Raw genomic sequence first — 144,179 nt, 5'->3', positions numbered from 1 at the left:
AATGTATACAAGAATTAATTAATTCTTCCATTTTGCATTTTATTATTATGCAAATAATCTGATAGTTTTAATGCAGGAAATATCCTTAAATTTTTTTTTTTTTTTTAGAGAAAGAATCAATGTGCCTTATGTCTTTTTTTAACTAATTAAAATGTTTGCCTGCCTAATGCTCTCTTTTACTGCTAATGGGCAAATGATAATATAAGCTAACAAGACTTATCACAAGTTGTGTTTTCTAGAAACTGAAGGTAAGACAGTTTGTGGTATGAGACGTTTCTTAGAGATCAATACCTGTGAAAAGGTTCAGGAAGAGGCAGAATTGGGGGCTGGGAATGTAGCTCAGTGATAGAGCATTTGCCTGACATGCATGAGTAACTGGGTTGATACTTACTACCTAGCAACTCCCACCATGAAAGTAGGAAGAGGAGATGATAGAGGAGGAGGAGGAGGAGGAGGAGGAGGAGGAGGAGGAGGAGGCAGAGGAAGCAGAAAAGATGACATGCAATGCAGATCCACAGAATCCCTGACTGGAAGGGAGAGATCAATCAAATAATATTGTCTACTAAAATTGTCTCAAATTGGATAGGAACGGCTGGACCCATTTTCTGAAAGTAGATGCTGGTCACAGGAAAATGCATGACCTCTGTCACTCAGAGGAAGAGCTATGAGCCAAAAGCTGGGGGCAGATGACCTTGCTCACATCTGGGCAAAAAGGTCTCCCTTGAAGGTGAATATGACTGATCCACCTTTGGGTATACCACACCTTATGTTTTATAGATGCCCAAGAAGAGGTATGAAGTACATCTCACTATGACAACCATATGTTATGAATTGAGAATGTTGTTCGCTGGGTTGTGCCCCATAGCCACTGGGAGAAATGACTTTGCAAGTAGTTCCAGCCATCTGTTTTTGGTCAAGACTGTTAGATGAAGGTGGAAAGGGCACATGCTGAGAGATTCAGGGAGAGTGGGAGAGGGGGACTGGAGGTAGATACATAGATGTATGCATGAAATTGTCGAGCAGTAAATAATTTTAAACAGAGACTGTTGGGAAGACCCACAGCCTCCCACACTCTTGGAAATGACACCTCTTGCCTACTCTCATTTATTCTGCATCCTTTGGTTTTTCCTTGGTTTTCTGTGGATCGTGGGGTTCTGGTTGGGGAATGAGGTCACGTCTCTTTACCTAGCCTGGGTTGGTCTTCAGTTCCTAGTCCTTTCTCCTTCCTTCACCACCTTCCTTCACTGGGATTCCTGGCTCATACCAGCCCACACAGCTGGCTTCGGCTCTCTACCTAGCCTCTTGTTATTGGAGACCTGACTTTGGACTGTTAGACTGTCTCAGATGTGAGACTTAGAGCACTGTTTGCAGGAGCCTGACCCAAACAGTAAGTTGAGTTCCTGTAGAGTGACGACCCTCTATATAACCTTTCTTCTTGATCACCACTGTCAAACACAAGGATGCAGGCCAGCAGGACCAAGGTGGCTGAGGAAGTCGAGAACTCAGCCAAGGCAAAGCTAGTCTACTCTCAGTGAGAAGTGTCTCCAGAGATCATGGCAACCGTCTCCTTGTAAGTCACTGCTGTCAGTAGTCACAGTTCTCCTTGTGGTGACTTCCACCATTTAACATCACAAGTTCAGCGAGGCTGAGCCAACTCCAGTGTTCCTCAGTGGGCCATAGCCAACCATCCTATCTGGATGTTATGAGTGTCCTCCACCTCTTCTCTCAGAATTTAGTTAAAGGCTACTTTCTCTGCATGAGAAATGTTTTGTGTTCAGCTGTTTTTTTAAACCAAGGCAACTTATAGAACAAATAGTTTATTGGAGGATTACACTTTCAAAGGGTGTGCCTATGATCATTATGGTGGGGAGCAGAGCCACAAGCAGGAAGACATGGTGCTAGAACAGTAGCTGAGAGTTTACACCTGATCCCCAAGCAGGAGACTAGGAGGGAGCGAACTGGGAATGGCTGGGCTTTGAAACCTCAATGCCCATACCCAATGATACCTCCTCCAATAAGGTCACAAGTCCTAATCCTTCACAGACCATTCTGCCAATCAGGGACCAAGCATTCAAATATATGAACTTATGGGAGGCCATTCTCATTCAAACTGCCACATTCCACTTCCTGGTCCCTGTAGACTATGGCCATACAATAATGCAAACTGCACTCAGTCTAACTTCAAAAGTCACCATGGCCTTTTACAATCTCAACACTGTTTCAACATCCAAAGTCTCTTCTGAGACTCAATGCACTCTCCAGCTGTAACCCCTGTAAAAGCAAGAATCAAATCACATACTTTGCACACACAATGGCTTAGAATATGCATCACCCATTCCAAAAGGGAGGAAATGGGGCATACGAGAAAATACTGGACCAAAGCAAAACTGAAACCCAGCAGGGCAAACTCAAACTCCTGTAGCTCCATACCCAAAGGATTTAGATGTCTCACCATTTCCAGCTTTGCTGACTGCAACACACTTCTCTCTCTTGGGCTGGCTTCACTCCCTGTCTGCAGCTCTCCTTAATAGACATCACATGGCTCTAGAATCTCCAACATCTTGGGGTCTCCAACACAGTCCAGGCTTCACCTTTATAGCTCCATGAAATGATCTCTCAGAACCTCCAAGCAGGGACCCCCCTGCCTCACACATGGCCTCGGTGCGTTTTCTTAACCACAGAGGAAGATTCCACAGCCCCTTTACTCCTGTATCCTTCATGACTCCAAAGTCAGAAGCAGCATGGCTCTAGAGCAGTTGCTGAGAGTTCATATCCATATCTGCAAGTAGGAGGCACACAGGGAGAGGGTGTCAAGTTGTTTTAAACATAATTCAACCCTGCCTGATGGACATTATAGCCCCAGGAGTCAGTAAGCTGCCATTTGTTAAAACTAACCTGAAATGGGCCAGGTGGTGGTAGCACACGCCTTTAATCCAGCACTCAGGAGGCAAAGGCAGGCAGATTTCTGTGAGTTTGAGGCCAGCCTGGGCTACTGAGTGAGCTCCAGGAAAGGCACAAAGCTACACAGAGAAACCATGCCTCAAAAACAAAAACAACAACAAAAAAAAACAAAACAACTAACCTGAAATGTTTATATCTATATCATCTATCTATCTATCTATCTATCTATCTATCTATCTATCTATCTATCTATATGTTTTTATTACATTTGTATGTGCTGTGTGTGTGTGTGTGTATGTGTGTGTGTATGTGTGTAGGTGTACATACCATAGTGACATGTGAAGATCAGAGGCCACTTACACTCTCCTTCCACTACATGGGTTCTGCAGATGGGTCAAACTTAGATTGTTAGGCATGAGAGAACATGCCTTTCTCCATTGATCCATCTCACCAGCTCCTGAAATGGGTTTTTTTATTTATGCAAAAAAGGGTGTGGTGTGTGTGTGTGTGTGTGTGTGTGTGTGTGTGTGTGTGTGTAGAGGTAATCCCAAACCCTCTTCCAGCCCACTAAGAACTAGTCTCAATTGGAAGGAAGGCTCACTGCTTCTCCTTCCTCCAAGTCAAAATCTCTCTGTTAAGATCCCCCCTTGGCTCTACTGTGGAGCCATGGGCCCATGGGCATTGATCCAAATATTCTTTCCCCATCAGACATTCTGAAATTTGGCAGCACAGCAGAATCAAGTTTACCATGCATGATTCCAGGGACATACCCTGGGCCTAGAGAATCAGGATTCTGAACTTCAAGCCAAAGAATGTATATTTTTAAGTTACACAGACTTACTTAAATCCACAGCCAAATTTAGGAATCACTGATCCACATAATGCCAAGTAATTGTTTTATTAGATTTAATAATTGGCCAGCTGGAACAGACGTGCACACGTCTCTCAGGCGTTGACAGTGTGTTTTTCTCCAGATCTAATCCTGAAGTCTAAGATGTAAGTGTGACCCTTCCAAAGGCAGCAAAACCACATCTAGAGTAAGAAACTTAAATTTCAACTAAAAGTGGATTTATCCTGAAAGTAATGAAGCTAAAAGGCTCCTTGCCTGAATTTGTATGTGTCCCCATAGCCACGTGTTCCTGCAGTTATAGGAGTGTGATATGTAACTGCAAATTCTGGAAAGCTTTATTTCCTTCCAACTCAATTGCTCTTTAGCCCTATTACCCTCTGTGCTGAGTGGCGTGGGAGCTAGGACATTGCTGTGGAATAACCCTCTAGTATACTGTAAAGATTTGTCACTCAAATTGGTCTAATAAAAAGCTGATTGGCTGGTAGCCAGGTGGGAATTATAGGTGGGGCAACCAAGTTATGAGAATGATGGGAAAAAGAAGGGCAGAGTCAGAGAAGACACCAGCCAGCCACCAAGAAAGCAGTATGTGTAGAAAATCAGGTAACAAGCCATGAGCCACATGGCAAAACATAGATAAGAAGTATGGGTTAATTTAAACATAGGAGTTAGGTAGTAACAAGCCCAAGCTATTGGCTGAGCATTTATAATTTATATTAAGTCTCTGAGTCAGTTATTTGGGAAGCAGCTGCCAGTTATTTGGAAACAGGCAGATGGGACAGAAAAACTCCACCAACAGAACATCACCAATGTTTTTGGACCATAACAATAGACATTGATGAAGATACATATAGCTTTGGTTGGTGGGATATTTATGTGGTTCATAGGCTCCTCATAATTTAGTTACTGCTAGCTATCCTGATACAAAACAATGTGTGGTTACAATCCAACCACCGTCTCTTCTTGCACACCCAACCTTGAGAAATGAAAGTGCCAGGTTCAACTTTACCTCAAATTGTGCCACAGCATTAGGGACAACAAGGGACAGCTGGCCAGTGGGCACCATGAGTTCAGATCACTTCCTTCAATGGCACTGGAGAGATGACAGTTCTGTGGTTAGGAGTGCTTGCTACCCTTTTATGAGGACTGGAGTGAGCAGGTTGTATTCATGTGCTTAGGAATCTATGTGTGTGTGTGTGTGTGTGTGTATGTGTGTGTGTGCGCGCGCGCGTGTGCATAACAAAGAAAAAGAGGCCATGAATTTGAGAGCATAGGGGTACATGGGAAGGTTTGGGGGAATAAAAGGGAAGTGAAGAAATGATGTAATTATATTATAATTTCAAATACTAAAAACGTATTATTAAGAAAATAGCAAAACCAATAAAATGAAACCAGATGACTCCCTGCAACAAACCAAGCGAAGTCAGAGTGGCCTTGAAACCATCCAGCTCCTCTGTGAAAGAGCATTGAGCGACGTTTCCATAGGCATGGTAATGTGACAAGCCCAGCAGCCAGTGGTGAATCTGAGAGGGAGTCTTCAAGGAAGCAACCTTGGGTGCCCCAGAGAGAACACTACTCTCTCCTTCCAGTCTTGATGTGTAAAGTGTGACAGAAACATCATTGTTCTATGCCTGGGTCATCAAATAATTTACAGACAAAAAAATAGTTGTGTTTGGGAGAATAACATAACTGGACAGTAAACAGGCTTTTGTTTTTCCAAAATTTTGAGAACTTTTAAAAATTTGTCAGATTCCAACATCTTCCTGTGGTGGTGGTAGTGGTGGTGGTACATTATTTTATGATTATAAGCAGATATTTAATATTTCTTATTACTTGGTAATTTAAATTACTTCTCTGAAGAAGAGCCTCTGGAATTGTATAAACTTCAGGCTCCTGAGCTGTGGGGTGGCTGAAGTCAGTACCTCACCCCCGCACATTGTTAATGGATGTAAAAGACCCTAATGGGTTTGCCCTTTACGGCTGCCTCAGTCTCCTGAAAACCAAATCTGCTTATTATTAAGTCAGCAAATGCACCGTTGATGGATTGTAATGACTCTAAAGGAATCTGCGTGGCCAGAAAGATAAATAATACATTGTTTAAAGGGTTTTGAACTCTTACGATGTTTTGGAAGATGCAATTTGTTAGCAATGAAAGAGAAATTAGGAGGAAGGCTATATCATGGTCAAGGAGAAAATACACAAACAACTAATTGTGATTAAGCATGCTGGATGAGGTGATATATTGGTGACTTCCATCCTAGGGAAATGTTACAAAATCATCTGTGTGCATAAAGGCAGTTGAGCAGATCCCACATCACAGAGCCAATCTCGAATGGTGCAATTCTTCCTCAAAACCTTTGTCTCCTTTCTTGCAAACTCATGGTAACCTTTGAGATGGTGCATGGCTTCCCAGAGAAGATGCAAAAGGTATAGGGAAGAAATTGCCCAGTCTCTCTTGTTGCCACTCCATCCAGGTCCCCATGCCTGCCGAATCTCACTTCCAGGATATAACAGATGCAAAGGGGGAAATCCATTCTCCCCCAGTCCTTCCCGGCTCTGAATAATCTTGGTATTTACCATCCAGTCTCTAAAAACCATTCATTTGAAATCCTCTACTCACAGTGTGTTTAGTCATAGGTTCACTAAAAATAATTGTCTTCATCTGTAAACGTTCGGTATACACTAGTTTATACAACATTGAGCTCATTTTTCACATCTTGCCATATTGCTTCTCAGAGCCTTTAATGACCAGTCTTTAGCTGTAGGATATGGACTGGGGTTTGAAATGCTTCCCAGCTTGTTAAATAAAAAAAAATCCTTTTTTTGAGGAATTAATATTTCAGGGACCATAACTTTGGGAAATGCTTCTTTGGATCACAGTAACATGAAGTAAAAGGATACAAATTCTTTCTACAACAAGCAAGTGGCATGATTTTATAGTCATAGCTGTCACTGTTTTTAACAAGACCACGATTGTCAAAGGAATCAACTGTTGTCTAATATTTTCTACTGGATCCACTGAAGCTATCAGTGTGAATTTCCTCTATAATAATTTTATTTTACAATGAAGTTGGGGGGGAAATTCCACACATTATACTTGTCTGCTGCCTTGGGAGATTTCATTACATTTTTTGAGTCTTCACTGCATTTATTAAAGACTATAGACTGTCAAAGCAATCACCATCAAAACCCCAATGATTTATTTATTTATTTATTTTGAGAAACAGAAAATCTCATCATGAAATCCCAAGAGGCAACAGATAACCTAAACAATTTTGGGAAGTACTAGTGTTCAGGAATTACTCCTGAATCCAAAACATATTCCAGAGCTACAGAGATCAAAAGGTACTTGCGGGGGGGGGGGGGGGGGGGGCAGAGGCATAGCTCAGTGGTAGAGTGTTTGTCTATCATGCAAAAAGCCCTTGGTTCAACCCCCAAAATGTGGTGCTGTTGTTAAGACAGACAAATAAACCAAGAGAGTACTATGCAGCCTCGAGAAATAAACTCCCACATGTTTAAATATAAACAAGTGGCCTTTGACAAGTGTGCCAAGACCATTAGTGGAGAAATTCGATCTCTTCAACAAATACTGTTCAGGAAAAAGTAGGCATCCATGCATGAAAGAGTGAAGTTGGGGGCACTGGAGAGATGGCTCTGAGGTTTGAGTTCTGCTTCCTCTTGTTGAGGACGCGTATTCAGGTCCCAGCACCTACATGGTGGTTTGCAACCATCCATAACTCCAGTTCCAGAGGGTCTAAGGCACTCTTGTGACCTCTGAGGGTATTAGATGCATACGTAGTACACAGACATCCACAGAGACAAAATAGTCAAACACATAAAATAAAGTAAATACACTAAAATCTTTTAAAAGGATGAAGTTGCACTCCTATATGCATAAAATTCAATAACAGCCGGGAAGTGGCGGCACATGCCTTTAATCCCAGCACTTGGGAGGCAGAGGCAGAAGGGTCTCTGTGAGTTCAAGGCCAGCCTAGTCACAAAGTGAGTTCCAGGACAGCCAGAGCTGTTACACAGAGAAACCCTGTCTCCAATCCCTCTCCCCCGACCAAAAAAAAAAAAAAAAAAAAAGAAAAAGAAAAAGAAAAAAAAAAGATTAAATAACAATACATTATAAAACTAGAAGAAAAAAACCAGGAAAGTCTTAATGATGTTGATTTTGGCAATAATCTCTTGGATATGGCAGTAAAAATAGTGCGCAAAATAGGTAAGTAACTAAAGTAAATTTAAATTTCATGTTACTTAGAGGACATATTCAGCATGGTGGGAAGGGGACACATGAGAACGTGTGAGCAAAGTACCTGTGTAAAATGGGAGTCATATCGGCCCACTGGTGGTGGTGCACACCTTTAATCCCAGCATTTGAGAGAGAGAGTCAGGCAGATCTCTACGAGTTCCAGATTAGCCTGGTCTACATAGCAAATTCCAGGACAGTCAGGACTACACAGAGAGACCCTATCTCAGAAAACCAGAAAAAAAAAAAAAGCGGGGGGGGGGGGGGGGGGGGGGAGGATTGGTGGGTGTGAATCATACCCAGATGCAACAGGAACGAACTTGACCAAAAAAATTTTTTTTTCAAGACAGGATTTCTCTATGTATCCCTGGCCATCTTGAAACTCTCTCTGTAGACCAGGCTGGCCTCAAGATCAGAGATCCACCTGCCTCTGCTTCCCAAATGCTGGGATTAAAGCTGTGCGTCACCACCACCCAGTGACAAAAATAATTTAGACCTGGACAAAGTCCTGCATGTCAGAGTATAAGATGACATACAGAGAACCAACAAGCACATTAAAGGATGGCCAGATTGCTGGAGAGATGGTAAGAGCACTTACTGCTCTTGTAGAGGTCCAGGGTTTGGTTCCCAACGCCCACATGGCTTCTCACAACCGCTTTAAATCTAATTCTGGGGGATCTGGCCCTGTTTTCTGGCCACTGTGGGCTTATGAATTTACTACACATAAGCTCATGTGAGCAAACACATATACGTTTAAATAAATAGTTTTTTAAGAAGCTGATTAATATCACTAACCATCAAAGAAACAGAGGGAAACCACAGAGAAGTCATGTCTCATGAATCAGGGTGGCTTCTATAAAAAAAAATTAGGACCCTTCTGAGCTGTTGATGGACTGTGAAATGATGTGGGAAAGAGCATGGAGCTGTCATATGACCTAGTGCACAAAAAACCTAGCAACCACTGTCAAATAATCTGGCAACTACATTTCTAAGCCTATGATTAAAGGCATTGAAGAGATATATGCACTCACTGTATTTGTCATAGTATTATATTTATTAGCCAAGAAGTGGAAATGACCCATTTTTGATGGGAGGATGGATTTAAAAGAAATATGGAATGCACATGTAACAGGATAATATAACAGGATACTATTCACTCTTCAAGAGGAAGGCGATTCTGATTCATTTGACGAACCTGGAAGACATCATACTTAGTGAAATAAACATGCCCAGCTCTTAGATAGCCTATGCTGCCATGCCTGGTTCTTAGACCGTCCTTAGATCTGGGGACTCACCACCACACTAGAAACAGAACAGTTAATAGTAAAAAAAACAAAACAAAACAAAACAAAAAAACCGAAAAACAAACAAAAAAAACTAACACTGTTGCGTTGGAGAGGCTGCCTTTCTTTTTACTAAATGTTTATGCCTTGTTTAAATAGTTAAAAAAAAAAAAAAAACTCCATCATGGTCAAAATCATAAAGCAGCTTTGTAATTCTAGCACACCATTTCTGCCTAGTTCTTTCTTAGCATCTAGTGGGGTGGGGTTCTGAAAACAATGTTTCAGATTTGATGAAAGGATCCCAGGCTGCAGACAGATCTTCCCAAGAAAGGTACATTCCCTGTTCTGCTGAGCTTCCCTTTGTCATACTAAGCCTACTACTTCACATTGGGGGAACAGGTGGATACAGAATTAAGCCTGGAGCGCATTGGTGTTTAAACCACGAAGTCTTGAATGACTACTAGAAAATATGGTAGGGCAACCATTATCCATCAATTTTCTTCCAGGAGAGGAAATAGCCAAGTCCCACACATTTGCATCTCTACATTTTCGGAAGCAAATGGGTAGCAAAAAACTTCACGGACCACGTAGAGAAGAGAAGCAGATATTCAGATCCACTGCACAGCAAGCTTCTGCTAGTCCCTTCTCGAACCGAACTGATATTCTCCTCTATTCCTGCTTCATCTCCCTTGATGCCCTCATTCCTGGATCGAGGGCAATGACATCACCGTCTGGAACATTAAGGGCAGAGCTCTGACTCAGCCTGGGCAGCGCCTGGAGAGAAGGATAAAAGGAAAGGATTCCTCAGACTTTCTGAAAACCCTCATCTTCCTCCACGTTTTCATGGGGACACAAGTGCTCCTAGTCCCCATTAACAGTTTTCTGACTTCTTAAAGGAGGCAGAGAGGGTAAATAAGCAAAGCCAGAAAAGCTGACAGGCCAGGTGGTGGTGGCACACGCCTTTATTCCAAGCACTCGGGAGGCAGAGTCAGGTGAATCTGAGTTTGAAACTATCCAGGACCACATAGTGATACCCTGTCTCAAAAACAAAATAAAATAAAAAACAGGAGAGCTGCTTGAGCATAATTTTCTCCCATCCTTCTAAAATTCTTAGTGAGGTTTTTATAAATGAAAATATTACTAGTGCTATTTTTGTAAGAATGATGCCAATTTTTAGTCTTGTTCTAGGAGGGATAACTGATACAAACCTCTTCAAAGATTATTAAAAATAAGAACAGGACCCGAGTGGTGGTGGAGCATGCTTTTAATCCCAGCACTCGGGAGGCAGAGCCAGGTGGATCTCTGTGAGTTCGAGGCCAGCTTGGTCTACAGAGAGAAATCCAGGAAAGGCACCAAAACTACACAGAGAAACCCTGTCTTGAAAAATAAAATTAACAAAACAAAACAAACAAACAAACAAACAAACAAAAATGGGCCAGATGGTGGTGGCACATGACTTTAAGTCCAGCACTTGGGAGGCAGAAGCAGGCAGATCTCTGAGTTTGAGGCCAGCCTGGTCTACAGAGCGAGTTCTAGGACAGCCAGGGCTACACAGAGAAACTGTCTTGAAAAGAACCAAAGAAGAACAGAATAAAGCAGCCTGCTTTCCTGTCACCCAGGATCATATTCCTACACTGTGATAATCTCACTTCTCCCCACACTGTCACATATTTACCCTTCTAGTTTTGCAAATTCATATTCTTTTCCTGAAACACTTCAGTATGCATATATAGAAGATAAGTCTCTTTTCCCCCCAATCACACTGCTATTGCTAGAACAACATAGCTGGGGTTATTAAAACCAGCTATCATTCCTTTCCACTGTACAATAAAATCTGAGACTCCGCCTCCTCTGTCTGGGTTCACTGGCCCAGGGTAGGAAGCCAGGATGCATTTCTCTGTTATTTTTCCTCCTCCCCATCATTTCTTAGCTCAGATCCTTCGTGCAGGAGGCTAGCTTCACCTAGCTTCCTTGGAACACTGGAGCTTTTCAGGGACTGCTGGTCTTCAACATGGCTCTCACTGTCTTCCTTTCTTAAAGTCATCAGAACAGGACAACTTAGGAGACTGTGATATTCATTATGTGTGCATACACATACATATACGTAGACTGAGCAAAACAATTAGGTTTGGTTAATGTGTTTGTGTATTGCATATTATCTAATAAGCATATTCCATGGAGTTCCTTTTGTAGTCCCAACATGAATGGACCACAGATCAAACAAATAGTGAGACACAAAATACAGGTGACAGGTGTGATATTTTGTGCTCAGTCATTTTTATCAACTCCATCTCTCTTCCAATAGCAAAAGTACAGACTTAACCCTGGTGACAGCTCAGTCATTTCTCTTTCAGCTTAAGACCCACCTTCTTGATTTAACTGCCTAGTCAGCTCAAGACCTGTCCTTCTCCTTCACCCAGTTTCCCTCGGAACAGCATCTGGGATCCAGGAGTGCAGTGATGGAGGTCAGGAGGAGTGAATGGCTCCTGCTGGCCTCTGCCCAAGTGATCCTCATTTCACGTTTCTCTGTGTTGTCCTTGATGCTCTTCTTGGGTCCATCTGTTCCTCTCTCAGCTCTGCTCCTCTAAATCAGCACTTCTCAAACTTCCTAATGCTGAGTCCCTTTGTAAAATGGTCCCTCGGGTTGTGGTGACCCCCAAGCATAAAATTAATTTCATTGTTACTTTATAACTGTAATGTTGCTACTTTCAGGAATCATAATGTAAATTTTTTGGAGATAAAGGTTTGTCAAAGGGGTTATGACCCACAGGTTGAGAACCACTTCTTTAAAAGCTTCTCCCCCCCCTCTCTTGGTGTGATTTCTTCAGAACTTGACCCCAAAGTAGACAGGAAGAAGAAGACAGAGAAAGAAAGGATGAGTACCCAGTCAAGACACCCATCACTACACACATCCATGGCTTAAATCTGCTGGGTGAAACTGAGTGTAAAGTGAATGCTTCAGATTACAGTCATTTGCAGGAAGGACATGTGCATGCCAGTCCTCACCTGCCTTGTGAGGAGGGCTACTTCTCTTGGCAGACTCCTCTGCATTCAGGCAGGAAGAGAGTTTTGCTGTTGGAGGAAGTCATCCAGGAAGAGACAGTACAGTCGGGTGGTAGTCAACAACATTCACTAGACGTGGGACGGTCAAGGGAATTAGTCACAAAGTGCAGGACCCCAAATTGTTTCCCATCTCTTGATGGGTCAAGAAATCATCTCTTACGTTATGATATATTTGTGTCAGAGCTTTCCAGTGGGCTTACCACAGTCCTTTCATGGAGACACATAGATGTAGAGATACTGAACCCCTTTGCAGTTACATGGGATCTAGGGCAGTACAACTGAGGGTCAGTTCCCTTGACTGTGAGTAGCCTTGGTGCCCCTGCAAAGCTTCTGAGGTTTGAAGGATAATGAGTATCCAAGATGTCCTCATCCTAATCCTATGAGCCTGTGGCTGTCTTGCCTTATGTACTTGTAAAAGAGATTTGCTGAATGAATTTCTAGATGTTAAGAAGGAGCCAGCATCCTGGGTCGTTTGGGTGGGTTCAGTGTAATCCAAGGGTCCTACAAGAGGGAGAAGAGTCCACCTTGAAGTGTTACCAGAAACCAAAGACCCCTGTCTTTTAGAAGCTGTAAGAGGCAGAGGATGGATGCTCCTCTCAAACTTCCAAGAGGAACACAGTCTTGGAATTGAGCAGTAGTCACCCCATGGTCCTGTGTAAGTGATTAAGCCCTTTGTGTTCACTGTTAATTCCTTGAACAGGAAATGGGAATACATAGGGATTAGCAAACGTTGCTGGGAAATTTAGAGTGTAGAAAACCTATTTCTCATCTGGAGCACACTTGTTGTTTTGTTTTGTTGAGATAGGGTCTCTCTATGAAGCCCTGCTGTCCTGGAACCTGTTATGTAGAGTAGGCTGCCTTTGAATGCACAGAGACCCTCCTGCCTCTACCTCCTGGGTGCTGGGATCGAAGGGGTGCAGCACCACACCGGATTTAGAGGAGAGTCTTAAACACAAGAATTTGTGGTGCTTTTTGTCCGTTTTCCATCTTGCTTCAGCATTTAACTACGTATGACACTTGATGGTCCTTGGTGACTGCCACCTAACACAGAAACTGGGCATAGTTTCTATCAGATTCTATCAGTCTGTTGGTGGTGTAAGTTCCAGGCTCTAAGCACCTCATGAGCTTGCATAAGGAATGACAAGCTCATGAGCTTGCATAAGGAATGACAAGATGTGGGATTACCAGTCACTGGGGCTCTTCTTTAAGGGGGTTCCTTCAATAATTACCCTGATCAATAACTGAAAATGTGAAAACATGACTTCTCATCGTCTCTAGGGAGCACCATAAACACCTTGTTTCTTTACAGAACATTACTCAAAGCCCCAGCTTCATAAACTGGGGGTGTGTGTCACATCCTTATATGGGGCCATAAAATTGAGTTTGGGTGGGGATTGCAAAAAAAGCTGGCAATACTAAAACACTTCAGGCAGAAAAAAAAATTCAAATCAAGTGTGTAGTGAAGCTGAGGTATTATTGGAAGCAATCATGTTTCATCAGCATTATTAGTTCAGAAAATACAACATGAACACTTTAAACTGCACATGCCATCACACAATGCAACACCAAATGAACACTGCCCGAAACACCTCAGCTGATGCATGAAAACTGAGTAGTATGAGTTTTCTGCCCAAGAGAAACATAATGATTTAATTACAGAAAACAAAGACTTCATATTTTCCTACCATCATTTGTATCATCAATGTATTAAATTAGTGTATTTTTAGATTATATTCTATTGAAATTTTTATTTTAAAACTTGCTGTTTGAGTTGCTGATGGGGTTTCAAGGATTCGATGGGTGAGGTAGTGCACTCCTTTAATCCCAGCACTGGAGAGGCAGAGGAAAGTTGATCTCTGAGCTTGGGGCTAACCTGGTCTACAGAATGTATCCAGGACAGCCAGGGATACACAGAAAAACCCTGTCTTGAAACCCCTTCCTACCAGCACCCACATGACAGCAACTGTAATTCCAGTTCCAGGAGATCATATTGTCTTTTGGGCCTCCACAAGCACTAGGCACAAAACCTACATATGGTACACAGATAGACGTGTGAGGGAAAAGACCCATGATCCTAAAATATAATGAAGTTTTTTATATTTATTTTTATTTAAAATTTTTTAATGTATAAATATTTTCCTGGTATATAGCATGTGTGTGTGTGTGTGTGTGTGTGTGTGTGTGTGTGTGTGTGTGTGTTCTCAGAAACCAGAAGATGGTGTCAGGACTCCTGGGACTGGACTGACAGGTGATTGTGAGCTACCGTGTCACTGCTGGGCCCTGAACCTGGGTCTTCAGCAGGAGCAGCAAGTGCTCTAAACTGCTGAGCCATCTCTCCAACCCAAAATAAAATAAAATAAAATAAGTGAGTTTTGGCTTTGGATGAAAGCAGAATTTACAACAATTTTGAAGTGGTCCTCAACATACTTCTGTGATTTTGTGTTACCTATTTATGAAAATGGCTTTCTCGGCATTGAGTGTGATGCAATCAAAGATTCTGGAAAAAAAATGGAAAAAAATGGAAAAGATTCTGGAAAAAAATGGAAGATGCTCTATGTCCTGCAGTATCTACTATTTAACTAACTTTAATTCTTTATCTAAGATTAAACAACATATTCATATCATCAATGTACAAATTTGCTTTTGACTTAATAAATGGTAAACCAATATATACACAAGATCATTGTTTTAAAATATAATTCTTTTGCCGGGCAGTGGTGGTGTACACCTTTAATCCCAGAACTCGGGAGGCAGAGGTGGATCTCTGAGTTTGAGGCTAGCCTTGTCTCCAAAGTGAGTTCCAGGATAGTCAGGGCTACAGAGAAACCCTGTCTTGAAAAAAAAAAACAAAACCCTAGTATGTATCTATATTTCTTTATGATTAATTATAGATGATTGGTTCCTATTCCTATTGTGTATACCTATATACCCGGGGTTGTGTAAGATTGGGGGGGCAAAAAGAGGAGGAGGTTGTAAGTGAGACAAGTGTAAGAGGCCCTCATCCAAACAGGGGCATGCAAGGTAGCGAATCAGTGTCAAAACGACAAGGAAATAGGATGTACTTATTGAATAAGTGATAAAATTGATCTGTTCTGTCTTTACCAAGAACTTAGTGAGACAAAATGAAAAATAATCAATAGGAACAGAAATGGTCTGAACATGAAGAAAAGGGGAAACAGTCGCTTTATGTAAAAAAGTATTTTTTTCACAAATTTAAATGTTAACAAATTAAAGACTTTTAAAACAATAAATAAACCATTTTAATTTTTTGTTTGTTTTTTGAGACAGGGTTTCTCTGTGTAGTCCTGGCTTTCCTGGAACTCTCTATGTAGACCAGGCTGGCCTCGAACTCGCATAGATCCACCAGCCTTTGCCTCCCAGATGCTGGGACTAATTTAAAATTTTTAAGGAAATAAAAAAACTCAAATTGTCAGAGAAAGCCAGGTGTGGTGGTGCACACTTTTAATCCCCTCACATCCCGCTAGAGCCTGGGAGGGATGAAACAAATGGGGTTCTAACTCTTAATCCCCCGTCTAGAGACCCACTTCCTCCAGCTAGGACCCCCAGCCACAGCCTTCTAAAACCGCACTATGACCTGGGGACCAAGTGATGGCGCATGTGTGTACTCGAGGCACAGCAGAGATTCTGGTCTCTAGAGCATCCTTGGGAGTCGCCCTCAGCACACAAGTGAGTCTTGTCAGCTTCACCTCAGAGGGCTTGCAAAATCTCAGTGGCCTCATTGGTCCTCTGCTCCCTCAGTCCCAGGCACCAGCCTCATGTATTCATCCACAATAATGGGGACAGACAATGGTCCCTCTCTGTTTTTGGTGTAAGAGGGTACTGGGGCTTGAACACACATGCTAGGCAGATGCTGAGAGACCCTCACTCTTCTTTTGCATTTTATTTTGAAGCAGTCTTACTCGGTTTCAGGCTGGCCTTGAACTTTTCATCCTCCTGCTTCAGCCTCCCAAATAGTTGGGTGTTTCAGTTGCTGTGATAAACCACCCTGACAAGAAACAATTTGGGGATGAAAGGCTTTACTTGGCTTATACTTCCAGGTCACCGTCCATCCTTGAGAGAAGTCACGGCAGGAACTCAAGTCAAGCAGAAACGGAAGCAGAAACCATGGAGGAATGTTGCTTACTGGCTCACTCGCTTGCTCAGCTAGCTTTCTTTCCTTCTTTCTTTCTTTCTTTCTTTTTTTTTTTTTTTTTTTTTTTTTTTTTTGTGTAGCTTTGCTCCTTTCCTGGATCTCGCTTTGTAGACCAGGCTGGCCTCGAACTCACAGAGATCCGCCTGCCTCTGCCTCCCAAGTGTTGGGATTAAAGGTGTGCGCCACCACAGCCCCGCTCAGCTAGCTTTCTTAAATGGTCCAGACCCATCTACCTAGGAATGGTGCCACCCACAGTGGGCGGGGGCGGGGCCCCCTCACGTCAATCAAGACTCAACATGGCCACAGGTCAATCTGATGGAAACAGTTATTTATATGAAGTTCCCTTTTCCCAGGTGACTCCAGGTTAGGTCAGGTTGACAATTAAAAATTACCGGCACACTGAGATTATAGCAGGCAACTTTGGGACCAGGAGTTTTTAAGTTTGTTGAGAAAGCACCTCACTGTGTAGTCAAGGCTGTTTTCAAACTCATGGCAATAATCCTCCTCTCTTTGTTTCTTGGGAGCTGGGTTCACAGATGTGAGCCGCCACACCCAGAGCAGTGGTCCTTTTAAAACCTAAATCAGATTCTGTACTTCTCAGAACCTTTCAATGGTTCTCTCTCATCTCATTTAGACTGAAAAACCATTAAAAGGACCTATAAATCCCTACGTGATTGTTCCTGTCCCCACACCGTGCATGGCTCTCCTGCCTTTTCTACTGGTTCACTCTGTTCCTGCCTTTAGCCCCAGTGCCGTGTCTAAAGCACAGAGAGCGCTCTTTCCCTCAGGACTTTGGCATGTACTGTCCTCTGTGCTCAGGACCCTCTCCTCTCTGTCACGTGGCTCTGTCCCGCACTTCCTTAAGGATTAGCTCACTTTATTAGATAGGATTTCCTGGCTAGCTGGGATGGGCAGATCAACTCCTTAAGACAGATGGTTCTGTCATGCCTTGCTGTACTTTTTTTAAAAATTTATTATATTTTCATTTTACACATCAGCATGGGTTCCCCTGTCCTCCCCCCTCCTGCCCCCGCTGTACTTTTAAAAACATAATATCTCTTATTTAGTTGTTGACAATTTCAAAAGTATGTGTGTTATTATCATAAACAGGTAAAAACACACACATGTGGAAATAAATTTCATTACAGCAGTGGCTGTGCTGAGAGTGGGAGATTTAACTTTTTTCCTTTCTCAAGACTGAATGTTGCTCATTGGTAGGGAACTTACCAAGCATGCGTGAGGCTCCAGGTCTAGCCCTCAAGACTGCAAAGAGAAGACAGTGTTCTTTTCTGACTATTTAAGGTAGTTATGTGATTTCTATACATATTTGGAAATTACTGTTTCTTTTCCATCTTGTAATAAACCATGTGATGCCCAAATGTAATAAATTCTAAATGAAATCTGTTGGAAAGTTTTCAAGTTTGCCTGCTGGGTTTTCTTTGAAGTGATAGTACAAATACACATAAAAAAGAGCCATGTTTCCATATGACACACTCTCTCCTTTCATGTGTGTGAGTGATCTGCCTGCATGTCTGTCTGTGGACCACATGCATGCCTGGTACCTATGGAAGCCAGAGGGGAGCATCAGATCCTGTGGAACTGGACTTACAGACAGTTGCCAGCTTCCTGTTGTGGTGCTGGGAACAAAACCTCTGTAAGAACAACCAATGAGCTAGCTCCCCAGGCCCTGGACATTCTTAAGGAATTCAACAGCTTGTGCTTGCAAAGCCCCTGATATTGTCCACATTAAAAATAAACTTTATCAAACTCCATGTTGTACCCCTCCTGTGCCTAGATAAATGTCACCGAAATGGCCCATGTGTTAGAGCTCCTTTAGAAGGTATGCAACCTTTAGGAAGTGGGGCCTGGTACTCTAGTTAGGTCATGGAGCAAGTCTGTGAGGATCAACATTGGGGCTCCAGCCCACCCCCACCCCATTTCTTCTGTTTGCTTCATGGCTACCATGAGGTGAAGTGTTAGAGAATTACCATATACCACTGAACAAAGGCTCAAAAAAGCATCTCGGCCAACTGACCCAAACTCTCCATTCTGAACCCAAGGCAAACCTTTTTCCTTTATAATTTGGTTATCTCAGGGATTGTGTTATAGTATTGCAAAGCCAACAAGCACAACTCCAGAAATATATACCATGAAAATTAAACGTCTATTTTAGAATAATGTTCGATTTACAGAAACTTACAAAGATTCCCAGTGTTCCCCAAAATCACCACACTTAGTTTCCTGTTATTCATAACTTCCATTAATATTCCACATTTATCATAACCAAGGACCCGGTATTGATACAATATTGCTCACTAAGATTGGCACTTTATTCAAATTTCCCTAGTTTGTCCCCAATGTCCTTTTTCTGTCTCAGTGTCTCCTTGAGGGTAGTCACAACACAGTTGGGTGTCCTGTTTTCTTAGACTTTTCTATTGAATTTTTGGTTGCTAGAGGCCAGGCATCCTCATCATTTTCAATGTCTTCTGAAACAGGACCTTGGCAAATGTTGAATTTAATCGACCCGCTTTCTATTTTAAAATGTCAACTATTTGATGGAATGATTGAATACTTGCTTCTGAGTAGCTTTATCTGCCTTGACATCTATCCCTCCAATATGAACAGTGAGATTTCACTTGGCCCTGAGGTTTTATGAAGGTCTCTGTTTATTACAGCTGGCAGATCTGTGGTGCATGACGGACTTCATAGGAAAATCTGGTCCTGTGGCTGGGATGCTACCTGTGTTCCATCTTTGATGGTCAGAAGAACTGGGGGACAACCACCCCATTGCCTTTGGCTGCTCCACCTTGGGCTGGGTCACACAGACACTGAGACCTTTCTCATAGGCATCTATGAGGATCCCTAGATCAAATATACAGAACCCCAACATAAATAATAATGAGTGGGGCCTATTATTTTATGTTATATATACAACACAACCAATCCTTACAATGTGCAATAAATAATTATGCAATAAGTACTTTCATCCTAATTTTAGTTTGGGAAACCAGGGCACAGAAAAGGTAGCCTGTAAATGCACAAAGGGTGAGGAATAGACCTGGAGTCTGGACTCAGAAATGCCAAGACACATGTTCTGTGAATGAACATCCCCTAAATCTTTTGTAGAGACAGAGGCTTTTGTAACTAGAACATTCTTTAGGTGGCGAAGGGAGGGACCATAGAAAAGAGATTATCTGAGAGCATGGCTATTTCCCATTTACTTGGGTCCTCAAAAATTAGATAATCCAGCAAATGGTATCTGTTATATTCAAGATATGGGCAGGGTTCTGATAAAGCCAATTCAAATCCTAGAATGCACACTGAGCTACTTGTTGCCAAACTTAAGATCCAATTCAACACACTTTTCTTCCCAGGGAAAGTCCAGTTCCCCAACATGACCAAGCTTCCATGTCTACTCTGGTAGGCAACATGGCTGGCACCAGACCTTATGGTCCACTAGGTCAGGTGCCTGTGATCCACCTACACTACCTAAGTGGCACCAACCATCCTTGTTGTTCCAAAGAAGTCCTTACAAAACACCTTTATGAGTCCCAGGAGTTAACATCTTTCCCCAAGATATAAAATAATTAAGGTGTTGTGTTCCCCTCGAAACACTATCCAAACTGGGTATGGTGGTTCATGCCTGTGATTCCAATACTTGGGAGGCTGAAACAGAAGGATTGCTGTGTTTGCCACTAGTGAGTTCCAGGCTATCCTGAGTTATAGTGTGGGATACTGTCTGCCCAAAATAAAACAAAAAACAAAAACTTATCCAAAGACAATGAGTTCTGTCATTGTTAGCCAAAGTCCTGTAATTGTCCATAGAAAGTATTGGCAAAAGTTATACCAGTGTTTTTCAATGATTGTTCCATACTTTGGGACCTAAACCACCATGATCTACAGGAGAAACACAGTCACAATGTGATAAATGCCTTGGGAATACTGTTGTATACACTAGAGAGGAGCTGGTCAATCTGGTTCAGATCTTACTTAAAGCAAATCTGTGGTCCTTGTATAAGCCCCAAGGTCCACAGCCATGGATGATTTTGCCCTCAGAGGACAGTTTTGGTTGTCACAACTGGGATGCTTTGCTATTGGCTTCAAATGGATAGAGGTCAAAGACAGCACTTAACATTGGCCATGCACAGGACAGCACCTGCAATAAAGTTTTAACCAGCTCAAAACATCAGTAGAGCTGGTGTGAGAAGCCCTGGTGTAAGGTGAGATGCACAGCCACCTGTAACTGCTAAAGCTTGTGTGTTTTGCCCAAACAGGTGTTTTGCCCAAACACATAGTAACACACGGGTCTTTAGAGCTCTCCCATCACCTTTTGGGCACTTTCAGCATGGAGCTGGGTGTGTGAAAAGAGCCATACAGATCCCCATTAGGTCTCTTCCATCTGTGCACTGTTCCTCCTGAGACACTGTCTCAAGTTCTAATTGGCATTGCACAATAGTATGCATGCAATCTGATCATAAAGAACCCAGTGTGTGAAACTGTGCATGAGACACACACTTGCTGGAAGAGTGCACAGGTGAGAGACTGTCAAAGCTCAGTTAGCTTTGAGCCAGTCTGTGACTTTTCAAGGCTGGAGGAGAGCTTTTTCATCAGTACCGCCCTCATCATAGAAGGAGAGATTTAAAAAGATATAGACTTCCCCATAGAATAATGATGAAGCTTGAAAGTAGAAAGTGTTTGAAACAAGTTTAAGTTAAGGCCTTGAACCTAAGACATAGTGCTTTCGCTCTTCATACAGAGTGAAAATGGACTTATTTTTAGATGCTCCAGAAATGTCATATAGTCACTTAGAATTCCCCCCAGAAACTCATCTTGTTTTGTTTTATTATGTTTGGGGACAGGGTCTCATGGAGCCCAGGCTGGCTTCAAACTCCACGTGTAGTTGAGGATGCTCTGACTTTCTAATCTCCTGCCTCCACCTCCCAAGTGCTTGGATTACAGGCTTATGCTAAGGTGCCCACTTTGCACAGTGCTCAGGATGAGAGTGTGCCAGCACTCTCCCAGCTGAGCTGCAGCCCCAGCCCTCTTAGACAGCTCTTGGTGGTTCTTGGCTGCTTTCTTTCTGTTTTCTCCTTTGAGTTTGCTTCCCACTCATTCATTATGTTTGCCGCTGTTCCCCGTGGCACCGTGTCATCTTCAGAGAATCAGGACAGAAAGTGCAGTGTTCCTACTGCCTGAAATAAAAAAAAATCTTAGAAAGCCATTTTCTCCCCCTTCTTTGCTGAGTGGGGAGATGGGTGTCCATTTTCCTCTTCTTGGGGTGGGGTAGGGGGCACCTGGAGAGACAGGGGGAGGAGAGGTTAAGAATATCTAAATATCACCCCACAGGCTGTACCCAAACACTCCTGTACTCCTACTGATGATTTCTTTGGAGTTCTAGTCCACAAACCTTGGAGTTTTCATAAACTCAGCGTCTACCCCACACGAAGCGGAGAGGTTTGTGTCTGGATGACTAAAGTGGGCACGTGAGGGAAGGGGGTGGGTGAGGCTAGCCTCTGGGTTTCCACTGGACTTCCCAGTCAGTGAACTTGCCAACTTTTCTTTCCTTTCTGTCTCTGTAACCGCCTGGTACTAAAAACAGCTGCTTCTACAATGGTCATCACCAGAAGAACAGCTGGACTCTGCTCCCAATCTGTCTTCTCTCCTTAAACGCAGGAACCGGTGTTTCGGAGGAGGAAAGGGGTATTATCTGATTCCCCAATTTCCTCCAAATGGCGAAGGGAAAATGCCCTTCTCCGCTTCCACTCCGAGTTGAGCACTGCGCCTGGGCCCTGCTAATAAAAGCGCAAAGCGTAAATGGCTTGGGGATTATTGGCTTTCGCCCTTGGACTGAGATGTGAGATCACGATTTTCAGCCTGGGGAAGGAACCGCCTCTACCAGGCTGAGAGGTCGCCGCTTCCCCTTCCTGCGCGGGTCCTGCATGACATCACGGTGAGCTCTTGCTGGTAGAGGTGGGGGGAGGCGACTTCTCCCGGGACCTAGCCCCAGACAGGGAAGACTAAACCAGATAAAAAAAGGAGGGCTGGGAGGAGTAATGTCGAGGAAGAGGAAAAAGGAAAAAGCGGGTCCCAGTACCACACCATCTATAGCGGGGGTGTGTACAGGCAAAACGGAACAGCCTTAAGCAACGGCACCCCCAAATGCTTTCCGCCAACACCTCCCAGCCCATTTGAACCCTACTTTTAAGTCCAACATAAACCGATAGAAAGCTGTCAGGAGACCTAGATTGAGAGGGTTAGGGGTACCTCAGTCAGACGCTCCGGGACAAGGAAGGACCAGAGCATCCGCACTGGGGTGGGGTGGGGTGGGGTGGGTGGACCGGAGGGCCGGGCGGGGGCGCAGCAGCCAGCGGTTGCCTCCCCCACCAGGCGACAGCAGCCAGAGGGGGGAGGCAGAAGCGCCTCCTCCCCGCCGGGAGCCGGGGCTGCAGCGCAGGGGGAGGAAGGCGCCTCACCTAGCCCCCAATGAGGGGCGGATCATGCCATGGCAGCGCCTGCGAACGACAGCGGTGGCAGCACCCGGAGCCGGAGCAGCAGCCCCGGGAGCCGGGAGGGAGTTGGGGTTACCGCGGCAGGAGCTCGTGACGACGGGGACACGGGAGTCCGGGACACCACCGCGGCGACCGCCCCCAGCCTCCCTCCGCTCGAGGACTACGAGTGCAAGATCTGCTACAACTACTTCGACGCGGACCGGCGCGCCCCCAAGCTGCTGGCCTGCCTGCACACCTTCTGCCAGGAGTGCCTGAGCCAGCTGCAGCTCCGCGCCGCCGCCGCCGCCTCCAGCGCGGCCCCTGAGCGCGCGCCGCGCCCGCCACCCTGGCACGGCCCGCCCGGCGCCATCGCGTGCCCGGTGTGCCGCCACCGTACACCGCTGCCGGACAGCCGCGTGCACGGCCTGCCCAACAACACCAAGCTCGCCGAGGCCTTCCCGCTGGCTCTGCGAGCCGCGCACGATCCCCTGCCCCAGGACCGCCTCCCGCCGCTGGCCTCCCGCCGCCCCGCGCCCACCGCCGCCCCGCCGCCAGCCCCCGCCCCGCAGCCCCCGCAGCCGGCGCCACCACCCGCTGAGGACATCGCCCCAGGGCCTCGGGCCCGCCCAGGTCTCCGCGCCCCGGGAGCCTACGAGAGCTGTCAGAACTGCAAGCGCGCGGCGCTCACCGCGGGCTGCGTGTGCGTGGTCTTCTCGTTCCTCTCCATGGTGGTGCTGCTGTTCACTGGCCTCATCTTCGTCAACCACTACGGTGGTGGCGGCGGCGGGGGTGGGGGTGGGGGACCCCCCGGCAGCGGTTCGTCCCCCGGCCCTGCCCCAGCTACCGGATCGCCCTCGCCCTCGCCCGTAGGACCCATCTGTCTGTCAGTGGCTAGCATCCTCGCGCTCTTCTCCGTGGTGGTCACCTGGATCATCTGCTGGCTCAAGTATCGGCCCGAGGGGGCGGCCGCGGCCTCGGCAGGTAGCGGAGGCAGTGGCTCCAGGGCGCGGGCGGCCGCAGCTCCCGGCGGCGGCGGCGGCGGCAGGAGGAGCGACACGTAGAAGGGCGGCACACCCTGTTCCCGGTGCGTCGCCTGCCCTGAGAGGCCCCGGCCTTGGGCTCAGTGCGCTGGAGTTTCTGCCTACCTTCGTCTGTGACCACGGACCACCTAGTCAAGGCGAAGCCTCAGTTTCTCACCTCTCGGTCTTTCCGTTCCCTACTTTCTTTACCTTGGGCGAGACAGGGATGCTGGTGTGTGTGGGTGACGGGGTGGGGTGGGGTCCCTTTTACCCAGATCTCTGCTTTATGTGCCACCTCACCCTCACCAGAGTGTGTGGCTGTCCCTTTCCAAAGTCTGAGGATGTGCAGAAGGTGGATTCCTGGCTCTTGGGACTTTGGCATTCATTTAGGGGTGCCGGGGCGCACGCGTGCTCGTCCACAGCAGTTGTGAATGGACTTGAATTGCCTAAAGGAAGAATGAATGAGATGTAAAAGTAAATGACCTTCCTGCTTCTCAAAGATCCCGGGAGGTCAGAAACTAATGAACAGTCGGGATCCTCACACCTCTGGATGAGCCTCTGGATGGACTTAGCTTGCTGGCTGGCATCTGAGCGGTGCTGGGCAGGTGCTCAGCGCGCCTGCGCATCCAGGGCCGCCTCTGTTCTCCCTCTAGTTGGCACGTACTGGTTGGTGATCCGCTGCTTTCCGCCTGGTGGCTGGAGCCGAGCCCAGAAGTCCCATCTCCTGGAGGCTTGCGGTTGTTTTATTCACAGTGTTACTGCCAGGAAGTCATTTTCATCTTCTGTAACCGGACTCGACTCAGGGAGCTTAAAGAGCTTGACCTTCTTTCTCTCAAAACTGACTGACTGTTGCCCCCACCTGGAAGACACTGAAAGCTATTTACAGAGTATAAACTATAGGCTTCCCCTTTTCCCGTGACTTACCCCCCTGCCACACACACTCTCACATTTCACTTAAAAATAATTTATTTTTGAATATATAAATCTGGAAGTTTTGCGCTTAAGATCTCTGGAAGCTGTTTTGAGCGTTTCATTTCTCTCTTACCTCTGATCCAAACACATTTCAGAACAAGAAGCAGAAAACCAAAGTGTGTCAGTAATCAGTCAAGATTTTATACTGTGAAACAACTTTCAACTCTGTGAAAACATAGAATAATGTCCAAAGATGAAACTGAAAAGTATCTCTGCCCCTGATGATTATCCAGAAAATGTACATTTACCATATTTTGAGTTTGGCTTTCTGCTGACATGGAAATCATTGAAATGTTCACACCCAATGGGGGAAAATACATATCGACCTGATTTTTGAGACTAAAGGGAATGATTTGTGAGTGTATACTTCACATGATGTAGTTGCCTTTTTAAAAGAAAAACGTGGTTCTAAATGTATTTTGTATGGAAACAAGTGTCTTATTCCTTCTTTTGAAAGTTGGAAAAAGATAGTTTTCATGCTTTGAAGAAAATCAGAGATGTCATTGGAGGGGAGGTGTTTTTTTCCTCATGTATTATGTCGTCTGCATGATGCCTTGACACCCTCCTAGTAACTGAACTTGAATGAAGCATTTATATGTATTGTATGAGTGAAGTAATTTATTGGCCATCCATAAACAGCGTGGCTACAATTTAAGAACCACAGTATGGTGTGTTAGATGTCTTAGTTGTCTTAATAAAAATAGGAAGTGTTTATAGAAAATAAGCCACACTGGTTTGGGTACAATTTTATTTCATGGTGGAATTGCTCCAAGCTGTTTGCACAGCCTCTCTTTTCCTTGGGTACACATTTTCATCCAAGTCCCAGTTGCACATTTTGAATGCACATTCTAGAGTGTGGCTGGTTAACATGAGCATTTTGTGTGTATTTCTGAGCTGCTTTTTTTTTTCTTTTCAAGAAATTTTCCTATTTTTTTAAAATGTGTGTGGGTGCATGTATGTCTATGTAGGATGTGTGATCCTGGTGCCCATGGAAACCAGAAGAAGGCTTTGCCACCACTGGAACTGGAGTTGTGAGAAGCCATTGGTGTCACCATGGGGTTATTGGGAATCTAACCCTGGTCCTCCAGTGCTCTAACCACTGAGCCTCTGGCCCAGCCCCTGTTTCTGAGCTTTAATAAGACTCTCTGAGAACTGTTGTAATATTCTGGAGAGTGAAGAATGTAGTCCCTGTAGCTGTGACATCCACAAAAACTACATTCTCACATCACACAGCTCTTGAGCTGTGTCAAGTCCCAAAGAAGAGTCACATTCCAGAGATGAGTTGCGATTTATTTATACTCCAAACAGCTTGTGTTGCTTTTATATTTATTTATATGTTTTATTCACCCTTCCCCTACTCCAGGGCTTCCATTCTGTTTGTAATCACTGTGACCAAAATGCATCTCTACATGTATATTTGTGGATGTGCGGATGTATATGTATGACATATGCACACTAGGAACAGACCTGGGCTTTGCGGATGTGGCCATGCGTACACAAACATGTGTTTGCTATTTCGTTCCCTTCAACTGGCAGCCCTAAAGTCTGCCTAGAGTTACTTGGGGGCCAGCTTGTTTCTTACTTATAGTTTATTTATGCTCCACAGAAGTGAGCCAACGAGGTAGGATGAACTGTTCCTTACACAGAAGGGATGCCAGCCTTTGACTTGCCCCCTTCACAACGAGAGCCACATTTTACTTCTTTCACGGATTACACATGTAAATTTCTTGTGAAAGTTGAGTTAAAATCATCAGAAAATCAAATAGGTACCATTAGAGGCTCCGTACTTAGAGGTACTTTTCACCTTCACTGACCTTGCTTTGGTTGCTAGTTTCTAACTTTGTCACTAGAAAGGGAGTGGTGGCAAAATGAGGTGACAGAAATGTTTGTCTGTTCCTCCGACAATCAGATGTGTGAGCCCTCTCTCATTTGATTTAATCATACACCTTTTGCTATTTTTATATTTATATAATCCTTTATCTCCTCCTTTCTTTACCTCCTGTGCAGAGATTGTTTGTAATTACTATAGCAAATTGCATCTCCACATGCATATATGTTGTGTATATGAAAATATGACTTTTTTGTTTGTTTGTTTTTCAAGACAGACTGTATAACAGCCCTGGAACTTGTTTTGTACACTAGTCCGACCTCTAATTCACAGAGATACAGCCTCCCAAGTGCTGGAATTAAAGGTGTGCACCACCATGGTTGGCTTGGGTATGTCTTAAATATGCTCACTAGGAACAGAACTTGGATTCCCTATGTGGAAAGGTCTGACATGTAAGCATCTTAGAAAAAGCAGGCGTTTGGAAAGTCATTGCTGGAATAATGTCTGCACTGTCTAGAGGGCTTTTGGGATAATGAGAGGCGCATTCCCATCTTCCCAGGACAATTTTCCCTCCGAATTTTTGTTGTTGTTTTTGTTTTTCCAGACAGGGCTTCTCTTTGTTGCCTTGGCTCTTCTGGAACTCGCTGTGTAGACCAGGCTGGCCTCAAACTCAGAAAGATTCACCTTCCTCTGCCTCCCCAGTGCTGGGATCAAAGAAGTGTTCCACCACCGCCCAGCTTCCCCTCAGCATTTTAGAGGACATCGACTCAATCCTGACTAAGAAGGTTCAGTAAATTTCTATGTGGTCTGCCTTACACAGCCTCTCAAGAACTTGGGGACCCCATTACTCCACTTGTGCCTGAGTGCAAGGCTGCAGATTCCTCTAAATTTCAAGTGAAAGCATTCATCCTGAGAGCAAGAGCTTGGATGCTTGCTTGGCCGCCGCGCCCCCAACACTACCTGATTTGACAAGCAGCGTCCATCACCGGAAAGCACCTGCAGCCAGGAGATACCTTCTGAAGATCATTTTCCCCTTATTTGGAAAGATGTTGGGAAATCATTTGACCTCTTTTGACTTCAGGCTCTTCCTCTGTAAAATGGGAAGGAAAGTTCATCAGTGACCCACCTCTGCAGGCAGATCTGTGTTCACAAGAGGACACACAGCTAAAATGCCCCAGAAGCTGAAGCTTCCCGCCCATGTTACTGCTTTCATTCAAGAATTTAATGTCCTTGTCACAGAGAGTTCCGGCATGTCTACTCTCTGTCCCCAGATACTGGACCACTGTCTACCCTTCCGGAGGTTTAAAAGTGCCTAAAGAAGTCCTGTTTGGGTGCCCCGTTGGGTGAGGGGGGAGTGCCACTGTTTGTAACCAGATTGTAAAGTCAAGGACAGAAATCTCGTTTTTTTCTGGTCTTCCCACAAAGCGTTGGTGAGTTCTCCACATGAAGTAAGAGGTTGATAAATACAGTGTTGAGTTGGCAAAAGGAAAACTCTGAAATAAATGTTGGACAGCTTGGCTCCTTGACTCAATCTGTCAGTCAGTAATTTGTGAGATCTGAGAGCCATAGGTAAGGGGGTTCTTCTGCTTCATAAGGATTTTTTTTAAGGGTGGAAAAACTAAGGGCCAAGGATTAGCACAGTTGGTGCAAAGAAGGCATAGGTCTGATCCCCAGCGGTGCCTAAAACTGAGCATTACAGTGCATTGCCAGCCCTGCCTGGGGAGGGGAGGCAGGACGATCCTGAGTTCAAGTCACCCTCAGCTCTATATGCAACCCAGGCTACACAAGAAACCCTGTCTCAAAAGAAAACAAATGCATAAGAAATACATTTACAAAAAGCACTTGGAGTCCTGAGGGAAAATGAGACCCTGCAGGGAACCTCACACTGCATAGTCAACAATGGAACCCCAGTGAAGATTTTTGGCTTCTGTTTCTAAGAGTTTCTGCATTGTGACATTTAGGATATGTTTATGAGCGAGTGGACGAAAGCTTCCCCACCACACTAAGAATCAGTTCTGTCACGTTGCTCACGACCTGATACTCCCTGTTTTATTGACTCTCAATCTTGTTCACAAACCTGCTAATTTGATGGATTTCTGTAGCTCCCGCCATCTGATTACTCTGAGGTGACCCAACTGGTCCTCTCTCACACAACTTAATTCCTAGTTGTTAATATCTGTTTATTGCTAATAAACAGATTGGTGGTATCTTTACGTTTCTGCTTTCACACAAAGGAGTAGATTCAAATCGTGGGCATGCATCTTTGTTGAGTATACATCTCTCTTTCTTCCTTTGAAGTCCTATTTTATTGGGGATCTTAGAGTGTGGCTTAAAAAGGCTCCTATTATTCGAGCAGCCACTGTCTCATCTCTTAGAAGAGTGTTAGAAACAACTGGACTCGGCCTTAGTTTTTTGCAGTTACGTGGATGAATCAAGTGCAGCAGAGGTTTTATCTGTAATTCACTAGGTCTCTTGATTGTCTGTGTGAGATAAGACTTTTAAGGATTACCCTAACCCTATTCCCTTCAATCAATTTTGACTCCGAGGTTTCTGCTCTCTTAAGCAGACCTAAAATTTGCCAAAGAGAAGCAATTTTGTTTCCATGATAAATTTGCAACCACTCCTGATCATAAGACATTTGGGGAAGTGAGTGTTTATAATCCAATCACCAAGAATATTCCTAGGAGCTTCGGAAGAATGCGCGCATTTCCTTTACAAAAACAGTTGTCTTTGCATGTAAAATTGGATTATCTTTGGTTTAGAAATGCCAATTTCTAGGGGGTCCAGAGTGTGTGGGAGGGGCTTGGAATGAGAAGAGACGGGGTGGAAAAATCTTCCTACCCTATAATATTTCAAAACAAATCCCAACGTAAACATAGGAAAGTGTCTCATCTGTGCAGAAAGACACTTTATTTCAACAGCTATTTTAGAAACCGTGGACTGTGGTCCCCTCCGTCACTGAGTAGTTTCCATCACCTATAAATTAATATTTCTTTTTTGTTTGCTTGTTTGTTTTTCCGAGACAGGGTTTCTCTGTGTATAAATTAATATTTCTATTGTGTGCTCGTTGACAAAATAATTTTTCAATCGAACTTGAGGGGTCGAGAGGGTGTTACATCTGCCCTTACGGTTTGGGGAGGAGGAATTATAATTCCCAGTGAGAATTATAAAGCTTTTGTCTAGGGAAAACTATTGGAGGAGCAACCTCAGCAAGGAAAATGATTTGTCTGCAAAGGCCTATTTCTTATGAGATGCACAGAGCGAATTTATTTATTATGGGAGCCTTCGCGCAGCGTCTCCAAGTAAGTCCAGCTGTACCTGGCGGGCTGGGAGAAGTAAGCGGAAGAGCCCTCCTTCAGAGGCCGCTGTTGATTGGCCGGGGCTGGGAGGGGCGGTGAGGTAGTATTTCTAAAAGGCGCCCCAGGTGATTTTCTAAGCTGTTAAAATTGAGAGCCATATATTTCACACTTAATGAAACGCCACTGTCTCCCTAATCTCACTTTAATGAACCCGACCCTGCTACTTTTGTTTTGTTTTAAATAGAAATTCCTTGAAGGATGGGCAGTTTTTGGATTTAGGAAGTGGTTATACTTTGGAATTAGAGGAAGGCTATTTAATAGTTGAACCGTTGCTTTGGCTCTTCTCTCTCTCTCTCTCTCTCTCTCTCTCTCTCTCTCTCTCTCTCTGCGATTGAGACTTTTCTGCGAACTTTCTTCCTACTCCGATCAAGGTGTCTGTGGTCTCAGACACTCAAGGAAACTGAGGCAGGAGGATTGCCTGAGTCCAGGCGTTAACGACCAGCCTGAGCAATATAGTTTATTTGCTATAAACAAGCAAAGATTGGGGCAATTTCTTAATAACGAGGGAAGTCTTGCGGAAGTGAGCAGACTCCAACGACCTGTGTAGTCAAGGCCAGTGGCAGCCGAGGGCTAGATACATTTAGCTGCTCTGGTGTTGGGGACAGGTGCAGATTTTGGCTCCGGCTTCGGTGTCAGAGCTTGCTTGCTGAGTCTTGAAATAATCACTGGGAGAGCTGTTAGGTTCCTTTATCAAGTTCCTCCTGCACTTAACTGCCCTGACACAGACCCGCCTTCAGTCCTGCGAAGCAAGGCAAGCCTTGATTTTTCTACCTTTGAGTGCAGTCACCTGCTGGGCCTCTGGACGGGGGAGAGCGTGTAGAGGCTGGCTCAGGGATCCACGGACCTGGGGGCAACTGGTGCAGCGAAGATGGCTAGGGCGGAGAGTGGGAGGGGAGGGCGGTTGCTGCCTTAGAGTCAGCAGGAAAGAATCCGGCCTCCTGGGGCTGGGGTCTTCTCTATGGCCCCACCGGTGTTCTAAGCAGGACGGATCCTTGACATACTTGGAGGCAGACTGGGATCGGCAAGGCCCCCTTTCCAGGCCAGGTAATATGCGTTTAAGATCCAGAAAGGAGAGGACCAGGACAACTCCAAGTCTCAAAGGTGAAGTCCAGAAATGCGTGAAGGGAGCCAGCTGTCTCGATGGCACACCTTTTCTGAGGAGATAAAATGGGAAGGTGGGGGAGAGGAGGAGAGGAGAGGTGGGGGCAAGGAGGAGGGAGGAGGGGGAAAGGAGGAGGGAGGAGGGGGAAAGGAGGAGGGAGGAGGGGGGAAAGGAGGAGGGAGGAGGGGGGAAAGGAGGAGGGAGGAGGGGGGAAAGGAGGAGGGAGGAGGGGGAAAGGAGGAGGGAGGAGGAGGGAGGAGGGGGGAGAGGAAAGGAGGAGGGAGGAGAGGGGAAAGGAGGAGGGAGGAGAGGGGAAAGGAGGAGGGAGGAGAGGGGAAAGGAGGAGGGAGGAGAGGGAGAGGAGGGAGGAGGGGGAAGACGGAGAAGAGGAGGAGAGAGAAAAAAAGAGTGAGGGGGGAGGGAGGGAGGGAGAGAGAGAGAGAGAGAGAGAGAAAGAGAGGGAATGCATCTCACTGTAGTCCTGGCTCACTTGTTTTCTACTTTATGCTGGTCTACAGGTCCTGTCACAACCACCACACCAGATTTTATTCAGTGCTGAGGGTGGAACCTAGGCCTTCCTACCTGCCAAGCAAGTAATTTACCATTTAAGCCACACCCCCAGCCCTGTGTCAGTGTCTTAGCCAACTCAGTCACCCATTTAGCTATGATGATTGGTTTAGTCTCTCCCTGCCTGGGGGGTGGGGGTGGGAGGGGTGGGGGCAGTGGGGGGTGGGGGCAGTGGTAACCGGGACCTTCTGCTTGCTAAAGCGGAGAGAGAGCTCTCCTACAGCCACACCTAGACGCTTTCTGTATAACCTTGGTTTTCAGACCCTGATCTCTCCGGTGATACTTCCCGACTTCAGAGTCTGAAGAGTATTATTATTTACGAATGACCAGATGGAGTTGTTGTTCTTTTGTTTGTTTGTTTTGTTTTTCGAGGCAGGGTTTCTCCGTGTAGTTTTGGTGCCTGTCCTGGATTTCGCTCTGTAGACCAGGCAGGCCTTGAACTCACAGAGATCCACCTGCCTCTGCCTCCGGAGTGCTGGGATTACAGGCGTGCGCCACCACCGCCCCGGCTCATTTTTCTTTACTAAGAAATTTTCTACTCACTGTACATACGACCCACAGATCTCACCCCTTCCCTTCTCCCACCCCCAGCCCTCCCTCCCAAGCCACCCCACATCCCTATATCCCCCAAATCAAGGTCTCCCAGGGTGAGTAAGCGGAGTCCCGCACACTGAGTCTAGGCAGGTCCAAGCCCCTCCCCAGTGCACCAAGGCTGCTGCAAGGCGTCACACTACCTGCACTGGGCTTCCAAAACCCTGCCCAGGCACCAGGGACCGATCCAGATCCCCCTGTCTGGGTGCCCCCCAAACAGTTCGAACCAAACCACCGTCTTTCGTATCCAGAGGGCCTAATCCAATCCCATGGGGGCTCCACAGCCACTAGTCCACAGTTCATGGGCTTCCACTGGTGTGGCGGGTCATCTCTGCACGTCTTCCCCAGATGGAGTTTTTCCTCAATTCCCACCAGCTCGCCAGAAAGTTCCGGTCTATTAGAACTAGCACAGGTACCCACAGGGGTTTCCTGCTGGGAGGGGATCTAGGATTGTGGAGTCGCTGCCACCTGTGGCTGGGGAGCCAGCCCTTGGTGAGTGCCCAGCTAGTTTTCTGTCTGCGGCCTGATAACTGATCACGAAAGAAGGATTGTAGAGCACATGGGTAATTCTAGCACTCGGGAAGCACAGGCAGGATGGCTGCAGGTTCGAAGCCAGGCTGACCTACAAGTTCACAAGGTATGAGGTCCGATGTCTGTCACTTGGGAGCGTAGTGGGGGATATGGATGGGAATCTTAGGGTTTTTGTTTGTCAATCACTCCTCGATCCCTAAAGGGGTCTCGCCTTCCGTGCCTTCATGCTGGCGCCTAGGACCACGGTCCTCTCAGCCCCACAGTCCAATCATGCCACCCTGCTGGACCGATACAGAAGCAGGTGGGGAGGTGGTGGTTAGCGTGGAAGGCAGCAGGTGCTCAGCGCCAACGAGGACCTCAGGAAGCCCCAACGAGCGCGCCGAACAAACCCAGTGCTGCTCGCTGCCAGGAGGCCGGAAGACTCGAAGTCTTTGAAGTCTTTCTGCAAATAGTCTTAAGCCTACTATGTGTCTCGCCTGCCTACAACGTGTCTTGCTAGAATTCTCAAGCCCGTCTTGGCTAAAACGGGGTCCCCAGAGAAGCGGAAACGCTTGTGTAAAATAAACAAAAAGTTTGTAGTGGCTTTACACCAGGGGATGTGTTTAAAGGTCACCGAGATGGGGTACATTTCTGAACTCTTTTCAATTGAAATGAGCTAGCTTCTCCCACCCCCCATTCCCCCACCCCCACACACCCCCACCCACATCCCCACCAAGACAGGGTTTCTCTGTGTAGTTTTGGTGCCTGTCCTGGATCTTGCTCTGTAGACCAGGCTGGCCTCGAACTCACAGAAATCCGCCTGGCTTTACCTCCCCAGTGCTGGGATTAAAGGTGTGCACCACCGCCCAGCACTTTCAAAGCATCAAAGGCAACCTTTGGCTGAGGGTGTCCTACATTTGGGACATCACCTAGGAGTAGAAAGACTGAGGCAAGAGGTTGGTGAGTTCTAGGCCAGCTTGGGATACAGAGTGAGTCCCTATCTACAAACAAGCAAACAACTAAATAAATGTGTTGAAAATGATTAACAGAACAAAGCAAACAAGGTGACAATTTTAAGTAGCTCCCTGATCTCAATTCTTATGGATTTGATTTGATTGGAAATTGAGGGTTTCTGGCTGTAGAGATCAGCAACTAAGGTGGTTCTGAGTTCAAAATAGCACCTGAGCTTCCTAGCTGTGTGTCTTTGGGCAGGTTTATTAGCATCTTTGCCATCACTTAACTGGCCCGTTTGAGCTGTAAGTGAATTGAGAACATTGCCAACTTAAACAATGCAACCACTAAACATAGTCTTATTATTTAAGTAGTGTTGTCAGTATGTACGGATTCCTGTTGTAGAATATTATTTTAAGGTGTGCTAGTTTTGTTTATGTTGCGTTTGTTTAGCTCTGAAGCTGTGTTACTGTGCCTGTCTAAAACACCTGATGGTGTAATAAAGAACTGAACAGCCAATAGCAAGGCAGAAGAAAGGATAGTCCGGGCTGGCAGAAGAGAGGGAAATCTGGGAGGGGAAGAAAAGTGGACAGAAAAGGAGGAGGACTTCAGGGGTCAACCACCCATTCACACAGCAATCCACATAGTATAGTAAAGCTTACAGAAGTAAGAGAATGGGAAAAGCCCAGAGACAAAAGGGAGATGGAACAATTTAAGTTAAGGAAAGCTAGCAAGAAACAAGCCAAGCTAAGGCCAGACATTTATAATTAAGAATAAGCCTCCATATGTGGTTTATTTGGGAGCTGGGTGGTGAGCCCCCTAAAAGAGCAAAACAACAACAGATTCCTCCAATTCTACTGAGGTGGTTAATTTGTTTGCTAGAGTAGGGAACTTCAGGCTGTCTAAGCTCTTAGGCTGTCAATGCCAGGACTCACTCTGGACATATCCTTTGAGTTTTTTAGAATAAGACAGAGGTTGAGACTGGATGACAGAGAAGAAGGCAGAAGAGGTGGCTTACCAGGTTGTGGTACTGGAAAGGAGATGATGACATTTTCTTCTGGAGTCCCCACTCTGACACTTCCATACTTTCTATTTTGTTATTTTATTTATTTTGACTCTTGACCATGTAGCCCAGGTTAACCTCAAACTTAATATGGAGCCTAGGTTAGCCCTGAGCTCCTGATCCTACTGGCTCAGTCTCCCTGGTGCTGGAATTACAGGCATGTGCCACTAGGCTGGGGCTCTATAACTTCTCCAAGGATAGATGTTATTCACATGTTCTTGGCATGCTATTCACATGTCCTCATTTTCCCCAAGAGCCTTGCATTTCATAATTTGAGAGGGCAGCATCCTCACTCTATCTAGCTTTTTTTTTTTTTTTAAACAAAGGAATCTCTCCATTTCGAGAGTGAAACAAATTGAATTATTAAGTCAATGCTAAGTGAAGGATCTGAGGGCACAGTAATGTGATTATCATGTTTTCCTTCTAGAAGGTCCTTTTGCCTCCTCAGAGGTCTTGCTGTCCCCGGCTGTGCATTTCTTGGGCATGCAGGAGTGGTATAGGGACTCAGTTCCTATCTCTAGAAGCTGGTGTGTTCTTCTAGTCCTCCTGCCCTGCTGAGTGTGATCCCTGCAGGCTCTTCCCCTCTCAGTTGGGAATCATCATCATCATCATCATCATCATCATCATCATTTTTATTATTGTAGCTTTGAGCTAAAAAGGATCTTGCTTTCTCCTCAGCCTGATGTGACATTCTGCTCCTGAAAGCCCCTGGGTCTGGCTTCTCTTTTCCTGGGTCCCCTAATGAAACCACACAGTTTGCTCCACTCTTCTGACATTTGGATCTATAAGCTTGGCCCCCTTGGATGATCTTGTTCAGAGATGGCCCTTTCCATGACAAGGGGTGACACTTGTGGGTCTCTTGTGACAGGGCTGCTGGTTCCTTTGAGAGCATCTCCAGCTCTGGGGATCTTACAGTGATTCTCTTTCCACACTTCAGTTTTCTGTTCTTCCTGCAGATATAGGGTGAAGGTATTGGGACATTTTGCTTCACCAGTTGTTGGAGACAGGTGAGAGTGGTCCCCTTTAGGGCAGCAGTTATTGTCCTAAGGACTTGGGAGCCTCTTTTCAAGGTGCCAATGTTGTCAGCTCTACTTTCTCCTCGTTGGTCCCAAACTTCCAAGGCTTTTCAAGGATGCTCTGATACCAACGCCTTACTGTTAATAACTTGCAGAGTCGTATGTGCAGTGTTCTTCCTTCTCCAGCTCTCCTTGTGTCTTTTCTGCTTGCCTCAAAAATCCACAAACGCGGGTATGTGTGTGTGAGTGTGTGTGTATGTGTGTGTGTGATGTGTGTGTATGTGTGTGTGTGATGTGTGTGTATGTGTGTGTGTGATGTGTGTATGTGTGTGTGTGTGTATGCGTGTATGTATGTGTGTATGCGTGTATGTATGTGTGTGTATGTGTGTGTGTGTGTGTGTATGCGTGTGCGTGGCTGGCTCCTTAGAACCTCCATCTCCTCTGATTTTCTGGAGAGAATTTTCTGCAGTGTAGTGGATGGGAGCAACAGGTCCAGGGGAGAGAGGACCTGAACACTGTGTTTCATTTTCTGTCAAATAAAAACTCCATTTGCAGTCAGTGGTGGCCAAGATGAGAGATGAGGATACCCAAATGTGACTGCCTTTGCTTCCGGTGGTGACCTGTGAACAAATGAACAGGATCTCTTCTTAAGGACTTTCCAGTGAAGTAAAGAAAGGGACGGGCAGCCCAAGTGCGACCTGGCCAATGAAGTGGCAGGGAAGAGGAAGGGATTCTTGGCATGACCAACGGGGGAGCGGGGAGTACTAGCTCTGATTACTTCCCCCACCCCCATCCTGTCCCAGCCTTCTTCCCCTCCAGCTTTTCCAGCCTGTGGCTGCTCAAAGCAGGCCAGAGGGTGTGTTTCTCTACAAGACACAGGTACCCAAGACTGTGGGCCAGGGTGGGGCACCTCCCTTCAGCCCCTCTAAAAAGAGTTAGACTTTTAAGCAATCCTTTAGGGCAGGGATACACTGGGGGCTGTACTTCCAAAGCTGAGCTTCATATAGTGTTTATAATTGGCTTGCAAAGCCAAGGAAGTCAACTAGGAACAGATGAAGTGTCCCTCCGGGTACAGGAAGAGGGATTTGCAGGTCATACATCATCCATTGGGGCCTTGGAGGTCATTATTGTGGGTTTGAGCCCTGAAACCCCCCCACACCTTTAAATTGTTATGGAACTGGGGAAATTTCATACTCTACAGTCTAGACTCAAGATACCAGAAGGGCATGACTTGCTAGGGTGGTGTTGGACAGATGGGGTTCGAGTGGGGGTGGGCAAGGATAGGCTAAGACACCAATTCCAGAGGAGTGGACACACCAATTATTTGCCAGAGCATCCTTCCATAAGTACCTAAAGGCTCTGCGTCCCAAGAGCAGAGCGCCATAGGGGTGAAGAACCTGGAATTATCTCCCACCACACCCCCACCCCTGCCCCATTTCCAGCCAGCTTTTCCATTGGCTGCCTGGAAGCTGGGACCTTTCTGTCTGCCAAGAACTGGAGTGTCTCTGCCTCAGCACAGGCACCTGGCCCAGGCGTTATGTCCTTAGGGGACCAGAAGGCATTGAATGATTGAACATCTAAAAATCTCACCGCTTCGCTATTTAGGGAAAATCTCATAGATGTTATGGGGAGGCGGACTGGACTAGGTCTTTACTTCCTACCAAGAGGGCCTAAGATGTGGTGAAACTCCCAGGATCGCAGCTCTGCCAGGGTTCGGGCCCTGGAAGACTTTTCACACACCAAAAGTTGGAAGACAACCGGGAGTTGCAAGAGCCCTCAAGTTGCAAGAGCCAAGAGAGGACTTGGTGGAGGGTTTGGGCCAGGAACGTTCCCGAACTAGTAGTGCAAACAAGCGCATACCCAAATAAGGGATGTTCTTGGGTGGAGGCTTTTCCCTAGCTGGGCGGGTGGCTGGAGCCAGGGGCAAAGAAGACTGTAGTTTGTTGGAAGGCCTGGTCGCCACCCCACCGGAGCTGATGGCGGCTGCGGGGACAACCCAGAAAGATAAAAGCAGTGGTGACATTTCGGCTCCTCCAAATGTGGTGTGGAAAAGGATCTGGCGTGCATGGTACTTTCGCTTTGGGCATGATTGATGCGAGCCGCGCTCTGAGGGCTGAGTAATTAATAAAGATTACGCTCGTTTCGTCGGAATGTCTCCCTTAATTAATGGAGAAGGGGGGTCGCTGAGGGTGATTTATTTGCATTGGGAATGCTCTCTAAGTAGTGCGAGCTGCGAGCTCCGTGGTGGAGGAGGCCAGAAGCACTCAAGACTAATTGGCAATCAGTAGGTGAAGAGTTCTTGTAGGGATCGGTGTACCCCACCTTCATTTCTTTGTCCTGCTGTCTAGGAGGTTCCATTCCCAGGAGCTCGCCTCCAGCTCCCCTCCAGGCCTTCTGCTCCAGACGAGCTTCCCTTTCTTCAGAAGAGGTAGTTCCATTGGGAGGGCACTCGCCACTCCCTGCGGACCACAGTCGCCTTTGCGCTGCCTCTGACCCACCCAGAGAGCACGAGCTTGTTTCCTACCCCTCACCACGGATCATCCACTCTTGGTTTTCCCCAGGTTTTTGGTAGGTGTTATGGGAGCCGAGGCCAGGGGGAGCAAGCGCTGGCTCTCTGTTTCTAAGGCTAAGGTTTACAGGGAAACTCACCCCCTGCATATGAGCGGGTCTGTGCTTCTTGGTATAGAGGTGTGGTAGGTTCACTCCCCCACACCGGGCATTACAGTCCATCTCCACCAGCCCAAGAGAGAAAGTGTCCTCCTCCCCTATAGCCCCGCTGCTTAAAAATGTTCTCTCGTCGGCTCCTCTTGACTTCCCCACTCCCTCGGCAGTGGAATAAGCCGGTACTTCCAGCTCTGCCGAAGGTGGGGGAAGGTGGGGGTGACAGAGTGGCCGTTAGAAGGGCGGCAGAGTCAGAAAGCAGCTTCAAAGGTTTCGGTAACGACTCTTCGGCCTTTATTTATGTCCCTATTAATACAATATCCATCATATGCAGATATCGATCTTTATCCTTTAAACTGATACGCTGAGAATCAATTAGCCATGCAGATTACATTTCCTACGTATCCGAATGCTAATCTTTCAGACTCAGAGCCGGTGATATATATTTTTGCAGCCAGATAGTATTAGATTTCGTTTGGAAAAGAAAAGAAGAAAGAAGAAAGGCTCTCTGGTGCGCATTCCTCTTGGGGCTACTTGTCTTGACTCTTGGCTCTATGCTGGGAATTGGAATACTCCTCGTGAAGTCCCCCCCCCCCCCCACTTCTCAAGAAGGGGCAGACCTTCCACAGTGACTTTAGTGAGTTGCCACTACACGGACCCAGGACAGCTATCTGCAAGATGACTTTGAGAGGGCCTTGCCGGCGGCGGTGTCTGCACAACAGCAGTTGCACGCGCTAAATTCTGGCGTCTCTCTGGCTGCTTCTTCGTTTCATTGTCCGAGATGGTCAGTTTTCATCTGTTCAGAGTTACCCTCGTGATTCTCCTGCTCCCAAGCAGCTTGGGATTCAAAATAATTCTGCTCCAACTCTCGCCTAGAGAAAAATCAATTGTAGTTTTAAAGGGGAATGAGCATTTTCCTCTGGTCCGGGGCGGGGGTGAGGGTGTGGAGAAAAGGTTAGAGGAGAAACGGTTTAGAGTCTTGGAAGGAACTTCAGCCATGTCCAGCGATTCCACCACGACAGGGTGATTCTCGGTCAGAGCGGGGCTTTGTTTGTTTGTTTGTTTTTCTCCATCCACCTTTCTGTCCTCTACCTTTTCTTCCTTCTTTCTCAGTATTTCCTCACCCCACTTTTCTTCTCCCCCCTCTTCTATCCACTCTCTCACCATAAGAAAGTCTTAGGATCCTGAAAAGAGCAGTCCCATCCCTGCCTAGCTAAGCTGCCTCGTCCGCCCGCGCGCACTCTCCAGCTGTGAGTCTCTTCTAGGCAGGTGCACGTGGCAGCTTCCGGCTGTCCCCCCTCCAAGCGCCAGGCCTGCTCCCCGCAGGGCTTTAGCTAGTTCGAGTCCAGCTTAGAGGCTGGAAACCCTGCTTCTTCCACCTGTTGAGATTCCTTGGCTCAGTTGGCTGTAGCGGCTCCCGCTTCAGTTTTTTGTTTTTTGTTTTTTTCTTTCTTTAAACCCCGGGACTTGGGAGCTGGACGTGATCGCGGCCCACAGCCTCCAGCTGCCGTGACTCCCCTGTGACTAGAGTCTAGGCTCGGCGGGGACACCCTGCACATGAACGTTGGTTTTTGAGTTTTCTCCCTTCTTGCTCCCCCAACACCGGCATTACAGTCCATCTCCAGTGAACCTCATCCCTGAGATTGAAATCATCTGGCACAAAAAAATCTCCTGTGCGTCGTCCTCGAAGGGATCGGATCTAGAGGAGCGGTTTCACCCCTCTGCCCTGACGCCAGCACGGGATGACTCAGAAACAAGTCCTCACCCATTCCAGCGAAGGGCCTGTTACCTCGCCCGCCACATCACCACCACGCTCCTGCTCCACCGCCCTGTCAGCCCCTCCAGCAGGATTCACGGTGTCTAGTCGCCCTGGAACTGGCGTTCCCCGGAGGGTCGTTTGTCTACCTTATGGTTCCAGTCAGCAGTCCTTAGAAAGTTTGTAGACCTTGCTTCTCCCTCCCCCGAACCACTCTCGCCAGACCTCAAGCTCTCTGCCTGCCTCCACACAAAGGCGACCCGGACTGCTCCGGGTGCTAGTCAGTCATCCTCAGGCTAAGGAAAGCCCTGTCTCCTTACCCCTAACCACAGACACACCAGAGCCAGACCTCCGCTCCCAGGCAATCCCGGAATTGGCTCTTTTGGAGATCAAGTCCTCCTCCCCAGTTTACTCCCATCAACCCGTGCAGCGAGAATCAATGTATTATTATTATTATTATTATTATTATTATTACTATTATTATCATCATTGTTATTTTGCAAGACTCCTCCTGTTGAGGCAGATCACCATCGTGTTTATGTAAAGATGAATCTTGCAAAAGAACTTCTGTGAGACCAGAGAGTCGCAGGTTCTGCTGTTTAGTTGGCTTTCAATTTTGTTTAAAAAGTTTTCTCTTCCTCTCCTCTTTTCCTTTTTCCTTTACTTTTTCTTTCTAACAAACCGTACTTCTTTATTGCGAGCCCGCTCTAAGTTCCCCCAAGGACCCCTCTGCTACAGGGGCATGGCAGGGACAAACCCGCGGTGGCTCACCCAGACATTTCAATGCGGCGCCCAGATCTGCATCTTGTTTCTAAATCCAAGCTCACCCTGCCTGATTTTTTGATGCAGAGAAGAGTGGCGCCAACGCTCTTGACAAGCGACTGTGGAATGGGGGCGCAAAATGACAGTCCTTGATGCTGTGGTGGCCGCGCTGCTGTGCGGATTTAGACCCACACATTTGCCAGTAGGTAACACTGTTAGTCAGGAAGCCTGTGACCTGGAATCTAGAGTATTTACTCCTTTTTGTAGGACTGCGGGTTCCTCGGTGGTTGTCCCACTGTATCCTGCCGTCCAGCAGTGCAGGAAAGCAACCTCGACCTCCCCACCCTCGTGGGCCGGTCCTTGCCTCAGTCACTCTCCCACCAGAAAGATCCCCAGAGGCCTTCACCACCACTTTACTTTCTCTCTCTCTCTCTCTCTCTCTCTCTCTCTCTCTCTCTCTCTCTCAACGTTATTTTAACATAGATTATAATTCTGGGTTAAGACTTTCAACCTCCTAGAAGCGAGATCATGTCTGGGAGGCCCAGAGAAGCTCCTGCATGGATAACCCCTCCCTCCCTGCCACCGCCCCCAGATGAGGAGGCTGCGGAGAAAAAAGTGTTGCTGTGCCTAAGCAGAAGCCACTCCAGGCCTTTGGGGTGTAGATTCCCAGATCCATACCCACTCGGGAACTAAGAACTATGCATAGTCCACTCACCTTGAACTGTCAGTCTATGTTATCCGAAACATCGAGAGAGAGAGAGAGAGAGAGAGAGAGAGAGAGAGAGAGAGAGAGAGAGAGAATGTTCCCTTCCTCATCCCCACATGGTGCAAGGGTAAAATTATACTATTTTTGTCCTCAAGGCTCAAATATCATAATATCATTTTGCAAATATGTGAAGGTCAGGGTTGGATGCCAGGATTATTCCCAGCATTGTTGCCGGCACTTCCCTGGACACATCTGAGGTTAGCCATGCCCCTGAGGAATAGTGCTGCTGTCCAAACTTGGGTTCTCCCTCCTAGATCTACCGCCGGTGCGCATTTGTCTAATTAGTGGCCGTCCTGTGGCCATATGGAGCACCTGGACTTGGTGGCCCAGTGGCTTCTAGCTGAGGCAAGTGCTGTGGGTGGGTGGAGCCCCCTGATACTCCTGTTGGGAGCGGGTGGTTTCAGCTTCCAGCCCCTGGAGATAAAGGGGGGGGGGGGAGAGAGAGAGAGAGAGAGAGAGAGAGAGAGAGAGAGAGAGAGAGAGCCTTCTAAAAATCTGGAAACCAGGAATTATCCGACCCCGTGATAACTTGTTGTAGGCTTCTTCCAAGTCTGGTTTGCCTGGTTTGGTTTGGCGGGGTAGGTGCCACCGTCAGAGGATCCTCAGCCAATGTCACCACCTTGGCCTTCACCATGGAGTTTTAGAAATGGCCCAGCTGCTGAGTCCACTCAGTGCCCCCAGGACTCCTGGGGCCTTCTGGGCAGAGATGAGTTGGCCTTATCCTTTGGTTGCACGTGAAACGGGAGAGTGCTGGGCACGGGAGGAAAGGAACTCAGTCATTGCCCCTACCCTTACCTCATCCCTTCTGCCTCTGAGTAAACATTTTCCTAGCAGGTGGTAAGTGCTCTGTGAAGGTACAAACTATTGAACTGGCACCTGTGAGCTGTTCAACTGGCAATACCTGGTCGAAGTGTCCCAGAGGACTCTCCGAACCCAGAAAGGAATCTGCAGCCACTTATTACAAACAAGTTACCATTCCTGGCTCTCCAGCAGGATCAGCCCTCTGGAGAACTAAAGCACACCACTAAAGCCTTGAACTAAAAAACAGGAGACTCGACCCCAGAAGGCTCTAACCCTCAAGGAGAGATCCCTTTCCAGGGAGTGTGCAGCCTGAATTTATACCCTCTTGAAGTTCACCTTGGGTCCCTCATCCTCCCACGGATTAAAGCTGACCTTACAAAGAACAAAACCCGGCTTTGCTCAGCTATGGAGAGGGGAAACACTTGGGAAAGTCTGGCTCCTCAGTTGCTATGGGTGTGCTGAGCTTTAGAAAACACGTACTCAAGACGTTGAAGGACCCCCGGTCCTGAAAAAGGGAGTGAGAATGTTGTGTGCTTTGACAAACTGAATCATTTAATATAAAACTTGGTTAAGCAGGACTCGGGGCAAACAGCTTCTGGGCTTTCCGCTGTGAACTCAAATGCTCCTCCTCCAAGTGTGGGTGGGGGTGGGGGTGGGTGTCCAGACATTTTCTGGAGTCCCCAGAGGCCTGTCTCGCCTGCTCCCAGGGTCAAGGAAGCCTTTTGACTTGAAGGGGAGCACAGAGCTACCCAGCTTTTCCCACTGGGAGTGAACTCTTAAAGGGCCAGCTCGTGGACTTTGAACAGTTACCCGCACCCCTACCCCCACCACCCCACTCCCCCGCAACCACCAATCTTGCCTCTTGAGTTTGCCTTAATTAGGGGGTGGGCAAGTAGGGTTGGGGGCCTGAGTTCACGTCAAAACTGTCAAAGGAGATGGGCGTAGAGGGACTCAGAAAGGGGTGGAGGCTCAGGGGCAGGAAAAATTCAAATATCATAAAAGGGAAAAGGGGGAACTTGAAGCCCAGAAGTCATTGTTTCCTTTATTTCAAAGGGAAAAAACCTGCCCGATTCTCATCCTTTTGATTGATTAAGGCCCTGAATACCTCTCGGCCCCAGAGTGACAGTCCCTGAATAGAGTTGAGGGAATAAAGAACAGTGCAGAACGCGGGGCTGGCACTCGGGGGTGTAAAGGAGGCGAGTTCGCTGGCACTTACCAAGTTATAAATAAAAGGCTATGCACAATGGTACCTTCTCTAAGGACAGACAGTCTTTACAACACTCCTGGCGTCATATCCTGCTGGGGACACTTCAGCTCCTAGCCAAGACTTTGCTCCTTTTATTTATTTTTTTCCCAGCAGTTTAGTCTGAATGCCATAATAAATTCCTGAGAACAAACGCCGCAGCCGGGCAAAACCTCAACATATAGATGCATGTGCATCGGGGATCGATCTGTATGTGAGATTTAGAGTCCCGGCTTCCCAGAAGGGCTTTTAAACCAAGAAAAGGAGCCGAATCCCCCATCCCAGCTCGCAACTTCTAGTCCAGGGGGGCCTTACCTCGTCTGTCTACGCCTAAGGCTACCCCACCTATCCTTCAGTCCCTTTCTTTCAGACTAAGGAAGACAAAAGAACCTTCTGGGAGCATCCCGGACTCTTCCCCAGAGGAGCCGCTCTGAGAGGCTCCCATAGCGAGTTCAGGCCCAGCGCAGACCAGGGAAAGGAAAACCAAACACATCCGGGACTCCTCACGCCTTTTTCCGAGTTTCCCCGCCCCCACCCCGGGTTAGCAGCCCTGAAGAGAGGTCCACCGGTGAAAAGCAGAGACAGACAGAGAGACTAAGAGACAGATAGAGCGAGCCTCCCAGGGAGAGACACAGAAAGACTGGGACAGGCAGACAGGAGTGGAAAACCAGAGATCAGGGACGCACACGTAGAGTGACAGACAAGGCGAGCCCTTCTCCATCCTCAGCGGCTCGCATCAGCCAGGCTGCCTCTTCCAGTTTCAACCTGTCTACGCTTCTCTCTCGGGGAAGGGGCACAGAGCTGGTCCCCCTCCGGGTCGGTGGAGGCCTGGGCCCCGTCAGGGATGGGAAGAGAAAGTAGCCTCTGTCGCCCAATCAGCGCGTGTCTTCGCCACCCGGGACGGTCTCCTCGTCGGCCAATCGCAGCTCAGGGCTCCTGACCAAGCTTTGGGTGAAAGAACTAATAAATGCTCCCTAGTCCGGATCCCTGCACTCGGTGTCACTACGGGAAGAAACTCGGGCCGTGCTCCCGCCTCGTTACCACCCTCCCGCCCCCATCTTCCTGGCGCCTTGAGCACCCTTGCCAGTGGCCCAGCGGAGGGGCCTGTCTGCCAGACTCGCACCCAACTTGTCCGCCTTGGGCTTAGGAGCCTTCATTCTAGGAACTTCTCTGCAGCGGGTGGACCAGGAGCTAGCAGCCCCCTCCCCCGCGCCCCGCCTCCCTCTCCTGCCTTCTTTTTGGGGAGGAGCTCTCCGTGATCCGGAGAGTTCCCGAGGGTCACCCGCCGCCGCTGCGCTCGCTTTTCCGTCTCGCCTTCACCTGGATATAATTTGCGAGCGAAGCTGCCCCCAGGATGACCACGCTGGCCGGCGCTGTGCCCAGGATGATGCGGCCCGGCCCGGGGCAGAATTACCCACGCAGTGGTTTCCCGCTGGAAGGTACGTTAGGGCCTCAGCCCATCCGGATCCCCGGGCTTGGGATTGGCTGCCGCACCCCATTCCTGGTCTCAGGGCCTCGAGTCGTGTGCTCCCGGGAGCCTCTTCCTCCATACTTCCCATCCCGAGAAGCAATAGTGGGGAGGGGGGTCTCGTGGAGGGGAGAGAAGCCCCATTTCGCTTTCTGACTGCAAACGCAGCACCGTACTCTCTACAAACCCTCAGAGCTGGCCCGGCCTGCTCCGGCCGGTTCCACTTTGCCCTGTTTTGGAGTTGCTGTCCTGATGAAGGTGGATAAGCTTCGCAGCCACGGAAGCAAAACTCTCTTCACCCCAAGTTGCTACGAAATTGCCCCGGCTGCGCCCACTTTTGAAAAACAAAACAAAACAAAACAACAACAACAACAACAAAACCCCACAAAACTCCTCTTAGTTCGACAAGAATTTTCCTGCTGCGGAAAACTGCGGTGGTTCGTCCTAACTGGAAGTTTTAGTATGGATTAATTAAATTCCAATCGACTCAAGAGGCATCTCGAAGTTTCTAATATGCTTGAGAATCCCTTTTGGTTTGCTTGAAGGTTCTGGGAAATTTCGGGAAGGTAGCTATCACTGCAAACCTGAACCCTACCAAACAATTTGGGAAGTAAGGGCACAGTCCTTCGACCTTGGTCCAGGGGAGAGCGAACTGCGGCTGTGGTAATCATAGCCCGGCTCGCCGCTGCCGTTTTTTATTTCTGAGATGTAACAGGTGATACGCGCTGTCACCTGTGTCTCCTTTCCGGATGCTTCCCGACCCTTGCCTACTACACTCTGATCCCGAAACAGTAAAGGCTATCAGCTTGCTCCGGACTCAGCCGGATTTTGTGGCAGTTACCACAAGACAGTTTAGGCACCACCCTAGTTACCTCTCCAAATTGCAGCACCCCCTTTCCCCCCAAAAAGGGAAAACACAGCTTTCTCTACAGCAAGTTATCTTTTTGCAATTACTCAATTTCCAAAAGATTATATGCCCCTGCAGTGGGTAATTATTTAAACAATCATAACAGTAAGGGTCGGGACTGGGAGTCGAAAGCCTGGTAGTTGGTATTGGACTGTCACGGGGGAGGGGGGGTGTTGGCCGGAAGGATGCAGAATTAGGTTCTTTCTGATGCTTTTACTCTTCCTAAATGACTTTTGTCTGGGCTTTGTCCTTTGCATTCTCTTCCCAGTGTCCACCCCCCTCGGCCAGGGCCGGGTCAACCAGCTCGGAGGAGTATTTATCAATGGCAGGCCTCTGCCCAACCATATTCGCCACAAGATCGTGGAGATGGCCCACCACGGTATTCGGCCTTGCGTCATCTCTCGCCAGCTGCGCGTGTCCCACGGTTGCGTCTCTAAGATCCTGTGCAGGTACCAGGAGACAGGCTCCATCCGCCCTGGTGCCATCGGAGGCAGCAAGCCCAAGGTGAGCCTGGGGCCTGTGGTCAGCGGGTGGGGAGTGAGCTAGGGACTTTCCAAGAGGGGTGTTTTTCATATCTAGGAAGGAGTGTTTTCGTGTGTGTAGATCTCGGTTGTTATGGTTGCTAGTGGTCCTTGGACATTGGGAAAAGGCTAGGCATTTTTAAAAAATGCTTAGGAACCTTGGAACCCTCATCAAATTATTTTGATAAACACCTAAAGCAACCCCACCCATGGCCGACTTTCCCCGAGAGTCTTTCCCACTGCACCATCCTAGAATGAAGCTAAAAATCTCAATTTGGTCCTTGAGGAGTTTCTTTCCCAGTTTTGACCGCTCCCCACTCCTTCCAGTGCAAATTGTTTTTGAGAAGTCAGAAGTCAGGGCCATTAGTTTCCTTTATAATAAACCTATTGACTCCATTTTATAAAGCAGTTAGGTGAGATCCTTAAGTTATGTTAGTTTTCTTTAATAAGCAAGAAAGCCCTCCTGGTTAGGGAGTGGGAGGAGATTGTGCGGGCCCACCTTCTCTTTGGGTTGTGCAGAGAAGTCAGTATGATTTTCTAGCTGCCAGGGGGGCAAAACCAAACAGACACTGAAGACTCGCAAACACAGTCCCCTCCTTCCCCATTTTCTCTCTCAACCTGAGAATCTTAGGAGACAGTTTTATTTGAGTGGGTGAAAGAGTCATTCTTTCAAGTTATCTACTGTTCGTCTAATTAACAACAACAACAACATCAACAACAGTAACAGCACAACCTAGATACAAGACCTTAGAAATCTCAACCTAATCCTTCTGTAGCTCAGATCTGACCTCGTTGGAACTGACCTAATTTGATTTTTCTGTGGTTCTTTCAAACATTCTCTTTTTAGTTTCGTTTTTGTGTAGATTCGGTGGGGTTTCTAGTGATCAGAAAGCACAGCCCTCATCTCCAAACTTATCATTTTTTTCTTAATTTCATCTGGTCCCCTGGAGCATCTTCAGGCAGGTGGAGGGTCTCCAGACTGCTCCTTTCTAAACTGAATTAAAGTCATTTGGCTAAGCAGGGGGACATTCCGAGAGGATACAGGAAGGAGCATCCAACAGACCATGAGGTGGGGGCACCCTATCTGGCTCACAATACTGGGTACCAACGCACCACCCGCCTATTCTCTTAAAGCAGGTGACGACGCCTGACGTGGAGAAGAAAATTGAAGAATACAAAAGAGAGAATCCGGGCATGTTCAGCTGGGAAATCCGAGACAAATTACTCAAGGACGCTGTCTGTGATAGGAACACTGTGCCCTCAGGTACTGGGTCCATTAACTTTTCCCGGAGGCAGGACCGTCAGTCTCCTACTCCAATGGGCCATACCAGTCATAAAATCGCCCCAATGATCCATCGTGGCTATTGGGAGGCTGCCCTGAAATATTTACAAGCCAGACACTCTTGATGTTTTATGGAGCACTGGGTGAACTGCTGGTCCCCAGGGTGGCGGCTTAGGGGACGGCCCGAAGTTTTCCCCGCAGACGGATTTCTACTAAGGAGGCTGGGACTGGGGCGGAAACGCAGGGCACAGGCCAAACCAGTATTAGTATTGATGTTTCCTTCTAAAAGAGAAACAAATGTTTTGGTAACTTCCACTGAAGGGAGATCCAAGCCGCACCGGTGGAGAGTTGGCTGGGGCAGGAAAGGAGTGAACATTCGGCAGGACGGGATTTTTCCGGCAGTTTCAGGATCCATCCAGTATCCTGGCAGCTTGGGAGAGGTCCAGGGGAAGAAGGGCCAGCGCTGGGCCTCCGCGCGGGAAGAGTTTGTTTTTAATTAAAAGGAAACTCCTTTTTTCCCTCTGTAAGAACGATATATTTCAGAGCATGGATTTGTTTACCAGACTGGAATCTGGAAAAAATAAATCGGAGAGAGTGTGCTTTCTTTTGATTTTTTTACAATAGGGAATGATTCTGCAGTTGAAATTTAAACCCTTTCTATCCTCAAAACAAGTTGATTTGCAGGAGACAGGCCCTCTGTGGTTCTTCTTCCCAGGATTTTGGGGTCCAGTGGGGAGGGAACACGGTGAAGGGTGAGCTGGTGGCAGAAGTCTCTTAGGGTGTTCAGAGGCTAGGTGTCAACCGGACTCGGAGAGGGACAGAGGTAAAATTTCTCGTTTGTGAGTTGGAGGTGCTGCGAGATTTCTAGTTTCCAGTTCCAGTCTAAGTAATTAAAACCCCATGAAAGCGTGAGGGGTTTTTAAGACCCGAGAGAATGCACAAGGAGCCGGATGCCACCAGACGCGGACGCAGCAATGAGCCTTGCCCAGGAGCAGGAAGCTCGGCTGGGCCTTTAAGGTCTCCTTGGGGATCATTCCCGATGCCTCTCTCAATCGTGTGCGCTCCCTTCCTCCTCTTATCCCCAGTGAGTTCCATCAGCCGAATCCTGAGGAGTAAATTTGGAAAAGGAGAAGAGGAGGAGGCGGATCTAGAGAGGAAGGAAACAGAGGAAAGCGAGAAAAAAGCAAAACACAGCATTGACGGTATCCTGAGCGAGCGAGGTAAGCGCCCCGTGAGCCGTGCGCTCCAAAGAGAGCACTGGTTCTAAGACTTGTGGGTTTGCGCAACCGCAGACCGGCTCTGGCTTATTTCAAAGCTTACTTTTGGCCTCGGTCACAGCTACGGCTCTCGGGAAGGACATTCAAGTGAAAGACCAGAGAGGTATTTGATATTAAAAAGAAAAACCTTCTCTATTCTAATTTTTATTTTATTTTTTCTGGCGTTCCAATCCGGGATCTCATACACGCCCAGCAAGGGCTGTACTCTTGAGCCACATTCCAATAATACTAACTCTTAAGTCATCGTGAGTTTTATTCATCGTGAGTTTTATTCTCCATCATGTCTAGTTTCTTGGAGTAGAGAAACCTGAAATGCGTTGCAGGTTGACACTTTCTAGATGGATACTAAACTTTTCTGAAAAAAAAAATTATATGGGCTGAGAATATGGGGGTAGTTAATGAAGTCTGAGAATCTTGAAGTAGTTTTTACACTCCGGGAACTACTGTGTGTGTGGGCGAGAATTAATGAGACTGATTCTTCTGGACACTGGGAGCCTAAAATTGTCCCACCTCTGCTGCTAGTATGTACATAAGCTGGCTACTTTTCATTTGTTTTCAAGTGGGATGAAGTATATATAACCTGTATATGTCTGGCAACCGATGGTGCACAAGTGGTGGGTCATAGAGATCTGGGTCAAAGGGATCTGTGTTCTTGAGTCCCCCCAGTGCCGTCACCCTCTGTCCCCCCCAGGGGTACAGACCACCCACTCCTTGTTGGCTGTGACCTGTCAGCACCAAAAAGAAAAATCTCCCTCCAGGGGATGGAGAATTATAGGCTGCTTCCCTATTACCTGCATGGAGTCATCTTCAAAAATGAAGGTTTACAGAAAGAAAGAACCCCTTTCTACCAGGGCTTTAGATGATCTAGAAGAAAGATACAGATTGCTCTCTCTCTCTCTCTCTCTCTCTCTCTCTCTCTCTCTCTCTCTCTCTTTTTAAACCTTCATTGTATATCCTTGAGACAACTGCTGGCCTTCCAGGAAAGCTGCTTTGCAAACCAATACAAAAGCTGCACCCTCGATGATATTTAGAGTTGGGTGTTAGCAACCAAGTGCCTGACTTCTAATGAACGGAAGCCCAGATGCTTTAGGGCACACATATAATCTAGAAAAGGCACCCGGAGTAGAAGGAGGTTGATCAGGGAGATGGCACATGCTGTTACTTCTGTGTTTACAGCAGGGGCTCATGTGACATCTGTGTAAGCCTGGACAAATGCTTTTCTGGTCACCTCTGTTTTTTTATTCCAGCCCTAGCTGCAGGCTAGAGGTGCTAGGGGGAAAGAAGGCAGAGGGCTGAGGACCCAGACTTCCCCCAGGCCCAATGGGATCCTAAAGCAGAGGCCTTGCGGGGGATCCATGGTTTTGCTACTTGTTGCTGGAAGTGGCAGCCAGGCAGACTTGCCGCTCCCTCGCTCCCTCTCAGCCGCAACAACCAAGGCCCTGGAGACAAAACGTCCCAAATGAGCTGGTCAAACATTTGTACAACTTTTCCAGCGTTTACAAAGAAGGCCTTCTCTACACAATCTACACTTGGAGATGAACTTGGGAGACAAAGCCTGGAGAGTCCATTGAAACTCACACTTTAGCTTGGCCCAGACAAAGCTCCAGCTCCGAGCAGCTTGATGTGAACAAAGGAAGGCAGCCTTTTTATAATTCAAGGAGAAAAGAAGAGAAAACAGGCCCACAAAGGGCCCAGAATAGACATTATGGGCTTGCAATGAGGGATGAATTATTCAATGAGCCCCAGTAGCTGCTGAGCCAGGAAGTTTTATGGACTCTTCAGCATGGAAAAAGTGGCCATTTCACCTACAAAATGTTTCTAGTCTTTTGGGTCGCCTCGCTGGGCCGGCTGCCATTCAAGGGCAATTGCTACCATTTTTAAAAATCACAGTGTTTCCCCCAGTGGGGGTTGTGTCCTTGAAACACACACACACACACACACACACACACACACACACACACACACACGCCCCTCCCTCAGAGGCTGAAGTCTAATTTAATTTGGGGTTGTCAAGGAAGATGCAGCCTGGGTCCCTTCAGTGCCTCCAGCTTCCTTTCCGGATGAACCCTGGAGGGCAAGAGGGGCCCAGAGAAAGGATAGAGTGAGATGCAGTTTGAAGTCTAGAAACCTCAAATATTCCCCTCTGTTGTTTGGGCATCAAAAGTCTCCGGAGGTCCCACTTGTAAAATAGAATGGATGTTGAGAAAGGGCTCTCTGAGTCCTGGCAAAGGGGAGGGAAAAACTGGCAGAGGAGGGCCTTTCGGGTGTCCCCACCACTGCTGTGTGCCCTTGCCAGATGGGCCTGGTACCTGCTGCTGAGACTGGCTTTCCTGGACACAAATTTGGCCTGAGGTCTGCTTGGCAGACCCTTGGATGCGGGGAGAAAGACACCCAGACAGAGGTCAGAGCCACACTCTTTTGTTCAAGATCTTGTTCCTTTCCCCAAACGGTTCCTTTGGTCTTCTCCAAGTTTCCTTCTCCCTCCCAATCCAAGAGCTGCTCAGCACATGCAGCGGTGCATCCAGTCCTGCGCTCTGAGGGAACCCTAGGTTCTCTGCACCCCTCCTGAGTCCATCCTTCCTGATCTAGGATATTGGTGAAAGAAGAGGGGTGAGCGGCTGGGGGACCTGCCACCCAGGGGCCCCTGGCCAGAAGTGCGGACACGGAGCAGGCGCAGCCGGACCTGCGGAGTCCCAGCTCAGGCACCCCGGGTTGCTGCAGCTCAATGGGCGCCTCTGTTCCTCCCCCGGCTCAGCAGAGCGGGCCCGCGGGCGCCGCCACAATAGCCGGGCCCCCGCTGCTGCGCCCTGCGCCAAAGCGCCGCGCCGCCCCTCCCCGCTCCGGCCGGCCCGCAGCTTAGCTCGCCGGGCTGCAGCCGACTCAATTGCCTCCTTTATGTCCTCTCACTTTCATCTAGACACAGCCCGCCTCCCCCTTCTTCTCTTCTTTTTTTCCCTCCCTCCCTAGCCTGAGGCTCACATTAGTGAAATTTCTGCAACCTCCCCCCATTTTTTTTTCTTCTTATTTTAAAGAAAGCCCTTAACACAAAAGCGGTGACTAATCGATGAAACTGCTCCTTCATCATCCTCTTCTTCTCCTCCTCCCCTCCTCCCCGCCCCCACCTCCGCCTCTTCCTCCTCTTCCTCCTCCTCCCAACCTCCCTCCCTTTCTCTCAGCAGGGTGACGCTTTTCCTGTTTGTGAGTTTTGGGCAACATTTTTGCTTTGTGCCGTAATGGAATTACCGGACAGACGGGGACTGTAGATGGGACACGCGACGGCAAGACTTTCCGCTTAAATATTTAGATGTAACGTTACAATTACCGACTTGTTGCCGTGGCTTTGAAGTGGCCGTGCGGGAGCGAGCGCAGGGGGAAAGAGGCCAGATTGCCAAACTGATGTTTTGATTGGGACTGGAGACACACTTTCACCGGACTTCCCTCCCCCACCCCCTTTAAAAAATAAAATCTTAAATAAGCATGGAAGGTTTGCAACAATCGCAGAGATGAAACAGAGAAACCGGGCACAGGGTCTCTGGCAGCCTATATTCCCTTCACATTTCTTCAATGTGTGAAAAAACAAACAAACAAACAAACAAAAAAACAAACCAAACCAGACCCCCCCCCTTTTTTGATTTTCAGAAAATACAAGTGTCAAGTTTTTCTTGAGCCTGTTTTATGGATAAGCTCATGCTCTTTTCGAAAATTAATGACAAATGGCGTCAGATTAAAATGTATGTCTATAAAGACCAAAGTAGGGGGCAGGTAAAGTTCTTGGACTATTTTGTTCCCAGTTGGTTGTTTGGGAAGCGCTTTCGAATAAAGGGAGTCATGCTGTGAAATCAAAGCCATTTGCTTCTTCCGTGTTGGTGGGGAAGGGAATTGTTGGTGTCCGGTTGGTTGGTGTGGTGTGGAGGCTCAGGCTGAGCCTTCCCACAGATTTAAATAACCCAGCGCAGGATCACAGATTTCTGGACCCAGATCTTCTATTACTGGCCACTTCCTGACTGACCATTCTTAAATCTATTTGCCAGGACAGGAGTCTACTCTCAATATCATATTTAAAGTTTTGAAGGCTTTGTAATTCTACTCAAGGAAAGTGTCTCTCTCATTAAAAAAAAAAGTATTTTCCATGACAGTGGGCCACCACGCTGCAGTAACATTCCCTAGCCAGAATAAGGGAGACTGTCCCTTAGCACTTTCTTTCCCCCTTGTTTGACTGGGGTAACTAACGTTGTATGCTTGCTTCCTAGCTTTATTGAAAACATGCAGATTTTCTAATTAATGCTTGAAATCATATGTTTATTTTGGGGTTTGATGTGATTGTTGATAGCACCGGAACAGGAGGTAGGGGCTTCCAGTGTGTAATAATTACTGAAGGGTCATTTAAGAGTCCCCAGGGCTGAGTCATAAAACCCACCCGGGGCGGTGATGCGGAACCAGAAAGTGTGCCTCGGTGCAGGCAAGTGGAATATACAGAAATCAATCAAGTGAATAGGAGCGTTGCCCTAAACCCTAGTGGTTTCCACATCTATGGATATTCTCAGGACAGAACAAAAATCCTTCCTAATCATGAGATTAAATGTTCAAGTTATACAGAAATAAATGGCCTGCAGACTGAAAAGCTCAGTGATGAGTTGCCTGGCCTGGTCCCAGAAAGTTTCAGTTTAGTGGGACCCTACGACAGGTAACTTATTTATTCACTCCGGTAAATGAAGATTAAGGAAGAATTAAGACCAAGTACCTACCATGTAACTCACCAGCCACTAAATGGCAATTAAGCAGTCAGCTTCGTGTCTTATCTCACTGGCTGCTCTAGGGGTTGTTTTACAACTAGGAATTAAAATCCGAAAGGGGAGTTTTCTGCAGCTCTGCCCAAATATTGATTAAGTAGCCGTTTGTTGATACCATTGTCATCCATTAAGAGGCTGGGAGCTCAGCCCCTCAGTGGCCACCTTCTTTTGTGAGGGCTTCTTAACCACACAGATCAAAGCAGGATCATTTCAATTTATGTGTCTTGGAAAATCCTCCTTTTCCTCTGAAATCTCTAAGGAGGAACTGACCAAATTCCCCTTCAAGAAATAGGAACTGAAACCGGTTGTCTCACAGAGAAGGCTCGTGGGGTGTTTTTTCAATTATCCTGTGGCGATTTCATGTTCAGAACTGAGGCTGGGATAGCGATTTTATCAAGTTGGTTCTCCTTTGGGGCGGGGGAAGGGGCGCGACTATCTGTTTGGGCAAATTTTCTAAATATGAATTTGTCACTATAATTGCCTACCAGGCGGGAATGTTATGCAGAAAAGATATCAGATTGTTTTTTATGTAAAATTAGATGGAGAATAAATAACACAGAAGACTGTGAGAAGTAGTGGCCACATCTATGTGTGGTGTTCCATAATTTTGCATTTATTTTAAAAATCCCTGTAATATAGGAGTAGCTATGTGTTTATGTGCACAATGTGTGTCAACAGGGTTTATTTGCAAACTGGTCACTGAAAATTAAGCTGGTCCTGGACTTTATAAAGGTGAACTTGTCCTGCAAAGTGTCCTTTAGAGGCATCCGAGTTGGAAGTAACAGCACAGATCTTAGTAACATTCCCAGATGTTGACTGCTAGGGAAAACACCTGAATCCCATCATGACTTCTGTAGTTGCTGATTTTTAGATCAACTATTAGGTTTTTGTTTGTTTAAGAATTTAGTATATTTGTATTGGTTTTTCCTTTCTTTAAGACGGCAAAACGTTCTTTCCAGGGCTCTTTTGGAAATATACCATTTCTGTGCTTAATTTGCAAATTCCAACAAATTACTCTGAGGTTCTCCTATTTACGCCAGAGTCAGGCTTGGGATATTTCCCTGTATATCATGTATGCACCACTGTATGAGGTTTTGTGAACTTTCTTGCTGTGTACATTTTGGTTCTAAATTATGATTTTATAAAGGTTTACTTTTTTATTATTTACTTTTTCTTTTTCATTCTTAAGGTGTACTTTGACATGCGGGTACTAAGTTAATGCTGGTTATATTTTTAAAAATTTTGTGTCAGAATTCCCTGTTAACTCATAATTAATGAATTCATCAATAATCCACCTACGTTCCAATACCCACTAGTATAACAGAGCAGCAATCTATCATTATAATATATAGTATGACTGTCTGAAATAAATTAGGCGGCAAGCTAGAGTCAGTTAAGTATGTGATGATGATTTGCCTTTCCTGGGTCAGATACTTAATTATTCAATTCATAGTTCGTTCACATGTACATACATTTATTTTTTATACACATACAGAGTTAAGGGAACTTTTCCCTCTTGTTTGTTAGGCTGTGTGCTCAAACATTGTCAGGGAGACAGTAGATCCCAGATCCAAGTTGGGCCAGATCTTATTACCAAGGCAAGCTTGCTGATCTAAGAATGATTGCCTCCGTCTGGGGAGCTATGGCCTCAATACGCTCTCATATTCTGTTTTATTTAAAATCCTGCAGCAACATTTGCAATGTCGTAAACTTTGCCATGTGTCATACACAGAGAGAGAAAGTGAAAGGGAGCTTGGACTTTGCCCTTCTCCTGCGGATGAGCATCAAGGTGGAAGCAGTACTGCCCTATAGCTCTCCCATGTCCTACCGAAGTGGTTCTCAACCTTTCTAATGCTGCGGCCCTTTGTGTTGTGATGACCCTCAACCATCAAATTACTTTCATTGCTACTTCATAACTATTATTTTTTGCTGCTGTTATAAATCATAATGTAAATATCTGATATGCAGGATATCTGATATGGGACCCATGAAAAGGTTGTTCCACCCCAAAAGGTTCATGACCCACAGACTGAGAACCACTGCATTTAGGAAATTGCCCTTGTTGAAGGCAGACAAAAAAAAATGGATCTGAAGACAATCATACAGGTTTTATGAATTCTTATCTTTGGTTTCCTACTTTCCTTTGTCCCTGGTAAAAAGGAACAGATCATTTCTGCTGTGTAAATGGCCACTTCTCTTTTTGAAAAAGAAGAAATTGCATTGCAATAAGAAGCATCTGTGTAAAATTTAGAATTTGATTTGATACACTTTTCTCCTAAAAGGGAAAATGTTGAGAAGGCAAATTAGTTTACATGGCAAATAGCAAAAAAGTTTACAGCATTTAAAATTCTGCTGTAGGATTTTAAGTAAAGCAAAAGAAAGGAACATACATCCCCTTCGGGCCAAAGCAACTTGATCTAAGTCATCTGAATTTTTATGTCCTCCATCTACTGCAGTGACAAATGGTCTCTTCTCGGCAGAGGCTAGAACATGACAGGCAAAAACAATCTACTGTGTGGCTATGTCGTTAGACCCATTTTACAGTTTACTGGCTAAACTTTCTTATGGACTTTTAGCTGTTTAGTTTTATTGTGTCTATAAGAGCATATTAATACCAATTCTCAATTCTAGGGGCCAACTCTTCTTGTTCTGGATCCAACCCAACACATTCCGTTCAGAAATAACTGATTAGAATGTCTCCCGCACTGACCAACAAGGTTGAGGGAGGAGGGTTACAACTGTATCTTTAGCGTGCACCATTCATAAGATCATAGTAAAAATTAAAAAATATATAGATTTGTGGAAACTTAAGGGTAGACCTTTAAAAAATGAACTCAGGAAGTATGGCTATAGGAAGAGCTGCAGCATCAAACCTGCTTGGTCTTACACCACTGACTAGACACCACAAGTCCATTAGGGTAGATTAGCTAAGGACAGAAAGTTAATTACTTTGCAGTTTGTATTACAACATGGAAATGGTTCCATTTATTTTTGTTTTTATAGTGAACTCTGATACAGTCACACATTTGCACTTCAGCAGAAAGTCAGCATTTTTATTTTGTGATTTTTTTTTAATGAGTGACAGATATATTAAAACACAGCACTCACGTATCTCTCTTATTTCTTAGCCTAAAGTGCTAGAATGAACATGGAGTTTGTTTGTTTATTTAATTGCTCTGATGCTAGGGGCTAAACCTGGCGATCTACAATGGCAGGCATGCATTCTGTTTTACTCAGCTTATCTCCCTCGAGTCTCAGACATATATCCTAAAATTGAGTATTCAATGTGTCATTATCGTTAAGAACATTAAGTATCCAAAGAGTAAGTGTGTTTGTGTCGCTCTCAATTTTCATAGCCGAGTTTAATTTGAACTAAAGAAAATTAATTGGTGTGATTTATTTTATTGCAAAGAAAGCAGGAGCCTGGGCTGGACAGCTTCCTGGTTGGAGGTTGTTGGAGCACTGAGTGTTTTTTTCCTGCTTGGGTTCAGTATTTTCCTGTGTGTTTTTGTGCTCCAAGGGAACACAATACCCAGAGTAAAAGTGGAGAGTGCTTGCCTGAGGTTGAGGCCAAGCACTATTCAGGTGTGACCTCTTGAGCTCCATTTTTGATACTTTTAAGATGAAGTGGGCCATACCAGTTTCCAAGGGTTCTGTGAGGATAAGATGAGAAAATACTTGTATGCATCCTAGCAAAACTCAAAGTCCTGGTGGAGTAGGGGGCACAAACTCTGAACACTCTGAGAAAGTGACTAGCCCATAGACTAGCAGATGGGCTCTGCCCAAGGGCAGATAAAAGCTTAATTCAAGGCTTAGCAGCAACAATAAAGACCAAACACACACACCCTTCACACACAGCATACATATACATACTCCACACTCTCCACTTTCTGCATGTTAGAAACTCGATTCCATACGCAGCTACTTAATATAACCACTTCACTGATTTCATAGGTATGGAAAAATGATAAAATTCTAAAACTTTCACCAAATGTCAAAGAACATTTCTTAACTCCCCTTTCTTCCCAGGCTATTGGTTTTTCTCTGTTAGATGAACTTGTTGTTTGCAAACTTTTATTTGTTTGTTTATTTTGCTGGGTCAAAGATGGGCAAACTGCTCCATGAAAATTGAGCTCAGCGTGTTTTCACTCCTGCAGCTCTGAAAACTTGTTCATTTGGTGGAGTTCCCCACCATTTCTCATGATGCCCCTTCTTAAATGTCCTTGTGGTTTTCCATGTGGGGTTACATGCATTCTCAGTTCTTTGTGAACGATTCTTCTTAAAACTGGAGCTTGGAAGTGTTGAGGAAACTTCCTAAAGTGGCCATCTTAAGCTGGAGGATAAATTACAATGACCTTTTAATTTAATTTCCTTCCACTCAGCCCCACCCCCACCCCCACAATGGTGGTGAGTCTGTGTGCGTGTGCAAGTCCTTGTGTGTCCTGCATTACTGGCATGCACTGTGAGTGAAGCGAAAGTAGCTTGCTCATGAGGCTCTGGGGACCCAGAACTCCTGCTTGCTCCTCTCTTTGGCTTGAGCTGGTTGACAGTGTGGGCCCTGGCAGCATGGAAGGCTGTTTTCTTATCCCCGCATGCACTGCTCTGACCTGTCTCAGAGATAGGTCAAGCTGGGGCATGGCTGGTTTATGCAGCTGTTGTGGCTTAGGCATCTCAGCAGGCAGCCTCTCTGCTCCTTGGCTGGCCAGGCCCCAGTAAACTGACAAAAACTTACTGGAGAGCATGCCACCTTCCTTCTGGATGCCTCCAAGCCCCCCCCCCCCCCAAGGCTTTCAGATGCGAGGGGACTTCTGGGTTCGGCCAACTCTCAGTTCCGTGGACAGGCTGAGGATCACAACCTCAACAAGTCAACACTTCAAATGACATAGCGTCCCAGTCAATTTTGAACCACCGTATCTATTTTTGGGTGTATAAAATGCTTGCTTGGTACAAAACTCAAAAAGCAATGAATGGAAGCTGGGTAACATGTTTGCTTTCCCTGTGTACTAGAGATCCATCAATACCTTGTTTTTTTTGGAAACTCTGCACAAACATGCAATTAACTCCCACCCCCTGGTCTAGCTCTCATGTGTGTGTCCATGTACACAATCTTTTCACCTCTTGTAGATATGGCAATATTCTGTGTCTGCTATTTTGTACTTCATTTTTTTTTTTTTTAATTTTAAACTTCACGTTATTTCTCAGCAATCACTCTTCACCAGGGCTTTCTCAGTCCTGTTTGTATGGCTGTGTAGTATTTCGTTATATTGACAGTGGGTGATTTATTTTGCATTTAAAATCTTTCTCATGTGACGGCACCATTTGGCACAGATGTGAGTTTATTTATAAAATAAAGGGGCATGGCATTTTCAGTTTTGAAAGCTTTGCTGGAATTTGGGTTCTACACGGAGAGCAAATGGTGGAAGAGCTGTGCAGCTGTGAGGCAGGAGAGTGTTTGCCTGTGGGGACCCTGAGGTCGGCAGACAAGACACTTGCCTCTATCACAGTCTGTGACTGGGGACTTTGAAACTACTGCTAAGAGTTGTTCTACTAACAATGAATGCCTTCTAGAATCTTCTCCAATATTCTATTGTTTCTCCAAATGGAACATCTTCTAACTCTAAGCCATTTTTTTCCCCTTCTACTTACTGGTTCCTTTTAAACTTGCTTTTTTTTAAAAAAACAAAACAAAACAAAACAAAACATTTATTTAATTTCACTCTTGTCTAAAACAGTCTCCTAGTGTTAAGCTTTTTTTTTTTTTTTTTTTTTTTTGCTTACTTTTATTTTGTACTGGAGATATTATGAGAAGTTTATATACTTTAGAAGCAACTTATTCTAACCATTAATCTATAAGCAAGAAATTGTCTTCCAAAGACCCCCAAGCTGGGTTCGAACTAGTAAGTCATAGAACATATTGTTGTGTTCTGACCTTAAGACGTGCTGACTTGGGGTTTCTGCACTTGGTAATGGCTGACTTGTAAAGTTGCACATTTTAAGGGAGTAGGTATCCATTCCCTTCTACCACACAAAAGACTTGTTATATTTTTCCACATACCTTACCTCTCTCAACTCATTTTGGCTTATTTTCCCTTAAATCTGATGCTTGGGAACGCAGTTGCTGAGCCCAGCTTACCTAAATTGAGAGACAGAGTCTGAACCAGAAAGAACCGTGTTCCAACTCTCCAAGAAAGCCAAGTCCCCCCTAAGCCCCAGAGACTGGGAGAGATGATATTAGGACATATTAGCCCTCCTAGGAACAGCCCATTCAGTGGCTGGAGAAATAAAGAGCTAGGGATTGACTTCTTAGCATGAAAGCCTTAACCCGTGAAAATAACACCGGAAAAGAAAAACAAGACTTCTCTCTTGACTCTTCTTGTTGTCCCAAGATGCTCAGCACAGGGTCTGTCAGCACGAGGCAGAAAGGTACGTGTTCGCAAGCTGAGAGAGACGCCGCTTGCTTCCTGGATCGCCTTTCTGCTTTTCCTTTGCCTGGCCTGTGAGATCTAACGTGGCCAGTGAGGCAATGTAAACAGGCATAGTGTTAAGAACAGCTGTGGAGAGCTGAGAAGAATCAATCAAAAGCAGCCTTTCCCCACCTCCCAGCCCTGTGCAAAATTTGGATTGACTCAGGCCAGCACAGCAAAGTGTGGCTTCTCATTCCTACCTGTGAGTGTATCTAGTTCCCTTCATAGGAGGGAGGGTCTAGGGGTGGTTAATCCCGAAAGGAAGATCCTGATGTGTTTTCATGTTGCTGTGATGTTGTTCTCAGCAGAAATTTATACCATATATTGTAAATTGTTTCTGGGCCACCATGTGCAGAGGGACAGAACTCTGGATATATGACACAGCCCCACAGTGCTTTTATTTGTAGGTAAAGTGATGGCAAATAGGCAAATAGTCTCTAGGGGATTAGCTTCATAGCCCTGAGCAGATGTCTTTTGCAAGAGACTTTTTAAAAAGTTTCTATTATTATTTTGTGAATATGAGTGTTTTGCCTGCCTGCATGTATGTGTACTGCCTATGTGCCTGGTGCCTACAGAGGCCAGAAAAGGGATCCTGGGGATCTGGGACTGGAGTTGAGGATGGTAGTGAGCCAACATGTGGACGCTGGAAACCAAAGCTATGCCCTATCAAGAACAACAAGTGCTCTTGAGCACTGAGCCCTCTCTCCAGCCCTGAGAGAGATATTCTTTCACTTTCAGTGTGTGTGTACCTCTCTGTCTCGTGTGTGTGTGTGTGTGTGTGTGTGTGTGTGTGTGTGTATTGTACATGTTGTATATATGCGTGTGTTCAGGTACCTGCTCCCATGCATGTACACATGGAAGCCAGAGCAGGACATATGTGTCTTCTATTACACTCTACCTATTTCCTTGGGACAGATTCTCTCATCCAACCAGAGCTTACCATTTAGACTGGTCAACAAGCTCTTAGGGTTCACTTGTCTCTGTCCCTCAGTGCTGGGGCTATAGGCATACATAGATATGTCTGACTTTTTAAAAATATATAGGTACTGGGGATTCAAACTCAGGTCCTCATGCTCATAAAGCAAGAGCTAAGCCATCACTAAGCCATCTCTGTATCCCTATTCTTCAAGTTCTTGAAAATAAGAAGTGACTCGTAAGTCCATTTGGGAGGGGGTACACCTTCATTTTTCATTTCCTAATTCCTAAATAGGTGTGATTTCAGTGCCTGGAAGTATCAACTCTGTTTTGGAATGTTTAGGGCCTTCTCATATCCTCTCTGTTTCTAAAAGGCCTGGCAATCCATTCGCGGAAGGAGAGCAGATGAAATGGTAGGATCCTCTCAATGCCTGGGGTAGACTAGTCATCTGCTGAGGCAAAATAAGACTTGGGAGCTCATCCAGCCTGGATGCCTTCCAGGGAGTGGATTGCTTGGTTTGGTGCAGGTAGGACACGTCCATGGCATTTGTCTGTGCACAACACACGTTTATTACAAAGCAGTAGAAAGACAACTTCTATAGTTTCTTACTTGAAGCCAATGTCTGCTTGTGGGCACTGGTCCTGCCAAGCTCTGAATACTTGCTGAGTATTTGTCTGGGAGAAGAGGGCAAGTGGACAACTTGAGATAGAGTGTCAGGTCACAAATCCCAAAGAACCAGACTTCAGTGTGCCCGGACAAACTAGAGGGATACCCCAGTATTGGAAAATTTGCTGGTAGGTGGCAGATGTTGCTCCAGTAGAAGGTCAGGATGGCAACTCAAACTCTCACCTGATGGGGAATCAGTTTTGAGGCTTTTCTCAGCTTACTCAGTGAAGGTTGGCATCTCTGTGTCTTCCTCCTGCCTGTACTGATCTTTTTTGGGCATCCTTAAAGACAAAATCAGTGGATACTTGGGAGGAAGGAGTTGCCATAAGCGGTCAGGAGAGTAGGGGGATATAGTTCTTGCATGCGTTAGAGAAGGTTCTTATTCCTTAACCAGCATTTCTCCTGTTGTCTAACCCTCTCCAAACTAAACCAGGCTCAATTTGGAATAGAGAGCCAGCATATACCTTGGTCAGACAGGAGAGAAATCATTTCGTTGTTAACAAATAATACACAGAACTGAACTTTTTCTGCATCTTTGTTGGAACCCTTTCATTATTTTATTCAATGACTGTCATTTAATGTCATCTAGTTAAATGATTTTTTCCCCCTGAAATGAATCCTTTCTAGTTTCTAAAAGTTAAAACCCACATGAAAACCATGAGGAAAGATAATGCCTATTTTTCACACTGACATTTCTGTACATGGGACATCCTTTTGCTAAAACTTTAGGAAAAAGAAAACAAATAGTCACTTAGACGGTCCTTTATAGGAGATGATGTCCCCACATAGTCACTCAGACGGTCCTTTATAGGAGATGATGTTCCCACAACAAGCTTAGCTTTTTCACTGGCATGTTTGAGAATCCCCCTGCCCTCCAATCTTCTTCCCTAAGACATTTGAAAATTCTTTCCTTTCCTCCACTTGCTTGTGGGTCAGGTAGGGGGAGTGGTCAGTTTCCGGGCTGGTCCTTTCTCCCTTCTCTTCCTTCCTTTACTCCCATTCGCCTTCTTCTGTGAAGCCCTACCACACACATACACTGCCATGTAGCTTGCCCTTGTTCATACAGAAACTCAAGAACTTCATCTCTCAGAGCTGCTGTCGCTTTGCAAAGGGTCTTGGGACTGGCCAATTTATTATGGAGGAAAGGTGAGATTACGGGTGTCCATGGAGGCAAGCCGCTGGAGGAGGCAAGGAACAGGTTTCTGATGCCCCTCCCATCAGCCCCCAGCAGATCCCATCTTGAATATATGCAGACAGGATCAGTTCAGCCAGGAGAGCACTCCTTGATGATGAAGAGGACCAGAAGGCAGGGTGTCCCACTGAGCTATCCAAGAAGAGGGGAAACCAAGGTGGCCCCCAAGAATTCTCCACTCCATCTCCCACTTCCACTTCTTTCGCAAGGGAGGGCCTTGGTTTTGGTGTTTGGGGCTCCTTGGCAAATAACCAGAGAAGAGCACGCAGGTTCTTTTTGGCTCAGAGCCGTAGATCAGGATTGCATGTGTGGGGCTCATCTTATCTCTGAGCTGAAAGCTTTTCCTAGGCAGCCAAAGGGATCTGAGCTCTCATACTTTCAATAGCTCCAGGACACTTGTCAGAGGTCTGAGGAAATGCATCTGCCCTCCTCCAGAGGACTCTAAGATGTAAGGTGGTATTCTTCTTGGCTGCACCAGCCGAGAGGGTTCAAATCCCTAAAACCTCTAGAATCTAGAGTCTAGATGTTGGGTTATGCAGTGCTGGGGGCTTTATGCATAATAGGCAGTCATCTTCCTACCTGAACCTCACCTCCATCTTCCAGAGAACCTTGAGAACCTCAGGAGCTTATCTCTTTGAAGGGCACAAGCCAAAAGGCTCTGAATTGAACAGCTGGGCTTTATTTTGTCTATTTTTAGTTTATGTACTATTAAATTTAATGTAGGCTCCTATCGGATCTTAGAGTTGGTACTTAGATTTTATTGGTATTATATGAATATTGGGTTGTGTCAGTGAATATAAGACTCTTAAGAGCAGTCTACCTCCGTTAGGAGACACTCGCACGTCAGAAATGGGTTCTTCCTATGTTTTTTGGTGTTGTTGTTGTTTGTTTGAGACATGGCTTTATGTAGCCTTGCTGTATAGCTGAGAATGACCATGAAAAATGGATTCTCCTGTCTGTACCTCCAGAGTGCTAGGATTATAGGTGTGGGTGACTTGGTTTATTTGATGCTGTGGCTTCATGCATGCTAGGCAAGCGTTCTATCCACTGAGCCACCTCCTCAGCCCCCAGAGACAGGTTCCCCCAAAAGCTGTGCAGTTGCACTAGTGCAAGCCCTTTGAGTCTCTGAAAGGGACTCCAACAATGTCCTAATTTCCTCAGATTTTTCACAAATGATGCAAAAATGAAGGCATGATGGGTCTCCTTCTCAAGATGGGCCTCCGATGTGTCTCAAATGCTGCATCTGCTGCCATCTGTCTTCAGCAGGGCTGGGGTGAGATGGCAAGTATCTGTGTGTGACATGTGATACAGGAGAACAGAATAATCTCAGTGCTGATGCTGTGGTCCCCTCCATGTGTGCTTGGGACCTTTGAGCTTCCATTATGGCTCTATCACGTGCCTTGTGTTGTTAAAAAGTGTGAATCAGACAACTTATCCATATGCCTTTCCACTATGTAGCATCTTTTGGTACTCACAGAGAACCCCTCAAAAATGCCCGTGACTGACACCTTACAAGTAGATGGAGAGTCTTCACTCACTGGAGAAGAGCAGGCAGGCAGAACTCTGCTTTGGCAGGGTCTTAGTTCCCTTGGTTGTCAAGGTGGCATGAAGCACTATATAGATGCTTCTAGTAAGTCCTGGGAAAAAGTTCTACAGCCAGTTTGCTGCTGTGACTCTCTGGCCCCTAGTCTCTTGTCCTTTTGGAACATGCAAATACAAAGCAAAGTGAAAGGCAAAGACTTCAACTCTGGCAGGTAGTGGTGGCTGTGGCCATGTCCTACCAGCAGCAATTCTAGTAGCTCCAGGCAGCTGCTCTAGGAAACAGTGGGGCCACAAGGAGTCTGTCCCAGCCTTCAGGACAAGGGTGGACAGACCATGACTCAATGTCTTAGGCAAGTGACTGCCCTGCCTTGTTTTGTCTTTGGGATGGGGTCAGGATGGCTTTAGGTACCAGAGGGTGGTGGGTAGGATCAGAAGCCTAGAAAGCACATCTGTGTATGCTTCTACAGGTAGTCACCCTGCCCTTTCCCTACAAGGGATGCATGTTTTCTTGTTCTTACAGACAAAGCTTTGGTGTATAGAAGAGGCTGGGAAAGTATGGGGTGTTCTTTTGAGGCTGTATACAATTCTGTATTTATATAAAAATGTTAACTGCCTTCTGCAGAATGCTAGTGATTTCTTCCTGTTTCCAGAGAGGGACACAGAGATCATAGACCAAATCAGTATTTGAAATGATCTTGAAATAGAGAAAGGGAAGAGGGAGGGATGGATGGATGGATGGAGGGAGGGAGGGAGGGAGAATATATTAGACAAGATTGCACTTCACTTACTCTGACTGATTCCACACACATTTTAAGGGTAGGTTAAGTAAGTGACTAACTGCCTCATGTCTGGCACTGAACAGTTGTCAGAAACAGAATTGGCCAAGGAAATTTTTTTCTTTTTTCCTATTTTTTTCTTTTCTTATTTTGCCTTGAGGTGACATATAAATATACAACCAAACATTCTTTGAAAATCTTATTTGAGTCAATGAATGTTTTCTGTACAAAACAATTTGAGAAAAAATTATGTAAAGTTTAAACAGGAAGTCACTTAAAATCTGGAAACTATATTTTTCTTTTTCTCTTTCTTTCTTTCTTTCTTTCTTTCTTTCTTTCTTTCTTTCTTTCTTCCTTTCTCTCTCTTTCTTGAGACTTGCTGTGAGCATTTTAGAAACTTGGGAAAAATGGAAGACCTTTTCCTTTTCTTCTGAAAACAGCACAAGGCACAATGTCATGGTCTATCCAGAGGAGATTTTATTAAGTTTTTTCCCTTCACCTTCTTACTGTTTTGTTTTTATGGAAATTGATTTAAACAGCTGACATTTAGCATATGGACTTTTAAGCTGTATGTTTTGAAAATGGACAGAAATTCATTCATGTATTTCAATCCTTCACTGCGAAGGCTGAATGATAAAATTAACAACACACGGGGCATTCTGAAATTTTAATATTTACATGCAAAACTTTTTAATGTATCAAATATCTCTGGTTCAAATTTTGTTGTAGCTTTCTTTATCTTTAGGAGGTTTGTGGAAACACATGTAAGCGAATGTTCCCGTGTTTACTAATCTTCTGAAACTGAATGAAACTATGGAGTGAGACTACAGGGGGAAATACACCCCTTGTACAAGCACGAGAAGAAGCACTGCCATTTACCATATGAAAGAGCTTCTTTCCATTTTCCTTACTGATTATCCCATACTAGGATCAAATATATTGCAATTTTGAGCTCCGAATTGCAAATTAAAAAAAAATTATTTGATAAGAGTGAAAAGCAGCGCTCAACCTTTAGATTAAAGAAGAAATCTGATCTTAGCCACTTCTAGCCAACTCTTGACTCTTTTTTTTTTTTTTTAAAGTAACTCCATACAAATCAAGACAATCAAATCTATTGAACTCCCTTTTCTCATCCACAAGCAAGCCTCTGCCTTACACTGACACAGGACCAGCTTCCAACATGTTGTTGGGAGTTATATTTGTGAGAGTTAGGCATAAATTTGTTGAATATAGTTTGAATAGCAAGATAACCAGATAGCTTTTAAAACGGCAGCATTCAAAACACTGTGCCAGGTCTGGGGTGGTGCACGGTACTTGATCGGAGTGTTTGATTTCCTTGATTTTTTTTTTTTTGCCCATGTTTTCTTAGGGAAGTGCTAGTTGAGAGTCGAAGAAGAGTTGTTATTCTGTTTAACTATATAAAAACATTAAAACATTTTAGGGAATGCAAAAATACATATGTTTCAAATTAAAATATTGAGACATCTTGGATATTTTAATAACATTTCCACTCTAAAGCAGCAAAAGCAGACCTTTTCTTTCTTTTCTTCTTTTTACCCCTTCCTTTAGATGGGTGTTACATTCTGATTTAAGCAATGTCCACATGTGGGGGGACACTTGGACTCCACAGTGAGAAGTGCTTGGTACCTTCTTTGCTGTTAAAGGAATTTTTTTTTTTTTTTTTTACTTTAAAGGGAGGATGTATTTTGAAAGTTATTTTTGCAACAAATTATAAATGCAAATATAATTTTTTACTCACTAAAGAAGTCAGCAAATGTTAAAGTAAGACTGTTGGATGACATGCTCTGGAAAAAAATTATACACACACACACACACACACACACACACACACACACACATACACACACACACATATTTCACCAAGGTGATTCACATTAATCATTTGTAAAGGTTTTTGTTCAACAGTTTATTTTGAATATTGGGGACCTAGAGAAAATGGGCCAGCAGAGCAGAACCCAGGGTGGCCAACACTTATTCTAAATGTTCTTCATACACCGAGGGACTCTGTATATTTTGTCTCCTGAGCCTTTTTGTGAAATAGATTTCTCACATCAGATTTAAAAGTCCTTCTCCACAGGAACTAAATAAACACCAGACTCTGAATTCACTTGCAGGGCAAATAACAGTTTAGAATGACTTCTGGTAGAATGATGGGAACTGCTTAGCGAGAGAAATAAGTCAAGCAGCAAATTTCTCAGACATCCCAGCACCTGCTTTGACTTACTGAAGTCACAGTTTTCTTCTGCTGTAGTCCCAAGACATGTTAAACTATCTAAGAGGATAATAGGTTTCTCACGAGACACCCAAACAAACAAACAAACAAACAAGAGAAGAAAAAGAAATGATCAAGAAATGCTTCAACCATACACCAGCCGTCTTTGCTAGGCTTTGCAAGCCTTTAACTACAAAGGAATATTCATTTTATGAGAATGAGTTGACTTAAAGGCTAGGGTGGATCAGGAGCTGATTTTTGGCATTCCTTCATTTTTCCCTTCACATTCTTTTGTTCACTTGACATTCAGCTTTTCATACACCAGCTTTGCAGGCACCTCTGATGTGATCACTGGACAGTCTATTCAAGGAAGCTTGAAGACTTTCTCTAACCAGCAGCCAGAGGTTTAATTACTTAGTATCCATCCTGCCTTCCTCAAGCAGCTGAAGAAATAGCTGTTGGCATCAAGGTACTGATGAACTTATGTTCTCTGGATGTTAAGGGGGCAAAGGAAAGTTCTTAGTGATTAAAGAGAAAGACAAAAAAAAAAGAAAGAAGGAAAAGAAAAGAAAAGAAAAGAAAAGAAAAGAAAAAAGGAAAGCCCTCCCCACAACACATCAGTCATGCGGCTTTTATTACTGTTTGAAATTAAAAAGAATCATAACCTAATAGTTGTGTGCCATGCGTATGTCTCCTGTAGAGGATGCACAGGTTGAAGAAGTTATTTTGTTTATTAATTCTGCTTCCATGTCCTGCCAGGCTTGCTTGAGAGAGAGGAAAGAGAGGTGTAATTTTAAGCACACCCTGATTTGTTCTTATTACATAACAAAGGTCCATTTCTTTATCATGTTATCATTCCGTTAATAAAAATTAGCTACAATAACAGCATCAACTTAAAAACCCCTCCAAAGTCCAGGGGATTTTCTTTCACAATGAACATGAATACTGTTCAGAAATACAAACAGTCGGAGGATAACTTTAGGTCTGAAAGAGAAACCTGGCGAGGGTAATTGAATAAGCCTGGGTCCCCTGACCGTGTCATGGTGAGGGCAGTCAACATGTCATAATTAGGTTTATTGAGGGCCATTCCAACAATCTGCTTCTATTCTTCCTTCCTTATTGTCCACAGCTAGGCAAATAGCCAAGGGACAAAGGAACCAAGTGCTGACAAAACATGAAAGAGGGAAAAGATTTAGCTGCTTTTATCAAAGAAACTGAGAAGGACTTTGTGTAAATAAAATAAGTGGCCGGCCATCCTGCATTTAGGCAATGCCGTTTTCATTAGAATTAATTCTTGACATATTGGAATAGTTCCAAGGAAGGATTTCTACTTCTGACAAGTTTAATTTGTAAATTAAAAACAGTTGGTTAAACATGAGCCTCCATCAACAAAACTTAACCAAAGCCATACATGGTAGAGGCCTAAGCAGGTGAAAGAGAGAATGGCTTTGAAAACAGTCTTTCTCCCAAATTATGCAAATTCTTACTATTTCATAACAAATGTTGTCCATTGAAGCCTACAGCAGGATACCTGCTCCCGGAGCTCTGCAGAGACTCACCGTTTGCTTCCCCTTTAAAACACTTTAGTTGACAGTAACAGCTACTCCAGGCTTGGACACCCCTCCAGTGTTTGGATGAAGTGGTGGTAAGGTTAGAGGAGGAAGGCTTACATTCTAAAAGGAGCAGGTCGGTACAACTTCAGCTAGTGTATAGACTCCTGGTAATTCTGTTGTTGTTTGCAGTGGAAGCCGAGGGATTGTTCTGAATGTGCCTCTGCATCCTAACAGGAACGAACCCTGGGGGAATCACTGTGCAGTAGTAGTTTGAATATTCATCAGATCTCAGGTCAGTGTTGTCTGTTAGGGCAAGGACTGAGACCCAGGAATGTGGAGAGAGCAAAGTCCATATTATGAGAGGTCCAGCGAGTGCCTGGACAAGACTTGCATTGAAGTCTCAGAAAGTCTTTTACTCCAGCAGCAGCTACTTGTGAAGTCCAAACTGTTTCTGCTGCATGACTATGGCTTGCAGGTTGAGCTTGGGGTGGGGGTGGCGGGGGAGTATTTCTCGTGGCGCTTCAGAAGCACCTTTTCCAAGCTGCAAATTGGAAGCCAACTGGAGAAGACACAGCCATCACCAAGAATGATTTGACCTTTGGAAGAATAAAGTTTATTTGAGTATCAAATGCCCCTCAATTTTATTGAGAGTTACATCAGACATAAATGGATGATTTGGGTAGCTTCCCTGAGTGGGCCACTCAGGTTTACAAACTTTAAATTGTTATTTCATTTGACATTAAATCCTATTGCCCCATCCCTCTGCACTTGAAATTAAAGTGAAAAAAGTTATTTTCTCAAAGAATCAAAATGATGTCAGATATTGGATACGATACTTTAAAGAAATACAAAGCCCCAGGACTGAGGATGTAGCTCAGCTGGTAGAGTGCTTGCCTAACCTGTGTGCATGGGTTTGGTCCCTAGCACCAAATAAATGGGTTTGGTGGTACATGGCTGAAATCCAAGCACTTAGGAGGTAGATGCAAGATGATCAGGAGTTCAAAGTTATCCTTACTTACATTTTTAGATGGCTACATGAGGCCATCTAAAAAAGAAAAAGATGACAGTGATGATGAGGAGGAGGAGGAAGAGGAGGAAGAAGAAGGAGGAAGCAGAAGGAGGAGGAGGAGGAGAAGAAGGAGCAGAAGCAGCAAGTGCCTAGACAGATGTAACTCAGAATCACCATTATCATTGGCCATATCATGTATACATGACATGGGCGAGCATTAAATATGTGGTCCAAATACTTTTCTCGTGTCTCATTAAGTTGGATCTGCAGTCCTCTTGAGTCTGTGCCGTTGTGGATTTGGGTAGAGAAACCACAGAACATTGAGCTGCCAGCATTTCTTCTGTGTTAGTGGAACTCTGACTGTGAGCATCTGGGCTTGAGACTGGTTTCTGTCCTGCTTCATCCCATGACTCACTGTGTGATCAGGAGAAAGTCACTGCCCCTTCTGAGCTGGACCCTCCGAGGAGGGAGACGGCAGTGTTCGCCCCTCCTGTCCCCAGGCATTGTTGTGATGTGTTGGTGACCATAGACACGTGACAAACTCCAAACAAATACAGAGTTACTATTTACTTGAGATCTGCTGTTCCTTTTGGCCTTTATTGAAAGAAGATTTGCTCCTGGACTGATTTACCTTCATACTTTCTCTGAGTCCAGTTTAACAGAGGTTGAGTAGCTCTTCCCCTGGTTAGTTCAAAATACACTGGACTAATTCTGCATCCTGCGAGGATGGGAGCTTGTTGCTGGGGCTGGCAGTACTGTTTTAAAGCAGTACACTGGTGCCTGTAGAACACTGGGAGGAATAGCCTTTGAGAGGCTAGAGTTGGGCAAATAAGTCTTTTGATTTGTACAATGTTTTGATGCTTGTTGGCTCATATCAAAAGACTGGAAGGCCCAGCAGGGCAGGAAGGAGTTTCTTGGGATGAAGTTGGAAACTTGTACAGATTGGCTGACTCCCTGACATTTATTTGCTGTCCTTCCTCACTCTATTTTGGCAACTCTGAACCAGATAGACAAGCTCATGGAAAATAGAGCCACTGAGGAAGATTCGCCTTTGATTTCTCCTCAGATAAGTGAGCTCTCTCTCTTTCTAACCTCTCCTTTTGCATAATGCTGGCAAGCTGGTGTGCCGGAATTTCAAATTGGCAATGTACTTTTGAGGATGGATTGAAGCATCAGAACAAGGTTCTTCCTTGTGCATCATTGAGAGTCCCATAAACTCTTTTTCCAAGGCATCCAGGGAAGGGACAAAGGTCTAGGCCTTGGTCAGTCTCAGTGTTATGTCTACAAGAGGCCAATTTGAGTGTAGCTGGGTCCCCAGGATGCTGGTCCAAGCTGTGGCTAAGACGGTAGTTCCCCAGGACTGAATTCCTTTCTTAATCACCAATGTCTTTAGAAGGAGAATGAGGGAGGGGAAGGCTGGCTTACTGTTTCACTCTGTAATCATGATGATTTGAGCTGAATTTTACCTTGCATTGACCTCTGGGGCTGTAGGTTGGCTCAGGCCTTGTACAGTTGCAGCTTCAGTGTAGCGGGGGATAAGGATGACAGAGCACTGACTGCTGATTTCTTGGGAAGAAAGGTAGGTAGACAGGCAGACAGACAGACAGAGTAAGTTTTAGTTTTTTAGGCTTCAATGAAGTTCTCTATCTAAAAGAATCAAACGTGAATAATTTAAGCATAATCGCTTATATCAAAAGTCACTCTATTTTGGACCTGGGGATATTTGTTATTAAAAAGTAATATTTTCTCAAGATTTTAAGATCAGACATTTATTTTCCCTCTATGTTACTCATGGCCCAGCATTTCAGAGTGACAATACTTTCAGGCTGTTTCTTGGAATTTCAATGTTGATATATGGGATTAAAAATGGTGGATGGATTTGCTAATGAATTGTAGCTTTTTCTTTCTTCCTTTCGAATGGATCGTGAGAGGGGATGGCAGTTTGGGATTTCAGCTTATTATTTATTTTGTGTTGTCTCTGTTTGCAGACTTTTTTTTTTTTAATTTGTTTACTCTTGTTTGTTTGAACTAATCACTACTTAAGGAAAAAATCCTCTCAGCCTCCCCTTCGCCAAGCCTTTAGCCATGGTGACCATTCAGGCATAAAAACGTGCTTATCTGCAAGTGAATGGCACTTCTTTGCTTCATTAAAGCCCCTTTCTCTTTTGGCACTCGCATTGTGACCCTTTGATAGTAATTCAAAGGCCAATTAAAGAATGCGGCCCATCTTTGAAGTAAGGCATTCAGGGCAAGGGTAGGGACGAACCTGGGCCTCTGATGGACTGCACATTCAACAGGCCCTTTTCAAGGCAGTTTGAAGAGAGTCAAAGAAAATGGGCAGGAGAAGGTCAAAGAGAAAAAAGGGGCTAAAGAAACAGTCTGTATTTGTTCGGAGTATTAGCCAAGCAAACTGCAAATAGCAACAAAATGAAACAGTTAATAGAGCAGCTAGACAGAGCCATGTCAATCACTTAACTTGAACAGCCTTAGGCTTACGAGGCTCCTTCCACTGCGTTACCTAATTATCTTGGGAAAGGCAGTAGCTGGAAGTAATGGTATTGTGTGTCTTTCTGCTTACTGCCCAGAAGAGGTGATAAATACCCACTACTCTATAATTATGCAACATATATACATAAAGGAGTGGGTGGGGGTGGGAGGGCGCCGAGGCCGAGGAGGCATTGAAGTCCCTAGTCATAGGTCCGAGGATGGCACATTCAAATGTTAGCAGGCTGGAGGAGAGCTTAACTCATGGCATCTGGAGCTGGATGAAATATACACCATCTCTGCTGCAACAATCATTAAAGGAAAACACCTTTATCCATCTAGAAAAGTTCTTTCTAAAAGAAAAAAAAAGTAGCCATGCTCCGATCATAGAACTTGGTGAATACATCCTTTCTGCCATCATGGCAAAGAGATATGGAGTGAAGTTGAAGACCCCGTCCTGAGCACCCCTCACTGTGCCTGGCTTTGGGGACAGGCAGCTGGAGAGCCCTTCCGGCACGTGAACAAGGTTGCATATACGATCTAGAGATGGGGGTGGGGAAAAGGAGGGCTGAGGCCCTGATTGGGATCTGATTGGCTAGGATGGATACTTTTGCATTCCACTTTTATTGTTCATTATGACCAACAAAAGAACAGCACCAGCCCAGCATTGCCTTGGAAGTGTGAGCAAACGAACAGAGTTCCAAAAATGATTTCCAGACTTCCCCAGGGGTGTATGGGTAAGACAGGGGCAAAAGCTGGAGTGCCCCTACAAATGTCTGCAGATAAGTCGAGTGTGTTTCTGTAATTGCAAACCGCAGCATCTTTTAAAAAGGCCCCTGCAGACTCTGCTCAGATGACTAGCCGCCTGGCTGTTGAGGACTTGCTGTTTGATGTCATATTTGTGCATAATGGGTTTTGTTTGGAGGGACAGTAACGGAACAGAGGGATCTGTTATGCAGCTTTTGATGGGCTCTACCAAAATGTAGCTATTAATATGAAAGACCCTGTCTTTGCAAATATGTCTGTTACCGAAGTATATATAACCCGATGGTCTGGGTGTTCACCCATCCACCGTATGCAAGAATTTGAAATGTTCCTTTAAAAAAAATATTCCCGATTTTAGGGTCATTCAGTGCATATTGACTATTGAATCATGAAAACAAGTTATGTAATTTTTATACCTCAGCGGCTTGGTAAGATTGGCCGATAAATGATCCCTCCCTTCCAGTTCAGCTCAACCAGGGAACAGGGCTAGAAGATGTGGCTGTTGGGGTAACAGTTCACAGACCTGTAGCTGCTGAAGCAGTCTTGGGGGAAAGAGTACACTAAGTAGCCTAAGTAATTACAATTGCTGAACAAGAAGGCATAACATAGGGGGAAGTGAAACTGGAATGCATAGGGTAAGCTGGGATAGTTTTGTCACTAGCGAGCATGGAAACCTCCATGTTTAGAAGAACACATCCATTTATTTATTTGTTATTTATTTATTTATTTATTTATTCATTCATTCATTCATTCATTCATTCATTTATTCGTTTATTCACTTATCGAGTTAGGTCTCACTATGTAGCCCTGACTGTCCTGGAACTCACTATCTGTAGACCAGACTGGCCTCACAGAGTTTTATCTACTTCTGCCAACTGAGTACTGGCACTAAAGACGTGCTACCATGCCTGGCTTACTTTTTTTAAATAGTAATTTAAAGTTGTTGTTTTCTTAATTTGTGTTTTAAAAACAGAGAGCTCGTTTTGGTGTTTTTTTTTTCTCACGTCTCCCACCCGACCTCCAGCAGCTCTGGGGATGAGAGCCAGGATTGTGAGCATGCCAAGCAAGCACTCTACCCCTGAACTATATTTCCAGCCCACCCACCCCCCATGGCCTCCCACAATGCCCCCTCCCTCCATTTTAAAGAGTGACTGAGGATCATAACATCTGGAAAGATGGGAAATGCCCATCACCTCAGGACCCTGAAAGTGTTCATGCACCGTGGGCATCACCATCAGCAATGTGGGAAGCAGGGCATAGCTCCCCAGAGTTACCCTCTGTTCCTCCAAGTGAACTGCAAACTGCCACCACCTTCTACGCCTCTGTCTCATTCCCCCAAACAAACCAGCATTGTTTCTTGTGAGGAGGGGAATCTAGGAAGAACACTTGGCTCCTTTCTCTTCCCTGTTGTATTTACTCTCCTCCCCCAACTGTTGTCTGAAAGGGAGAGACCAAGTTCAGACAGCCTTGCGATTTGTTCTGTTTGTGCTGAGGTGAGTTTGGGAGACAGTGGCTACATCTGGCTGGCGGACACTTACGCCGCTGTGCATGCAGGTCCTGCCATCCACAGCTTCAGTGTCATGTGTTCTCCTAGGTTTTAAACAAGGCAAGCCAATTCTTCCGTTCCGTAAGTGGCTCACTGGAAGTGTATGAAAAAGTTCTGGAATCTGTATGCCCCTGGGGTTTTTATGATTTTAGCGGGTCTCGCAAATCAGAGTGGGAGAGGGTCTTCTCTATCTTCTGCCTCCTTTAAATGTAAGTTTTTTGTTAGATCTGTCTGGCGGTCCTGCTAGTGATGCGTGGCAGCAGTAACAATGCAGACAGGTTCTTGTTCATAGCCGAGGAAACGGAAGACAGACAGGCTGACGACCACATCTAGTGAACGGCAGAGCGAGGTAGGCTGCAGAAGGCAGAGTTGCGGGATTATAGACTGTGCACCACTCACGGTCACATGACACAATTGCCTGGTGGCTTCTGGGAGGACAGTTGGAATTAAGAAAGCCCTCAGGAGGGGCTGTTTGAGGGAGTATACCTGAAGCCTTTGTAGCTGGTCTATGAAGTGGAGAAATTGCTAGTATTTGCCTGAAAAGTTAAGCAAAAGACCCTGAGACTAGTGCCCAGGGCCATGGAGCGCCACTCAGCAATGCCAGGTTAACTGTTTAAGGAAAAGCCTCAGGGGTGGGTTGGTTTCTGGAGAAGCTTCTGGAGAAGCTTCAACCTGGAGGCTAGGAGTTTGCTTAGTGCTGTGGAATGTTCCAGAAGGGAAGGAGGAACCAGGATGTGGACAGGATGTGTTTCAGAGTGAGCATTCCTAATAGCTTGTCTCAAGAGATTCACAAAAGCAGCTTGAAAACTTTGCTGTGCCTTTTCTCCCACTTTAAGGAAATACTCACTTTTCTCTCCTTTTAAAAACATGAGAGAGAAGGGAGGGAGGGAGCGAGGGAGGGCGAGAGATAGAGAGAATATGAATGTGTATTTGTGCTGCATGTGTGCCTTGGAGTACATCTGGAGGTCGGAAGACAACTCGTGGGAATCACTTTTCCCTTTCCACCATTTCAGTTCTTGGGGCGGAACTCTGGGAGTCAGGTTTGACTGCAAGCACCTTTTCCTGCCAAGCATCTTGCAGGCCCTAAATACTCACTTTTTGAACCTGGCTTGTAGTTTTGAATCTATGTTAATTTTAGAGTTCCCCCGAATTTTACAAGCTCTAGCCAAATAACTATTGGCTCTCCCAGGAACTGTCCCTAGCACTTGGAGGACCGCCCTGCCCTGGATTATTGAGGCAGCTTCTGATGGGTGACCGGGCTGGTTGGTTGACTGTGGTTTTCTCAAAGGCGTTAATGGAGAGTTCTTGCCGGGGTGTTGGATTCTGTGTGTATGTGGATGACTCAGATCTACCGCACTATTTGGGAGTTATTTGAAATTCCATTTGCTGAGTGTTGTAATACTCAGTATCTGGAAAGAAGGCAAAACCTTACTGTGAGCGTTAGCTAGTGATGGACAGCAGGAAAGCACAGAACCTGGAGAATCAGGGTGTAGCTTAAAGCAAGGGTAGTGGAATCTGTGATTCAAGGAGAGACGGGGCCCAGATGCCAGCCCTGCTGCGTTAGCGAAGGTGTAGGACAGCCCACCAACCCACTGGAGGGCCTGAAAACCTGCTCCATGCCAGAGAGAATAAAGATGAATGAGCTTTGTTTCCCTCCCAGGGCCTGGAGCCCAGAGGGAAAGGCAATCACATGAGCATCTCATGGTAGCTTCCATGGTTCAGTACTTTCAGAGCCCCAGGCACCATGGGAGTCCAGGGCAACCCTCCACTCCCACCCCAGCTAGATCTGGAGAATGGAGACGTGATCTCAGACCTCAGTGTGTGAAGAGGATGGTCAGGATTAAACCAGCCCAAGAAAGGCTAATGAGGAAAGTCCTTACAGACTGAGGGGACAGTACAGGCAAAGGTATGGAGGGAGCAGGGGTCTCCTGGGCTATGTGGGAAACTAAAGACAGAAAGGGGGCTGGTCCTCAGGTTTCTTAATCTTCACAGGCAAAATAAGTTCCTCCTTTTGTACTGTGTTCTGTTCTGTGACACACTCTAAAACACGCTCGCACTTCAAAAACAAAAACAAACAAACAAAAAAAACTGGACCTGCAACTTTAAACATTTGTGATTAAACAAGTGCTGTTGGAAAAGAAAAAGAAAACTCACAAGCACACACATGGACAATTTAATTTATATTTGCGGTGCTGAGTCTCGAACCTAGGAAAGTGTCAGGCTAGTGCTCTACTACCCAGCTGCTTTCCAACTCTCCTTCTACTCCTCTTACTGGGGGCAGGGTTTTTCTAAGCTGCCCAGGTTAGCCTTGAACTGGAGATTCTCCCATCTTGGCCTCTAGGGTAGCTTAGATTACAGGTCCACACCACCAGACTTAGTTCTTTTCATTTTTAAAAACTGGGACAAGAGCATCTCCCACGGCAGGGAGACTGCAAATGTTGTTGGGTGGGAGACCCTCTGGAATTTGACAACTTAACTCTTTGCCTTGCCTTGTGCTGTGTTCAAGATGCTAATCTGACCACCGGGGTCACAAATTATTATTAATTTTTGTTAATTACTGTCTTCTCCTGGCTTTAAATTGATCTTTGGATTATGTCATATTTTAGTGAAATTCATATAACACTAGGCATTTGAAAATGAAAAATGGGCTGCAGATGTAGTTCAGGTGGTAGAGAGTTTGCCTGGCATTAACAGAGCCCTAGTTCAGTCTCCAGTACTGTATAAACATGCGGCCATATGCCTGTAATCTCACATTGAGGAGGTGGAGATAGGAGAATTATGAGTTTGAGGCCAGCCTGGGTTGCAAGACTGTGTCTCCAAAACAAAACAAAACAAAACAAAACAAAACAAAACACCCCCCCCCCAAAAAAAAAAAAAAACAAAACCCAAACAAAACCTCAACAGTTCCTGGTCATTTTTATATTCACAGTGCTGTACCACCATGAGTTCTATCAAGTCCAAAATATTTTTATTACTTTGTTTGTTTGTTTTTTTCAAGACAGGGTTTCTCTGTGTAGCTTTGTTCCTGTCCTGGATCTCGCTCTGTAGACCAGGCTGGCCTCGAACTCATAGAGATCTGCCTAGCTCTGCCTCCTGAGTGCTGGGATTAAAGGTATGCATCACCACCACCCAGCTTTATTACTCTTAAACAAAGCCTTGTACCTTTTAATCAGTTGTTTCCCAATCCCCTACTGGTCCCAGACAAGTATCAGTCTGTGTTTGTTCTTAGGAACTTAACTACCCTGCTGATCTCACAGAAACAGAACCAGACAGCATGGGATCCTTCGTGATCAGTGTGATGTTTTAGGTATTCACTCCTGTTGGGGCCTGTATCAGCTCTTCATTACTTTTTATGGCTGGGTGCTATTCCATTGGGTAGTATTTATAGATTCTAAATTGATCATCCATTTATCCCTGTGGGTGGATATTTGAGATATTTCTACTTTTGGGTTAGTATGAATGTTGTTGCTATGAACACTTGTATACATGTATGCTTTAAAAAAAACTTAATATATATGAATTCCAGGAGTCACTGTCAACAGTTCCATCTCATTGTACGCTTCTTCCATCTTGATCCCTGAGAAATGGTTTATTTTACTATTTTGTTCTAAAAATGTGGCATGAAGTAAGTCATAGTATATATGACGTTCTGAGACTCACTTCCAATCCTCAGTACAACTGCCTTGAGATTTGTCCAAGTTGTTCCTGTATTCACATTCCACCCTTTTGATTGCTGGCTCGCACTCTGTGCACTGGGGATGTGCCCCAGTCTGTCTCTCTTCTGACCAGCTGAAGAGCATGTGAGTTATCTCCAGTTTGGGGTCAGTGCGAACAAATTGAATATACATCTTAGGAGAAAAAGCCTCAAGTTATGAGTTAACTGTTAAAAACTTCTGAATGTTTTTAACTAGCTGGGCTGTTTGCCTTCTACCAGTAACACAGAGAGCTGGGAGTTCACAGTGTTGGTACTAAACCCTGCTCTCAGTAGTTTTAACCGTGACCAGTCTAACACGCACGTGGTGGTGTGTGGTTGTGATTGCTGTTCATGGTTCCTCGTGAGTCCCAGGGCGACATATCTCCTGTACTGTCCTCCTGTCTCCCGAGTCTTCTTTGGTGAAACCATATTCTATGTTTTGGCTCTTTTTATTGTGTTTTTATTTTTATTTTTTTGAGACACAGTCTCATGGTTCCCATGATGGCATCAAACTCACTATGTGCCCAAGGCTGACCTTGAACTCATGGTCCTCTGGCCTCTGCCTCCCAAGTGTTGGGGTTACAGCTGTGCACCTTTGTGCCCAGCTCTTTTGCTCATGTAAAAACTGTCTGTGTTGCTGAGTTCTGAGAGTTCTTGTGTTCTCACTACAAGTATGCTTTGCAAGTGTTTTCTCTTAGTCTCTACCTTGTTTTTATGTACTTTGAACAAAAATATGAATTCAAAGGCCAGCAAAATGCCTCAGTGGATAAAGATGCTTGTACTACAAGCAAGCTGACCTGGGTTTGATCCTTGAAGCCCATGTAAAGTTAGAAGGAGAGAACTAACTCCACAAAGTTGTCCCCTGACCACCACACACGTTTGGTGGCATGTGTCTCCTCCACATTATGTAAATAATAATAATAATAATAATAATAATAATTTAGAAAACACATGCAACTTTCATTTTGATAAAGTCTAACTTCTTGACTTTTGACTTATGGACTGTGGTTTTATATGTCTAAGCATTTTTTTCCCCTAGCCCTGGCTCAGATGGATTGTCCTGTATGACACAGATTTCAGGTCCATGATGCACTGCAGCTGACTGCTGCTGCATGCAGTCAGGCTGAGGGCAGAGTCTGTCTATGCATTTTTATGTGTGACTGTTTACTTGTTCCAACACCATGTATAGAAAGCACTTTCCTTGCCTCACGGGTTCATTCTTGCACCATTGTCCAAATCAACCGGCCTTGCATGTGTGAATTTGCTTCTGAGCTCTGTGTTCTGTTCTGTGGGCTCACTTCTGTCTGTCTCTGGAAATATAACTCTTCTCATTTTTTTCTTGTTTGAAAATGTGTGTGTGTGTGTGTGTGTGTGTGTGTGTGTGTGTGTAAGTGTGTGTGTACACACTGCTCATGTGTGTGACTGCCTGTGGAAGCCAGAGAAACTTGCCAAGTAGGCTAGGATGGGTGGCCACTGAGCCTCAGAGATCCCACTATCTCTGGCTCCCCAGCACTGGGGTTACATGAAACTGCTACCACACCGAGCTATTTTGCATCAGTTCTGCCAATAGGACTAAGGTCCTCTTGTTTGCATGGCCAATATTTTCCTGACTGAGCCACCATATTCATCTTTTTCAAAATTGCTTTTTAGCTATTTGGAGTGTTTTTGCTTTTCTGCATATGTCTCAGAGTTAGTTTGTTTATGTTTACAAAAGGTCTTCTGTGCACAGTTCTTTTAATTCATTAATTTTGCAGTGCTGGGGAATCAAACCCAGGGCCTTGCATATGGTAGGCAAATGCTCCACTACTGAGCCCCAGCCCACAGTATATGCATTCATTTTTAATTGTTGTGTGTGTATGGGGGGGTAGGGGGGGCTAGTTGTGCTAGGATACATGTGTGGAAGTCAGAGGGCAACTCTCCAGAGTTGGTTCTCTCCTTCTACTATGTGGGGTTCCAGGGATCAAACTCGGGTCATCAAGCTTGGCAGCAAGTGTCTTTACCTGCTGAGCTATCTCACTGGCACCACAGTTTACTTTTTAGAAAGGTGTGTTATTTTGCTTTCAAAGAGTTTGGAAATCTTTGAATTTGTGTGCTGATAAAATGAATATATTTCTCTCATCTACAAAATTAATGAAATTATCTACCAAATTGGGGGCATCATTCTATTACAAATATTTCCCCCATGTAACTGCTCTCTTTTAGCAAAATGTTGGGCTGTAAGTCCCAGAGGCGGGGCAAAGCCGTGCTATCTACACAGAGAGAAACCTCGGATTACCACGCGTGTTTAACCTGCTCTGCTCATTCGTCATGCAGCGCTCAACGTCACCCTCTGAGAACAAGGAAGGCATGCACCAAACGTTTAATGTGCATTCATAAAGAACAGGCCAGCTTGCTCATGGCTTTTATACCATTTATTTAATTTATAAAGTTTTAAGCACTTGGACCCTCAAAAGCATTTGCAAATGTGCAATGTTCTAGGGTTTCAGGGCCCCGTTCTGACTCAGGATGGAAAAGCTTGCTTATCCGGAATTCACGGAGGGAACGGGAAGGTAGGATGTTTCAGTTTCTTTCTGTTTAACTCAAGGAAGAAACCCAGCTGCTGATCTGCCTCAGAGGAGGCCAGCTAGAGAGATGGCCCAGTCATCCTTTTCCTCTGTCTGGAGCATTGTGCCCAACATTCTGCACGAACGACGCATGTGCTAGATAAGATTCCTTTTTTCAAGCCCTCTGCCCAAGGAATTTGGTAAACTTGACCAATTATTAAAGTGTAACAAGACAAAGTCAGTGTAAGAGTAAAGAAAAGAAGCTTAAGTTATTATTAAGAATTCAACAAGTTAGTCTCAAATTTGAGAAATGCCCCAGAGGAAACTCTTGGCCTGTGAAAGCAGAGTGTCAGTTGCTATGGAAACATCTGGACAGGCTGCTGGTCTGGCAGGGCGGTGGCTTGTTGCTGTCATTTTGGGATTCTTCGTTAAAACTGTACATTGAAATGAGCATCTAAGGCTAAAATTGATTTGTTATTAATTTAAGAATTCTGGCCTGAAACTGCTCTACATTAGAAAGGATGCAATGCTGAATATATCTGGCTAAAACCTAAGCCCTTCTTAATTATTTATACAAAGTATAGTTGATTTTTTTGCGGGTTTTTTTTTTTTTTTGTGATTTGAGTATTGCTTTGCTAGAAATAAATTTTTCATCCTTCAACTGTGACCTTAGGGTGTTGAAATAAAGGTATGTGCAAAGGAGAAGTGATTGTTTGGTTTCCTCTCCTCTCCTCTCCTCTCCCCTCCCCTCCCCTCCCCTCCCCTCCCATCCCATCTCATCCCACCCCATCCCTTTCCTCCCTTTAATTTTTTTTTTTTTTTTGAGACAGGGTTTCTCTGTGTATCCCTGGCTATCCTAGAACTCACTCTGTAGACCAGGCTGGCCTCGAACTCAGAGATCTGCCTGCCTCTGCCTCCCAAGTACTGGGATTAAAGCTGTGTGCTACTACACTCACCTTGTTTGATTTCTTTATTGAGGGGCATGTAGAAAAAGAATTCATATTCCGCTGCGAGCTGCCATGTTTTCCTCTCTTGAGGCTCAGTGTAGTCCTTATTTCCTGTGTAGAGCTGCTGATGGAGTGCAGAAGGATGCTGTTTTCCCTACTTTAAGCCCAAGGAAGTGAGGGTGAGAGATGATGGTGATTAGCCCTAAGTTAGGTAGGGGGCTGGCAGGGACAGAGTGCTGGAGACAGTCTCACACTCCACTCTGAAACAGAGAGGGACTCTCCACAAGGAAAGAGAATGGATAGATGGCTTCCAACCTCTGCCCTTTTCACACTAGAGCAAAACTCAGTGGAAATTTTGAATTTTCCCCTGCCGCTGACACCACCACCACCACCGCCGCCTGTAAAATAAAAGGAAAAAAAAAAAAAAGATAAAATTGCTGACATCTATAGACAGTGCTGGGTTTGAAATGCTCCAAAAAATATGACCACTTGCAATTTTTCTTCTTTCTTAACTTCATTTCTCTGTTTGGACCAGCAGTTTGTTTCATTTTGATGTTTTAGCAGCTCTTGATTGGTACAGCACCGTGTTTGGTCTTTATGCTTGCTAGATCACATATTACCTGCAATGTGCTTATTTGTTATCCACAAACTCTTGGCTTTTACCTTTTGATCAGGATATAAAACAGGCAGAAACAATGTGATCCCTGCCACTAATGAAATATAAGTCCAGGAATTAGCACTTTCCTTCTCAGAATGTATCAGGAAGTGGGGAATGGGCTTATTCCAACAATGATGTTCTGTTGGACAAGTTAAGTTCATTGCTTTCAGGTACTGTGTGCGCGCACATATGCAAATATTTGTTTCCAACTAGTCAGAATATGCTTTTCCTGTTATAAGAAGTCGTTCTTGGAAATTAGATCTGAATTGCTGTCAATGAGGTAAAATATAGAATGCATTTTGTATAGAAAACTTAACATGTTAAGACTGATTAAAAACCCAAACAGGAGCCACAGATCTCAATCCTTGGGAATCCTCAGTTTCAGACTCTCATAGCTGTTGTTAAATCAAGGCCATGCAGCCAATCTCAGATGTGATGTAAGTCTAGAGAATGTGAGTGTGTGTGTGTGTGTGTGTGTGTGTGTATGTGTGTGTGTGTAGGGAGATCTTTCTAGCATTACTAGAAAGGTGATATTTTTGAAAGAACTGAGTTTCGGATCCACAGATTTAGAAAGAGGTGCTCAGTGCCTGGTAAAACTCATATTAAAGAAATTCTTCATTGGCCGCAAGTACTGTCTCACTGCGGACAACATGCAAGGTTGAAGAATCACGTCCAGAGGGTAAAGGCTTGCTGGCTAGCCAAGGAAGGAGAGGAGAGGACGCTGAAGCATGTCAGTTTCCTGATTCTGGGGTCAAGCTATTCTTCAAAGGAACAAGGCTCCTTCAGAAAAAGTACGATTATCAAACACCCGGGTCAGAGTTTATCTCTAGGTCAATGAAAACGAGTGTGTATGTATGGAAGGGGGTGGGGTGGGATCTTTCCAGCTCTGAATGTAAGCTCTGTATTGAAATAAATTTGCAGCCAAGTATTCAGGTTAGAAAAACCCAAATTTCCCTATCAGGCTTATTAAATATTATTTAATAATATTCAGATAGAAAACACAAATTACCTTATAAGTTTGTTAAATATTATTTAATAATAAAAACAAAAATGTTCTCATGTATAATAATCTAATAAGAGGCAATAAAAATAAAATTTCACATGCATTATATAATTTAACCCTCACCACAAGGCTGAAGTAAATAGTATTCCTATTTTACTGATGAAATTATTCAGGCTTGGAAGCATGACTACCTCTTCTAAGGTTGCAGTGAAAAGGAAAAAAATATACTGGTATATTGTTCTTTTCAACATGATAGTTCCCTCCTTAAAAAAAAAAAACAAAAAAAAACCAAATCCCCCCAAACCAAAAGCTGAGTGGTGTGTTATGACTTAATCCTAATGCAGATTTTGTTTCAACTAGAGCTGTGCTTGACAGCACTCCTGAAAATCAGGTCAGTTTGAGGACGTAAGGGGGATTTCTAGAATATTCTTCCCCTTCTAGCAGTTCTTGTTTTCTCTCGGCACTGTCCCCTCATCTGGAGGTTCCCACAGTGGTGGGCAGGGGCACTGTGAGCAGCCATGAGTGATGGAGGGGTTGCCAGGGACCGTCACAAAATGGCCCACCCTGGACGTCTGATATCTGTGCTGCTTCCAGAATCAGAGGGTCTTCCCACCCCCGGGTACTTCTTGTTTTTCTTCGTTCCAGTGTTTATTATTGGACTGTCATGAGAGGTTGCTTCAGCTTACACTTTTCTACATGAAATGAAAGACAGTTTTGAAGCACTGTCTGGAAAATGGGCGTTTCCTTAGTGGGTGCCATGGAGAATAAAAGTCTCTTTAATGAAGATGATAAAAACAAAAACAGTTATTTTCAAAACATGTTGTGAACTGTTGGGTTCTACATTTTCCAGTCACCGTTGAGGAAGCAAAATAGTAATAGTAGTAGTAGTAGTAGTAGTAGTAGTAGTAGTAGTAGTAGTAACAATAATAATAATAATAATAATAATAATAATAATAATAGTAATAATAATAAAATGGTTTTTCAGTTTATTTTGAGACAGGATCTCTCTGTGTAGTCCTGGCTGTCCTGGAACTCACTCTGTAGACCAGGCTGGCCTCGAACTCAGAGAGATCCACCTGTCTCTGTTTCCTGAGTGTGGGCTACCACACCTGGCCAAGGGAAATGATTATTTTAGCACAGAGCCATGTACAAGACATTAAAATGTATTGACTATTTATGTCCAGCTCTAGGAACTAAAAGCAAAGGACAGACTACTTGGTGAGTTGCCATGGTGATTTTAGCCCCAAGTTTCAAGAGTTTCTTGTGTGCCCAGAGTGAGCTGGTCACTTTGAGACATTTAAGCAAAGTGTAGGCAGTTTAAAAGTATTTCTAAAGAAAAAGGTGTACTCCATCTTACCCTGTTTTCTTACTATAAAAGAACCTGTGGTATGGATGCCTGGGAGAGTATTTTCCATTGTACTCTTTGTATTTACTATCTCAAATTAGTTTTAGTAAACAAAATTATTTTGAGACTGCAGGGTGCATTTGAGTGATGCAGACTGAGCCAGTTTAGAGTCATGTGGGGTGGCCATATGTGTCCTTTGAAGAGTGGAATAGGTTTGAGGATAGCCTGTGAAATTTCAAAGCAGGAAACCATTTCTTCAGTGACTGCTTTTTGCCTCAAAGTCAGGTTAGTTTTCTTAAAAACAGGCTGTGTGGGGAAGCAGAGCATTCGCTATACCACAGTCATTTCCATTTGAAGATTTTTTTTTTCTTTTAGAAAGAGGAAATTTAAAAAACATTGTTAGTTTAAAAATCGCTGTTAAACAGTATTTAATTTTATATTCATGAGAAAATGAGACTTTCAGGCTACTAGTAAAGAGAAGTTAATTCCTTGCAGTAGAAAAATCAAAGAGTCTCTTGGGTTGAAGGACTCGGAGGGGGTTAGGGGTCTTTGTGCCTGAGGGATTGTCTCTGTGGGAGTGGAGAGGGAGAGGGAAGGATCAGGAAGAGCCAGACCTTCTCAGTGTGAGCCTGGGGGATGAAGGAAGGACTGCAGGGGTCTCTGGCTAGAGGCTGGAGGCAATCCTGCTCAGCATCAAGAAATGATGGAGTGGCCAGGGAGTGAGTCACAGAGCCTCCTTACTTGGGGGAATGATGCTTTTCTGTGAACACAAAAAGTCCTCTTAGCAAACCCTGAAAAGCCTTTGGAGGATCTGATGGTCAGTGTGTGTAACCTCCTTGGAATGTGACAAGGACTGGGTCTGGTACAAGCCAAAGAAAATCAACTGCACCTACTAAAGGGGGCACTAACAACTGCAGGTACAGAACATGCTTGGCATGCTGCTGTTATTCCAGTACAAGTTTTCTGAGTGCATGCTGGTGCCCGCTTTAAGATAGCTTAAGCTGACCATGGCTGGACAGCTACAGTCTGATGGATCCAGCCAGGGATTAAACTCAATCATGCTCGGCCAGCCCGTGACCTGTGACCCCTAGCCTGATACCTTCTAGCCCTGATTCAGAATTTGGTCCTATAAGAAGCTTGATACTAAGTCTAGATAGGCCAGTGCCTCAAGAACTGCAGGGACCTGTGAGTGGTACAAGAGACCACAAGTGGGTGTATGTGTGTGTATAAGATGCTCAGAACATCATCATGGTAGATGCTAGGTAAACACTAGCAGGAATATATATTCTTCTCTGAGGTCCTTGTTTAAAAATGCTGTTTCTAGGGCTCATAAAGGGAGGGCAATCACTCAGTTGATTAAGGTACTTTCCTCCAAACCCAACGGCCTGAGTTCAATCCCCAGGATCCACATGGTGGGAGGGAAGGAGAGAACCAACTCCCACAAGTTGCCTTGTGTCCCCTACATATGTAATGTGTCACATGTGCCCCCACTTACTCCAACACACAAAATAAGTGACCTGTGAATAGATATTATGTAGAGGTAGCAGTTCACCAATGCTCTCAAATTCTCCAGCTAGCAGCCCCCGTAGACCACATACCTTGTTCTCTTGTATCATGAGTAAAAATGGTGGAGATGTCAGTTTAAGGAGATGTCATCTTTAGAAAAGATCCAAGAGGAGTCAGAGCGGATGACTGTGGGAAAGTTAGGTTTCCAAAGGCCTTTCGAGTCACCTAAGAGATGCTGAGTTGCAGCCCCTAGGGTAACTAACATTGTATGTCTGAAACATTGGATGATGCTGATTGCAGGAGGAGCATGTCTGAACTTACACCACAAAACCAATGTAAATGTCAGGTTAGAAATGAATACAACAGCAAGCCCCCACTCCCTCTGAGGCAAATAATATTTACATATGCAAGATGGAATCCGAAATTTGAGTACTCTCTGGTTCTCTAACAGGTCTGGCTGAAAACTTAAAACTCCCCATTAGGGGGAAAAACCATTTGCAATTGGCGTTTCCTGGAAATTGGCTGTTGGAATAATAATAATAATAATAAAGATATCGATGATATTATGGGCTGTCTTCTGCTCAGCTTTTTATGTAATTGCTCTGTACAGAACTGGATATGAAAGAGGGATGAAGTAAGAAAATTGGTGAACAGATGAGTTTGAATTCAGAGAAAAATTTCACAATGGAGTCAATGAACAGCTCAATCCTTCCCTGCTCCAGTCTTTCGGGGATAAAAAAATACCTGCTTTAAGCTGTCTCATATATGTTGCTGTGTCCTGCTTCCTGGACTCTGGGTATAGCCTGGAGAGCTTGTTTTCTTGACATTTTGGATTGTGTCTTGTCTAGGTCACTCATGTATGTAGAATCTTGGTTAGCATAAAGTTGCAGATCTTAAATCATACCCTAAAATGTCGATAGAGTTCAACAAAGTTAAATTACTAATGTCAACCCAGAAAATATACTTGGTATTAAATTCTATAATTTACTTTTATTTTATATCTGTGGTACTCAGCATTTTTCAAAGGCTATTCCTAACCCAGGAAAGCAATTTCTTACGATTACCAGTGGGTGGTTATTACTCTTCAGAGCCGGGGAATCTGGGAGCCATGTAGTTTAGGCAATTTGCCCAGCTGACTGTCTGGGTTGAGAATAGAATCCTGGGAAGAGAGTCACTATTCTTTCTTGCTTACTTCCTCTAGCTTTCTTGTTTACTGAAGAGGTAAATTTGCTGACCTGGTGGTGGTTGTTTGGTTAGACATGATGGAAGTACTGGACAGAGTACTCTGAAGTATCAGGGTGTAGGGTTAAGGAGGGAGGTGAAAGTTCTAGTCTAGTATTTCTAGGGGTGTAGCTCATGGTCTCTGTCAAAGGTCAGTGAGTTTATGGCCTTAAACTCCAGGATAATCCAAGGATTAGATGCAAAGAAGCATGAAGTTGAAGGAATCACAGTACCTCGGACCCCACCTCACCAAGAGATCTATCATTGTTGAGCTGAAAGGCTCCTTCCTGATCTTCATCCTCCTTGTGAACTGAGCGATAGCACCGATCTCAGCTATAATCTCTTCAAGAATTAAGTTTTGTACATGCTTAATTAAACTGAGTAACGCCATAGGACTTAACCCTTTATGGGAAAAGTCCAAGCTGACTCTAGTTTCTTCTCTGCTAAGACACAAGCAGCAGCAGGGCCAGGGATGTTTCCCCTCTATGCTTACTGGAGGAAGTATGTTGCCACTGATGAGGGAGTGTGAGCCCATGTATTGCCTGCTGTGGCATGATGGCAGCAGGGATGGGCTACTGCAGTGACAGGGAGTGTGGATGACTCTGGTATTCACAAATATCTATGGAAGAGAGATTCATTATCACTTTTTACTCCCACTATACAATAACTTTATAATTATATGAGTCTCATTGTTTACATCTCTAAAATGAGGGATGATCATAATGTTGGCTTAAAGATTATGTGAAGGCACATAGTGAAGGTGTCTGGCATGATTCATGGAGCTTAGTAAGCACTAAAATATTGCCATCCTATAGACTAAGCAAATGTTTTCCATCAAGGCCTGTAGAGTGAATATTTTGGACACTCTTGTCTCTGGTCTCTTAGAGCTACATAGCTCTACTACTGTAGCACGTGGCCATAAAACATGCACATATGAACAGGCATGGCTTTCTGTCAGGGGACTTTTTTTAAAATGGACACTAAGATTTGATAGATTAGTGTTATTCTTTCTTGACAATTTAAATATATAAGGACCATCCTCGGGTGACATGTCATAACAGGAAGTGGGTCATGTTTGTCTGACCTGTGGCATACACTTTAACCTATTTAACTTGAAAGTATTATTTGGTTTTCCGGGGTCATATTCATGTTCAGGGTGATGGTTGTCAGAGTTCTTTTGGTCACCTCTGGCTTTGTACTATAGCAAGCTCAGAAAGCTCCTGGGAGCTCATATGGGCATCTATGGCCTTCCTCCTTCCTGCCATTCTCCACAAGGGATACTTCTGAGGACAGTGAAAGGGTTGGAGTAGATGTCTGGAATGTAGCTTTCTCAGGGTGGCCAGGCACCTCAGGATTTCTATGGTAGATATATTTCATTCAGATAGCAACATTGTAAGATATGTGAAAATGGGTTCTCTGCCAGCTTAGATGTGTGAAGTGTGGGGACACAGCTCCTGTTAGTCGTCTGGGGCTAATCTGTGTGAGGTGCCTGACACTTAATGTAAGGAATGAGAAGAAAGCCACACTTTCAGATGCAAGTCAAGGAAACATAGAAGGTCACATTTAATAAGTGTAATTCTAAAGGCCCTGTCTTATAATTAGCCAACCATTTAAATAAGAATAATGTTTTCTCTTGTAATTTCCTAACTGCCCCATTTCCTCCTCCTCAGTTTCTAGGGTATTCTGTCTGGACTATGTCCGATGGTATTTTTTCATAATAACTTCCCAAGTTCATGTGGTGTGACTATTTCTCAATCAAGACGATTGTGAAGGGGTTGGCATTCACAGCATTTCACTAGTGTTGATCACAGGCCCTTTCGCACCAGGGCATCATGCATCCTGAGCACCTGCTCTACCAGTGAAGCAAATCCCAGTCTTAATTTATTTTCAAGGTTGGGGGTTGATAACATTTCACGTTTAGATACAAAAGAATTATATGTACTGGCTAATGTGTTGACTCTACTCTGTTATTACAAAAGTAACATATATTCATTACAGGAAAAACGCACCGCAAATGGGACATTTCAACTGTCTCTCTCTCCTCCCTCCCTCTCTCCCCACTTCTCCTTTCGTTTCCTTCACAGATATTATATTGCTATGTTACCCATGATAGCTCTGAGCCCCTGAGGTCAAACAATCCTCTTTGCCTCAGCCTGGTTATTCCCTGTGGCTGTGGGTATATGCCAGATTGCGCGGCTGAGCTTCGTTTCCAGGAAGGCCCAAGGAACACTGAGAAAGTTTGGTAGGAGGAACCAGGCCCATGGGGGTTATTCTAGGAAAGTCCTATTATACCTCTGAGTTCCTTACACTGTTCCTAATTCCCCCACCTTTTTGTAAGGCTGCATAAGGCAGTGTGGCTTCCCAGATGTCATTAGTTCTAGGAGTTATCCACGGCTTATGTGGTTTCATTTTTCATGGGTTAAGGTCGTGGCCACCTCCGAGATTTGATTTTAGTAAATCAGCAGAAGAAACATCCCCTATGAAAGGCTCTAGGACACTTATGATCATGACTACTGGGTAACTTACCTGTTTCTGTCCTTTGGTGGTGGAGTTCAGGAGAGCACGGCTGGCATTCTTGTTTAGGAACATTTTACACTATGTTCATGGCACAGGGAATTGATTTACTTGGGTACTATATGGTTTACCAGAGGTTCAAGAACAGACGTGGAATTACTATGAAGAGAGTGGCAAGGCTGGAGAGATGGCTCAGTGGACAAGAAGACCTAGGTTAGAGTCCCAGCACCCACCCGGCAACTTCCTGTAACTGCAGTCCCAGGGAATCCAATGCCCTCTTCTGGCCTCTTTGGGCACCAGTTACACACGTGGTGGTGCACAGACATACATGCAGGCAAAACATCCATGCACATAAGTAAAAAAAAAAAAAAAAAAAGGTTTTCCTGGGCCAAGGTTTCTTCTGGACTCATGCCTTTCACAATGTGCTACATTGTCTTGGACCTCTGGACAATATGCCAAAGGAAACTAGTTTTGTTTCCTTTGAATTGTTTTGCTGTTTGTTTAGTGACAGGGTTCTGCTAGCCAGGTGACACTGAGCCACATGCTAATTTTTGCCTCCTTGAAAAGGGATCCATAAATCATAAAAGCTTTAGGCCCCCACAAAATATGGATCCCTTTCTGATACCAGATTGGAACATTCTCAACCTGTTTTGAAATAGGAGAAGAAATACATCTTTGTTGACAGATGTGTAGCACACTGGAGGCTGGAGCAAAAACCATCCTGGAGACCCAAAACTGAGGATGAGAATGAGACAAGGAACAGTTTACTGAGGGGAGCGCTGCTAGGCGGGGAGAAGTGTTCCTACTGATGTCTTCCTGTATTAAAGGAAAGAAATGAAACAACTTCAGTTGATGAGAAGATCTCATTCACTCCAGTGATTTTTTTTTTTCTTTTGAACAAGGTCTCATAACTCAGGCCGGTCTCAAACTTGCTAGGTAGCCTAGTATGACCTTGAACTCCTGATCCTTCTGTTTCTGCCTCCCCGATGCTGAGATGACAGGCGTGCCCCACCACATTTGGCTCCTCATGTTTGTATTTTCTATCCTGTATGAAGGTTCATGCAACTCTGCTTTAGTTTGGTACTAAATGATGTTTGTGGCTTGTCCTCTCCCAGTGCCTACTATTACCACTAACAACAGTCTGGCTGTAGTGGTGATGGGGAAGCGTCTTCTGTGAATGTTATAGTTTAGGAGAAAACACCATCACATTTCCCCCTCATTGGTAACTACTGAAACTGAGAAGAGGGTCTTTATCTGTAACCTGGGCTGCCTCTAAAATTAACTGGAACCCTATGAAAGATTGGAGTAGAGAGCATTTGAATGACTTATCTTCTTTTCTGATGCCATATGATACCATCAGCCCGTCTCTCTTCTGGGAATTCACTGGCACCGTACAGTCAAAACAACCAGGGAACTCTGATCTGCATAGTCATGTCTCTCGGAATGACCTTGGATTTCTCTTTCTTGTTTGCAAAACTATTCAGTGGGAAGCAAGGACCCCAGCTCCCTTCAAACCTGCTCTTAGGGAAGCAGCTCTCTTTGCTTTCTTTTGATTTGTCTCTAAAGCTCCAAGTTGCTTTGCCAGCCCCTGACTGTTTGACTCTTGGAAATGAAACTGGTACCCCTGGGACACACAGCCAAGGAAGTGGCCAATCAGAGAAATGAACCTGGTCGCGTCAAGAGTTGACATGTAAGTTTTAGTCACACTTCAATAAGGAAGGGAAGTTTGCAGACACATGGGGAGTACTAATGTTCTTGGCAGTGCAGGGAAGGGAGACAAGGAGAACATAGATAGAGGGAAGAAGGCAGGGAAAGAGGGGAGGAGAGGAGGATGGGGGCGAGTGCCTTTAATGGCTGGTTGGTTCAGATAAGACTTTGTGGATCTAGGTTTTCAGGGCTACATATGGCATTGCGTAAAGGTAGGCAGAAAAAAATTCTGGGCTAGGGAGACAGTGAAGCAGGTTAGGAGCCAAGATGTAACCAAGCCTTGGTCTTTTGGAAAGTCACATGTGGGCTTCTAGAAGTCAGTTTGTTCTATTCTGCTGATAAATTAAAACCATACTGAAGTTTTTTTCTGCATGTGCAATTTTATTGTAATTACAAGTCCTCTATATTTTAAAGCTTATATACTCATATATTAATTTTTAGTCCTTATAAAATTGGTTATTAATGATTATTATTTGACCATAGGTGGGATTTAAATAAAAACAAAAAGAAAAACAAAAACCTGTGGCTGATGCAAAGTAATAAATGGATCCCAAATCATTTCTGCCTGTGTTTTGAGTGAAGATAGTTTATTCTTGTAGCTCTAACATCTAGCTGACTTGCTGAGACTTTGGGCAAGTCTTTTTTAAGTACGCCAAGGATCAACTTCATTTTAAAAACCAAGGTGAGAATTTCTAGCCCACAAAGCTTTGTGAAGATCTAATGGGGAATGATGCTTTAGATATCAGAAATAAAAAATAGCCTTATGCATAAAGGTTAGTTCTTAAAATGACTGAAATGTTAGTGATTCAGGGCCCAATGGAGTGCACTGTACTTTATTTCCTTAAGATTTATGGTGTGTGTGTGTGTGTGTGTGTGTGTGTGTGTGTGTGTGTGTGTGTGGTGGGGATTCTTTGGTGGGAGGAGTTCATTCCTACCACTGATTGGGAAAGTCAGTCCTGGAAAAGTCCAAGGAAAATAGTGATTTGACCGTGAGGGAAAGTGGAAACAATTAGAGATTAGAATTAGAAGGTCTAGGCGGGAGACTTAACTTTGCCACTGATGAGCCAGGAGAGAGGGATCTCTCTCGACACACCAATCCTCCATGTTGTGCTTTTATTTATCCTTTCTGAAGAGTTCTTGACAAGTCTAGAGGTGATTCTGAAAGTTCCAAGACAAGCGGCCTTCAGGATGAAACAGGTGTGTCTTGAGAAAGCAGTTTTAGATAGTGGCCAGTCCCTGGTTTTTGGCTTGCCATTTAATTATGTTGCTAATTATTGCCCCCCCCCCCCCCTGTCTTCCTTCACCTCAGTTGGCTTTCTTCACCAGCCAGTGGGCTCACACACAGGCATTCACACACTCTTCCTGTTCTGGCTCCTTCTATTCTGAAGAAGAAAACATCTGAAGAGCGTTCCTCCCACTTAATTGCAGCCTTCGAGAAATGGGGATGGGGGTGGGGGTGGGGAAGGATGGCCATTATTAACAGCCACCTCTGATGACTCAGGCCTTTGGCAAGTGTACTTAAAGCCGTGGCCAATGTGTAGGGAGGGTGGAGGGAGAGCTGAGTAAAACTGGAGTCAGTGCTTGCTTGGATTGACTCCATACCTGCATTATATAAATGTATTTATCGAGGTCCTTATATGGGAATGAGCACATAGCCCACTGGTACACTAGCTGCAGCTGTAGGTGATGGGGGAATATGAGAACAGTGCCTCAGAGCCTCAACACTCAGGTTCAAATTTCAATATTAATAGCCACTGGACGCTTCTTGGGTTATTACTAAAATAACAAAGACATGTTCTTTGGTTGGTTGCTGGAAAATTTGTGTTTGTTTCATAACGTACCCCTGTCCAGAAAGTTTTAGAAACTTATGTTATTAATAATATACCCCAGACAGAAGAGTAGGATGAAACACAGTAGTTTGGTCTGACCCTATTTGAACGTGGCTCTGTTATCCCTCCACCCACTCATCCACCTATGTAATTTAATTGTCTAGTTTAAAATCAATACTGGTTGTTTTCCATGCTGATACTGCTGTTTCTGACTTTCAGACACTACCTGGATTGTCTTCTTAACACTTTTTGTTAATAGCGTGGAAAGGGAAACAGTGAGACAACGTAATTTATAATTTTGCTTCAGATGCTCTTTGGTTTTTTGTTGTTATTGTTCCCCCTATGCCCCCCCCCTTTTCTGTGTAGTCCTGGCTGTCCTGTAACTTGCTCTGTAGATCAGGCTGTCCTCAAAATCACAGAGATGAGCCTGTCTCTACCTCCTGAGTGCTGGGGTTAATGGAGTATGCCAACTGCTTGGGAGACTCTCTTACTAGAAGTGAAGTGGGAGATGGTTGGAAGGTGAATAGTAAGACTAGACTGTAAAGGGCACCACACAGCAGAGTCTTTGAATGCTGGCTTCTTTCCTGACACGCCCCTAGGTGACTGTAGTCCAGTCACTGGAGGATGTGTGTGAGAAGGATGGGTAGGACCATTTAGGACCATGATACGTCAGATTCTCATAGAAACCCTAGTTCTTTGGAACATGCTAACCCTCTCTCCCTCTCTTCTTCCTTCCCTCTCTCCCCTTCTTACTTCCTGTTTCTGTGCTTTTCCCCCTCATTTCCGTCTGGTTCTACAGGATGTTTCCCAAAAAGGCAACAGAGATGGAAATGAACTTGCCAGTGTCCCTCATAAAAAGTCTTGATGCCGCCCCACTTCCTGGAGTTGGGGACCGGACCTATTCACGGTGGCTGTGGTATCTAGTCAGAATGATCAGGTAGCAATGGTTCAGAACTGTGCTTCATTTTGCCCCTGTTGCTGTTTCCATAGACTTAAGGTGAAAACTTGTCTCAAACAAAATAAAACAAAGCACACTCAAAACCAAAAATAACAGCAAGCTGCCTGAGATAAAAATAATAATACAGCCACCACCCAAACCTGAAACTCCTCCCCATGAAGACCAAAACAAATATCAGCATAAAAGGAACTGGAGCTAGTTTGTTTTAGGTTGCCTGCTTGCTTTTCATGGAGTTTAGGCTTTCTTGTCCTGGGGTGTCTGGGCAATGGGGACTTACTCCTTTGTCTAGCTTCATTAATATTGGATCCTGAAGTGCAGATGTCTGGCCCAGGCCAGGTGGATTTGAGAAAGCTTGGCTTCCATTTTGGATTTGTGAATGGATTAGGTCTGAGATGAGCTGGGCTTTGGTGGACACGCAGATGGGTTGATGATGGCCAGGTGTTCAGAAGGGAAAGGGCACTGGATTGGACAATGAACTTATTTCTCACACTTGGGGGCTTCTAACATGCTATCAAAGTTCTGTTCTCATTGTTCTCTGTGCTGGGATTTAGGGAAGGTCTTTCTTCATGCTGTTTTCTCACTGCTCAAGGGAGTAAGGGCAGGCATCAGAAATGGGGTAAGAGGGTCAGGAGGGGATGAGGGGGCTGACTGGCTGGGGATTCACCCCCTGGACAACTTGTTTATGTGTATTTTTGTTTGTGTTTTCACAAACTCTCCATTTTTGATAGCCAGACTTTGAAACTGGTGCTCTGAACCCTATCTTACTGTTAAGAAAACTGGTTCAGAGGGCTAAGAAGCTATGCCCATGTCAGACCAGAGGAGGCTCAGTGAATATTTGAACTACCCTGGCTGTGTCCTGAGCGGGTTACTTTGCCACCACAACATGGAGCCTCCCTCATTGGGAGCTTTGGCGTCACCTTGCCTGTTGCTTGGAGACAAAGGGAAGACAGCGTGTCAAAGCAGCCATTCCTTCTTTGAACTGGTTACAAGTCCTTCACTTTATCCATTTAGCAGTCTAACTGGTTTGCCTGGTCTTCTAAAGAGCCCTTTGGTGAGCTATGACACCTGTCTGGTCTGAAAACCCACCTCTTAACCCTAACTGGAACAGGACACTTTCCGGAGATGCATCTCTTTCTGGATGTGTTATCTCTCCCTCTTTGCCCCTTGTTCCCAATATGCTTCCCATACAGAACCCAGGCTTGATTTCAGATGATGACCTGGAGGTTATTATTAATTCCTCTGCCATTGAGGATTAGTCTGAGCCCTTCTCTGCTTCCTCCAGGAAAAAGAAAAAGTTTCCTTTTTCATTTATGCTCAGTTATTGCCTCTTGCTGTCTTCCAACAAGCAATAATTGACCCAGATAAGATTAGGATTTTCAAAACAAGCTTCCTGTGCCTACTGCCCTTTCTTCTTTACAGAACCCAAGAGAAAACGAAAAGCAGAGAGCCAATCTTAAAATGCCATATGGGATGTGTCAGTTACAGCAAGGGCACATTATTTTGATCTCTATATTAAAGATCTTAGGCTCACAAAATCTAAAGCGCTGTTATTTAATAAACAATGTATCTAAGTTTTTCAGCCTTGAGAGGACTGTTTCATCTCTGTTGCCTCAGGGCATGACTTTGCTTTCTCTTTGGCCCTGGGGAAGGGTGCTAGGAAAGGTATTCCACTTTTTGAGTTTAGATGCTATAAATTATTCATATTCACATCCCTGGTCCTAAGGCTATCAGCCACATCGTAAATATCCAAGAAATGTTTGTTGAGTGATGTGTGATTTTGGGGGTGACCCTGTTTGCTTGTCAGAAGGGGATGGTCTTGGGACTTCTTGTAAGGATTCCCCAGTTTGGTCAAAGCTGAACTTCGCAGTTTAGTTCGCTTATTTATTATCTCCTTGCTTTGCACAGCTCTCTGGCATACAGAGCTCCAGTAGTATTTAACTTTCCTCTTAAGTCTGTCTTTCTTCTAGTTTTCAAACATCCTGTGTCATGCTAATCCTGGCCAAGCTTATGTGTGGATCAGGCTGTGGGGTTTTGTGTGCCTTTGGGTCATCTTGTCTTAATAAAGGGTTGGCAAAAGCGTTCTTTTGTTTTCTACCCCCTGAAAGGTTCTGCGTGTAACTTGTTACCTAGTCTGTATATGAAGCCTCCGTTTATTTGTTGGCTTTACAGCAATCCGTGCACACAATGGTAAAAGTATTTGATAGTGGAAAATCCGAATGAAGGCCAGGCTCTTCATCTTTGTCGGTCTGCCCTTGGCCTTACTGAACACACTGTGTCTTATTTAACGTTCTGTAAACATAACTCAGGTTTAATGTTCATAGTCAGAGGTCTTTCTTAGTAACTGTACTCAACACAATTTACTTACACACACACACACACACACACACACACACACACACACCCCAACCCCTGCTGAACTTACCCCTCACCTTTCCTGTTCATGTTTTCACAACTGATTTTCCAGGGGTCATTAAGTTCTGAGTCAAGATCTGTGGACCAGGAAGGAAGAAAAATGATGACTTTGGCTCCAGGTATTTGTGTGTGTGTGTGTGTGTGTGTGTGTGTGTGTGTGTGTGTGTGTGTGTTTGTGTGTGTGTAACTCCTTCCTGACTCAAATGACAAAGCTAAGCAGGTCTTATAGTAGGATGGCCCAGGTTCTCATCTGGTCCTCATTTTTTTCTCCTGTGGCTTGCGGGGGAACAAATATGAATGAAGGTGTGCACAGAGGATCTGGCTGTGAGCATGGCAAGGTAGGACCAGATATCAAGAAACCAGTTTGCCCATCTTTGTGAAGAAACAGTCACACAAAAAAAGGTTTTGAGATCCACGCTCTGCCTCTGGTTAACCAGTTTACAGTGATCTAGGGCTTCAGAGGTAAATTGTCCTACACAGCAAGGAATGAACCACACACTTGGACTGAAAAAGTGTGGTTTCAATTCGGCCGCAGTAACAAAAACAAAAGCTAAATCCCCCTTTGAGACTGGTCCTTTTCGACACGGCTTTTCTTTTCCTGTAGTGGGGAAATTATATATACATTTTATCTAAAGGACGAAGGTACATTTGGGAAATGGATGCATCTAAAAGCAACTGTTTGCTCTTCTATCATCAGTGAAGTTAATGGTTATCAATCCAAAATGAGGACATTTCTAATATCCAGCTGTTTTGAAAAAAGAAGGTGGTGTAAGTGGGTTCCAGGTACACGGCAGCTGGACAGAGCATGGATTTATGCTTCATGTCAGGGAGTTTAGTGCTTCATTTGTGACACCTTAGACATTTATTCGTAAGAGACTGAAAATGCCTGCTGTTCCAATGATTGGTAGTGTGTGTTTCCCCAATTCCAAAATAAATTCTGTTGACTATCTATGGGTTGTCACATTTTTAGTCAGCAATAACCGCATCAAGCTGTGCTGACAAAATGTCCCGACATAATTGTTAATAAGCATTATCATTTTAAGCATGAAACAGTTAGCTAATGATTTATCTCTTACACTGCAGCACTCGGGGCAGCTGTACGAGTCGTCTCTTTAGCAAATCAAGTAATTTCTTTAACAAAATGTTAAGCACAGATGGGCCATAAGCTGTCAGTTAACTATTCTTGTGTCTGCATCTGCTGGCTTTCAATGCACTGTTTTAAGCATCCAGCCAGTCACTTAGCTGCGGCTCAGTGAAAAGCTGAACCTACTCTGATTGGCAAATAAAATGTTCATTTGTCTCTTCTTCCTATTGTTTTGTTTTGGTAACACATGTCAGCAGCTCAATTACCCAGTTCATTAACAGCTCCCAAAGGACACGATGGCCAGCCTGTGATAAGAGGGCAATTGTGGCCCATATGGCCAATAATGGCCTCTTTCTTGCCAATTGTAAACAGAAGTCACTTGGCCCTTTGCCTTTCAGAAGTACTGTTTTCCTGTTCCCCGTCAGCGTGCAAATTACCTTTCTTAGCTAGAACGAGCTAGCTGTACTTAAGGAGCCTGGATACCCGTCCTCGCAGTCCCAGCTCTCATTTTAATTATGACTGATTATTTTAAGCTCTTGAGGGGAAAGTTCTTATCGTGGGAGACTATTCTTAGAAAGCTGTTAGCCGATTAATTGGTTAACTAATCAGTTTTCCTAATTGAATAGCAACACATTTTCTTGGGGGATTTAGTCTCGTTTTTTTTCTCTTCAAAAGGCTCTAGTGGCAGTTACCATGGAGTTTTAAAAGCTATTTTTTTTAAAGCATATAGAAGTCATTTGTGCGTGTGTGTGGAGGGAATATTCTGCTGTGAGATAGTTGGATCATGTTGCTAAAGGAATTCTTCACACACACACACACACACACACACACACACACACACACACACACATCCCATATCCCTCAAGACAAAGGATTTCGGAAGCCATTGGGTTAATATGGGTCAGGGTCAGCGTCTCCTAAACCAGTAAAGAACTTTTCCTTGCTTTGAACCCTTGAAAGGAAGTGCTTACACAGGTACAGGTTGACCAGTTATCGCTCCGTTCAGCAAAATGTCAGCTTAAGAGCATTTTCAATGATTAAAAATAACTACTAGCAGAGACCCACAGATGTGTGAATGAATGGATGGGGGGCATAAATCTTTGTATCCAACAGCGCTGTGACTGAGGAAGCCAGTTTGAGTGGGCTGATGGTGGAGACTGCCACCTAGAGAAAGGTGTCTCAGGTACCTCAGATGAAAATCCTGTCGGGAAACATCAGGTTGCAGGTGTGCTTGGAGTTGTACAGCTCCGAGCCTCTAAGGCACGTGGCCATCCTACTGGTCTATTTGCTGGCCCTTATCTTAAATAAACACCCAAGGGCTCATGTTGTGCATTTGAAATCTCTCCCTGTGAGAGGAGCAGAGGCCCTCCTGGGCCCATGCGCATCCGGCCATATTCATAAGCAATCTGTACTCTCCTCCCAGGGCAGCGGGCACTGAGGGAGTTGTTGAGTGTCAGGGTCTATTTGCGTTATTTTGATTAGCCCCAACCTGGCAGGAGCTTATTTTCCTTCTAATGACCCCATGCTGTGAGGCGACAGCTTCCGAAGGGAAGTGCTTGGGTTTGAAGGGAAGGGAATCCAGGAACATTTCTGCAAGCCAAAAGATCAGGGACTGGGCAGGACCTGGGTAGGTAAGGAAATACAGGGTCTTAATTAGATTTATTGTTCTTGAAAGCATCTGTATCTTTCCTTGAGGAAGCCCTTCACAGCCCTGTCAGAAACTTCTCACCGCCCCCCCCCTCTTTGCTAAGATTTTTTTTTTTGTTCTCACATTTGGGATGGAAGTAATAGATGAAATTAAAAACAAAACAACCATTACTCCCCACACCTAAACTGTCGATTAGATGATTATTAAATCATCTCTGTTTGTCTATCGCCTGAGAAAACTGCAGTTACTCATGAAGGGGGACTGGCTGGGAAGAGGGAGGGGGCTATGGGGAGGTCAAGAGGGTAATGGGGAGTAAAAATAATCAAAATACATTATATTAATATGTGGAAATATATTCAAACCCATTACTATGTATAACTAATGTAAACTAAGAAAAACTTTGGAAAATGAGTCATTTGAATCATTTGAATCCCAGTCTGGCATGAGAATTCCGGAAAGAATGATTTGTGTATTGTGAAATCATATACTGGTTCTAGCTCTATCTTAGGGATTTGTGGCAAATCTTTGGTTTGTTCCTGTCAGAGGTATGCTTCTTTTATTTTCTTGACATATGTACAGTTTAAAAACAACATCCTGGTTTACTTTGTAGTTTGTGAATTAATGTGGAAGAGACGCCTGCAGGTGCCTGCTGAAGTCTCTGAACTGGCTTGGATTAACCCCTACTGTGCATCCATTTCAAACTCCCCCTCCTCCCTTCTCTAGGAAAAAAAAGAAAAAGAAAAACACCCAACCTCCTCTTTCTCATCCACTCTGGCTTTCTTTGTGTCTCCTGCACCCCGCCAGGCAGGTGTCAGGACCCTGAATGAGGGTAAATGCCCCGTTGATGGATTCCACAGATGGAGCGTGGAAATCGCTAGAATAGGACCCAGCCACAGGCCATTTCTTGGGATCCAACAAAAGCCTCCAAATAAGTCAACAAAAATCTCAAAGATCACAAAGGGAAAATGTCATTTGTCATTTACTCTGGGTCCGTGAGGGAGTATCCGTCTTGCTTCGTTCCTGACTTTCACCCGAGTAAACACGGGAGAGGTCATTCACGTCTTTCTCAGATCTGAAAACGGCCTGCTGGTCCACTGAACAGTGAAACTCACAGGCACAGGAGACCCTGCTATCAGCCAAGGGGGTTTTAGCAAAGTTAGAGCCAGTCTGCTAAAGACTTCTCAGAATATACTTTAGTCACCTTCAGATACTGTGTGAAATGATTCAGGGAGGATTCTTGTTTTTATCATGTCCTTTATCAGTGGAGTAAAAAGGGGACCAGTTTTGTCCTCAAAGGAAGACGGCTGGGGTCTAGTCTGGGGCCATCTTAGGGAAATAAAGGATGACTAGGAAATTGGGCCTCCAGAGATGCCCCCACCTTCTCCCTTGTCTGTAAACCCCATTGTATTATATCTAGGGGAAACCTAAAGTTTAAATGGCTGTCATGTTTTGAGTCTTTAATTATTCAAATAAAAGGGCTTGCTGAGAAGGATGACAGTGTGCCAAATGCATGCCTGTGAATTACTTTGTTTCTTCATTTTTTTTCCCCCTGTCTCCCATCTCTGAATTATATTTGTCTGGAAACCAATAATTACAGAATTCCACGTGACTAAATCCCTATAAAATTGAGGCAAGATTTCATGTATAATAGTGTTAACTAGGGTGAAATATTTCCTGAGGCTACAGAAGAGGTCACAAGGGGCTAAGAGACAAAGACACACTCTCTAATTCTGTAATTCCGTCTTTAATTAAACTTCATGGTTAGGCCACTGGTGGTAATACTTTCTCCTTCTCTTCCCAGTTTGATTTGTTTCTGAAGAGAGAATTTGTCTTCCTGTGGGATGTCACAGTAGTCTTATTCCTTCATTCTTTCCCCAAGTGCTATCTTAAAAGTTACCGCGACATCAACGGGATAATAATGAGGATTCGCCTCTGAAAATGTAGAATTAGCTGGAGGTAGAGAAAGACACAGTGGATTTATAATAATACTAAGTTGAAATATCCAATTGCCTGGAGAGGTGTTAGGCTTTCCAAATGCCCTGCTGTTTGTTTGTTTGTTTTGCTGAGTGCCTTTTAGCTATCCCTATATATTTCCAATTCTTTATTCTTTGACTTTTCTTTTGAAGGACTGTACAGCTCTTGATAGCCTTTCACTAAGTGCATTGTGATAATAATAATAATAATAATAATAATAATAATAATAATAATAAACCCTCCTGAAGACTGTAATAAAGATATAAAATGAATAATCCCTTCAACTGGTTGTAGCTAGTGCTAGGTTCCAAGCTGCCTCTGGAGTTAGGCCCAGGAAATGGTTTGTGATGTTCTTAAAGGAGACTGCAAGGTTAAATAATTTTAATCTTCTTACATCTCTTTAGTATCTTGGCAAAATGAGCTTGCGTCTTAAGAACTTTATTGTTTTTAAAAAACTAGACCTTGACCATGTACATAACTCAACACCATTCTACTGACCTGAATACCGTCAGGAAGGAAGGTCTTTGGTGGAGGCTATCAGTGCAGCGGCTGGTCCCTTTTCTATAAACTTTGGTTTGTTTCGGGCAGTGTTTGAAAAATTGAGGGAAATGGTAACAAAAAGTGGCCATCAGCTAAATGATTGACATCTGAATTCCTATTTCGGTTCTTTTCTGCTGTCTCTTCAAAAGGACAGTCTCTCTCTCTCTCTCTCTCTCTCTCTCTCTCTCTCTCTCTCTCTCTCTCTCTCTCTGTATCTCTGTGTGTGTGTGTGTGTGTGTGTGTGTGTGTGTGTGTGTGTGTGTGTACTATTTAGAGCATACTAAGTGAAAAGAGACAGAGCAAAGTGTGTCTTCTGAAGTCACACAAGCCTGGGCCAAGTCTTCAACTGTGTGAGCTGAATAACTCTGGGGTTTTGCTATGTCCAAGATGGGTAGGCCTTTGCTTCAAAATGAGAGAGAGAGAGAGAGAGAGAGAGAGAGAGAGAGAGAGAGAGAGAGAGAGAGAGAGAGAGAGAGAGAGAGAGAGAGAGAGAGAGAGAGAGAGAGAGAGAGATATTTTCATTATCTTAAAAACTTTGATCCATGGCTCCTTGAGACATTGCACTTAAGTGATGCCAAAGTCAGAGAATGGATTGTGGAGAGATATTGAAAACAGAGGTTAAAAAAAAAAAATCACAGATAACAGGGTTGGGATAAAAAAATTCTGTGAGTTGTGTTATAGTTCAAATTTCCATTTCAGGCCATGCATTGTATACTGATGTGTATTTTTTAATGAGAGCTATTCTGAAATTTGAACTTTGAAAACAATCTCTTTATCCTCATAGAGCAAATTTTGCATATGAAGATACCTGTGAGATCATATAGAATCGAATTTCTACAGCCTAGCAAGTTTTTGCTGAGACATCTACTTGTCTAGTCCCCAAGTCACAGCATCAGGCATTCTATTCAGGAAAAAAACAAAAACAAAAACAAAAACAAAACTCCAAACAACCCTGTAATTTCTTTTTATCAAGCTGCAATAAAAAGGCTTGTTTACCTTTCCATATTGTATGTAGGACATATTGTATCCAGTTTGTTCTACTAGCTTGAATAATACAGAATATGGATCATACTTGAACTACAAGGAAATGGTGGTCTCTGTGTGCTGCAAAACTGGAACTTAAAACTGAGATTTGCTCTTGGTGAATGATGAATGATCCAAATCACTCAATTATTGGGAATTAGGTTCTGCACAAATACTAAGTTTCACCTCTATTCAGTGATAGGAGAAATAGTAGTATTTTCATCTTAGAAAAAGCTAGATTTTCCTAGCTGGTCAATTAACCTTAGATTGCTGACTATACATATTTTAAAGCCCACATGCTTTTGGGGTTTACAGATGGGGAGAAGTTACAATTAGCTTGTAAAATTGTGGCTTTGTATTGCCAAAAATGATCAGTTGGTTCAAATAATTTTCCAGTAGAGAAATCAAGGAAATGATTTCCTTTCAGTTGTCTGAAACGCTGCTATCTAAAACTTTCCACTGTTTATGAGTGTTCAGATTAGAAACAAAAGTAGTGATTTGTTGTTAGCTCATTAAAGAATTTTGTTTGTGGTAGAAAAGGTTGTCCTGTTGTATTACAAAAATTCTGAGTCTTTTTATTTGCTTACTTGAGGTGATTCCTCAAAACACACACACTCACACACACACACACACACACAGACATGCACACACACAAAGACACACACACACAGACATACAGACATGCACAACAACACAGACACAGACACACACACCACAATTTTTTTTGAGAAAAATTGATAATTATTCCCAAGACACCTACAAGTATACAAATGCCTTGAAAACTTTAAAAATAATTTTTAAGAACCCACAGACCCATTCACACACCTCTAAATAGATATTGGGAGGTTAAGAGAGAGCAAAGTCTCTATCTCAGAGAAGTAGATTAGCAGAGAAATCAGTGCTAGAAAAAAATTGAAAATTTGCTGTGTACTTTTATTCATTCATCTTGTAATTATTAAGCACCTACTGTGTGCCAAGTCCCCAGTATAAGCAAGTCAGGGAGAAGGCCTTGACCACACAGAGTTTATTTTCTGGGGATATTGATCGTTAGGTAAAACATGGTGGTCTTGACCCTCAGGATTAATTCTTGCTGGTACTTATAAATCCAACCAGGCTTTTTCTTCAGAAACCAGAGAAGATTTTGATTAATTGACCTGACAGTGCATGGCACATCATATTTACTTGGAAGAGTTTAATAACCCCAGAGAGTCCCCAAGGAAACATGAAAATTTCCACATACCTTTATCCTAATGGGATCATAGTAACAGAATGTGGCCATGAGGGTTTAGAAGTCTCACAGGCAAAGGAAGGCTCTGGAAAGACCTTTGTCTCTGTTGAACCTTTCACCTACATTCACTGTGGAAAGAGAAATCAGAGCAACAGAAATCTGGAATGGGACAGGAAAATGGTCTGTGGAAATGAATGGTTTCCTCAGGGGATAGGCGATTTGTTTCTCCAGGAGTGTAGCATTTACAATTTAAACATACATAGAAAAAAGTGACAATTGTGGATAAAGTGTGGCAGGAAGTATTTCATATGCTTGGGAATTTTGAGAGGGAAAAGAGATAATATGGAATATTTGCTAGAAGTTGTTCTTTGATTGCCCAACATCTGTCACGTTATCACCTGAGATTTTGTCAGAGATGCAAATTCAAAGGTCCCAGAGCCAGCTACTGAATCCTAAAATGCCAACCCTGGTTTCTCCGAGTCCTCTGAGAGATTCTGCTGGTTCACATGCCTGAGAACCACTGCTCTAAAACTGTGGACAAATCATTGCCTTGCTATTTAGCTCACTTTTATCAAATAGTTGTTCATATAGGTTGCATTGGGAGTCGTTGAACTTTATAATTTAACACATGACATTTTATTTTGCATGTTCCTTTAAAATATTCTCATCGTTAAAGGAAGTCAGTGTTTAAAGATGATACCTAAAATAGGATCTATCTCAAATGAGGTAATTTTGTATTGAATATTATATTGAATTATATTGAGGGTAAGTTGAAAAAAATGTACATGATGTAACACATACTGAATGCACTGTATATGTATGCTTTGCTTTTATGTGAAGTACATTTGTTTCCAAGTGTCTTTTCTGTAATTTGTCATATTGGGTAGCTAATCTACTGCTTCCTCATTTCCAATCTTTAGATGTGCATCAAAAATAAAAGTGTTAAATAATAGAAAACTTACAATGACACCTAGGGATTCACTTCACCTTTTGGGAAGTTTATAATTTGTAGTAAAATACAGTGAAGTTTTAATTTCTGTAGGACAGAAGTCATTTTGTTCTTAAGAAATTAGAGGTGCTGGGGACAGGGAGAGGGCTCCCAGGCCTGACAAGCTGAGTTTGAGCTCCAGGACGGACATGGGAGAAGGAGAGAACAGACTCTCGGAAGTTGTCCTCTGACCTCCTTATGTGTGTTGTTACCCCATTCTCCACCCTCAAATATGTAAATAATAAAAAATAAGAGAGATGGGTTGGGGATTTAGCTCAGTGGTAGAGCACTTGCCTAGCAAGCGCAAGGCCCTGGGTTCGATCCTCAGCGAGAGAGAGAGAGAGAGAGAGAGAGAGAGAGAGAGAGAGAGAGAGAGAGAACTTAGATCAATAGCTTGGAATGATAGCATACACTTATGATCCCACCTGTCTGGAGGGTGAAGCAGGAAGTTTATGAACTTGATGCCAGTTTGGACTGCACATTGAGTTTGAAGCTAGCCTCGGCTAAGTAGTTGAACCCTGTGTCAAAACAACAACAACAACAATTAGAAGTATAGAACACATTGTGTTTTCTCACTGCTTGTCTGATCCTACCAGTCTGAGTTGCAAATAAATTACTTGGATGTTTGCAAAAATTCTTTTTGTTGTTTGTATATATGGTGTGTGTGTGTGTGTGTGTGTGTGTGTGTGTGTGTGTGTGTGTGTGTTTTGTGTGTGTGTGTATTTGCATGTTTACGTGTCAGGTGCATATGTGGAGGTCAGAGAACAACTTTGTAGAGTCAGTTCTCTCATGTTTATGTGGGTCCTGGGGGATCAAACAGATTAGCAGGCTTATGTGGCAAGTGTCTTTAGCCACTGGGCCATCTTGACACCCTGACCTTGATGGTGATACGAAGAATTTTCTGTTTTCTGACTGATGTGCCCATTTGCTACAGCACATCTCAGTCCCTTCTCTGAAGGACCCCCAGTTCTTTGGGGGAGGTTTTAGGGTGTGTTTGAACGTGCTCAGGAGCAAAGCCGCTGTAGCTCCTCCTCATGTCTCAGACTCTGTCCCTGATAGCCATGGACAACTCTGTTGCCCCAGTGTCTGGTTAAGGGCACCCTTCCTGTCTAGTGCCCTGGTCTTGCATGTCTTCGAATGACAGAAACCACTCTCTATAGATGAACAGATGCTCTGTTATGGAAATGACTAATCTGCTGTGGAGGCACTAATACTTTTAGAGGAAACAAGGAGAACCATGTACCATCTCTTTTTCTATCAAATGACGGCCCAGCAATGGCACCACTGGTGTCCCAAGCTTCTCAAGCCCTTCTTACAGCTTCTTTTTTAAAGAATTCAGATCTTGCTTTTATGGGAGAAGTGGATTGTTCATTCCATTTCTATCTCATTCTCTGGTCCTCACTTCTTTTTCTAGTCATCCACATACTAAATTATAAAGCTTACCCCCCTCACATTAATATAAAAAAGAAACAAGCTGCTTGGGGGGAAGGCACGGTAGGGTCAGCTTCAGGGTCTTTGGTCCTGTGCAGTCATGCAGGACCCTGAGAAGGGTCTAAGCACTGGGTAATGCTCTCTTGAAATTTGTGATAACTTTTGAACAAGAGGCCGACCCTTCTCTTCTTTTGCCCTGGGCTCCTGCAGGCAGGCAGCTAATCCAGACTGCTACTCCGCCTCAGCAGAGGCTCCGACTTTGAACTTCACTCTAGGGATGGTTCACCAGACAGTGTCTCCCTTTTGGATTAGTTCTTGAGATTATCATTAATGAAACAGAAATTCTCCTTAAAGCAGTTCCCAGTTTCTGGTGACGAGAGATACTGATTTATAGTACTAGCAGAGTCTACAGTATATGGGAATCCTGCAATAGTTTACCATTACTCATTACTTTTAGATACTACATCAAGTGTAAAATCTTTTAGCCACACCTTTTCCAGCATAAAGGTTATTAGTATATTGTTTTAAAATTAAAATTTAAAAGTTAACACACAAAATAATGGGTTTTGTTACAGCATTTTCATAATATATGTTGTTTCCTCTCATTTGTTCTCCTCCATCATTAGTAAGAATTTATCAGAAAACAAATCAAAAGCTGGGTATGGTGGCACACATCTGAAATCCCAGCGGTTGGGAGAATGAGGCAAGATTTTTAGTTCAAGGCCAGCCGGGGCTATGTAGGGAGACCATGTTTCACTTATCACACAGACAAATACTAAGCACGGGGCTGTGGAAAGGGAATAAGACTAATCTTTGTTTTCTAAGAGCTCAGAATAACAGATACCCAGGGCAAATATTTCTGGGGGCGGGAGTGGGATGGGGTTGCTGCAGGGAGGCAGAGTAGGGAAGGTCCTAAGTATCATTTAACAGCGCTATAGCACTACATGAGGGGCTTGGTGTCCACGAGAAGACATTCAGGCACTGTGGCTGGGGAGACTTGCTTTTTTATTTAATTTCACCGTGTTTTTTCTTTCCCCTCCTGTGCTTTTAGCCTCAGCGCCGCAATCAGACGAAGGCTCCGACATTGACTCTGAACCTGACCTACCGCTGAAGAGAAAGCAGCGCAGGAGTCGGACCACCTTCACCGCAGAGCAGCTGGAGGAACTGGAGCGCGCTTTCGAGAGAACCCACTACCCAGACATCTACACCAGGGAGGAGCTGGCCCAGAGGGCAAAGCTTACCGAGGCCCGAGTGCAGGTACTGATGCCCAGACGTGGGATGCTTTCTCAGATCCCGGGAGAACCTCCCCATCCTCTTGTGCAATGCTTTTGTTGTTTGTGTGGGGGATGTAGTCTCAGTATGTAGCCCAGGCTGATGGGGACTCCTAAGACTCCTAAGACTCCTGCTGGGTTTCTAGATGTATGGCACACAGCTGAAAAGTGTTTGAAACCAAGAAAACCACATTAGCAATAGTGCTTATAGTGAATGCGTATCTGCAGGTTTGGTGATTGCTATGAGGTTATGTTTTTGGCGCACGGAATTCTAGGATCCTGTATACTCATTATTCTCAGATCCCCATGGTGTACCAGAAACTAAATGACTGTTGAGGTAGCTTCTAGGTTCATGACAAACACACTTTGAGTGGTTATTTTGCAGGAGGCACTATTTTAAGTCTTACATTTTACTTCGCTTAACTCATGAATCATCACTAAAACCCTTGGTTGATATAGTTACAATCCCCAATCGATGGATAAGGAAATAGAAACTTAAGCTAGTTAAATAATTACCTAAGCTAACACCGCTGTCTGCTAGGATAGAAATCACTGGATCCCACATGCTTCATCTGTGGCCTTTTCCCTTAGGAAACTGTGCAAAAATACATACAGTATTCCCTTCATTTACAAATTGTACAGTTTGGAAGCAATTATATCATTTTAAGATCATTATGATATCTGATTTGGTTGTCAACTTGACAACCAAATCAGATATTGGAAGAGGGATGTGTCTACTTGAGGAATTGCCTCCATCAGATTGGCCTCTGGGTATGTCTGTGGGGCATTTTCTTGATCGCTAATTGATGTAGGGAGTCTAGGCACTGTGGGTGGTCCCATTGTGGAGGCCCAGAAAGATTTCCTAGTGAGATCTGAGCTTGCTTTACCCAGCAGAGCTGCATTAGAGGATGGCTTGACCATGTGTGTGGTTACTAGGTGATTGGAAGGGTCTGCATTTGGCTGAGTTGGGGGGGTGTCTTTGCTCCCGCCCTGGGCATTCCTATAAATAGCCTTTTAGAAGAGACAGTAGGGGCCGGTGGATAAGGATCCAGGCTCTCCTGAGGCTGTCCTGTGTTTCTGTTTCTCTCCCCCTCTATCCTTCTATCTAAACCTTTGATCCCTCTCTCCTCAAGAGCACCCTGTCGTAAAATGTGAGAGCCAGTCTCCCAGCTGGTCTCCCACACACCATCTGATGGCAAGTGGTCCTAGGTAGTTCAAGAAAACAGGTTGAGCATGAGCCAGAGGAATCAAGCCAGGGAGCAGTGTTCCTCCATGGTCTCTGCTTTGGCTCCTGCCTCCAGGTTCATGCCTTGGCTTCCTTGGATGGATGATGGACTGGTTGTGTTTATTATGGCAACAGAAAGAAAACTAAGACATTCAGGTTCAGTTTTTTACATGACCGTGTGTGTGTGTGTGTGTGTGTGTGTGTGTGTGTGTGTGTGTGTGTGTGTTACATGTGTAGGACATAGGACAACTTTTGGGAGTCAGTTTTTCCTCCCTCCATGTGGGATCTAGGAATTGAACTCAGATCAAGCTTGATTGCAAGCACCTTTAACCAGCTAAGTCATTTCTTAAGCCCCGAATTACATTTTGAACTCTTAGGAGGGCTTTTAGAAAAGGCTATGTAAGTTAACATGTCTCTTGTGAGTGTACAATAATGCCTTCATAGCCAGTGGTGAACTTTCACTTCAATTTCTGGGTATATCACACAAGACTAAGGGGTTTCCAGAACTCCGTATCATCCCAGAAGCTGAGTTTCTCTATCTGGAAATGCCATACAACACGGCTTGCGTTTCGTGGTCAAAGTCAGGCTGGTACTTTGGCAGTGAGCTACTCAGTTGTTGACATGCTCTCTTATCAACACCTTTACCTGTCCACTACATTACCTTGTCTGTTGAAGAAACAGCTTCTTCCAGAGGCAGAGTCTAGAGAGAGGAATTACTTTATTCAGCCTTCCATATGGTCTGTCATACTAGAGCAGTCAAGGGGTGGAGAGATGGACTAGTGGTTCTCTCTAGGACCTGCTGCAGTCTAGTAAGGATAACGAAGTCACCATGCAAATAACCACAAACAAACAAACAAACAAAGCAGATAGAAATGCATTGCACAGGTGGAGAAAAGAAAAGATGAGATCTTAGAGAAAAGAGGAAAAATGTAGGCCAAGTATTTATCGGTCAGGGATGGGGAGGGGAACATACTCATCCCAGGGCACAGCAAAGGGGCAAAGTTTGAAGTGCCTGGGCTGCATGTGAGATGACCACTCCGTTTTCCATCCAGGCATTCTGGAGAGAGCCAGGACTAGTCCCTTCTGGTTGGAGCATGAACAGAGGAAGGGTGGAAGAAGGATAAGTGCAGAGTCAGGCCCAGGACGCCCTGCGGAGGCTCAGCTCTCATGCTACCTGGCTCACATTTGTAAAGAGCACTGGGGATGGTGGCAAGAAGTAGATCATGGTGTTGGCAAGGATGGGATGATGGCGAAAGTATTCTGAGGTGGAAGGCAGGCAGCTGTTGTGTCAGCTGGCAGTGGGTTGGAAGGGTAAAGAAAAGAGCCACAGACATGGCTTCTTGAGACTGACGATTTAGCATTGGAAGTATTGAACTGGGGAGATTGCTCAATGGTTAAGGCACTTACTGAGCAAGCATGAGGTCCAGAGCCAGGATCTCCAGAACTCATGTAGATGCTGTTGGGGATGGCTGCATGGCTGTAATTTCAGCCTCAGAGGGAGGAGACAAGGCATCACCAGAGAAAGGTGGCTAACACCAGACTAGTCCAATTGACCAGCTTTGGGTTTGATTGATGGAAAAGATAGAGAAGATCAAAGATTATTCCTAACATCAACGTTGGACTTTCACATGTACATGAACACAGGTGCATGGGCTTCTCCTCCATGTGAACTACACAGACAGACAGACAGACAGAGACACACACACAGACACACACACACACACACACACACACGCACACACACAAACTCACACTGAAAAAAAATGCAACAGTTGACTTCTTCTACTCATTTCTCTCCACACAGGACAGAAACCATCTTTGTTAGCCATGGACAAGGATTCTTTTTACTGTGTATCCTAGTGAAATGGGTTGAGGGCATCAGTAGTTCTCTTATGCTGTAATACTATAACCACTGATATAACATACATCTATTTTGCTTCTGTTAGAGTCCCATGATTGCCCAGTTTAAATGCAAAGTGAGGTCCAGTGATTTCCCAGTAAATGTCCATCCTATTGCAAGACTCTTGTACTTCATGGCTGACCAAGCCTGTGTACTGGCAGGTTCCAGAGACTGATCCATAATCAGCTCTGAATGCAGTATGAATAAGAACTAACTTTTAGAATGATGAGACAAAGAAGAATGAAAATCTGAAGCGTGTTCATCCTTGTTCTCTCATTCTTGCTTTTGTCAAAAATGAATGTAACTTTCAAACCCACAGAACTTGTACGGAACCCAGCATTCTCATCTGGCCCAGTAAAGGCTAGAGCACAATAATAATAGCCTATTAACTTTCAGAGGACATGGGATCAAACCAATAAAGAGTGGTTCATATTTTCTATATGGTCACCACCCCTCCAAAGCAGGGCCCTCATTAATGTAACAGCTGTCTTAATGTGGCTTTAACCTGGTGACTCTTTACATTCCTTATGGCTTCTTTAGTTCCCTTGAGACACATCATGTCTAGCACCAGGCTATGATCTACAGCCTAACAAATTCCCTAGAACAACCAGCATATGGATCTTTTACTTAACCCAGCAGGAAAAAAAAGGGAGTAGTTAATCACTGATTAAAATGCCAGCAGAAAATGCTGGCGTCCTCGGGAAGAGATGGGAAAGTGGTAGCTAAGTCAACGCACTTTGAATGATAGCCAGAGAGTGTGAGTTACTTTAATTTCTGGGCACCTGGGAAAAACCAAACCTCAAACCCTCAAAGCCCAAACCACGTCTACATTCCATGTTTCACCCCTTTGAGGAAAAATATTTTCAGTCTCTTCTGGATAGAGATGAAATTAAAGCTATAAAAACAAAGGCCTCTGTCAGGGTTGTATAGAGATTTATTTGGACACTTGTGTTTCTCGCTGCCAAATCTGAGCACACAGCAAGCTAAGGTTCTCTCTGGTGCAGCAAAGGCTCCATCTAGAAATGATGTCAGAAGAAGACGAGGAAGGAAAGAGAAATCAGGAAAAAAGACAAAGACAGACTAGTTGCTGAATCTTTGGGTGGCTGTTCAAAAGCAAATAATGAGAACATGAAGGTTTTATTGAGACAGAATTACTTGCAAATATTCATGGCGTGCAAACATTTTAGTAAGCATTTCATATCAGAATGAAGTAGGCCAGTTTCTTACTGTCAAGAGGAGAGAAGACACAGAGGACAGTGACCTGTGGAAACAGCATTTGACCAGGAGATAGGAGGTGTAGCCTTTGGTCCCAGTTTGCCAAGAGTGTTCTGTTGAGCTTGGACTTTAGTTTCATTTTTTTAAAGTATGGAGTAAATTATACCAGGTGATGTCAGCCTGGATTCAAGGACCACCAGGGTAATCATGGATAGATTTCAGGAGATCTGGACAACGTGAGATGTGCTTGCATGTGTGTGTATGTGTGCGTGCGTGCATGCGTCTGTCTGTCTACACAAGTTTTAGCCGGGGGCAGTGTCTCTGGATTTCATATTTTCAAATATCATCTCTCCCTTATCCCAAAACTGAAAACTACTAGGAGGGGCTGGAGAGATGGTTCAGTGGTTACAAGCATTTGGTACCCTTGCAGAGGACCCTGGTTCAATTCTCAACACCTACATAACCATCTGTAACTCCAGTCCCAGGTGATTCAATGCTCTCTTCTGGCTTCCTTGGGCACCAGGCATACATGTAATACACAAATATACAGGTAGGCAAAACACCCCCACACATAAATAAAATAAAATAAGAAAAAGGAAACAAAATATATTAGGCAGCACGATCTCTCAGGACCTTTTGCACTACAAGTCTGGGATTCTCAGGAAAGCCCAAAGGAGTCTTAAAGTCATCTAACATACCTCTACAGTTTAGAAAGTAGGATAGGTACAGAAAACCCTGACTCTAGAATGGAATGAAATTATAGTGCCCTGCCACTCCACAGGACCCTGCTTTTGATGTGTCTTGATGTGTCTTGCATGTGTCCACGGACCTGTGACACATGTGAGAACCTGGCAGCCCTCCTCTGCCTGCTCTCCCTCCATACAAGGGCTAACGCTGGGTAGCAGAACTTCTGGGAGGGAGGGCTGCGGAGAGCAGGGCCTTGGAAGAGGAAGGAGATGGGAGTGAATGAGAGGGTCCGGAGGAAGCAGCAGTATGTCCTGACATTACCTACTTGGCCTGTACTCTCCCTGGCCACAGAGGCGAGTGTTCAGCGAAGCATTTTACAATCCTGTGGAATTCTCTTTCAGAGGACCCAGTATTATGTTTTCCTTCCCATTTTTTTTTTCCAAATTGCATTTGAAATAACCCATCTGGAATAATGTAGGTTAGGCTGCCCGTGAGGACAAACCAAAAATGAGAACAAGTAATTTATTGATGGGCAAAATTAGGCTCACACCATGGGACAATTAGCACTAATCCATGAAACTTGGAAGCAAATTTAACCTAAGCCACCATTCAAGTCAAGCTGGCTCTCAATTATTTGAGGTGTTCCATGGGCACTTCTCTGTTTACTCATCGGCACAAAAGGCTCTGGCTGTTGATTGCAGAGTGAAGGACACCAAGCCAGGCTTTTTAATGAGGTTTTCTCAGAAATGTCCACGTGAGCTTTTCACTTAATACTTAGCATTCATTGAACACTTAATACCTCCCAAACATCCTTTTACGTGCTTTGCCACATTGTTTTCTTAAATGGTCCCAGTAACGTCTTGCAGTAGTTTTGTGTAGTTCTCATTTAGCAAACGGGAGAACAGAACTCCACAGACACCAAGAAAAGCAGTCAAGGTCAAAGCAGCGGCAGGTAGGGAGCTAGGGTTTCACTTCTGACCGCTCAGTGAGGTGCCTAGCTGAATGAAAAGCACTTGCACCGTGGAAGTACTAATTCTTCCCAGCCCGAGTTATGCAGGGTTGAGTTTGAACAAGTTGATCACCTCACTCGGGTCAGGGGAAATTTTGTGAAAATTATACTCTCATTTTGAAACCTTTTCCCATCATGATTATCATGATGTTATAGAGGACTTTCGAATGGTTTGAAGTTTTATCCCATGGAACCGGTGGGTATTATAATATGGTGGAAATCCACTTGGAGGTTATCTTTTAAGAAATGTAACTATGGCTTTATTGATGAATTCAAGGGCAAAATGAAAAGACTTTGGACAGGTGAAAATGAGCCAGGCTGCTCTTCATTGATTGAAATAAGAACTTGCTTTGGGGTATATTTAACATATTTGACATTATCCAGACAATTACAGGCAGTTAACTATATATGACAGTAGACCATCAAGCAATGTATTCCTCCTGCCCTCACTTGTTTAGCATGTTAGCAGTGATGGGAAAGCCAGAAGAGGTGCCATGGAGAGAGTAAATTTACACTGACTTAGAGATCACAGACTCAGGCTTAACAGATACGTAGCTGACTTTGTCAACCTTGTTCTTTGTTTCTGTTGCTATTGTTACTCTTTTCAAAATATGGAGATATTGCTTCAAAAACATACATTTTTTTTATGTGTGTGAGTGTTTGGCCTACATGAATATCTGAGTACCATATGAGTATCCAGTGCATGAAGAGCCCAGAAAAGGGGTTTGGATTATCTAACAACTGCAGGAGCTGCAAACAGTTGTGAGCCAGCACACAGGTCCTCTGGAAGAGCATCCAGTGCTCTTAACTGCTTAGCCCCTAACATCCCTTCAGCCCCTAACAATGAGACATTTTTAAGAATTGTAAGCAAGTCATAAAGTCTCTCAACCTGTTGGGGATGGACCCATTCTGTATCCTGCATTCACATGATACAGTAGATTATGTGTTGATTGCCTGTTAGGGATTGATAATTCAGTACTGAGTTATAAGAGGTATCTGAGCAGAAGGATTGTTTTTTTCTTCAGTTAAGTATAGGGTGATGACAGCATTCCAATATCACATGTTTGGTTGACAAAGGTATTTAAAATAAAGGTCATTTCAAGGGCAGCTTTTCTTTTTCCAGCTGGAAATTGAAGATGCTTCCTGAGTTGCATCAGGAGGCAAAGGCTAAATCCCATTTTCAGCATTAGTAATGTGTCTGGCAGGCATGGGTAGGGCTAGAAGCACCGAGGTTGGCCTTAGCTAGATCGTTAAAACTCTATGATGAAATGGCCAGAGCTGAGCTGGTTCCTCACTGGGCCTGGTTTTCTCCAGAACAGCACTCTGGATATTGGGAGCTCCAGTTGAAACATTAGGATGATTTCCTTTGGGAACCCTGAACTTCATGTTGAAAGTTTGTTTTTTTTTTTCAGTAAAGGTTTGCTTCTCAACTATTTTTATTGATTTTTTTTTTTTTTATTGTAATGCTTGAGTTTGAACCTGAGACCTCTTACATGCTAGGAAAATTTTTTTACCACTGAGATATACACCTAGCTCCTTCCTGTCAGTTTTTTTTTTAATTGTAGCTATAAAAGGTACCATGCAATAAACATTTAAAAATAATCCCCTCATGGTTTATGCTACTTCTCAAATACTTACTAGTATCAGTTTGGAAAAATAAAATGAGCACAAACCTCAAATCCTTAGCCACTTTGTTTGTTTGTGAAAAGTGGTGATGTTTGTTCATCATTATTTGAGCAAAGACAACTTCTACTTTTCCTTTTTTGGGGGCGCAGGGAAGGGATAGGGATTCTTTGTGTAACAGTTTTGGCTGTCCCAGAACTTACTTTGTAGACCAAGCTGGCCTTGAACTCACAGAGACCCACCTGCTTCTGTCTCCCTGAGATTAAAGGCATGGCTTTAGATTTCCATTTTTCAGCCTTGGTCTGTGACATTGGTAGAATGCTCCTTGAAGGAAGCAGTGGTGTGCTGAGCTTCTCGGGGAGCTCAAGCATAGCCAATTCTGGTCAATCCAAGCTGCCTTGTTCATCTAAAGGTTATAGAAGGCAGTGGGTAGAGAGCTGGGCAACATGCTTCAGCAACTTCCAAGTACAGGTTTCTGAGGGCTTCATGGAGGGGTCACTGGAATTCGGGATAGTGAATATGTGAATTAAGTCACCTTAGGACATCTAGGAATTCACTTTTCCCAGGGTAGCGCAGAAATCTGGAGTTCTGTGGCATGTAGTTGATTTTATATAAGTGATGGACCAACCTTTTCTGAACCAGAGGGTCTTTTGTCCCTTTGTCATGTAAGTTTGACTACAGTGGGTGGGTGACAGGGTAAGTACCTTCAGGCATGAATTCTCACCTCTAGCTCTTCCTTGGTTTTCTTCCCATGATGCCTTTGGGAGTCATAATAGTTTAGACTCCCAAGGAGAAACATAACCAAATGCGGGCTTGAAATAGAATGTTCATGGTTCCGCTACACCAGGTGGCGATTTATTAAGTCAAGTGAAGCTCAAACTCAATTATTTATCAACATGGGAAAATATTGGATTGCCTTCTTTTCCTCTTGGAAACATAAGGAGCATTAAAAGGTAATATTTGGGACTAGTGAGATGGCTCAGTGTGTAAAGGTACTACCAAGCCTGATGACCTGAGTTCAAAGCCTGGAACCCATATAGTGGAGGGAATGGACTCTTGCAAATTCTCTCCCATGTACATTCTAGGCAAGGACTTTCCCTGTTGGATTCTTTTTTCTTAGCCAAGCTGATCACATCTTTCTACTCTCTACCGTGACCTCTATTTAGAGATATAATCCTTGTGACAATTACATCCAACTTTTAAAATGAGCAGAAGCTTTGTCCCAACCTAAAGTTTTTCTGATTCCTTGATTTCCTAACATGGAGTTTCTGTGTCCTGCAAGAAATTCTTTTGGGCTCCATAAAGGAGTTTGCCTGAATGCCAAGCATCTCATCTCCTCCTAACCTTCAACCTCAAATGCTATGTGTTTCTCTGTGTTGTTTCAATGAGCTTTATATAAAGATGACAATACTTTTGATTGATAGAATTTACTACACCACAAGAGAAGACTCCTATGTGTACACCCTGGAAAATTTACTCCAAGTTTTATATCTTAATGATGCAGATTTAAATCACAGTTGGGCAAGATCTTGAAGTGAATTAAAAACCTTTATAACACCATTCAACATGTTAGACATTCATTTATATTTCTGGTCGGTATCTTTTTCTCTTCTCCATTGACACACAAGAAGACTGGGATTTTGAATTACTGGAAGACGAATTATTTTCCAACAGATTTTTCACAATATAGGTGATTAGTATAGTGTTCAACACAGAGCATTATAGTATGTAACACAGGCACCAAAAGAAACAATTTTCATTGCAAAATGCATTTCTTTTTTCTTTGAAGATCTTCATCAGCAGCTATTCTAATTGAGATCAGTGTGATGTTTCACACTTTGAAAAAGACAGTAAAATGGCTCTCCTTGGATGAATTTATGTGCGGCTCATGTGGCTATCCAGAGCAGTGGTTCTCAACATGTGGGTCGTGACCACTAAGGGGGTTCAGATGATCCTTTCATAGGGTTTGCCATCAGAAAGCACAGATATTTACACTGCAATTCACAACCACAGTAAAATTATAGTTATGGAGTCACAACTTATGAAATAAGTTTATGGTTGGGGGGCACCACGACATGAGGAACTATATTAAAGGGTTGCAGCATTAGGAAGGTAGAGAACCACTGCCCTAGGGCCTATACTTACACTGATTATAGCCATACAGAAATAGACTGGTATGAATATAAAGTCCAAGGCTTCGAGTATGCAATTGGCAAGGTCAAATTTAGGACATGCACCCTATGTGTGAATGCTGGTGTGTGGGGGTGTCCAAGTGCCTCATGGATTTCCTGGAAGGCTGTGATATGAGGGAGCAATGGCATTGATGGCAGCAGTAAAGAACACTCACTATTCTGAACCCTGCTTAGCAGTCCCTGCCCAGGGGCATTACCAGCTTTACTGATGCAAGTCCACATAGGGTCCCTGCAGCCCCTTTCCTGACCCCTGACATTTAACTCTCCTTTCTCCCCAACATATGACAGAAGACAGGGGGCTCTTGCCTGTATTTGCCCTGTCAGTAAGGGCCCTTTAATCTGTTTTAGCATGAAAAATTCATTAAGAATGTACTATTATTTCATCAGTGAAATCCTCAAATTTTAAATTAAATCCATAGGTCTGGTTTAGCAACCGCCGTGCAAGATGGAGGAAGCAAGCTGGGGCCAATCAACTGATGGCTTTTAACCATCTCATTCCGGGGGGATTCCCTCCCACCGCCATGCCGACCCTGCCAACATACCAGCTGTCGGAGACCTCTTACCAGCCCACGTCTATTCCACAAGGTATCTAGGAAGAAAAACAGGGTGATACGGATGCAACTCCCCATTGCTTCCCATTGGCTGTTTTACACTGTGAATTCTGCCTGTTATGCTGACAGTGATGCTGTTGGTGTGCCAATCATATGACATCAGCTTTCCCTAGACATACCTGCCATGTCTCAGAAGTAGTTTGGACTATATCTGAAGCTCTTTAGATAAAATGTGCTGTGATGTAACACTATTTCATTGTTTAAAAACAATGCAACTTTCCCAAAGAAACATGGGATTGTTTTCCTGCTTTTGTTAAAACCTGAGCACTGTATTTATAGTCCTGGTTGCAATCAACTGAGGTTCTAGGATCATAACTTGTTGCAATTGTAATTCAGGGAATGTGAGCTTTGATAAAGTTGTAATTTGTTATGGCAAGAGAGAAATGGGATAATGTTAAATTGTAAGGATGTTATTTTGGGCCTGTGGAAGACAGTGTTTGTAATACTTTGATGTTCTATTCATGCATTAGTGCTTTAAAAGTACATTTGATGGGCTAGAGAGATGGCTCAGTGGTTAAGAACACTGGCTGCTCTTCTAGAGGACCTGGGTTCAATTCCCAGCACCCACATGGCAGCTTATAGCTGTCTGTTACTCCAAGATCTGACACAGTCACACATACAATGCACATAAAATACTAATAAATAAACTTTTTTTTTAAAAAGAGTACATTTGATGAGAAATTTGGTACCTGTAGTGATTCCATTGTGTTCACTACCCAAATTGTCTTTTTTTAGTGTTGCCAGTGTGGTATCTGTGCTCTTATTCTAGGTGAGTGTGAACTGGGAGTTTATATATAGTTATGTGCTTGAAGATATGCCAAGGTAGATGTAACTGTATTTGGTGTGTGACTCTACAATTGATCAGTAGGAAGTGCACTTGGAGTTCTTATAGTATCTGACCAAATGGGTCACTGCTAATGGGAACTTCTGTACTGAACTCGTTCTGCTGGTCTACCAGAGAGCATCATGGTTGATCCTCTTTTTCCTTTCAGCCGTGTCAGATCCCAGCAGCACCGTTCACAGACCTCAGCCGCTTCCACCGAGCACCGTACACCAAAGCACTATTCCTTCGAACCCGGACAGCAGCTCTGCCTACTGCCTCCCCAGCACCAGGCATGGATTTTCAAGCTATACAGACAGCTTTGTGCCTCCGTCGGGGCCCTCCAACCCCATGAACCCCGCCATTGGCAATGGCCTTTCACCTCAGGTCAGTCCTGTGTTCCTAGACAGATGATTCGCCGTTACCAGAACTGAATCGTCAATTCCCTGAGGCAGCGGTATAATGAATTGCTAAACGTAAACCATAATGTATTCTTTATACAAGCCACATGATTTCAGTTTTTGAGTTTCCTTTCTTTCTTCCCTTTCTACTGGAGGCATCAAAAGCTGTAGCCTAGACTTACAATTCAAGTGACTTCGAATGCAATCATGGGCACTCTGTGTTTATAGTCAGCTGTCAAGGCACTCGTCATATGTCTTCCCTGTCCTTAGCGCTGAGCTTTGGTTGAAAGCCTTGCAAACTTGCCAGGGTTTTTCTCCTTTTGGTTTTTGTTCGTTTGTCTGTTTCAAATGGCATTTGCTCGGCTGACAGAATTTTGAGGGAAAATCCTCATTAGAAAACACCAAAGCTCTGCCATAACCATTGGAGAGGAAGCAGAAAAGCTGTGGAGAGAGAGAAGAGGAAGTGAAGAGGGGGAAAGGGAGGGGAAGGAGAAGGAAGGGCAGAGCAAGGCAGAGAGAGAGAGAGAGGGAGAGAGAGAGGGAGAGAGAAACAGAGACAGAGAGAGAGGGGGGGGGGGAGAGACAGAGAGAGAGAGAGAGAGGGAGAGAGAGACAGAGAGAGAGAAAGAGAGAGAGAGAGAGGGAAGAGGGGAGAGGGGAGAGGGAAGAGGGGGGGGAGAGAGAGAGAGACAGAGAGACAGAGAGACAGAGAGAGAGAGGGAAGAGGGGAGAGGGGAAGAGGGAAGAGGGGAGAGAGAGAGAGAGAGAGAGAGAGAGAGAGAGAGAGAGAGAGAGAGAGAGACAGAGAGACAGAGAGACAGAGAGAGAGACAGACAGAGAGAGACAGAGAGAGACAGAGAGACAGAGACAGACCCAGCTGAGGACGGCAGAATCTGGAATGAATGAGGTATAGGAACACAAATTAGGAGAATTGCTAGTCTTTGGGACTATATAAATATTTGGACATTGTAATTGTTTCTGTAATTTGCATTGAACTATGAGCTTTTCTTGGGGGATTGCACTAATAAATTGCCCTGATAATTGCATGTCAGAAGGATGGTTAAATTTCCTACACGTGGCATCTGTCTGAACTTGACGTTATTAGCAGTTGTTTAAATACAGATAGCTTGATTTTATTAGAGAGAGAGAGAGAGAGAGAGAGAGAGAGAGAGAGAGAGAGAGAGAGAGAGAGAGAGAGAGAAGCGAGCAGTTAGCCCGGGTGGCAAGCAGAGCCACCCACTGAATTTGGAGAACTGTCACAAAGGGATGGCAATCTATAATTGCAATCGAGGATCTCTTTGGGGCTCAGGGTGAGAGTTTTAACAGCTTTATCTTTCCTCTACCTCTCTTTTCTTCTTGGTGGATAGGAAAACAGAGAGAGGCTCAGAATGACACAAATAGAAAATGAAAAGACAATTATACCCAATTACACACTAATCACGGGCTATCACCGCTGCCTAAGCACCGAGAGGGTATTCTAATAGGCAGAAAATGAGATTTTAATGGCACAAAGGGTGGCCAAAATAACGACTCATATATCTTTGCCTTTCCTGGCTCCTTCAACTTGTGGTGTGCGTCTTCGGAGTGGAGCGCTCAGGCTCTGTGTAATGGTGATAACTCCTAGCAGCTGAGAAGTTCAAAGCCACAGGAGTTGAAAAGACTGGATGGTAAAGGCAATGAAATAAACATTTCTGCCTCAAGGCAAGAGTTCATAAATCCTTTTTTGTAACAGTAAATGTAATTAAGTTTTATAGATTCCTATAGCACATCCTGGGCTTAAAAAAAAAAAAAAAAAAAGAACAAGGAGAAGAAGAAGTGAGAGGTGGTTTTAAACCTCAGCAGGAAAATAACATCATGAAAACAATGGAGGCATTCCTACAGGACTTTCAGCCCCTTTGATTTCCAAGTACTGGCATTTGGGGATGCAATTTTATAGGACAGTGACAGGCTGGAACAGCCAGCTTTGTAGCACTCAGATTCCTTGTGTAGAAACTTCTTCCAGACTTTAGAAGCAGCATGGAAAGGTTCCGCAAGTTTTATCATCAGTCACTTGGAGGCCAGAAAACAGCTTCTTAGTTCTTACTCATTTTATTCATTTTTATGTGCACCGATGTTTTGCCTGCATGTGTATCTGTGTAGGGTGTCCTAGATCCCCTGGAACAGGAGTTACAGGCAGGTGTGAGCTGCATGTGGGTCCTGGGAATTGAACCTGGGTCCTCCGGAAGAACAGCCAGTGCTCTTAACCTCTGAGCTATCTGTCTGGTCCCATAGAGAACAGCCTTTTTAATGGATGGATTTGGTTGAAAGTTTCTATGGGAGCTGCTTCTGTGAGAGGCAGGATTGCATCAGAAGGTCTTACAACCCTACTCTCTTGAGTTGTAATGAAAATAACATGAATTCAAATTCTGTACGTGAAATGGTTAGTTTCTTGCACGCAATGGTCTGGGAATAATATTATAACAGTAGTATCTAAGTGGATGCATTAGAAATTGATCTTCTGGTCATTAAAGCTCACCTTCAAGAAAACTGTCTGTTTTCAACTGTCAGTAACTTCAGAGTTGGTGCCAGGGTGGGGTCATTTCACATCTAGTAATGGTTCAAAACTCTCACAGGCAATTTCCCACCTGTATTTCTTTATTTCACCTGACCTACTCTACCAGTTCCGTACTAATGCTTGTGAATAAGTAGTGTCTTTTGTGTTTCTACTGTAGAGCACCAGTAGGGTTCCATGTTGTCCTAGTTCTTAGAGCATTCCCAAAGAGTCAGAAAAGAGACAGCACTGTCTTTCAGACAAAGTTGAGGATGGGACAGGAAGTGAGTGGATCTGCATGGTCCCAGCATATCTATAAAATAATGGAGGAGAAATGAGTTCTAGTTGGGGCTAGAACTCAGATTTCTACAGCCTTTTGGATGGATTGCTTCTCAGCAATGCCCCTTAAGGTTTTGATTGTCTGGCTTTGATAGAACTTAGTATAAAGGAAGTTATGGCAAACCCAGTTCTAACAACTTGGTTCAGATGTACCTGAGCGGAATAAGGAGACAGTGATGGTCCCATAGTTTCTGCTTTAAGGAGATCCCATTATTGACACATGGATTGGATCATAGGATCCGAAGAACAGAACTGGTATGATTGTCATTTCTCTGATTCACCACTGGCCCTCCCACCTTCTCCCCTCTGTCTGGTCACCTTTGAGCAGGCAGTTCAGTGGCAGGACCAGAGGTTTGAACCCACCATTAGTGAAAGGGGTTGGACTTAGAATCTGGGATTCATGGCTGCTTGGTTAGGATGATCTAGTCCATAGCTGAGTGGAAAGGAAGCACACTGCAAGGCAAAGTGGAGACAAGATTTCAGTCACATTTGAAAATATTGATAGAGACTAGTTTTCTAAGCTTTTAGTTTTTAGTGAATTTAGTTTTTTTGGTTTTAGATTTATTCATTTTATTTTATGTGCATGAGTGTTTTGCCTGCATGGCTATATGTGCACCACATGCATTCCTGGTGTCTGCAGAGGTCAGAAGAGGGTGTTGGATCCCCTGGAACTGGAGTAACAGACATTGGTGAGTCACCATGTGGATGCTGGAAGACGAACCCAGGTCCTCTGCGAGAGCGGTCAGTGCTAGTAATTGCTGAGCCTTCTCTCTAGCCCCTGAATTTATGTTTTAAGTTTAGGTTAATTTAGAATTTTTTTTTTTGATAAGCCTGACTGATTTTCATTCATCTTTTAATTTCTGACAGTATTACAAACATTCCATGGTGACAGCAGAGAAGTTTTTTCAGGACAGCCACTCACGACATTTTTGTACATTGACTCTGGGTTCTTTTTACGTCTTTAGTTTTTCTGACAATTAAGATAGATTATAGTGTATAGATTTTCCATCTGATGGTATGTTCTTTTGAATTATTGTGGCCAATTCATTGTAGCTCTCTTCTGTAGAGTCTGTTTGGCATTTTAAAAATATTTGTGTGTTTTATTTGACATTTTCTCTAGTATCACTGACGTTGGCACATTGTTGACTATTCAACCTGGCAGGGAGTAAAATGTATGCGAACCAATGTGTAATAAGATTTCCTGATCTTTTGTTTGTTTTTCATTTCATTGCTTTTCTCCCCTCTTGACACAAGGTCTCACTCTACCAGGTGGGCCTGAGGTTTGTAGCAACCTTTCTCTGTTAGTCTTCTATTGCTGGAAATACAGTTGTGAGCCACTGGGATTGGTCGATTTCTAGTTTTGTGATAAGGAGCTGATGGACAGACATATCATTTGCCAAATGATACCCACTCTCTTATCTGCCCTCCCCTTGTTATTCTTCTTGGAACACTGAGTACCACATTTTTGTTACAAGTCTCTGCCACTGACCTTGATCTGCTTGTCCTGTGAGTCCGGTCAAATGGTCTCACAAATGGAGGGCTGGGCTGGCCTCCCCTTTGTTAGCAAAGGCTGAATCTGTTGGGACACTTGAGGCAAGATTCTCAGAGATGGACAGGGGCAAGGTGGGTTAAAACCTCAATATTTCCTACCTTCTGAATAGCTGTCTGACATATTTAACCTTTCCAGGAGATAGAGCTCAGAATGAGGCTCCAGTATGCCCCAAGAAGACCACCCAACTCACCCTAGTGAGGAGTTTCCCTGGTAGCAGAAACCTTCGGACAATGCAGACCCCATACACACACAGATCACTGATATCCTTTCACTTCCAGCCTTCAGTATCCTATCTATGCACATGTGGTCGAGACAGAGGACACTGACTTGGAGGTTGGATTGCAAGGAAATGTTACCACACACTCAAGACATGAGGCTCATTAACATGTGGCCCATGTTCTTTTAATTAACTTTCCTTTGCATGAAATACTACCCTGAGTGCTTCTCCACCCCCAAAACACACATAGCCAACACCCCCAACATGGGCAATTAGATTAACAAACTTGCATAATTTCATGCCCCACCTCCACCTATTCTATAAACTTTGCAGGATTTGTCGACAGCTTCCAACAAGCTCTTGAGTGAAATGCCCTATCACTGGGTTACAGGGGGTCTGGGGGAATTCTCGATGCTCTGTCATCTATGAAAATGGGCCAACTTGGCAGCATTTAGGGTTCATCAACAATTGCAAATGATTCTTCAAATGTTTTGGGTTTGGTAAAACCTAAAACACATTTTTGCCAAGTGCTTTTTCGCCTTAATTTTTCAAACTGTGTATTTTAGGGAACATTTGATCCATATGGTTTTGATTCATTTACTCTTGTATCATTGAGGTTTTTTTTTTCCTTTCCTATGGAGCCATTTGATGTGCAAGAGGCTTTCCTACACTCAGTCTAAAGCCCCCTCCTCTTTAAAAGGAGGAAGTCCTATTTGCAGCTCCAGAGGCCATACATTTTTGAGATGCACTCAATTCAGCAACATGCAAAACTACATTTGGTATAAATCTGGGTCATTATGAGCACAGTTTATGTTTAGAACATACAGGCAGGGTTTCATTCTTGCTCATGAGTGAAACCAATGGCAAAATAAGAAAATAGGCTTAAATTACAAAAAAAAAAAAAGAAGAAGAAAGTAAAAGAAAAGATTTTGTTTTAGAGAACTTTTAACTGTTAGTAACAAATCCTGAGGTCAAAGCTACACACAGAGGACAGAGGCTGCCTTTCAAATTTTGTCCAGGTCTTGGGGAAGATGTAATCAAATAACCCTTACACCTGTCCTGTTTCATGGCTAATCTACCAAGAGGGAAAAATTCTCGTAAAGAATCGTAAAGCAGCTTGACAATGCTTGAATGTCTTCTTGGTACTCAGTGCTTCTGGAAAAGAGGGTCGGTCTGTGGAGCTCATCAGATTTGTTGATCATCCATCTCAGTCTGGTTGAATTGTCACACACTTGTAGTGTTGAGATCCCAGGCCTGAAACGTAACAGAAAGGGTGGCTGGATCTCCAGGCTAATGAGATGGCAATTGACAGTGTAAGATGCCAGCATCTTACTCACAGTTCACAAAAGAAAGCCTTTACCTCAAATACCCATCCAGTTGCTTTTAAAGAAGAGTATTAAAATTGAGATTATTAGTGTGTAATGTATGTAAATTGCATATTTGGTGTCAGCTATGCTTATTAGGCAGTTTCTCCATTTCATGCATATATGTATTAGACTATCCTGGTCCCATTTCAAATTAGATTTCAATTGCCCGATACAGTTTCTTTTGACAAACATTTGTTAATGCTGAAATTTACTAAGGTGAAGCAGCTAAGTGTTAACATGGATACATTAAAGTTGAGACTGCTTTTGATTTTGCTGATATTTTTCTTTTGACCACCGAGTTAATCATGATCTCACAGTCTTCAGCAGCAAGGCGGAATGGTGGTAGCTTGTTCACTAAGCTCTAAGGAAGAACTTGCCACAGACAAGCTGAGTATACAGACGGACGATGATGGCCATTAAAGCAAACCAGTAAAGATAGTTACAATGGTTTGCTTTTCTGTTTCATCTGTGTTAATGAAAATCTTTTTTTTTTTTTTTTTTTTTTTTTTTTTTTTTTGGTTTTTCAAGATAGGCTTTCTCTGTGTAGCTTTGCGCCTTTCCTGGAACTCACTCTGTAGCTCAGGCTGGCATCAAATTCACAAAGATCCACCTGGCTCTGCCTCCAGAGTGCTGGGATTAAAGGCGTGTGCCACCACTGCCCAGCTGAAAGTCTTTATTATCATAGATATTTCTTTGTGCCCCTCTACTTTTGTGTTGTTATTTCAGGTAAACACAGGAAGGTTTGATTTGGTGGTACAATCAGCTCTCATTTCAAGAGAGCTGTTCCCTACCCCACCTGCCCCGGACATTTTGGGTACACACACTCGGAAGCTAATTGAGGCTAGTATTATTGATAGGCCATTTGTTTTGTACATTTGACACACAGATCCCATACCTTCAGCTTACCTTTTATTGCCTTGAAGAACCAGACAAGCAGGTGGTCTGCTACACTAACTCAGTTCCCAAAGGAGCCACTTCCTTCCTTCACACTTTCCAGAAAGTCATCTGTGGAAGAAAGAGGGGTGATTTTGATTAAAGAGATTTGTTGGGTGTCAAACAAAGCTGGGATGGAGACACGTTCCGTATGAAAGGGGCTGTCTCCCCAAAGCCTCTACCTCTTTCTGGTTCTTTTCCAAAGCGGCCCATGAGCCCATTCCCAGGGCTTGAGGAGCCCCATGTGTTTACGAAGTACTCAAGGCTGTTTATGATCATAAATGAGCCTGTTCCAGCTACATCAGAAGAGCTCTGGGTCATTTGTATATTTCCAACAGACCATATTCTGCTGAGGGGTGAGGGGCTTCCACTTCATAGTGAATACACTTCTGTTAATTCCTTTGTTGAATCCACACAGGCTGCCATTGACCTGGTACCTTGAGTTTTGCTCTACAGGCTGAGGTCTCTACCCTTAAAAACATGAGGATACCCTGGCTTATGATGACTCTAGTTGCTACCCCTTGACTTATGTGTATTTGGAGAATTGTGAGAGTAACAATGAGTTGGCCCAAATCTCCTTTTCATAGACAGAGAAGACACAGCAGTCAATGACAGCATCAGTATCCTGAAGAGAGCCGCAGGCAAACCTATTCTGCTGAGTTCATCTTTGTGTATCTGTCGAGTTGATTTAAATAGCAATTCTGTCAGCTCTGTCCTTCTGTACATTAGACAACTTAGACAACGGCCTGTGGCCTTTTAGCTCACTTGAATTCCTCTAGCCACTGAAGAGGAAAAGCAAAATTGAGTGTGATTGCTTTGTTTATAACTAAGCTACTAGAATAAAAAGTTTGTCCTTGTAGTCAGCAGTATACAGAAGAGCCAGGCTAGGTTCTCACATAAGGCCTATGGTCTGAATCAACCCTTTATATGCAGTTGGAATGCGATGTAAAGCTTTTAATTTATTACTGCATTTGCAAAATGGCAATATCTAGAGAAATCTGAATACTTGCATATTTATTCAATTATGGGCTGAATGTATGCTCTGTGTTACAGACACAGAAGACTTGATTCAGTCATTAGTTATGTACTGTTTTTGTTTTTTGTTTTTTTTTTTCTCTCTCCCCCAAAGAATCTGTCTGGGTTTCATCAGAGGTGTATATTTTTCAGTGCAAAGTACAATATTTAAAAATTGCTCTTGGCATTCAGCTTGGGGTTGGCAAACTAGAATTTCTGAGACTAGTGGTTGCAGTGTCCCAATAACCAGTGGAAGAGGTATCTAGCTAGATGACCTTTTAAGATGACACTATTGGAAAAGCATATTTATATTTCTATCTCTCTCTCTAAATATATTTATGAGGTACTGTGTGGCCCTTCAATACACATAGAGAATGTGTAATACTTAAATTAGGGTAATTGGTTTCTGACACTCCAACATACCATTTCTTTGAATTGAGGACATCTAGCTTTGAAATATTCAGTTATTTGTTGATAACCATAATCACCCTACTGTGCTCTAGAACATCCTGTTACTTTTTATATCAAATTGGACCTGTGGACCCATAATCCATCCTGTCTTTACCCCTGTGTCTCCCTGCCCTTTCTCCCATACCTTTCTGAAAATGCCATTCTTTCTGTTCTTTTTACTTTTTAGATGAACTTTTATGCTTCCACATGTAATTGAGAACGTGGGGAACTGGGCTTCTTTCACTTAATGTAGGAGATTGTGCCTTTTGGAGATGGGCAGATGGCTCACTTGGTAAAGTGCTTGCTGTTCAAGCATGTGGACCTGAGTTAAGAGCTAGGCACTACAGCATATGTCTGTTGCTCCAGTGCTGGGAAAGTGGAGACTAGAGGATCACTGGGGTTTGCAGGCCATCCAGACAGCCAGTTCAGTCTGTGAGCTTCAGGTCCATGAGTGACCATGTCTCAAAAATAAGGAAGAGAGTGACCAAGGAAGATACTACGTCAACCTCTGGTCTCTACATGCAGGAGAATACACATGGCATGTATCCACACACTGGTGTGCATTCATATATGGTATGCTTTGTGGAATCACAAGTTAGTATTTCTAGACTGAAGGGCAATTTTTTTTCCATCATGTGTAGTGTAGGAGTAAGTTTCTCCGGTCCCACCTGGTCCTCCCATCCTGCCCTGCCCTGCAGTCTTGCAGCCACTTACAAAATAACCATTCAGAGGCTTAATATTATTTACAAACTTCAAGGCCCCTGGCAGGCTTCTTGCTAGCTAGTTCTTTCATCTTAAATTAAACCATTTCTATTCATCTATGTTTTGCCACGTTGCCATGGTGTTACCAATCTGCTGGCATCTTGCTGCTCCTCAGGCAGCTGCTAGACGTCTCTCTCTCTGTTCTTTTCTTCTCTCCATATCTCTGCTTCGATTTCCCATCTGCTTCTAAGCTGCCTTGGCATAGGCCAAAACAGCTTTATTTATTAGCCAATGGGAGCAACACATGTTCACAGCATACAGAAAGACATCCCACAGCAGTCATGAGACACTGTGCAGCCAATCCTTAGTGCAGAACTAACAGAAGTGTCTTTTAAAGAAATAATGGTTCTTTTTTCCCCCTTTCTTACAAAATACTCATGTGTCATTGAAACAGCTTGCATTTGCAAAGTTCTACTTAATCTATTATAATCTGAGTTTCATACATGGCCCCCATGGAGCTGTTCCCTTCCCTGGGTGCCTCTGTGGAAAACTTCCCACTCAGGGTCAATTCTTCTCTGATTCTCAGGCAGGATTTCTTATTTTAGCCTCTGCGAATGCCACATGACTTTATTTATAACTTGTTGAATACCAAACTAACAATGTTTAAGGGAACATTTCCTAGGAAGTAATGAATGATTGATATCACAGGTGGAGACCCAACTCATGGTCCATTTATCTTTAAAATGGTTCACTTTTGCACAGGTGGATAAGTGTTTTTAGTTAATGTTGGATGCGGCCTCTAACTCCATGTGTTCTCAGTCCTCTGTGTAAGAACTTGCAGGTGGGGAGTGGGAGGAGGATGACTACTTTTAAAGAAAAGGCTAAAAACTGCCTACTAATGTTTAGTTAGGGCAGATAAAGAGACAAAGGGAAGAGAGAGGTCCTTGTTAGTCACTTGGCTGTGGTTTGGGTGTAATTCCCTGATCGAAACAGAACCCAAGATTAAAACCACTAGATTTCAAACCATCCTCCATCTTGTCTGAACTCTGGGTGGAGGGAAGAGTTTTAGGGAAAAGGGAATGCACCATATCCCACTTCCTTTCTCTGAAAAGCTGGAATTGTACTCATTGCAAGGAGGCAGTGTGGATTTCTAGTTTATTGGAAGTTATTTGTGAGTCTCAGATTGAGCTGTGTATGCAGTGAGGGTTTGGTGAGCTGAAGTTTGCATGGGTAGATGCTTATCAGGGTGGGTCTGCCCTGCATTTCCTTAAATGCAGGTTTAGTTTATAGGAAATTAGAGAGACATTCCAAAATGCCATCTCATTACAGCGCTGAAGGATGCCCCAGCATAGAGATTTTCCTTTTGAGTTAGAATTCTAAGCCCCAAAGGGTCAATTAGCATTTAGCAAACATATCCCAAAGCAGTCACAGACTAAAGCTGATGTATGTTTGATTTTCCACAGTCATGTTCTCAGACAGGTTGCTGAAGTGGTCATGGGTTTGAGTACACACTCTTTAGAGGGCTACTGTGATGGTGAGAAAGTTCCTGAAATGAGAGGAGTTAACAGCAGGTAATGCCATTCCTTGTGGAAAGGGTTGGAGACTCGGCTGTAAGTGATGAATGAGGGTGTCTGACCCACATCTGTTTTGCATTAGAATGGAACATTGCCCTGACATCCTCAGGAACATTTGTCAAGATTCCCTGGACAGAGCTTCTGTAAATTACATGCTGCGAATGTGTCAGGGTCAGATAAGAGGATATCATTAACTTCCCAAGTTTACTCAGGGCTCTGTCAGTCCACCGTAATATGCTATGGGCCAACAATTTTTTCCTTGAGCTATTTTGTTATATTTTTTCATTCATAGAAGGAAAAAAAGAGTGTGCCTTATCCCCCAATATTGAAGTGTTCCTTTCTCATAAATCATATTAATTATAGACATGGTCCCAAAGCATATTAAATGCAGGCATGCGTAAATGAATTAAAACATATGAGAATTTTATTATGTCCATGGTGGTCCGACATAGTCGAGTATCTGTTGTGTTTAACAAGCCGACTTTTTCATCTAGGTAGACTGAATTTCTTCTTAATGGAATTTATTTATTTTTTGATGATAGGTAGACATGGCATGACAGTTCATCATTGGCTAGAAGTAAGCTAGAATCATACATATGCACGTGTGTGTGTGTGTGTGTGTGTGTGTGTGTGTGTGTGTGTGTGTGTGTATGTACCTCTTACAAGTCCTTTCTAGGCTATTTGCCTGGATTTGTATTTCATTCATTAGTCCTTAAAGAAATTTGCTTGGCTAAGGATATAGCTCAGCATATATGAGGCTCTAGATTTGATTCCTAGCCTTTCAAAATCAAAACAACAATAAAAAAGATAATAATAATAATAATAATAATAATAATAATAATAATAACAACAACAGTAAAAAGTTCATGGCTATCAACTTAATCACTTAGCTCTGCTGAGAAACAGGTATTGAAAAGAATTCAGAAACAGGATGTGATTTCTGTATTTGGTCCCAGGACAGACGTTAGAGTTTAGTTGGGACGGTTCTTACCATGCACTTTGTAAATGAAACTTGGAAGTCTGCATAGCACAGGAGCCACACATGTCTGGCACTCATTCTCTTTTTTACCTAGCATTAAACATTGCTACTTGTAACATGTGAGCTAAAATGTAAAAAATAGGACTTCCTTGGCTAGGCAGGTTGCATGCTTCTCTCTCTGATTGTGTCAAAGTCCTCCTGGCCCTTCGCCTAACTCTCCTGATGGGTGAGAAGGTCACCACCCAGACCTCAAGAGAAACTCCTGCCTGTAGGCAGCTTCCCTCTTTCTTACAGCTTTCAAACAGACAGGACTCCAAATCTAATTATTTAGATGCTAATCAATTGCAGAATAATTCCTAAGGCATTTGAACCTGAAGACGGTTTCAGAGACCCATGCGTCATCATTTAAAATTGAGGTTTTTCAGCCTCAGAGGTATACTCGCTAAGATTTAACCATTAATGGATTCCAGGGATATCTGCGTTGACAAAAGGTGATCAATAGACATTTTTTCCCCCGTTTTTGGTGACTTTGGAAATAAATCACTTCTTAAAAATGTGTAGTCAGTAGACTTTAGAGGGAAGGACAGGAGAATTAACAAACTCACTAACCCAACAGCCCTGTGCATCATCTCATATACTACTAATTCACTAAAGGTTTTTTTTTTTGTTTTTTTTGTTTTTTGTTTTTTTAATTAACTTAATGTGTGTTGTTAGGTGCTAAGTCAGAACATCTGATTACTTGAGAATAAGGAGGAGGATGAAGACTCGAACATGGATTCCTCCTAAGGTGAAAAGAAGCGTCTATGCATGCGCCCTCATTTGCTTAGTCATTTAGATTTCTGATAAGCTCAGCACTTTTGGGGGAGGGACGGCAAAGCCATAATGTTTGTGCCAAGGCAAATATTTTCCAGACACATCGTTTTAAATGTAAATCTTAGTTTGGCTCACAGGCTTTTTTTTTTTTTTATCTTTTATATTTAATCTTACAATAGGGAAATTAATTCAAGAGAAATGTGGCATGAAGCCGTCGTAAAGAGTTGGTCTCTCCTGAACCATGTAATCTTCCAATCAAGATATAAACAACCCATTCAGAATCCTGAAACTTGAGAATGAGCTGAAAGAGATCTTCAGAAAATGTCTCTAATAGAGCAGGCGATGGGAGAGTGGGCGGAAGTCGTGTGAGCGCAGAACTGCAAGGTTTTGGATTTGTTTTTAAAGGTCACCTGTGAAACAAGTAGGTTGGAGGTAGAACCCAGGCAACACTGGAGGGGCCATTCAGAAATGTGCTTAATGGAGTGTTTTGTTCAGATAACCCTGATTAGGCATTTTATGTAACTGGACTTAGAGTTGTGGGTCAATAGGATGACTCAGAGTAAAGATGCTTGCCACCAAGGCTGATGCCCTGAATTTCATCCCCGGGATGGCCTTGGCTGAAGGAGATGATTGACTCCTGCAAGCTGTCCTCTGACCTCTTCAGCCATGCTGTGGCACACTCCCATCACCCCACGCTATACATATGCATGTTCTTGCATGCACATTGCACACACAGACAAATATAATGTCTTTGTATATATAGGCCCCCAGTCAAAGAGACCCTCATCTTTTCCCAATAGGATAGAACTTTTATTTATTTAAGGAAACTCCTCTTCCTCCTTGTTAATCTCCCTCACTTACCTGTCATTTCCTAAAAAACATGGTCAGCATCTGGGAGGCAGAATGGATCAGCTTTGAAATTGTTTGCTTTGAAATTATTTTTGAAAACAAAGCAATTGTTCTCCCCCACCCCCCGATTTTTTTTTTTTAAGCCAGCCTTGTAGTAGACATAGATTATTAATGGTAAAAGGGAGGAGTGTAGGAACTTTTTTACAACAAATGAAGATTTTATTTTCGGCCTTGAACAAGCAATTGCTGTAGGAAAGCATGATTCGAGAAACAGTGGCTATGTTCTTAGACAGACTGGCACTGCACGGCATTCCAGGACCATGCTGGGGGAGGGCTAAGAAGCTTGTTTACTAACTTCTTGTGCATAAGAAGATGTTTCCATAGTTTCCTTTGAACCACATGAAGCATAAAATAGCTTTTAAAGAAATATACTTAAAAGTGTAATAGGACCCTTCCACAGAGATTTGAGGTTTTTGAATTATGTCAAAGGAAAGTAATGCCATTTCTAGCGATATGTTCACCTCCCCGACAGATTTCTTTTTTTAATTTTATTTTAAATTTAATTTTATTTTGGCTTTTTGAGACAGGGTTTCTCTGTGTAGGTTTTGGAGCCTGTCCTGGAACTTGCTCTGTAGACCAGGCTGGCCTTGAACTCACTGAGATCCACCTGCCTCTGCCTCCCAAGCACTGGGATTAAAGGCGTGCACCACCACCTCCAAGCCTCTTTAAATTTTCAAATGATAGGTTATTGAAATGATGTATTTGCATTTTTTTCATTATGAATTACTGAGACAGCCAGGTTGGTGGCAGCACACACCTTTAATCCCAGCACTCTGGAGGCAGAGGCAGAGGCAGTGGCAGGCAGATCTCTCTGAGTTTGAGACCAGCCTGGTCTACAGAGCAAGTTCCAGGACAGCCAAGGTTACACAGAGAAATTGTCTCAAAAAATCAAAACACACACACATAAATACACACACACACACACACACACACACACACACATACACACACACACACAAATTATTGAGACAAATAACATGATAATGATTTATTAATCTTTCTTCCTTCCTTGTCCCAATTCGCCCTCCTCTTGGTTTTTCTTCTCCTCTTTGGAGAATGGGTTCTCTAGGTAGCTCAGGCTGCCTTTAATCTCACAGTCTAGTCTTCCTGCCTCAGCCTTCCGAGAGCCAGGATTTTAGGCCTGTGTCAGTCACCACTCTCTGCTCTCCAGTGAGGACCACAGTGAAAATAAACAAGTGTGTCACAATGCACTCTGTGGGGCTGTATCAGGAGATGTTGTCTTTAAGTAATCTTTCTTCCTTCACACAGTCATGGGTCTGTGGGGCTAAGAACATTCCTAAGACAGAAGCAACTGCTTAAGTCTTTGTTCATTTAAGACAAGTTCTCACTATGTAGCCTTGGCTGTCCTGAGATTCTCTATGTAGACCAGGCTGGTCTTGATCTCAGAGATCTACTTGCCTCTGCCTCCAGAGTACTGGGATTAAAGTTGTGTGCTCCTCGCCTCTGCAAATATTAAAGTCTTAAAGGCCATCTACCTATTGTCCAGAATACACCTGTATTTTCCAATAGCTATATCTCAAGTTCTTAAAGTGATTTTTTTTTTTTTTTTTGCTTTATACAAATGCTGCAAAAAGTTGCAACATGCACAGGATCATAAGCTGAAGTCTGTCTCATAGCTGTTCTCCATTGTTTAAGACTCTGACCAGGACATCTTTAATCCCAACATGTGGGAGGTAGAGGCAAGTGCAGTGTCCAAAACCAGCCTGGTCTACATAGTGAGTTCCAGGACAGCGAGACTGTATATAGAGATCCTGTCTCAAACAAACAAACCAACAAACCAATCAACCAACCAAAAGAAAAAGAAAAAACCTCTTATTTTGATTCTTCTCCCTATTGGAAAAAATTATTACTGTTTCCCTTAAAGTTATACAGCAAGAAATATGTGGCAGGGGATTTTAAAAAGTTTATTGCAAAACTGCATTTGTATAGTTCATAGAAGAGCCCAAGCTCCTCAGCTCTTGAAATGTGACTGTTCCTAAATATCCCATATCTCCCTTAAAGTCATATATGGTGAACTGAATTTTAAATAAATATCTTCCTGAAGTGTGCTAGTCATTTAAAATTTAATTTTTTAAAACCCTATACCACTGAGTGTCTTCTTTCAGGACTAATAGAGTCAAAGTTGTGTTTCCTAAGTGCTTGTCGAACTTAACACACTTTATTTACAGTGCCCCTTTATTTACAGTACACTTGTTAACGTACACTTTATTTATGCGCCCCTCCCCCTCCCCCCGCCCTCTCCCTTGTCCTTGACCTCCTTCATAAGAAAAATCTTACGTCCCATTTCTGGTTTGTCTTGTCTGCTCTTGTTATCGGGTCAGCTCATCAAGATCTACTTCTTGAGTTGAAGGGGTGTGCTTGCTAAGTGCCTAGTAAGTGCTAGTCTGTCTTTCTTCCAGAGATGTCTCACAACTCCCAGGCTGCTCTCAAACTCACTGTGAGGCTGAAATCAGCCTCAGACTGCTGATTCTTCTGCCTCCACCTCCCAAGTGCTGGCATTACAGGCCTATAGCACCCATCTGTAAATTATATTTTAAAGACTTTAAAAAACACACATTCCTAATTTGGATTGAAATAAGGTTTTTTTTTTTTTTTTTTTTTTTTTTTTTTTTTTTTTTTTTTTTTTTTTTTGTAAATTAGTGTATCAATGAAAGTTGGTGAATTTTCCAAGGACATACTGTAAAATTATGTGTACAAGCTCAAAGGAAGGAGGGGGGAGGGGGAAGAGGAGGAGGGAGAGGGGCAAGAGGAGGAAGAGGAGAAGGATCCCTGGAGGTAGTAGGCATCCAGGAAATAATTTAAATACATTATTGGTTACATACAAAACTTTCAAATGAAATTAACTTGTCAACGGTGCTTGGCAGGATCCCACCAGTGGCTATGCTCTAGCAATGGTCTTCCTGTAGCTGTGATCTTATTGATTGGTACTTCATTTTGTTAAGGTCACTTGCTTGCGAGCCCCAATAAAACTATGCTTGGCTACTGATGACTAAATTTTCTATTAGTTTTTTTTTTTCACACTTTGCTATATAGCTCCAACAAATTTAGATCCCTCAGATGGTTTCCAAAATGTGGACTTCCTGTGCTGCTTTGCCTGCTCTTGTCTGCCTTTTATGAGTTCCTATCAGTCATTGAAAGGAGGCAGGGAGCGGAGGGACCTTTTGGGTGGAAAACCGCAGTAAGCGCCTCTCTGGGATGGTGTCTTGTGACTCATTGAAGATGGATCTGTTTAAAACTTTATTAAGATTATGTTTACTTCTAAGGTTGTGTAAACTTTCCCCAAAGGAAGTTATGGGATCTTGTTTTCCATTCAAGTAAGAAAGCTTTATGGGGGTGTATGAGTAGCTTCCTATACCACTGTGATGGAGCCCTTTCTATCCAGGAACCTGTTGCCTGAGTTGCCTGCCTATAAATGGAACTTCGCGCTTAGTGCAGAGGACTGCGGCCTGGGTCTATTTCTGCAGGACCTCGATGGACTGCTGTGTGGCTGTGGGGTGACTCACTTAAATGCTTTCTTAGCAGGGCTGTTTTTCTTTGTGTATGTGGGTTTCTTCACCCACTAGCAGACTTCTTCTGTAGTTGCTTTTTGGGAAATGTCACTTTCTCTCATGTGTGGACATTTTCTATTTTCAATTAATTACCCACTGACAGTCCGTGTTGAAAGGGTTGGAAGGGCCAGCGCATGTGAGTTTGGGGAAAGCTTCCTGGGTCTGATCTGAGAGTTTTTGTCCTGTGATGACTGTTTGTTAAGGTGTCTTATTCTCTGGGGTCATTTATAGCCCTAAAAAACCCCACATGTGTCCTTTCTAACACTTCTTATATGGAAACTGTGAGTCTGAGAAGGAAGACATTGATAGGATTTGCTTTGGCTTTTTGAGACAGGATCTTGCATTGTAGCAAATGTCAGCCTCCAATGCAGGGCAAAATCCTTTTGCCTTAGCTTCTGTCTGAGTGCTTGGACTGTAGACCCTAGCCGCCATGCCTGACTGCCTGAAGAATGTTCGACCATTTGTTCGGTACCACTTGCTTAAGCAGCGTACCACTTGCTTAAGCAGCGTGCGGCAGGAAGGCAGCAGGTGGTACGGCTCTCATGTCTCACAAATCAAAGTGGAAAAGTGAGATTGTGTAGTGGATGTAATGAGGGATACACAAGGGGACACAGGGGACATGTGGGAGGGGGATGATCTCTAGTTGCTGACTGATGGACCAAAGAGAAGCTGCTTTGAAAGGGAACAAAAAAAATGGAGGTTTCAGGACACATATACAAAAATTTGGCTTAGATTTATTTGGTTTTTATTTTTTCCAGTGCTTGGGATGGGGTATGGGTCAAACTCAGGGATTTCTCCATGTCAGACAAACACTTTACCACAGAGTTACATCTCCAACCTTATCTTCTAATTCACACACACACACACACACACACACACACACACGTATAGGTACATACACATACATACATTATATACATGTACACAATACATACATATGCATGAACACATACATATATGCATGCACACATACACACATTTATGTACCTATATACACTTGAGCAGATACATACAAATGTACACATGCACATATGTGCATACACATGTACATATACTTATACACATATATACATACACACATATATACATACATACATACATACATACACATATATACATGTACATGCATGCATATGTGCATGCGCACACTCACATATGTGCAAGTGACTTTTTAATTGCATGGCTGGGGATGTAGCTGTGTGGTAGAGTACTTGTTTAGCATGTGTAAGTCCTTGAGTCCAATCCCCAGAAACACACATGCACACATATGTACAGGCACACACACAAGCACACATGTGCAAGCTCTCGCTCTCTCTCTCTCTCTCTCTCTCTCTCTCACACACACACACACACACACACACACACACACACACACACAATCACTTGGGTATCCAGATGTATTATATTAGGAGCTTTTCTGTATAGACTGATATAATGTCTCCATCTCTCTGTTGCTTCTATTCTTTGAAATTACAGTTTGATGCTATCACAGCGGACATGGGGTAATCTCTCCTTCTCTGTCTTCCTCTTCTCCTTCCTTCTCTTCCTTCTCCCTCCCCTTTCCTTTCTTTCTGAAACTGCAGTCAGATGTTATCATTGGGTGAGGTCATGTGGCTGCCACTTTGAATTGAGGTCAAAGTCCTCCGCATGGCTCCTCAGCAGATTCCTGAAGACATAAAAGTTGGCCTTTCAAGATCTCGCGATGGTTCTGGGCTGCATCTGTTTCTGCCCACACTTTAACTTCATCCAATCTACCTGTTTTTGCAGGTAATGGGACTTCTGACCAACCACGGTGGGGTACCGCACCAGCCTCAGACCGACTATGCTCTCTCCCCTCTCACCGGGGGACTGGAACCCACGACCACGGTATCAGCCAGCTGCAGTCAGAGACTGGAACATATGAAGAATGTGGACAGTCTGCCTACTTCCCAGCCCTACTGCCCCCCCACCTATAGCACCACAGGCTACAGTATGGACCCTGTCACGGGCTACCAGTATGGGCAGTATGGACAAAGTAAGCCTTGGACGTTCTAGGGGTGGTTCCTCCTGGAAGGGAGAGAAATCACCTCTTGTCTGAGAAAGGGGAACTGGAAGGTGATTAAGCCTTTCATCCCAGTATCAGTTTTGTGGCATAGCCAGCTGACTGCTACAGCACAGGCTCCCTTGTGTAATTATTATTTTTTTTAACTGATGTCAATAACATCTTGCAGTTATTAATGGCTGGGACGTAAAGCCGGATTGTCAGTAGGTAAAACACAGAGGTTGGCCAAAATGAAATAACCTCTGGCATTAGAAACACATGTTCTTAATGAGGTCAGCGCCAGGATCATATGGGGATAAGGCCGGGACACAGAGTTGTGTCAAACTTGTCTCAGGAATAAAAATATTAGTCTCGATCCTTTGATACCGTGGTATTAAATATGACATTGTCAGCCTGTAGCTGATCTTGCCCCTAACTGTGAATTGTCCCAGCGTGACCTAAAAAGCTGCGTGTGTTTCCTTACAGGTGCCTTTCATTATCTCAAGCCAGATATTGCGTAAGTGAACTGTCCACTTGGAGCTAAACTGGCCCTGTTTCCGGCCTCCACAGACTAGACATGAAGAATCTTCTCAGAAAAACAAAAAACAAAAACAAAAAACCCAAACAAAAATAAATAAATAATAATAATAAAAAAAATCAGCCTTTTGGGGAGGTGGAGACAAAAGAGATTGATTTTCTTTCTCCAGTACTTGTTTTCAGATTCTTTGAACATAGTGGACAAAAAGCAGTGGAGATGAGGAAGACCCACAGCTACGAAATGCACCAGTTAAAGGCAGTAACATAAGCTGGCTGCACGTCAGAATGTTCCCCACTGTTGGTTTTGATCAAGATGCTAAAACATTCCGTGTGTGTGTGTGTGTGTGTGTGTGTGTGTGTGTGTGTGTGTGTGTGACAGAGAGAAAGAGAGAGAGAGAGAGAGAGAGAGAGAGAGAGAGAGAGAGAGAGAGAGAGAGAGAGAGATGTACTGGTATGAGCAAGCAGAATATTCCCATATATCACAGTTGTATTCTTGAAATTGAACAGGTTTGATGTCCAAAGCTGACCAAGTTTATCACATTCACAACTGCTTACATCACGAATCAGGAATGGAGGAATCTTTGACTTTGACACACTGGAAACTGATAGGAAAACCAACACCACCTTTTTATAGGAAGCTAGACTAGATGTGAAGGATCTCCCCAATAAATTATTACCACACCCTCATTTGCAATCTAGTTGTCAATCAATGTCCCAGACATATCTTGTAAAAGGATGTGGGATAATGAGGAAAATCATGTTTTCTGCTGTGGGGATAGATGGATGGCGTTTCATTCATTTCCAAGACATGTTTGTTTGGAAGCCAGTCTGAGTGGGGGGAAGGGCATGATGGAGAAGAGGTGACACCGGTCGCATACCTGCTTCTCAGCGTGCAATACTGTGTACCTCACAGCTGCTTTGGCAGTGGCCAAGGTGAGAGAAATGAAACCAGAACTATATTTTTGCAGGTGTTCTTATTTTTGCAGCCCATAACTCATCATGGTAGAATGCAGTGATGTTGGCTCTTTGCCAAACCACCTTTAGCCCAGAGATCATGTCCGAGAATTATGCTTTCTATAGTGACGCCGTTTACACCCTGTCTCTTTTCTACGAAAGGCAGGGCAAGAACAGAAATGTCCATGTGGCTCTCGTGTACTTTTAAATTATACAATGATACCCAATATTAAAGGATGATCGGGAACAGTGGTTTACATACATTTTTGTGGTGACATTTAGGATGTCAATAAATCTGTGTTTTGAAATGTTAAGAGGAAGAAGGTGGGAGGTGCTGTTATTTATTTCTTTCTGTTCCTGGAACCATGAATGAGGTAGGCACCAATACATTCCCTTTAGACTTAAGAGCAATGAGGTAGTTCATTAGTGGGACTAGACATAGAACTGAGTTATTTTATATGTTGGGCAAGGGTGATGGAACAGGAGACATAGTATCTTTGTGTTGCAGCCTCGACCAACAATGATGTGTTGTAAAAATGTCTTTCATGTAAAAAGTGCAGTAAATATTTACTATTTATAATGAATAAACAGTTAATGAAAATGTGCTTAACATTGCTCTTTTTTTTTTTTTTTTGGAAACTGGAGACTGTAGAATGAATGAGAAAGGGCCAAGGGGAATATGACGGAGCAATCATGGGACTGTGACACGGACAAAAGAATTACATGTAAACACAAGAAGCTGGCTTAAGCATACTCTGCAGGACTGATTTTACAACATCAGGGATATGGAATCTAGAAACCGCCCCGCCCCACCTATTTACCATTTTTTGTTCTCTCAGAGGTGTCAGATCCCTTCAGTATCATTTGGAAGTGTGTCCCCCAGTGCACCAGGCTCTGTCTTCATCCCCTAATTCCTCTGCATTGCACATTCTATTGGAAAGATGTGTGGCAGCTCCTTTCAGCCTTGGAAGGAAATGGCACCGCCTACTTCTTTCCTTGTTTTCCTTTCCTTCTCCTTCCTCAGCATTCCCCTCCTCTCCTCCCATCCTCACTCATTTGTCAGCCATAACACTAGACAGAGGTGTGAGTGTGTTGTCTCAATACATACTGACAGTTGTCTCAATACATCCTGACTATGAGGGGATGAGCCACAATATCCATGGGAGCTCTTGTATTAAATTAGACCTCCCGATGTCTCATGTGATGTCATTTCATGTGTGCCACAGCCATATATGGCCACAAATTGCTGTATTGGGCACCACTGCTATAGAACATTCTGGAACTTCGTTGCAGAGAGAGAGTTCTGTAGGTCAGTTGACCTAAAGCATATAGAATTACATTACATTTAAGCATCCCAAAGATTTGATATACAATGGGTAAAGATGTCCAAATTAAAAAAAAAATCCCTATTGCCTTTTTGGCCTCCACTTGTCCTTCTGACCCACCATATTGCTCTTTTTCTGACAATTATCTTTTTAAAAAATAATGCAGTCATAGGAAAGGATGATAATTGTCACTGAATGCTTAACTTTTATCAGTTCTCACAGAAATTCTGTGAGGTAGACATCATTAGCTCTACTTTACAGGTGAGTGGATCCATGCCCACAATTGTTAAGTAGTTGGGTCAGCACCACATCTAAGAACAGCAGACACAGAGCTCAGTGTCTATCAAACATTGTAGTAGAAGGTACATAATTTTACTTCTCCAAATGCTGACTCAAGTACCTACTTTTCAGTATGTCAACCTACTCTTGCGCCAAACCTAAGTTGAAAACAGGCATCAAAAAAAGTAATTCATTCTCCAATGCATAAGTGATGTGCCACCAGGACCTGGATTTCACAACAGAAGCTGCTCTTCCCAGAGGCCTCTCTTGTCTGTCTCCAGACCTCAGGACCTGCCATGTGTGGCTCAGCCCTCTTTGTGATATATGTCTTTTTGCCCCTCTCTTATTTCTGGATGTCTTCGAAGCTATTGCTCTGTTGGCAGTTCTCATGTTCAAAGTCGCTATAGATCTTTCTTCCCCTGATTTTTTGCTTTCATCTAATCAATCTCCAGGAAAAGGAACACCTGACTTCTCCCCTGGCCTGGGGTCCCTACTCTCATTTTCTGGGACAAGCCACAGAGAGGGCTTTGAACCTTTGACATTTAACCAAGCTTGACCTGGCTTATTTGTGACGTCCCCCCCTTGATCATATCACCATCCACATGTATTTGAAAGGCTGTAAGTGAAAAGTATAAATCAGAATTAAAGATTGTCAGATTGTCATCCTGGGTTCAGCTCAATGAGTCATTCATAAGCAGCTTCACTAGGAATAGGCATCATATTTCACGAGTATATTAGTCCTCTAATTAACTCAATCTGGAGGTATATTTAAACACACACACACACACACACATACACACACATATTATACACCAATGTTTAAGCACAGTTGAAAGGGATGCTTATTTATGCTGGCATACAGAAACAAGGCTATGAACAAGGCCACTGGTTCACAGTTGTGAGTGTAGAAGTGGAGCAGAGGATGGATGAGTGAGTGATCTGTGTGGATAAGGCATGGAAGAATCTGTTCTCACATTGCCCCGATTAGAGTCAAAATTAGTACATAGGACCAGAAACAGGGTATCTATAGAAGGAAACTGACTCGGGATAAAGAACTGGGCCTCAGTTATTCTGAGTGAGTGTTTTTGGTGTTCAACCATTCACACTTAGTTAAGCAGAGCTAGTTTTAAACATGAAAAAGCACTGGTGCCTGGAGGCAGAGTTTACCACGGACTCTAGTCCAAGACAAACATTGATGGACATGAAGGTTAGCGTTGGATGAGAAGTAGGAGGGAGAGACAGGGTTTGTCTGGGACTTCTCACTGAACAGCGATGATCTACGCCACACTTACTCTTTCCATAGAGTGTTATTGGTCACTGCATTCCCAAAGCTCAGGACCAAGTCTCACCTACAACAGGACCTCAAACCCACTTGTTGAATCAATGAGTCAATAATGAAGAGTGAATCTCTTGTTTTGTCTCCTCTTGATCTCTAGACAAGGGGGCATTTGCCTCATGCAGGACCAAAGGCTCAAGTGTGGATTGGCACAAGGACTAAGGGAAGAAGTGTTCGACAGAGTGCCTAATGCCCTATTACAGCATTTCTGATGGACATTGAGGGTCC

At 44.0% G+C, this 144,179-nt stretch overlaps 2 protein-coding genes across 3 annotated transcripts; both read left to right on the top strand.

Annotated features, from left to right (window-relative positions):
- The first annotated feature begins 22,117 nt into the window (after positions 1-22,117).
- Positions 22,118-25,702, top strand: LOC118572886 (forkhead box protein D1-like). Its single transcript, XM_036172706.1, has 2 exons — positions 22,118-22,449; positions 22,887-25,702. Exon 2 carries the CDS (start codon positions 23,002-23,004, stop codon positions 24,046-24,048), a length of 1,047 nt encoding a protein of 348 aa, XP_036028599.1. The 5' UTR covers positions 22,118-22,449; positions 22,887-23,001; the 3' UTR covers positions 24,049-25,702.
- A 19,245-nt stretch (positions 25,703-44,947) lies between these two features.
- On the top strand, positions 44,948-140,132 carry Pax3 (paired box 3). 2 transcript variants are annotated; one of them, XM_036173334.1, is made up of 9 exons: positions 44,948-45,393; positions 46,598-46,833; positions 47,988-48,114; positions 49,218-49,352; positions 108,650-108,855; positions 119,140-119,305; positions 120,324-120,538; positions 139,268-139,514; positions 140,007-140,132. In XM_036173334.1, the coding sequence occupies exons 1-9, from the start codon at positions 45,309-45,311 to the stop codon at positions 140,039-140,041; spliced, it is 1,452 nt and encodes a 483-aa protein (XP_036029227.1). In that variant the 5' UTR covers positions 44,948-45,308; the 3' UTR covers positions 140,042-140,132. The 2 variants fall into 2 exon arrangements, with proteins under 2 accessions (XP_036029227.1, XP_036029225.1); XM_036173332.1 differs by having other exon boundaries at positions 47,985-48,114.
- The last annotated feature ends 4,047 nt before the right edge of the window (positions 140,133-144,179 follow it).

Source organism: Onychomys torridus, chromosome 23 (genome assembly GCF_903995425.1).
Source record: "Onychomys torridus chromosome 23, mOncTor1.1, whole genome shotgun sequence".
Classification (NCBI taxonomy): Eukaryota; Metazoa; Chordata; class Mammalia; order Rodentia; family Cricetidae; genus Onychomys; species Onychomys torridus.
Note: the sequence above shows the minus strand (reverse complement) of the source record. Positions and strands in the feature narration are given on the sequence as shown.

What these genes read in the sequence shown, in the direction of transcription:
- Pax3 (XM_036173332.1), top strand. Translation starts at nt 45,309, where the DNA reads ATGACCACGCTGGCCGGCGCTGTGCCCAGGATGATGCGGCCCGGCCCG. An exon ending in TAGGAACACTGTGCCCTCAG is followed by an intron (nt 48,115 to 49,217) that starts GTACTGGGTCCA and finishes TCTTATCCCCAG; the next exon opens with TGAGTTCCATCAGCCGAATC. An exon ending in GTATGGGCAGTATGGACAAA is followed by an intron (nt 139,515 to 140,006) that starts GTAAGCCTTGGA and finishes GTTTCCTTACAG; the next exon opens with GTGCCTTTCATTATCTCAAG.
- LOC118572886 (XM_036172706.1), top strand. Translation starts at nt 23,002, where the DNA reads ATGGCAGCGCCTGCGAACGACAGCGGTGGCAGCACCCGGAGCCGGAGC.